Source organism: Pyrus communis, chromosome 5 (genome assembly GCF_041283825.1).
Source record: "Pyrus communis isolate YQ-2024b chromosome 5, ASM4128382v1, whole genome shotgun sequence".
In the NCBI taxonomy this organism is placed as follows: Eukaryota; Viridiplantae; Streptophyta; class Magnoliopsida; order Rosales; family Rosaceae; genus Pyrus; species Pyrus communis.
In genome coordinates this window covers 16,211,308-16,349,732 of record NC_142569.1, presented here as the reverse complement: position 1 = coordinate 16,349,732, position 138,425 = coordinate 16,211,308, and the positions used below count along the sequence as shown (strand labels likewise).

At 36.4% G+C, this 138,425-nt stretch overlaps 18 protein-coding genes across 31 annotated transcripts; 10 read left to right on the top strand and 8 right to left on the bottom strand.

Moving 5' to 3' along the window:
• The first annotated feature begins 9,331 nt into the window (after positions 1-9,331).
• On the top strand, positions 9,332-11,060 carry LOC137725618 (SKP1-like protein 1A). Its single transcript, XM_068464371.2, has 2 exons — positions 9,332-9,764; positions 10,666-11,060. Exons 1-2 carry the CDS (start codon positions 9,441-9,443, stop codon positions 10,837-10,839), a joined length of 498 nt encoding a protein of 165 aa, XP_068320472.1. The 5' UTR covers positions 9,332-9,440; the 3' UTR covers positions 10,840-11,060.
• Positions 11,061-27,961: 16,901 nt separating this feature from the next.
• LOC137724143 (uncharacterized) lies at positions 27,962-34,281 on the top strand. 4 transcript variants are annotated; one of them, XM_068463029.2, is made up of 14 exons: positions 27,965-28,218; positions 28,581-28,718; positions 28,905-28,986; positions 29,305-29,381; positions 29,806-29,906; positions 30,471-30,597; positions 31,079-31,195; positions 31,272-31,357; positions 32,171-32,237; positions 32,489-32,567; positions 32,762-32,853; positions 33,469-33,612; positions 33,705-33,744; positions 33,948-34,281. In XM_068463029.2, exons 1-13 carry the CDS (start codon positions 28,111-28,113, stop codon positions 33,738-33,740), a joined length of 1,254 nt encoding a protein of 417 aa, XP_068319130.2. In that variant the 5' UTR covers positions 27,965-28,110; the 3' UTR covers positions 33,741-33,744; positions 33,948-34,281. The 4 variants fall into 4 exon arrangements, with proteins under 4 accessions (XP_088550738.1, XP_068319130.2, XP_068319129.2 ...); XM_068463028.2 differs by having other exon boundaries at positions 33,864-34,281; XM_088694612.1 differs by having other exon boundaries at positions 27,962-28,218; positions 33,705-34,281.
• Positions 34,282-41,255: 6,974 nt separating this feature from the next.
• On the top strand, positions 41,256-42,850 carry LOC137724169 (putative aquaporin PIP2-8). The gene is made up of 4 exons (XM_068463030.2): positions 41,256-41,789; positions 41,903-42,198; positions 42,295-42,435; positions 42,560-42,850. The coding sequence occupies exons 1-4, from the start codon at positions 41,501-41,503 to the stop codon at positions 42,677-42,679; spliced, it is 846 nt and encodes a 281-aa protein (XP_068319131.2). The 5' UTR covers positions 41,256-41,500; the 3' UTR covers positions 42,680-42,850.
• Positions 42,851-52,659: 9,809 nt separating this feature from the next.
• Positions 52,660-55,219, bottom strand: LOC137725756 (GCIP-interacting family protein). Its single transcript, XM_068464537.2, has 5 exons — positions 55,045-55,219; positions 54,303-54,614; positions 53,946-54,186; positions 53,192-53,328; positions 52,660-53,103 (listed from the first exon to the last, which is right to left on the bottom strand). Exons 2-5 carry the CDS (start codon positions 54,573-54,575, stop codon positions 52,876-52,878), a joined length of 879 nt encoding a protein of 292 aa, XP_068320638.1. The 5' UTR covers positions 54,576-54,614; positions 55,045-55,219; the 3' UTR covers positions 52,660-52,875.
• Positions 55,220-56,421: 1,202 nt separating this feature from the next.
• Positions 56,422-60,770, bottom strand: LOC137726160 (uncharacterized). 3 transcript variants are annotated; one of them, XM_088694610.1, is made up of 7 exons: positions 60,534-60,770; positions 59,692-59,843; positions 58,981-59,121; positions 58,305-58,445; positions 58,030-58,173; positions 57,667-57,893; positions 56,422-57,535 (listed from the first exon to the last, which is right to left on the bottom strand). In XM_088694610.1, exons 2-7 carry the CDS (start codon positions 59,816-59,818, stop codon positions 56,732-56,734), a joined length of 1,584 nt encoding a protein of 527 aa, XP_088550736.1. In that variant the 5' UTR covers positions 59,819-59,843; positions 60,534-60,770; the 3' UTR covers positions 56,422-56,731. The 3 variants fall into 3 exon arrangements, with proteins under 3 accessions (XP_088550736.1, XP_068321141.2, XP_088550737.1); XM_068465040.2 differs by having other exon boundaries at positions 60,639-60,721; XM_088694611.1 differs by lacking the exon at positions 60,534-60,770 and adding an exon at positions 60,309-60,416.
• Positions 60,771-66,338: 5,568 nt separating this feature from the next.
• LOC137722971 (transcription factor ABORTED MICROSPORES) lies at positions 66,339-70,263 on the top strand. 2 transcript variants are annotated; one of them, XM_068462112.2, is made up of 10 exons: positions 66,339-66,461; positions 66,644-66,701; positions 67,019-67,124; positions 67,240-67,422; positions 67,520-67,592; positions 67,699-67,767; positions 68,130-68,819; positions 69,025-69,345; positions 69,425-69,601; positions 69,880-70,263. In XM_068462112.2, exons 3-10 carry the CDS (start codon positions 67,024-67,026, stop codon positions 70,090-70,092), a joined length of 1,827 nt encoding a protein of 608 aa, XP_068318213.2. In that variant the 5' UTR covers positions 66,339-66,461; positions 66,644-66,701; positions 67,019-67,023; the 3' UTR covers positions 70,093-70,263. The 2 variants fall into 2 exon arrangements, with proteins under 2 accessions (XP_068318213.2, XP_088550735.1); XM_088694609.1 differs by having other exon boundaries at positions 66,428-66,539.
• Positions 70,264-72,076: 1,813 nt separating this feature from the next.
• On the top strand, positions 72,077-73,821 carry LOC137724370 (transcription factor ABORTED MICROSPORES-like). The gene is made up of 6 exons (XM_068463116.2): positions 72,077-72,260; positions 72,359-72,452; positions 72,554-72,659; positions 72,879-73,091; positions 73,189-73,365; positions 73,460-73,821. Exons 1-6 carry the CDS (start codon positions 72,173-72,175, stop codon positions 73,562-73,564), a joined length of 783 nt encoding a protein of 260 aa, XP_068319217.2. The 5' UTR covers positions 72,077-72,172; the 3' UTR covers positions 73,565-73,821.
• A 3,045-nt stretch (positions 73,822-76,866) lies between these two features.
• Positions 76,867-83,172, top strand: LOC137721894 (transcription factor ABORTED MICROSPORES). Of its 2 annotated transcripts, XM_068460921.2 has the most exons (10): positions 76,867-77,338; positions 77,445-77,621; positions 77,849-77,927; positions 78,016-78,084; positions 78,241-78,325; positions 78,524-78,864; positions 79,197-79,499; positions 79,743-79,919; positions 80,271-81,936; positions 82,767-83,172. In XM_068460921.2, exons 1-9 carry the CDS (start codon positions 77,241-77,243, stop codon positions 80,478-80,480), a joined length of 1,539 nt encoding a protein of 512 aa, XP_068317022.2. In that variant the 5' UTR covers positions 76,867-77,240; the 3' UTR covers positions 80,481-81,936; positions 82,767-83,172. The 2 variants fall into 2 exon arrangements, with proteins under 2 accessions (XP_068317022.2, XP_088550732.1); XM_088694606.1 differs by having other exon boundaries at positions 77,044-77,338; positions 78,241-78,864.
• Positions 81,468-83,172, top strand: LOC137726101 (uncharacterized). Of its 2 annotated transcripts, none has more exons than XM_088694607.1 (2): positions 81,468-81,936; positions 82,767-83,172. In XM_088694607.1, the coding sequence occupies exon 1, from the start codon at positions 81,468-81,470 to the stop codon at positions 81,921-81,923; it is 456 nt and encodes a 151-aa protein (XP_088550733.1). In that variant the 3' UTR covers positions 81,924-81,936; positions 82,767-83,172. The 2 variants fall into 2 exon arrangements, with proteins under 2 accessions (XP_088550733.1, XP_088550734.1); XM_088694608.1 differs by lacking the exon at positions 82,767-83,172 and adding an exon at positions 82,083-82,114.
• A 521-nt stretch (positions 83,173-83,693) lies between these two features.
• LOC137726385 (putative ubiquitin-conjugating enzyme E2 23) lies at positions 83,694-91,096 on the bottom strand. 4 transcript variants are annotated; one of them, XR_015962845.1, is made up of 9 exons: positions 90,888-91,076; positions 87,990-90,067; positions 87,181-87,327; positions 86,293-86,784; positions 85,642-85,711; positions 85,419-85,558; positions 84,935-85,246; positions 84,037-84,508; positions 83,694-83,904 (listed from the first exon to the last, which is right to left on the bottom strand). XR_015962845.1 is itself a non-coding variant. In XM_068465306.2 (8 exons), the coding sequence occupies exons 2-8, from the start codon at positions 90,021-90,023 to the stop codon at positions 84,257-84,259; spliced, it is 3,447 nt and encodes a 1,148-aa protein (XP_068321407.2). In that variant the 5' UTR covers positions 90,024-90,030; positions 90,888-91,096; the 3' UTR covers positions 83,694-84,256. The 4 variants fall into 4 exon arrangements, 2 of the variants coding, with proteins under 2 accessions (XP_068321407.2, XP_068321406.2); XR_015962846.1 differs by having other exon boundaries at positions 84,204-84,508; positions 90,888-90,998; XM_068465306.2 differs by having other exon boundaries at positions 83,694-84,508; positions 87,990-90,030; positions 90,888-91,096.
• Positions 91,097-92,714: 1,618 nt separating this feature from the next.
• LOC137725716 (uncharacterized) lies at positions 92,715-94,789 on the top strand. The gene is made up of 4 exons (XM_068464485.2): positions 92,715-92,954; positions 93,194-93,272; positions 93,349-93,430; positions 94,413-94,789. The coding sequence occupies exons 1-4, from the start codon at positions 92,825-92,827 to the stop codon at positions 94,551-94,553; spliced, it is 432 nt and encodes a 143-aa protein (XP_068320586.2). The 5' UTR covers positions 92,715-92,824; the 3' UTR covers positions 94,554-94,789.
• A 324-nt stretch (positions 94,790-95,113) lies between these two features.
• LOC137725715 (putative 26S proteasome non-ATPase regulatory subunit 3) lies at positions 95,114-99,278 on the bottom strand. The gene is made up of 9 exons (XM_088694605.1): positions 98,956-99,278; positions 98,767-98,859; positions 98,418-98,608; positions 98,180-98,317; positions 97,936-98,072; positions 97,722-97,776; positions 97,527-97,637; positions 96,090-96,329; positions 95,114-95,894 (listed from the first exon to the last, which is right to left on the bottom strand). The coding sequence occupies exons 2-9, from the start codon at positions 98,843-98,845 to the stop codon at positions 95,382-95,384; spliced, it is 1,464 nt and encodes a 487-aa protein (XP_088550731.1). The 5' UTR covers positions 98,846-98,859; positions 98,956-99,278; the 3' UTR covers positions 95,114-95,381.
• Positions 99,279-100,114: 836 nt separating this feature from the next.
• On the top strand, positions 100,115-106,499 carry LOC148696880 (uncharacterized). Its single transcript, XM_088693392.1, has 7 exons — positions 100,115-100,137; positions 100,356-100,488; positions 102,915-103,087; positions 103,582-103,624; positions 104,124-104,205; positions 104,941-106,319; positions 106,446-106,499. Exons 1-7 carry the CDS (start codon positions 100,115-100,117, stop codon positions 106,497-106,499), a joined length of 1,887 nt encoding a protein of 628 aa, XP_088549518.1.
• Positions 106,500-108,814: 2,315 nt separating this feature from the next.
• LOC148696879 (uncharacterized) lies at positions 108,815-109,327 on the top strand. Its single transcript, XM_088693391.1, has one exon. The coding sequence runs from the start codon at positions 108,818-108,820 to the stop codon at positions 109,325-109,327; it is 510 nt and encodes a 169-aa protein (XP_088549517.1). The 5' UTR covers positions 108,815-108,817.
• Positions 109,328-112,767: 3,440 nt separating this feature from the next.
• Positions 112,768-115,816, bottom strand: LOC137726730 (monooxygenase 2). 2 transcript variants are annotated; one of them, XM_088694604.1, is made up of 7 exons: positions 115,496-115,588; positions 115,307-115,421; positions 114,972-115,118; positions 114,526-114,594; positions 114,201-114,366; positions 113,806-114,034; positions 112,768-113,518 (listed from the first exon to the last, which is right to left on the bottom strand). In XM_088694604.1, exons 2-7 carry the CDS (start codon positions 115,405-115,407, stop codon positions 112,965-112,967), a joined length of 1,266 nt encoding a protein of 421 aa, XP_088550730.1. In that variant the 5' UTR covers positions 115,408-115,421; positions 115,496-115,588; the 3' UTR covers positions 112,768-112,964. The 2 variants fall into 2 exon arrangements, with proteins under 2 accessions (XP_088550730.1, XP_068321787.2); XM_068465686.2 differs by having other exon boundaries at positions 115,307-115,816.
• Positions 115,817-116,456: 640 nt separating this feature from the next.
• On the bottom strand, positions 116,457-119,073 carry LOC137726510 (monooxygenase 2). The gene is made up of 6 exons (XM_068465444.2): positions 118,933-119,073; positions 118,639-118,785; positions 118,209-118,277; positions 117,843-118,008; positions 117,476-117,704; positions 116,457-117,176 (listed from the first exon to the last, which is right to left on the bottom strand). The coding sequence occupies exons 1-6, from the start codon at positions 119,004-119,006 to the stop codon at positions 116,617-116,619; spliced, it is 1,245 nt and encodes a 414-aa protein (XP_068321545.2). The 5' UTR covers positions 119,007-119,073; the 3' UTR covers positions 116,457-116,616.
• A 1,139-nt stretch (positions 119,074-120,212) lies between these two features.
• LOC137725143 (uncharacterized) lies at positions 120,213-129,246 on the bottom strand. 2 transcript variants are annotated; one of them, XM_088694603.1, is made up of 14 exons: positions 129,028-129,246; positions 127,865-128,511; positions 124,324-124,525; positions 124,162-124,218; positions 123,720-123,775; positions 122,972-123,206; positions 122,690-122,773; positions 122,302-122,376; positions 121,716-121,799; positions 121,375-121,439; positions 121,060-121,303; positions 120,871-120,959; positions 120,678-120,792; positions 120,213-120,594 (listed from the first exon to the last, which is right to left on the bottom strand). In XM_088694603.1, the coding sequence occupies exons 2-14, from the start codon at positions 128,440-128,442 to the stop codon at positions 120,553-120,555; spliced, it is 1,926 nt and encodes a 641-aa protein (XP_088550729.1). In that variant the 5' UTR covers positions 128,443-128,511; positions 129,028-129,246; the 3' UTR covers positions 120,213-120,552. The 2 variants fall into 2 exon arrangements, with proteins under 2 accessions (XP_088550729.1, XP_068319833.2); XM_068463732.2 differs by having other exon boundaries at positions 124,324-124,405.
• Positions 129,247-132,393: 3,147 nt separating this feature from the next.
• On the bottom strand, positions 132,394-137,637 carry LOC137725394 (translation initiation factor IF3-1, mitochondrial). The gene is made up of 8 exons (XM_068464059.2): positions 137,325-137,637; positions 136,732-136,828; positions 136,057-136,124; positions 135,694-135,792; positions 135,062-135,115; positions 134,563-134,631; positions 133,452-133,514; positions 132,394-133,362 (listed from the first exon to the last, which is right to left on the bottom strand). Exons 1-8 carry the CDS (start codon positions 137,520-137,522, stop codon positions 132,511-132,513), a joined length of 1,500 nt encoding a protein of 499 aa, XP_068320160.2. The 5' UTR covers positions 137,523-137,637; the 3' UTR covers positions 132,394-132,510.
• Between the last annotated feature and the right edge of the window lie 788 nt (positions 137,638-138,425).

Genomic DNA, 138,425 nt, shown 5'->3' with positions numbered 1-138,425 from the left:
TATGATTATATTATTCTTCTTACTAATCAATTTGATTTATGTTGAAGCGTACATGCTTGTTAAAGAAAATATAAGTACTGATATATATGTGCACTTGACATATACATATGCATTGCAAAGTAAGAAAAAGAGTTGTGTTGAGTTTGTGAAGTGTTTAAGTTGTGAGGATATTCAAGGGCTGAAGTTTTCCTTGAATAATAATGAACCTTGTATATGTCAGGCGTAGGGTGCAGGGCTTGAGTACACAAATTGGTTGATTATAAAAATAATGAAATCTTGTATATGTCAGGCGTAGGGTGCAAGGCTTGAATATACATTTGGGCGTCGGGGGAAGTGCCAGTTTAATAAAATGGAAACTGAGAGTTTAATTATAAAAATTGGGTTAAGGGATGAACGGAAGTTAACTCATATTCTAACATACTCGGAGCCAAGTGGTATAAGCATGGTATGGGACGTGCAAACTTGGGTGCCTTAGGTATGTGTTAGTGGGATTAGAAGGGAGTGAGTACATTCATCCATCTCATTTGCATATATTTCATGCATTTAAAAGAATTGTTACAATGTAATTATCATCTAATTGGTAGTTTTTGTTGTGAATTAATTTGTACACTATTTTATTCCGCAGCGTATTCGATAAATTTGTATGTAAGTTTTGTTATATGTTGTATGGTGTAAGCATTATAATTTTATTTTATTTTCCACCATATCTTGGTTGTAGAATTTATTTCTATAGCTAAGATATGACTCACACTCTAGCATGTGGATAGTCTTTATTCGCGGGTCGGGCTGTGACATTCATACATTTGATTTTTCTCCTTGCCACGGGCATGACTGTTTCCTGAGGTTGTAGTCAGCTGCTCATGTCTTCAAGAGGGTTGAACTGCGCGGGAAGCAAATGTGGCCTGGCCAATTCATTGAGACATTCTCGTCCCTTAGACGTAAAAGTCCATGCATCAGCTTTAAAACTTTCTGTATTATTTTGGCTCAACACAAGATATATCACAGAAAATATGCCACGGACAAAAATTCCTAAGAAAGTAATGCACGGTAGTAAAACATTTCCGAAGAAATGCTCATAAATTACAATGACCAAGATGACATAAAACAATTGTATTAATCTAAGCAAAAAACATGATATAAAAAGCATGTCATAGAAGCACTTTCGAAAACATATAGTATAATAGTTTGGAAAGAAAAGCCCGCTCACAAACATGTTGTTGGGTCGAAACCGCCATGCCGGCTTTGGAGGCCTCAAGACATGTTTCATCTAAATATGAACCACTATAATAAATAATACGACAAAAGTAAATTCATGTATTTGCACAAAACACGACAATTGGTGACACTATACTAAAATAGTCAAATTTAGAAAAATGAAGACGGATTTGGATTTAGCACGTCGAGAAACTTAAGTGTGGATCTCAAGATCCCCCATGCGCCGTCGTACGACCCCATGCACTGGTGGAAGAGCGCCATGCCCCTCCAAGCACGGCCAAGAGCGAGTGGGTCAGGCGGTGGCAGGAAAAAATAATATTCCGTCGAAGGACGAAATATTTTGTTACCAGAAGTTGAATTTTATTGTTGGATATTTTGTTAAAACTAACGGCAGAGTTAACATAATATACCTGAAATATTCCCAATCAGATTCGAAAACGGGTTGGGTCGTCGATCAGTTCCCAAGTTAATGGGTTAGACTTGGTTATCAAGTTGGCATGGGGTTTGGATCGAGATGTAACATATATTTTTTCTATAGATGAAAATAACTTATAAAGAGGATCCTCTCCGGATATGATTACCAAATTTGTCAAAAAATAATCTAAAATCTATTACAAGAGGAAATTTACTAAATCAAACACAAAATTGGCTATAGTTATGTCCCGAATAAGCAAAACCATCGGCGACCATCTTAGTTTCTTTGAAAACTTTATTCAACGTGTAGGAAGGAATTTTCCCTAATAAACGTCAAATACCTTTTTATTTATTTTTTATTTTTTTAAGAAGAGTACGATATTACATTCATTAAAAACAGGGCATTATAAATACATATCATGAGAAACTCAGCCCCAAAAGGAGTTCTTGCAAACTAGATTTAAAATTTTTACAATAGGCAAGGATCCTCGTCGGATCCTTTTCCTCGGGATCCGGGGAATCTTGTAATTGTGTTCGTTTATCGTACATCGTACGGTCAATTATTGTTAGATACTATTGTTTGGGCCCAAAATAATATTGTTGGGCCGAGCAGCAGGTTGTGCTCGGCCCAAGGCTGTGTCAAATGCTATGGGCCGAGTGATAAATCCCGGGCCAGTTGGCAGGGTCGGTCGAGTCCTATCCTAAGTAGTCCAGATAAACAGAAAGGGTCGAGGAAGTCCTGGTGCGACCAAGATTCCCGGCCGGCAAAGAATAAAGCCTCGGAAGAAGGGAAAGTTCAAAGTCCTAGTGGGAGTAGGTTTGTTCGAAGTAGAGTTGGAACGGGACAATGACTCCCAATCCAGATAAGGATGCAATTCGGTCTCAAGGAATGGGGTGCTATAAATACAAGAAATCATGCAACAAAAAAGGACCTTCAATTCAGCATACAATTGCCCTGCGCAAAACCTCTCAAATACCTTGAGATTTTTTCCTTTTCCTTTTCTGCCGACACACCTTCAGTTTGGATAAACAGCACTGTGAAGGTACCCGGCGAGCACCTTCAGTTTGGATAAACAACACTGTTGCCGCAGAATCAGCCGACTGAGAAGCACCTTCAGTTTGGATAAACAGCATTGCGTCGAGGCCGACTGGTTACCTATCTAAGTCTCGGCCAAGAAGGGTTTTCGAACCCTTGTTGGTAGAGGTCACCTTGCTAGCCTTCTCGACGTAGTCAGGTGTTACGAATTGCGTTATTCGGCGTACTGGACGCCGAATGATTTTATGATTGGATACTCACAAGTAAGTTTCAGAGTTCGGCATTCCGACGGCCGAACTACATTTACCATCAAGACATACATCACATTTGAGTACCTGTGTCCATATAGTTTGGTCTCAATTCGACGTGCTTATACTCTTACGAATATAATCACAGTGACCGAATTGGGCTCCGACGATTTGTGAACTTCGCAGAATTAGTAGCCTTGTCTTCAGGCTATAGAACCCAGAGACCGAGAATGTTCCTTCCTCGGTCGCAATCGCAAGATAGAGAAGTCAACAACGCGCTCAACGCGACATCAACGAATTTTACTCCTCGGCCGAGCTCGGCCGACTAGTTGGCACGCCCCGCATTCAACCAAATGACGTAGTTAGCTTAGTAGTTACTCGGCTTGCGCGCCACGTAGGTTTTGTAATTTTTAGAGTCAACAACTATTTATATTTAATTTTAAATTTTAAATTTAAAATGATTTCTGATCAATGTACAATAAACAGACACGATTACAGGATCCTTCTGATCCCCAAGAAAAGGATCCGGTAATGATTATTTTCCATTAAAATAAAGCATCGCCAATACCAAAACAATGAGTAGACATCATGCACTTGTCTAAGCTTATAAAGAACTGCAAGATTACAGAAGAATAAAACCGTGTTACACGGAGATCATGTGAAAACAAAAATCTCAAATCATATATTAGGATCGTGCTAGAGATCACATCACATAGGGCTGGTTTGGTATTGATGTGCTTTGAAAAAAAAAACTAGTTCTGTTGTACTGTGAAACTAAGCAGCAGTGAAATAAAGCGGTATAGTGTTTGGTAATTTTTTTTTGTAAAAGTGATTTTGGAAAAAAAAAAAAAAAAAAAAAAAAAAAAAAAAAAAAAAGAAGCAGTATTATAGTGTTTGGTAAACTTTTATGTAAAACAGTTATGACTGTGTGAAATGACCAAAAATGGTTTGGTCTTATTTAGTGTGCCTTGAGGGGCCCACTCCTTTTATTTGGTCTCCTTCTTCTTCTCTCTTTCTTCCCTTTTTCCCGTGAGACTCTCATTTCTTTCTAACTCTCTTTCTATGATATTCTCACTCTCTCTAATTATCGAGAGAATCACCCACACCAACACCAATTTCTGAGTGAAATCCATACCAATATTCCCTGTTTTAGGTGTAGTTTGACCTACAGATTCGAATGGTGGAGTTGCATGTGAAGACAAGTACTCCAAAATGAAGAAAGCCAGCCCGTCCTTCTCGGTGAAAAACTATTCGACGAGTTGACCTGAGGCTCGATGAAATTAGGGTGCTTCAAACTCAATTCAACCTTCATTTAATCTTAGGTACAACTTATGTATCTTGCATATCGAATTTTGGCATGAAATTCTTGAGATTTAACCCCAAATGCCCTCTCTGTGTTCATGCCTAGAAATCTGGTGACCTTCTTGGTCATTTTTTCGGCGAACTCGAATTGAATCTACACCAATCACCAAATCTCAACTTTGGGTAACTTTGAATCTACACCGAACTGGAGAAACCTGTTAGAACGAGAGAGATCTGGGATTGAAGTTTTCTGGTTCAGGATATGCGAGAGCTGAAAGTGTGAAGAAAGGAGGGCAATTTTGGGTTATTGAAAAATTCATTAAAGATTACTGTTCACCCTTGTTTTTGAAAATAAACTGGTTTTTGGAAGCTGCTATTTGCAGCTTCAGGTTTTAGGCTTATTTTCATCCAAAACTTTGAAATAAAGCTAATTATGAGAGTTTACCAAACACTAAAAACCCTCCCAACTTTTTTTCATACCCATTTTTTTAAAATCACCTCAATGCCAAACCAAGGGATAATCACCGCCACAAGCATTGAACACCAAGTGAAGTAGATCCAGCAAATCAAACTACTCCACCATTCACACAGACCCAAAGAGATGTAGCACACTAAACCAAAATTAAAATGAAGCAACTCTCCTATGTAGAGCAATCAAACTAGCAAGCTCTATTAAGGAGAAATGTCATGTCCCGATCCCGACATACGTCCAGGATCAACACGTGACGTCACCAAAAACCCGTGTCTCAAACATACCCCCGCCTCCGGGATATGGGCAAATCACAACTCGAGAATCGAATCACATAGTAATTTTTCGTATACTTTATGGCTGTATCTAACCTCTTCGTTAGATTACCTACGTACCTTAAACAGGGATCAAGCAATTCGTAATTCGTCATACACTACACTCGAACAATCATTACATAATTCATTTTATTTTCAACATGCTACCTCCATCCACAGCAAGTAACATATCAAATAACCAACGAAGCACAATATTATTCTCAAGCCACATTGATCAACTAAAATAATCATAGTAATAACAATCATATGCGACGTCATTCCACAATCCCGTCAATTAATCAACTAATGACTCAAAGATGCCGAATTTTGACTTTTAACTTAGTCAATCAATGATATAACATAACATTTCATGAATTTATTTAAAGAGCTCTAAATAATTCCCTATTTGGATTTTGAGTAATAACATGGTATATAAATTCATAAGGTCTATTGTGGGTAATTCCCATTTACTTGAATTTAGGGTTTTAGACTAACCTTATGGAAATGAGCAAGAGCAAGGATTCCGGACCACTCAACGGAATCCAATAACATCGGGTTCCAGACCACTCAACGGGACCAGAATATCAAGCAGTTTCTCATAATCTACCCAGACCTATCATATATATAATCAATGCCTATATCATGGAGATGGCACATTGGGCAAATCAAAGACTCAGATAAGCTGCGATGGTCGGATGAGTGACAAGAATACAAGTAGCCCTAGTTTTTATAGACCATCAATCACGATCTATAAACATCAAGTATAGAATCATGCTTTATGAAATCATAATCAAGTTGTTGAAAACTCCGATGGAGTCACTCAAACATCTAACGACTTTTCTAATTCAAACCACAAGATTCTAAAAAACCATCATTCATATGTACATTAAAAACTAGGGCTAGAGGGACGCAGTTCGGCCGAAGCCTACATAAGTAACCAAATAGGAAGTGGCCCCCCAAAGCAGATTAACCAAGTAGAGCCACCCCTGAGAAAGTAATCAAGTAGGCAGTAACCCCCTAACTCGAATTAACTAAGCAGAGTCACTCTTACAGCTGTTAGGAAGTGATCACCCAATGCTGATTAACCAAGCATGATCCTAAGCATACATGGCCACAAGGATTGCCTAACGTAGATTAACTAAGCACGATCCATATATAATATGGTCCCCCAACACGGATTAACCAAACATGACCACTTGTGACCCCTAACGCATATTGATCAAGCAGGGTCAAGATAACCAAGTAGGTAGTGACTCCCCAACGTAAATTAACCAAGCAGAGTCACACCTACAAAACTGTTAGGCAGTGATCACCCAACGCAGATTAACCAAACATGATCACCCTTTAGTACAAATGGCCATAAGGATCGCCTTACGTGGATTAACCAAGCACATTCCATAAATAGTATGGTCCCCCAACGCGGATTAACCAAGCAGGACCATCCATGTACCACTGCTATATATTGCAGACTTGGTGTCACCTAACCCTATAACACTAGGGTAACGATCCCCTACTAGCCCTCAGTTTAACAAGCATTTCAATATGCACTTCAAATCACCTTTTCACAAATATTTCCAATCAATGAATCAAATCACATTTGATAAAAATAGATCGATGACCAATTATAAAATCACATTTTAATAGAAAACACATTTATAAAACCATGCCATATCCACAAAGGATACTAATATAAGAAAATAGGGTAATAACCATATCACATATATTATAGTCACTCACCGAGACAAGTCTGCAGAGCCTCACTGAATCTTTAGTTATACTAATTTTAGTAATTCAAATGGTTTCAGATATGTTAACCAAAAGTCAACTCTCAGTCAACGGTGGGGTCCACACGCTAGCAATTTAATGCAAAAGATCCGCACATCAGATTTCGGATTCGAAACTTCCTTAGGTCCATATTATGCTCATAGAACAAGATACTAAAATCTCATCGCAATCCGACGGTCGGATCTCCGCTAATTACTAGAATTAGGTGGCAGTCAACAATTTATTTTACAAACTTAGAAATCCAATTCGGGAAGATTCGTACATCGGATTCCCGATCTGTCAGTTCCTAATATCCTCAAATATTACGTTCTATAATGCATTAGAGTTTCGTGACGATCCAACTATCGAATCGTCGAATCATACAATGATCAAGTGATGTATCGTAATTAAACTAGGTTCAAACAATCAAACCACACCATACGGATATCAAATATGATATGAGGACATCAACTTAGCTTAAGATAGCATCGGTGGGCCACTAGCCACACGCCACCGCATGTGGCGGTTTTCGACGAATGAAAACCCCGATCTTCCGACTAACTCTAAAAATTACCAAATTTCATAGAAATGTAGATCTCAATGAGTAGAACAAGTTTCATACCTATAAATAAGGCCAGTTTGGTCGGGAAACACCTGAAATCGCTCATGAACCGCTGGAACCCTAGAATTGGGTGTCCTTGATTCGATTCCAAAACGAACTCCGACGCCCCAACCAATGCATGAGATTTGTTCTTGAGGTTGAGTAAAGTCTTTTGGTGGTGGTGGTCGACGGTAATCATTGTCAGATTCAACGGAAAAATGAGAAAATCGTCGGAAAACCGAGGACTTTGTGGCATCGGTTGGTAAAATTGGATTAGAAATTGAGAAATATAATACCACAAAGATGTTGGGTTCGCCGAGAGCTTTCCATAGACACCAAAATCAACTCAATCGGACGTCAGACTAAAGAGATACAACCGGGTCAAGGAACCAGGTTGGGGTTTGAAATCGAGTCAAGGTTGGTTGGTCCTTCTCTGCTTTCCCTCCTTCTTCCCTTTTCTGATTGGTCCCTTATCTAACATAAATTTGATTGGCCTCTTTCCCACAAGGTGGGAGTTTAAAATAAATTTAAAATCTATAGTTTAGTAACACAACTTCAAATGTTTGTATCTATACTGTTATAAGCTGGACTCGCAAACGACTTTCGCCTATGCGCTCGTAGTTTTAAGATCTATTCAAAAAAATTGCTTGTGACCTCGAAAGGTCAACGAATTTTAGATAATTAATTTCCAAATTTCAAACTTCGTAACTAATTTAATTAAAATCTAAATCCAAATAAGTTAATATAATTTCTTGAAAAATAATATAAAATCTCAATAATACAAATACGTAGATTATAACAGTGAAATTTAGAAACGGGATTTCACAAGAAATCAAAACCAAGCTCCAAGACATCTCCTAGAAATTATTAAACAAAAAACAAAATAAAATGGTAAAACCATGTTGGCGCTCCACATCCTCCGGACATCCGAGAGCTATATAACTGCACTGGCTAAATCCATATTATTGTACTGGCTAAACTCTATCTCGAGGCAATCTGACATCTTCCATGGCTTCTAGCTACAACCCCATAAGGTGAAAATTGAATATAAAACCTTGTGTTAACTGTGTGTGCGGGCCATAAAACGACGACAATCAACTATTTCAATAAAACTATGATTGGTTCTTGAGATTGAAAAGACATGTCAGATCTAGGGTATCCCAATTCAATTAAATGGGATGACAATTTTCGGAAAAAAAAAAGCGTGTACAAATAAATATGGAAGAGATTTCAACAACTTACCATTAGCATATTTGATTGGGATTGAAAAAACAAAGAACATCCTTGACATTCAAAGTTTTTTTTATCATTAACAAGAACTTGTTTAAGTTGTAGAAACACAGAATGTAAAAGAAATTCAAATGTTATAACTCTACGACGATTACAGTGTTTCACGTCGACAATTCTGTACCAAAATAAAGTAAATGAAAAGAGGAAGAAGGCTAAGAATGATTGTCAAGAAGATTGCTGGACCCCAAAACCAAAAGTAGAGGCATGAATTAGTCTTTGATTTGGGCTCTAGACGGCGAAGATTTCTCCCGATGCCACGAAATCTGAACTTGTTTTTTAATTGCCTATATTAAAATTTTTAAATCACCTTCAATTTCAACTTTTCAAGTTCATGACTTATTACCCTCTTTAAATAAGTTAAATTTGTAGATTAAAATTTAAAAACTAAAGGATATAGAAGTTGATGGTTGATTTATTACTTAAATATTGATAAACGTGTTCATTCCTATTTGTAACACATCATTTAGTTTGTAAATTTAATCTCTCTAATATTATCCTTTACAAAAACACGAATTACCAGAATTTAATAAAAAAGAAAATATAAAAATTTCCTTGCAAAATACAACGTCGCGTCCCCGCATTTAACGAGTGAGGACCATCCAAATCCCTATTCAAATTTATCCAAAAAAATAAAAATAAAATAAAATAACAAGTAGTTTTCTTGTCCAACAACTACGGCGCCCTATAAAACCTCCCCAATTCCCATCCTTTTCACAATTCAGAATTCAACTTTGAAACCCTAAACTCCCGCTCTCGAATTCTCAATCCTTTTGAAACCCTGACCGCGATGGCCGCAGAGAAGAAGATGATCACCCTGAAGAGCTCCGACGGCGAGGCGTTCGAGGTCGACGAGGCGGTTGCTATGGAGTCGCAGACCATCAAGCACATGGTGGAGGACGACTGCGCAGACAATGCGATCCCTCTCCCCAACGTGACCAGCCACATCCTCGCCAAGGTCATTGAGTACTGCCGGAAGCATGTCGAGGGTCGCACGGACGGCGACAGCACCGACGTCGGCAAGATTGGCGACGAGAACACTCTCAAGAAGTTTGACGATGACTTCGTCAACGAGATTAAGGCTGATCAGAATGTTCTCTTTGACCTGATCTTGGTGAGTATCTTGATCCCAAATATTTGCTATTATTTGTTTGTTCGATTTGTAAAATTTGGGCGCTTTTGTTTCTGTGTAGGTTTAATTTCGATTTCTGAATGTTTTGCTTAATTATTAAGGTTAGGGTTTGCCTATTGGATTAATTTACGTGAAATTGTTGGAAAGATCGATTTTTTTGGGAACAAACAATTGGGTTCCTGTGGAATATCTTGTTGGAATTGAAGTGTAGAATTTGCTTTTGGATTTATTTATGCGAAATTAGGAGAATTTTCTAAATTGCTGTATGTAATGTATAGGACTTTGTGGTGCAATTTATTACTTGATTCTTGTTCAATCTCAATTGCTTATTAGCTCACAATTCTCTAAATGTGTTGTATGATATGGATTTTGGTATGTGAGGCGTGCCTTTGGATGCGAATGATAACTCAAATTGGTTGGTTCCTATAATATACTCTTCCGGGTTCGATCGATACCTATTTTTTTAGGCTTTCAGGAACTTGAATTTTAAAGTTTCGTTGCTTTGCCTATTTCTATTGTTGAATGGATATTATCCTAAGCCTTTTCATACCTTTTATTTTAGGGATTGTTACAGCTACGGTTCTTAATAAAAGTGCTTTATTTATTTATTTACTCTTTTTTTTTTTTTTTGTGTATGTGTGTGTGTGTGTGTGTGTAAAAGTGCTTCTAATAAAAGTGCTTTTTAACAAAAGAAAAAGTGTCCAAAGTGTTTGGTAAACTTGTATTTAAACTGCTGTGAATATGTTAAATGACCAAAGGATATGGTATTTACAATAATTGCTCCTACATTATTCTATTTGAAAATTTCATTAGATGGGCACTGACTAAAGGATATGGTATTTACAATAATTGCTCCTAATATCTTTGTGTTGTTAATTTTCAGGCTGCAAACTATTTGAACATCAAGAGTCTGCTGGATCTGACCTGCCAGACCGTTGCTGACATGATCAAGGGGAAAACACCTGAAGATATCCGCAAGACTTTCAACATCAAGAATGATTTCACCCCTGAGGAGGAAGAAGAGGTTCGCAGGGAGAACCAGTGGGCTTTCGAGTAAGTAGGAGGGCCCCTTCTCCTCAATGTTGATAGTATGATAGGGATGTCGATATAGCTAGAGGGGCCGTTCATATTTTGCTTCAAGGAAGGAGAGCTAATGCTTTATGGCTACTTGAAATTGAAACGGTTTTCTGTTTAGTGATTTTGCTTCCAGGGGGTCTTTAGAGGGGCCAGATTTCTTCAGACCTCTTAATTTATCTTAATATGAAACGGTTTTATTAATTTCTGGTCTTTTGCTATATGTTGGAGCCTGATTTTGTTTTTATCATTTGGTGCCTGCTATGCTTCATGCGCAGTAGCAAGTATGCAAAGGTCTTATGCGATTTGTGATTCTTTGACACTTTTGAGATGAATGTCTTGTTATGTCATAAGTGAGGTGTGATTTGTGTGGAACAGCAAGCCAAAGGCGTGAGATCACATACGAGCTAAATTTGTTTCTTGCAGTTCTTCACAATCACACGATAGTACGCTTTGATCACCGTTTTCTGAAGCTGCATATGCGACATTAAGATTTGTAACGGGGATGGGTTTTTTCATTGTCTCGACGGTATCTTATTAACATCTTTCAACCTGCATTCGTTCTTTAACCTTGCAAACCAAAGATTTGTTCATTAACCTTGCATCTTCTGCTCCCTCTCCTAGCCTTTGTCTGTTGAAGGTGGCACCGGGTCCTCTGTCCGAAGGTGGACGACTCAGTGCCGTTGATTTTTAACCCCTTGATCTCTGTGGTTAGATCTAGTGCAACTTTTGAGCTCTCTTCTGTACTTCAGACCTAACTGGTTGACGATCCCTTTCTTACTTTGGTGAGGGTTCGATTCTCAACAGCAGCAGTAACCAATTGAGTGTGTTCTCCTTAACTTTCGACACCCGAAACCATCCCAGATGTTTATTTCCTGAACAGAGCACTCAATTGCTGTCAGCTCAAGATTCACGGCAAGTATTATTGGTGTTAGCGTCTTCTTAATAAACAGCTCGGATGCAGAGTGATTTATACTGCAGCAAGTGAAAGGCTTGATATCTCACATCGGAATCAAATTTGTTTCTTGCTGTTCTTCACAATCACGTTTATGTACGCTCTGACAACTGTTTCCTGAAGTTGCGATTGGAATGTGAAGTTACAGCTTCATTTGTCATGAGGATATCATCTTTTGACTTGCATTTGTTCTTTAACTTTGCTAACCAAAGCTTCATACACCAGAGTTGTTTCGAACATCCCTGCATCGCGCTATTAATTGTTCATTTCCCATTCGTGTCAATCGGTTTTGTGCACAAGTCTCTCTAATGTTTCCTGGCCATGTATGTCGTTAGTTTGGAACAATAGAGTACCAAAAAGAACTGTTTAACAAATCGTTCAATCCGAAACAGAATGCATCTGTGTTTCACAAATTCACAAACGAAAATCCGGAAGAGAATTAGCTCTTTCAGAATTCTATTTAAAATGTTAAATCATCCCCTAAAACGTCCACGTGACTATCTGCTAAATGCCTAAAGCAAACAATATCATTGCATCAAAAACTACAAACCAGCAAAAAGCCTAACTTGTACCCGTCGCAAAAACCAAATTTTCTAACAGCCTTTTATCATGCAGCATGCTTCGATATAGTTCAGAGGAAGCAGTAGCAGCACAAAGCTTTGCAGTGAGATTTATTTTCTCATCCTCGAGCATCCAGCATTTCTCATCAAGCTTGTAAACAAGGTTACAGAAGCGCCTAGCCGAATCAGTTTCATTCTGAAGATTCTTAGCAAGTTCAGCGTTCCTTTGCGTTAGCCTGAGGCGTTTTTCTTCAGAGTCACGCAAACTAGTGTTTTTCTCTTCCTCCAACTTGAGGGCTGTTTCTGCATTATGCAATGCAACGTCATAATAGTATTGGCACAGAGAATTTGCTTCCGAAAGCTGTTGAGTGAGTGCAGTTTTCTCATCTTCCAATTTTATTTGATGATCTTCTGTGCAGTTTTGGGCAACGCCTTGGTCTTTTTCAGAAGCTGGAGTTTGAGCTTTGAGATTTGTTTGCTCATAGTTCTTTATAACCCGAGAATAGTAATTGCACGCAAAATATGCTGCAGAAAGCCTTTGAGTGAGTGAAGCTTTCTCTTCTTCCCATTCTTTTCTGAGATCTTCCTTGCAGTTTTGCGCAACACTTTTATCCTTTTCAGAACCTGCAGTTAGAGCTTCAAGTTTTGCCGACATTTCTCTCTTCTCTTGCTCCCATCTCCTGCCATCTTCTTCATAACTATCAAACCTCGTCACCATTTCTTTCACCAACTTGCAGTGATTCTCTAACTCCTTAACCAAACCTTTGGATTCCAGATATGCTTCATGAAGCATTGCACTAAGCTTTTGATTTTGTGTTTCCCGCACGCAGCGAGAATCTTCGTACACAAGACTCTCCGAAATCAACTTTTCATCCAGTGCTTTCTTCTCCCTCTTCAAATTCTCAATCTCAGCCTTCAGTCTCTCAGCTTCAATTTCCGCAACTACTTCCTCACTATCAATCCTTACATTTTCGGCTGTTTTTACCTTCAAATTATCCTCAATCTCTTTGCTACCATTGTCATTGAAACTAGAAGCTTCATCAGCTTGCCTCAACTCTTCTCCCCAGTTACCGTTATCATTAGCTATATTTACATCTTCCCAGTTGACAAATCTTCCAAATTCTGGCAAAAGCCAATCTTCCCATACATTTTCTTCTTCTTTTGCTGCTGGTCGGTGATCAACTTCTAACTTTTCTTTCAATTGCTCATCATCTTCCCCCCAATCATCTTCCCAACTATTATTTTGTTCTTTTGGTGCCTCTTCTGCAACTTCTGACTTTTCCTTCAATTGGTCATCAGCTTCCCCCCAAGTCATCTTCCCAACTGTTATTTTCTTCTTTTGGTGCCTCTTCTGCAACTTCTGACTTTTCCTTCAATTGGTCATCAGCTTCCACCAAATCCTCTTCCCATTTTCTTTTTTCCTCTTTTGGTGATTCTTCTCGGACGTCCAAATTTTCTTTTGGTTCATCCCCAACTTTTGCCATCTCTTTGTCTGATTTCTCAGCCTTGTTGGTTTCCTGCAAACAATCAAGCGTGTAAGAAACAGACAGATTCAATTGCTATATTTCTCTATTTAAATGGTACAATGTGCTAATCTCATTCTGATAAATAAAATAGCGATATTATATTTGTCCGAGAATTGGTATTTCAAGGTAGTCACCACGAACTCCTCTCTATTTAATTTCTTCTTTGTAAAGAGCAATAAGTAATGGATGCATGAAGACTAACAGTTCTGAACTGGAAATGCACATCTACTTTATGATTTTATTGATATGTCATTGTTGGATTAAGTTAATCTTGTACCCCTTTGTTATTTTCTTCTTTTGGTGCTATTTGTTCAACTTCCAACTTGTCTGTTTATGGGAAATCCTCCATTCTGGCTTTCACTATCTTTGATTGTTCACCCGTGCTAGTTTCCTGCAAAAGATAGAAAAACATTAAACGTGCGGAAAACAAAATAGAATCAATTGCTATATATACTAGACAAGCTTTGAGTAGCTTAGAATAGAAATATCAATTGTAATTGCTATATTGGTTGTTATAAATAGGCAAAAGTTAGAGAGATAACCTTTGCTAGGGACATAAGAGAAGCGGGTGCAAAATATCACATTATTTAGTTTCGTAACTATAACACAAAAAGATTGCAAGTAAAAAGAGGAAGGGAGGGATACTGATATTATTGCTTTCACTTCTTTTCTTTTGTTGTGTATGGTAATCACACACGGAGTGCTTTTTATGTAGAGCCACATTTATGACAAACCAAAAAATGAAATGATTGACCTTTTTTGAAAACATCACACAACAACAATTACACTACTGTTCTCAAGTCTTCCTCACTTAAAGCATGTGGGCATTCATTCTCACAATTTTACAACACTGGTCTAATTATCAAAAAATGGTCACGACTTACTCCAAATTTATATGGAGTGTTGCTAAACTTGTGCTGCCTTAGCTTTTGTTTTCTTTGGCCTGATATCTCTTCTGACGTTGTGTGGGTTGACCTCTTTTTTGGGTTGGTGAAGTGAGCAATAATGTAACAACTGTTGGTTAAAAGAAAGAGAAGACTTGACAAACTGTATGGGATTATCCTTCTGTAGGGTTCCATAAACATAAGCACAGTTGCAAGTCGCTCAATCCAAAACAGAAGGTCATGCTCCTGCATATTCAAATGCAGGCTACTCGTCAAATAATACCAAAAAGTATTATATATCTGGTGCATCCATATCTATGTAATGTATGTACGAGCATATAAATATTTATACATATATAGATGTTGTCTGTGCGTAAGATGTATATGATCATAATATTGAGAAATCTCTTATCACATGGTAACATAATATGCTTATTTTTCCTCCCTTTGATCGATTCTAACTCTTGGCTCTAGATTCACAGTCAAGGAACATGAGTTTGTCAAGCAAACAGAACTATCCAATATATCTTTCCAGGCAATAATTAGTTTAAATTCTTATGAAGATTCACCTTGTAATCAAAGATTCAGATTCACAACCTAGTATATAACAAAATATTTCGCACAATTATATAGACATTTTTAGTTTCGGTAATTACAAGTAGCCTAGGGTTTATGTCCAACTGCAGCTCGAAGCATATCAAGTAAAAGACATTGGATATACTGAATAAAGGAGCAGAGGCACGTGCAAAATTTCCGGGTAACAAAATAAACGAGAAGATCCCAAACCGCTGCATCCTGAACAGCAGTATCTGTAATTCTATAACCATTTTCTCCAACGCCTCTCTTCTTAGTTTCCTGCACAAGTAATACGACATTAGTCAGGCCAAAACAAGTTAAGAATGCGAGTACTTGTATTATGGAAAACAATGGGATATTCTACTAAACACACATATACTGCAGTAACTTATGCTTGATGTTTTGATGGTATTATCCACCTTTTATTCAACTTTATCTAATGAATCGTATTTGTTTGTCAATTTTTGAATTGACGATTTTTTGTCAAGATGATCCTTGAATGAATACTAAAATATAGCATGTTCAAATCATCAAAATGCATATGGGATAGCCTTGTAGAAAACTTGTATGCATCTATACAAATATATGTAAAACATGTATATACATATTTTATATGTAATACATGTATGTATAATACTTATGCAAGCATGTGTATCTGTATTGTGTGTATAAACAAATATAATTGCAAAGTTCATGAACAAGAGAACTCACTCTAGGTTTAGGGATAAAGATGCGATTCTCCTGAAAATCTTGCTGCCCTTCTGGAGGCATGAATTTCAAGATGCAAACCCTGCATATGGTCGATATCGCAAAGAAACCCACAAATGTATACCAATAGGTTGTCGGCCGGTAGGAGAATATTAGCATCCAGCTCATCACTTGCTCAAACCAAAAAAAATAACGAAAATATCGTAGCTGCATATGTAATCAATAATATTAGCTAGTCCGTTAATAAAAACCGAATCTCCAATTACAATCTACCCAAGTAATTTAATGGTGCCAAACGTACGTACATATGCAGACATGCAAAGTTGCAAACCCTAAATTCATCCCGGTGTGCTTACATGTGATGCATCAATACCGAGACGACGATGTCGGGAGAGCTCTAAGCAATACATACTAGAAAGACTGAAATCGTGGATGGATGGCCATTCAAATTTATCGGCTAGGATTATCATCATGATCATTGCAACCCTCTCAAACTTGGGGAGGAGATTGTCTAATTCGAGTAGCATCTGCTTGAGTTTGAGGGCCAATCTGGTCTCTGCCATTGTTGCATAGAAAGAGAGAGTGAGAATATCGAGAAGTGACTAGGGTTTAAGGGATGGAGAAGGAGTAGTACATATATATCTAGTACACTAATACCAGTTTTAACATTTCAATTAATATGGACTCCTTTTTTAATCACATTAGCATTCTATAGTCTTATTGGAAGAGAAATTATTACGTGGTACTGTAGTACGGGAAGAGATCCCCTCCGGATCTCTCTCACCAAATCTTAGGGATCCAGAGATCTTGTAGCCGTTAGATCAAATTTCAATGGTCCAGATCTCTGGATCCCTAAGATTTGGTGGGAGAGATCCGGAGGGGATCTCTTCCCCTGTAGTACCACTTCATCCATTTTAAAATGGGACATGTGGACCATTTATTTACAGTTATTAGAAATTTTCCTTTTTTTTTTTTTTGGTTTAAGTGATATAAGATCCAAAAAATTTCCCTGCCTCTCTCCCTGTCGAGGTACTAAAAAAAATATATAAAAAAAAAAAACCCTATGACTGTTTTTGCTGTTTTTCCTATTAAGAACTCAATGGAATTAATGATGACAAAATCCAGGAAGAAGGTTGGAGATGGAGACAGTGAACAGAGATAGAAAGAGGAGAGAGCATAAGTGAACAAAAAAAAAAAGGAGAGTCGACAACCATGGCAACCAGTGACAGGCAAGTGAGGTTGGAGCCGTGGAGGCTGAGGCGGATAGGGATTTGTCGGGTTCGAAACCCTAAGAGCAACTTCATTGTTGCAAAGGCTCCTTAGGACAAGTCACTATTGAATAGTCTTCAATGAACAGTAATTGCCTTAATGAATAATAATTGTCTTTTGCATCTTCATCTCTACACTGAATAGCTCTGATAATAGGTAATAAAATATTAGTATTTTTTATTTTATAAAATAATACAAAATAATTTTATTTGTAATTTTGAATATAATTTTTAATTGGTCTCGTTGTACCACGTGTCATTAAATAAGAAATTAAACCCAAAGTATTTGAGAAAATATAAAATTATGGTGTAAGTTGGAAGATAATGATAACATATTTATAGAAAAATTAAATCATTTTTTTTTTTATTTTTAATTTTTTTCGGATTTTTTAATTAAATTTTTACTTTTTTATTAATTTTTTACATTTTTTTAATATTTAATATTTTAATTAATTTTATATTGTGGCTGACGTCAGCCTTACGTCATGTGGCCTTCGAGCTCTCGGGCTGGCAACTCGGGTCGGGCTTCTCCCTCGGGCTCGCTCGGGCTCAATTGCCAGCACACTGACCAAGTTGCTCGGGCTTTCTGACCCTGTTTGAGAGCCAGTCCATCGGGCTATTACCCACGGTGGAATTATTCTAAATGTCAATCAATGTCAAATTAAAAATGGAGTATCAATTTGGGTATTAAGAGCAAGTCTGGCGGGGGGAGTAGCCCAATGTACCGGCGCTTGCATAGGAGCCAATAGCCCCAACAATCAACTTCAGCCCATGCGGGCTTCAGCGCAGGAGGGGGCCCAAGCGACAGGCCTGGCACGAATCGGTGGCCCTAGAGCCTGAGGTGGGGGTGATGCAACGCTAACGTCAGGGCGACGTCAGTCGCATTTAAGATTTTTTTGCATCAGGCGCGTGCATAACACACTCGCGTGGGGGCGCGTCCTCGACAGGTTTTCAGACGCTAGGACCCGTGGCGCAGATTCTGAAATGTTACCGTTGCCTGGGACACGTGGCTTATTCGTGTTCATTGGATTTCAATGGTTACTTTTTATGGACCGTTGGATTTCCAACGGTAAAAAAATAAATAAAATCAAACCTTCATTAATTTCAACCGTTGGATTTGAGATCAACGGTCCATGTTATTCGCCTTTATAAATAAATAAATAAAAGAAATAACAGTAAAAAATTTCTGAAATATTACCATTGTGCCACATGGCACCTTTTGGAGGGTTGGATTTAAAAATTTATTTAATCCAACGGCAGAAATTAATTATGTGAATAAAAAATTAATAAAAATGTAAAAAATTAATAAAAAATCCGAAAAAAAATTAAAAAATTTTTAAAAAAAAATTTACTTTTCTATAAATACATTCTCATTATCTTCTACCTTACACCATAATTTCATATTTTCTCAAATACTTTCAACCACATTCCAATCTTTCTCTCAAAGTTTCAATCCAATTTGTTTCCAACAAAATGACTAATGATGCAGGTACAAATTGGACGCTTATTGAAGATGTTACGTTGTGTTCTAGCTAGGTTGAAGTTACTCATGATTCGATTACGGGTAATGAGATGCAGTTGTGAGAAATGTCGAGTCTTATTCATATCAATTATCTTGAGAAAATTGGTGGGAAAAGAACCAAAGAATCGTGTCCAGTCATTGAAGAATATTCATCCAATCATTTAGTATGTGGAGAGATGCTTTGACACAAGCTAGTAGTAATCTTCGAAGTGGGGAAAATTTAGCGGATCAGGTAACAATATATTATTATTTTTGTTTGTACTCTACCCAAATTTACATTAGCTACTTTGATTATAATTATTTCTTCTCCCGCATTGTGTAGACACTTCAAGCACAAGCTTGGTATAATGCCAAAACCAAAAACAAAAACAAATCATTCAACCGGTGGGAATGTTGGAATATTGTCAAAGATTGTCCTAAATTTAGAGTTGTGCTTGTCTGTCCAGAAGTTGTCATGAACAACACTCCTCTACACTCTACGCCCGATCATGCCTCACATGTTCATGAAGATGACGCAGAAAAAGTGTTGAAAACACCCTGAACAAGCATCGAGGTCAACCCGTTTTCCAATTAGGCCTCAAAGTAAGAAGGCTTCAAAGAGAAAAAGGAACGCTTCCAAGAATGATTATGCAAAATACATGGAAGAACTTGCTTGCCAAGGTGAATTGACTTTGGCATGGGAAATGGCTAAATTTGAGGCTGATAAGGCTAGAGAGGATGCAAAAGTTGCAGCCATTGAGGGATTATTTCAAGCTATTGAGAGAGAAAGAGAGCTACTTAGGCAAGAAAGGGAAGAGCTTAAAGAAGAAAGAAGGGCTCAACAAGATAGTGACATTATGAAAGAGCCTGTAGAGGCAATGTCTTCGAATTTTAAATATTTTTGGAATTCGGAGAAAGTGGACGTGGTGCGAAAGAGGCGTGCAAGAGAAGCAAGAGTAAAAGGAGATGGTCCTAGCACAACAAGAGGAGATGAACCTAGCACCACAAATTGGTTAGGTGATGATTTTCCATTCATGAGGGACTAGGGAATTTATTTTTAATCGGAACCCATAATTTTCCAATCTTGGATGACTCGACGGGAGTGTGAGACTGTTTGGCTTCTTGCTTTGTCATCTCTCCTTCTACGCTCCTCATCATTTCCCTCTTCCATCTCATTTTGGGCTACCTGGAGATTAAACATTTATGCCCCTTGCTTAAACAATTCTTTCTCTTGCTCCTCGATTTCCCACAACATCCTTAAAGAAGATGACATTGTAAGAAGAAAACAGAAACTATGAATAATAATAGAGATTTTGATTTTGGTGTGTGATTTCTTAGGATGGGTGATGAGTTATATGGAGGAAAAAGAAAGGATTAGGTTGTAGATAATGTCACCTAGCATCTCGTCATTCATTAAAAATCTGATCGAAATCTATCCTCAAATATTGTAAACAGATTGTGACACGTGACACGACGTGATTGGTTAAAAATCTTATCGGAAATCTATCATCAACGATTCTAAAAAGGTAACGACACGTGGCACGACGACATTGGATAAATATCTTATCGAAATCTATCACCAAAAATTATCTTCTCGGATAATAACACGTGGCGCAATGAGAACGATTAAAAATCTTATTCGAAATTAAAAATAAAATTATTTTGTATTATTTTATAAAATAAAAAATACTAATATTTTATTGCTTATTGCCATGGCTATTCAGTGCAGAGGTGGAGATGCAAAATGCAGTTTCTGTTCATTGAAGACAATTACTGTTCATTGGAGACTATTTAATAGTGACTTGCCCTAGGGAGCCTTTGCAACATTGGAGTTGCTCTAAATGGGAGATAAGGATGGATGGTTATTTTTTAGGAAACTTTAATGAAAAACTCTCGGTACTGTTCATTTTAACGAAAAATCACATTTTTACACTAAAAAGTCAATCCTGATACTATTCACTTTACACTTTATGTTGTCCTTATCATTAAAACTCAAAGTTTTCAAGCTATTGTTATTAGTTTTCCTTATTTTTTATAATCCGGATTTTTTAATTATTTAATATGTAATTGATTAAAACTTATTATAAATCCACATGTCACAATGGTACTATGGATGACGTGGTACTACATTACCACCTAATAATATTTCTCGTAGATGTGGACGTGACAACGTTAATATAATGAATATACGTTTTTTTATGCATTTGAGTTTAAATTCTCTTCTCATAACTTAATTTTAAATATAATATATTTTAAATCAAAACAATAATCTCCAACTAAAATACTCCCTTGATTGACGAGAAGATCTCATTAGACACTTGGCTTTAGAGAACTAATTAATTAATTACGGCTGATATAGCATATGGTAGACAATGGAAGGACACCTCCATCCGAAGGAAAATTGCCACCATGAAAGAGACGAAAGAAAAGTCTGTAGATTTGGTATGGAACACCAAGAATATTAAGATTGCAAAAAACTCAACCAAGAGAAGATGATAAACATGGTGCATAGAGGGAGAAAAATATAATTGCAAAAGAATTATTTAACCCTCTTCAAAACCCTACCTAATTATTGACCAAATCATATTTAAGAATACGTAATCAAAAGATTAAAAATTTATTGAGTGTCAAAATACAAAGCTTTTTCCTTTAGAATGTATTTAAACTGTTTTCGATATTCATAGATCAAATGAGCAAGCATCAAAACAAAAGGTAGGGAATCCTATTCCCATTGTCTCGACGTTGATTTATTATTTACCACTAATAACAAAGGTTGGTGATGGATGATAATTAAAAGAACCAAAAAGAAAAAACAATAGTAGATAACCCTTGTGATTAATCATAGCAGCAATAACACAAGTTGGTGATGATAATTAAAAGAACAAGAAAAACAATAACAGTACATAACCCTTATGGTTAATTATTTTCTTGTTCTTGTTCACCAAGAAAAAATATTTTTCTTTTTTAATTAAAATAATAAATGGAAGGACCTTATAAGCTTAATTCCAGCGCAGCTTCTCGTTTTCTGCTTTCAAAACATTTCTCTCTTCCTGCCACTTTTCTTTTTCTTCTCTGTGTTTCTCCTTCTCTCTCTTCAACCTCTCCTCAAATTTTTCCTTCTTTTTCTTCATCTTTTTCTGGAACTCCTTTTCCAGTTTGTCCACCAAGATTTTGTACTCCCCCTGTTTGGTTTCGAGGGTCTGCAATCCTTGGTCACACTTATCCCTAACTTCGGTTAACAACTCCGCCAAGTATATGGTGTCCCCAACATTGATTTCACATTTTGCTTTCACTAATTCTCGGTCCAATATGCTTTCAGCCTTGTCAAGCTCTTCTCTGTCGATCGTGGTGATCATCGCCGGTTCGATGTTTTTCGGCTGATCGTCCCCATGGATCTTGCCTTTAGTTGCTTCCATTGTCACAAACTTCACTAGAACCACAAGCACCAACCCTTGAAAAATTTAGTCGCTAGTTTGATTTGTGGGATTCATAAGGTAAACATCCCTGTCCTTAAATAGTGTATGAAAGGCCAAGCCAAGCTAGGTTTGGGAAAGTTTTAGTTTTCTTTTGTCACAAGGTATTCTTAGGAGATTAGAACTTGAAACCTAATTTGGGAAGGTTTAACTCGAAGTTCTTAAATTTAGAAAAAGTAATTAAATCACATATCAAATTTATTAAGGGAGAGGCAAGAAGAATCGAGACAGATTGTCCAAATCAGACCATATCAAAAATAAGAATCAAGAATACGTCAAATTTAAAAAATAGTTTTTACTAAGTAAACTTTTTAGGAATTTATTCCGTCATTAAGCAACAGAAGAAAAAGCGAACACATTCTTCTGCTTTTGCATTATGATTTACTGGCAAAATATTCTTATCAAATCATTCTAAAACCATTTAAATTTAATTTCCACTAAAACAAAAATATTCGCTTTGATCTATTAATCCCATGTGATGTGCTTAATCTTACGTGAAGAGAATAAATGTAGTTCAAAGTTTGTCAGATGTGAAAATGTGGAACAATTATTATATAGTTTTAGAATTTATTCTACTGGCCATAACATTCGTTTCTTTTTATATATTAAAACAACAATATTCAACTCTAGAGGTCGGAGAATTTGAGCTAAATCATTCAATGAGTCATCCATAATAATTGTGACAACCCGTTCTTAACTTTACGATTTTATTAACTTTAAATGAGTGAATTGACGAAAATACCTAGAGGTGAGATTGTTGACTTTTATTGGCAATCTCTTCGTGACGTGTACAAGCTACTATTTTACCGTATTCTCGAAGTACTCGACGATACAAACACGTATGCGCAAAAGGAATGTAATTTGGAGCTATATTGAAGGAGCTATTAACGAACGAAGTTATGGGTGAAATGGTCATTTGACCATAATCTAGAATGCTCCAGAAAATCTAGAAGCGCCACGTGGATGGCTGTGATGGATAAAGGAAAGAGATGGATGGCTGGGATTGAAAAAAAAAAAAATTAAAAAATGAGGAATTGGGGACTGCCCAATCAAAAATAAAGAAGGAGGTGGGAGGCCAATCGAAAGAAGAGATAACAGGAGGAAAAAAAAAAAAAGAGCAGTTGGCCGAATCGGGAGAGGAGAGAGGAAGGAGAGTGACCAATGGAGAAAGAAGGAAGGAGAGAAATGAGAAGGAAGAAAAGAAGAGGAACAGGGGGAACAACAAAGCCAAATCGGGTTATCCTTTGACTCGCGGCCCGACTCGGCGATAGCCACAATTTCTTATGCCTTTCTAGGCGATTTCTCCGGCGATTAGAAGCCACACACACCACCTGGAATTGACCTAGCACCCCTTCCTCTTCCAATTTCAAAAAAAAAAAAAAAAAAAAAAGGAGTTAAATTGGCCTTGAATTCGTGATGAACTCACCAGTGAGTTCTTGAGGTGTACAGCTAAATTCAACCATTTTTGAAGGTAGTACAATCGACCACCACCATCAAACTACTTCTCGTGAGGCAGGGAACAAAGCCCAAACAACCATAGGGGCGGCAGAGCACCAGGGGTGATGGATCGAAACCACCAATTTCTAGGGTTTCCGACGAGTTCGAGGGAAATTAAGACGTTTCCCGGCCAAATTAGGCTTGGCCACAGGTATGAAACTTGCTCCACTCATCGAGATCTACATTTTTGTGAAATTTGGTAAATTTAGGAAATGGTTGAATTTTACGGCGAGTTGGGGCAGCGACGCGTGGGCTGAGACCCCACCTGACCATCCTAGGCTAATTTGATGCCCCGATTCCATAATTGACATCCGTTTAGTGAAATCCTAATGTTTTAATATAGTTTCGTAGTGGACCGCCTAGTTGGCTGCCACTTGGTTATTATATGAATGAACGATCCGACCATTGGATTGACACCAAACTTTAATACATGATAGTACGTAATATTTGTGGGCATTAGGAACTTATAGATTGGGAATCCGACATACGGATCTACCCGAATTGAATTTTTAAAGTTCGTAAAATCCAACTTTAACTGCCACTTGAATTTACGATTGGTGGATATCTGACCGTTGGATCGTAAAAAAGTTTTAGTATGTTGTTATAGAAGCATAGTGTGGACTTTGGGAAGTTACGGATCAGAAATCCATGGGCAGATGTCCTAGATTGACTTATGTAGGGTTGTGGACCCTCCTTAGCGTATTTCGCCGCGTTAATTCCGAATCCGTCGTCCGTTTTTCGAAGTTCGACCGTTGTAGGATAGTTCCTTTATTAGCCGTATTTTATACGAAAACACGTATTTTCATTAGCACGTTATAGTTACCTAAATGGTTTCGTTTCTAGGCGAAACGAATCACAAGGACTCTCGATGCTTCGAGACTAGTTCGACTCGGCGACATGATTTTTAAGTGGGTATTTTCTTTGACATATATATATTGGTTAGTTTCCATATATACATTTATAGATATATTCTCTACGTGATTGCCATGATTAAACTTACGTTTATAAGAAATGCCTTATTGTTGGGAAATGATGAAATAATCCTACGAGATGCACAAGTAAGCTTACTATAAGGGGATGTCTTAATTATATTTATGGTCATGAATAGTATGATATTGACTAGAACTGTTGAATGGTTGTGGCATGATTATAATTATGTTATTTGCTCATTGTTTGCTGCACCGGTGTTAATGCTTGCCCAAGGCCAGTGCCAGTCTTTCGCATGTATGTTCACATCCGCATCGCACGCTCTCCTTGGATCCAAGTAGGTGCCAGTCCTTTCATACAGGTTGCCATAGGCAACTCCGACTCATATATGATCGCAAATAATGCCAGTCTTCACGTGATTGTAGCACTACAACGTATATTATTATTACACCCAATCATGTTCATGTCAGAATACCTCTGCATGAACTCATGTGTCAGCATGTGTTGATGAGCACCCAATATGATATGCTTGCTTATGCGAGATTATGTGTTATTGGTTGTTATATGTTCATTTACGCAATATTGCGACGTAAGGCAATCTTGTGATTTTGCAGGCTACGGTAGGTATTCTCATATTATACATAGTATGTATATTTTGGAAACTATATTTGTTTTACGGCGAGGGGTTACAATGTTTTCAGAAAGGCTTTTATAAAACTTTATTTTCAGGCCCACTCACCCTTGTTTTTCACCCTTCTAGGTTTTAGTAGCTAAGCTTTCATATCGACGAGGATTCTTGACAAATCTTGGTGTATACGATTTCATTCGATGATATAATTCTCACCTTATCTTACTGTACTGTATTTATGCTCTAGCATCATGTGTGAAATGGGTTCATTCCCACTCACAGCGCACTCTTATACTTAGGCACTTTTAGGTTTAAATTTGCTCACATTTTCCACATCACTACACATTATGGTTTCGTCACCTTCCAGGTATCGGCCAACACAACTCGATTCGGAGTCCTAATGGACATTTTGGGTCGGGATGTGTCAATAATAGTATCGAACTCGTCATTCAACAATATCTTACCTCTAAAATGTTTTAAAGCTAGGAACAATGAACAATTCAGCAATTAGACAATAATTTTCCACAAAGCATCTCCACACATTGGTCCACCAATGACAATTAGAGGTCCAGGGGGATAAAAGTTCTCTTACTTTTCACTCTAAACAATGCCTTTATGCAAGTCCACCTATTTAGAAGGAGAAAGGGTAAGGACAATTACTATTCACAAATATATGTTTTTAACTTTTTGATGAATGTGGCGCTAAAACAAACATAATTAATGTCTAATTCCAATAAATAATTTCAAATACAACAGATAGTCATAGCATTACAACAAACGTAATTAATTTTAAAATAGAAGATAAAATCATTGTGGCACGGTTCATATTTTTTTGGAGTGTATAAAACTTCCTCATCTTCCAAGAAAAACCTTCTTCTCATATGAGACAATTTTTCACTTCTTCAAAAATGTTTTGAATTAGGAGATTCATCATCGAGGTGTTAAGACATGATCTCATGATCCTTCTCCTCTTGCCTTTATTTCCGATTCAAATCTTTTTCTCTCGCCTTGGCTTCATTTCCAGTTTTGTCTTGCTTATATGTTAGCCTGTCTCGTTCCATATTAAATGCATGTTGGCAACCCAATTCATCAACTAGTTTTGAATAATCTTTATTCAAAGAACTCCCTCTTGCAGTTTTTTCTTGGCAACCTTCTTACCAATGGGCCTTGTTGTTTCTTCATTTTATGCGACCGATTTAATAGGGGTCGCCAATGGTGTCTCCAATGGCAACTCTTTCAATAGTTGATTCGTGCAATGAAGTATTGTTCAACTGAAACCATGAACCAATAGGTAGAACTTTGTATTTTGGAGTTTGCTTCACAATGTTCCAACATTCGTGCCTTGTGAATGATTCTTGTTATCAAGATTGAACCAAATTTTAGCCTGTAGTTGTTGGGAAAAAGAAAAAAAAGTGTGAAACAACATAAATATAAAAGAAAAAAAATATATACATTAATCACATTTTTATTAATAATAAAATAATATTAGCATATCGGCCAGATTAGTGCCACTTTGATAAATTCCTTCCGCTTTTGCAAGGGCTTCCTACCAAGCTTTCAAATCTTTATGTAGATGTCTATATCTACTCGACATAGATTGCTCACTTCGACATGTGCCTTGAATCTGCTCGACAAATTGTGCATGAATCTTATGCCACATGTGTTGCACTTTCATCTCATTTCCCGGTGATCAGATCATGAGTAACAAGCATCCAAACCTGAAGCAAAACAACGTCTTCCCCAATCAACCAATTTGAATAGTCACTCATTTTTCTTGCTAACAAAAGGATTTGGGAGGTAGAGAACAAATCCAGGAGATTGTAGTAAAAACAAATATTGAGTTGTGGTATGAAGAATGAAGAATATGGTTAGATATTTATTGAAAAAAAATTGGGTCTTATTCAGAAATTTTTAATAATCTTTAGTCATTTTAAATTTTTTACCAATATAATATTCTGAGCCGTTGATTTTCAAAATTATAATCGTTAGAAGGTCAAGATTCTCTCACGTGGCAAACAAAAGGATAATTTTCTTTTTTGTTGGAAAACCAATGGTTCAGATGAAATGACCATTAGAAATTCAATGATGGTGTCTTCCTCAGAAAAGAGCTATTTGGATTTAGGGTGCATCACATGGGGGAAGGGGGCATATTTGTCATAGCGATGCTCACGCGCTTTTTAACCAAACACACAAATGCTCAAGTTTGGCTTGATTCTCTAACGAGCCAAACATTGAATCGAACCAGTTGCAACCATGAACTATTTTGAGCTGATTTACAGTCCTACCTAACTACCACCCCGAAATTTCCTTTTCTTTTTTATTTTGTCAAAACCATCCCTAAATTTCTTAAACACATATTCAACGATAATCACGCTAAAGTCAAACATTGATATGATCATACCTCGTTAGGTGAAGGTGACCCACAGAAAACCCCCCGCTCCATTTTGAAAGGTTGGTAACTCAGCTAATAAGCGACCAAATACGAATAAGACACCGTGTCGTTGTAAGCCCCTCCATCCTCCTGCCAATGATACCGCACCACCTCAGCATTGGACCCTAGTGACACATTAGCATACGTTACTTTCGTCGGTTCAACTTTCTTGTCGTCGTCCCCATCGAAAAGCAAAAACGCACTAACCCCGTCGTCGTTTTCCTTTCCCCATCAAATAAAGACGACACACGTCGCACCCCACTCTCCCTCAGCACACAGCTTTACCGAAGCTCCGACATCGGCGCGTCTCGGCCGATACGATGGCCGATTACACGCCGCTGCTAACCGCATACGACGGTCCCGGGACCGCCAGTCCGAAGCCTCCACGCGTCGCCTCTCTCGATGTGTTCCGTGGCCTCTGCGTCTTCGTAAGCTCTCTTCTACTTCTGATTTTTTAGCTTCAGGTTCTGAAAATTTAATCTTTTGATTGAACGCGTTGACTTTTTTTTACCATAAACTGTTTGGTTGCCTAGAAAATGCGGGAAAACGAGTAGTGCAGAGAGTGATACTCTTTAACTCTTACTAATCACATGTTTATTCTTTCTTTCTTCTTTTTTTTCGTAAATTTTGATCGGAAACATATTATCTCAACTCTGCTGAGCTACTGATTTCAATTTTTTTTTTTCTGGTCAATTTTTTTTCTGGAATAATCTCAGGAACCAACACTTGATTGAAGTTAGTTTCTTTTGGTTACGAATTTTGAATTTATACTACATTGCATGAATTTCAGCTGATGATGCTAGTTGATTACGGCGGCTCAATTCTTCCGATTATCGCTCACTCGCCGTGGAACGGGCTCCATTTGGCTGACTTTGTTATGCCTTTCTTTTTATTCATCGCCGGCGTTTCTCTTGCTCTTGTATACAAGGTACTTGTAGAGTTAATGGAGGTTTAGTTTTTTCTACATTGGAATCGCCAACTACTTTTTTTTTTAATTTCAAGTTTAGATTGTGAATGGAATAGAAAGCTTATTTGATTTGAATCACTATAAAGGTTCTTAATTTAGTTATGAATTTATAGAATTTGAAAGGTTTCTTTTGATTGGCAATAACAGAGAGTGACAAACAGAGTAGAAGCTACATGGAAGGCGGTGTTTAAGGCCGTAAAACTTTTTCTTCTAGGCATCCTGCTTCAAGGTAATATTTTCTATAAATCCGTTTTAAGCTCTTCTATGAGCATGCCGTACATAACCAAAGATATGCTCTATGAAAATGATGGGGCATCATCTACCCAATTACATAACTGGAAACACTTTGGAGCATCATCTACCCAATTACATAACTTTTAACCGAGATAAACTGTTTTCATTTCCCAAATTTCTTATATGGAGTTTTATCTCCTCCGTCATTTTTCATCCTGCAGTTGGAGTTCTGTTGTGGTATTCTTGGTCTTAGTGGTCATGTAATATTTAGTGCTACTGGAATAACAAGTGTGCATGGTCCATGTCATTTCAGGTGGTTATTTCCATGGAGTAGCATCTTTGACTTACGGAGTTGACATTGAAAGAATACGGTGGTTTGGCATTTTGCAGGTGCATAAGTTTTTCATTCCAATATGTTTGAACTACTTTTCATGTTAGAATCAGAATAATTGGGGATATATACATCACCAAGTGAAAAGTGTTAACGATGTGAGTCTAGTAATTGGGTGGCCAATTCCTATATGTAATACATTGGAAAAATCTGTATTTAACATTTCATAAAGTAATGATTCATATTGTTCTCAAAATAAAAAGTAAAAATAAATAAAGTAATGATTCATATGTCTACTGCTTCCTTAACTTTCCATTTGATGATTGAGTCAATTACACAGGGTGATCACATTAGATAGCTGCCTCCTTTAGTAGTATGAATTTAGTAATTATTATACTTGAAATTCTAACCGGATATATTTTTTACTCCTAATTTTTAACTATATTGTAGTTAACTTTCAGTTCTATTTTGACTTTTATCCAGAGGATAGCTATTGGATATATTGTGGCAGCTTTATGTGAGATCTGGCTTTCACGCCAGACATTGGGGGAGGTGGGATTTTTCAGGACTTATTACTGGCACTGGTAGGTTTCAACTTATAGCACTCTGTTAAAGTAATGAGTAACTGTGCATATAATATATATTTTCTGTAAGATTTTTACCTAAGAAAACCCCAAGTGTTTTCTCCAAGAAATTCAGGGAACACGAAGGTCGATAGTTGTGTGAATGTATGTCTGTGAGCATTATCTGATTTCCTTGGTTGTTCTCTTGTAAACACTTAAAGTAGATGATTTACATTCTTGCATGCTATAGGTTTACCATAGAGCTTTATTTGGAGTCATCAGCATCATCACCATGATCACTAGGACATCATCAACATGAAATCACTAGGACATCCATTGTGATTTATGGTGTGGTTTATAATAATATAGATGGTCAGGGATGTTATACCTGTTCCCCAAATACGTACCCCAAAAAGTTAAATGTTCAACTTAGCTTTGCACTACTGTCTTAACTAAAATGAAAAGCAACTGCATTAATGTCCAAGAAATATTTCGATCATGTAATTTTCTTCTCATGCATTTCTTTTTGTTTGTAAACTTTATTCTCATCTAATGTAGTGTCAATTTATGTTTTCTACTTTTTAGGTGTGTCATCTTTTCATTATCAGCAATATATGCTGGGTTACTGTATGGTTTGTATGTTCCAGATTGGGAATTCAAAGCATCAACACCAACCTCTTTGCCTTCCTCTAATGCTACTACTACTTATGTGGTGAGAGACCATGCTTAGAACTTCTTTCCTTCTTTTTAATATGTTATTTCTTGCTATGGCTGATAACTTTCTTTCTCTTCTATTAATCAATAACCTTTTTTTTAGAGAGGTTAATAAATAACTTTAAAGTGCTAAATTAATCAATGCTTAGAGTATGGAAATGAGCAAATGTTTACATCATGGAATCTTCGTCACCTTGATTCTCCCTACACTTTTTTCCCCTGTTGCCTTCTGCTGATTTCTCTATTTGATTATGGACTATGGAGCGGAGAAGGCGTTTAACTGTAGAAGTTATTATCTCCATACCAAGATGCCCATATTCCAGTTGAGCGTTTTCATTGTCAAGTTGAGATTGGTATAGATTTTATGGTAAAAGTCATAGTAAGGGATCCATATCCACCTTGTTCCAGTAAGCATTTCTTTAGTTGAAAAGCATGACTTACTTTAGTCCAATCATTCTATTCTAATTACATTAATGTAGGTGAAATGTTCTGTAAGAGGAGATCTTGGACCTGCCTGTAATTCTGCTGGGATGATTGATCGTTATATTCTGGGTTTTGATCATCTATATTTGAAACCTGTTTACAGGAACCTGAAGGTAGCTTAGCCTTGCATACTTATTATATACTCTTCATGTGAGTGACTAGTGCCTTATGAGAAATCATGATTTACAGGAATGCAATGTCTCTGCTGATGGCCGGGTTCCAGAGAGTTCAGCTTCATGGTGTCATACTCCTTTTGATCCTGAAGGTATTTTAAGGTGGCCTATCTAACTCTATTCTACCATATTCACAGTTTTACTTAGTGGTTAGTGCTAACTTCAGAACAATTCAAAGGCGAAGCTTTTGTCAAGCCAAGGAAAATTATCCAATTCATCATGTACACATAAGTAGTGAGTTGTGACTAAATGCTCAGTTTTATACCAGCCTTCAGGGACATCGTGAACATTTAGTCAATAGAATGACTTGGCTGTGAACATTTAGTCAATAGAATGACTTGGCTGTGTAACCAATATACTTAAATAAGGTAGCATCACCAATATGTTCAGCTGGGAGGATGTTTTTGAATTTATGCAAGTAATAAAATTATACACTTGTCATATAGTGTTTTAGACCACTTACATTAACTTTCATATTCTCTTCTAATCATTGCTTTCTATTTTGATTGAACCTGCAGTTGGTGCTACCTCCAAATTCTTAAAAACCTTTTGATATATTGTAACCTATAGCTTCACTTGTCCATGTCAACATCTTGTTTCGTTTACGGCCACTCCATATACTGCCGGATAGAGTCCATGATAATAGGTCTCAATTCATATCAAAAGCATAACTGCAAATCTTCTTAAAAGATTGAAATAACAAAGACAATGGTAGATGTGGAAAGTATGTCCCAATTACTGGCTCAACCTATAAAAACATCATCTTCAGCCTACTTTGTGACTTGTAGGCAGTCACTGTCATCCATTTGCTCATTTGGCTCCTCTTCTTTGATATTGATATTTTTTCATGCTGTAGTATTTCATCTCAGCTAATAACAAATAGGTTCTGTTGACATTCTTACTATGTTCTCACAGCTCCCTAACAGCTGCAGTGACGTGCATAATTGGACTTCAATATGGTCACATACTTGCACACATACAGGTATACCCCTGTTCACAAATTTAATGAATTTCATTATTCACCTAAGAAAAATAGGAGCTTTCTTATGTTGACACAATATGAATAAAAACCTTAGAACGGTCTTAAAATTGTGTTGAACTCCATTCTGTGGTATTTGTAACATATGAGAAGTACTGATTCACAATTTTCACGCTATCTTGTCTACATCTCTAAACTCTGCAAGCTTTTATTGTTTTGGCCAATTACTTAGCAGTTCTGTTTGACGTTGTCAGGACCACAAAGAGCGCCTGAACATTTGGTTCTTCTCTTCAGTTTTAATCTTTGTCCTTGGTTTGTTTCTTGCATTCATAGGTATGTAGTCTAACTATTATTCTTTCCTTGAACTCTAGTGGTGCTACAATTAAATTGTTCTGCTAGGATGATTTCAGAAAAAACATACATTTCAGAACTGAATTTCAACCTTTTAGTATGTGGTTTTGATTTGAGGTAGCTCTGATGCGCTCTAGCACTAACTTTTCTGCACTTCTTTCATTTCTGATTTTCAGGCATTCCTGTAAATAAATCTCTGTATACTATCAGTTATATGCTAATTACTTCTGCATCTGCGGGAATCACATTTTGCGCTCTGTATCTGCTGGTCAGTATTCAAAGAGTTTGTTAATGCTTCTTGCTTTAAATTGCTGTCTTTGGTTGGTAAACTTGAATATAATGCTCACCTTCCCTAACTGAGATTTGGTATTTACTTTTTAAATCTCCTGTTATAATACTAAATGTACCGAATTTACATAAAAGTAAATATTTTAAGCTTGGACTCCTAGTTAAACAGTATAAATTTTGGGTGTTATTGGCACTCCAAAAATCTAATTGTGCACTCATAAGTGTATTTTTCTTTTTAGATATAAAAAGTTTGGGGTGCCCAATGAGATTTTTGGAGTGCCAAAAATATCACACTTAATTTTTATACAGATAATTCTTGGAGGATGGTAAGAGCTTAATACAAATTTCATGGTGGGCAACCTTGTTTTGTTCTTGCATAGCTTAGAATGAATTTCAGATTTTAATTTCTCACACAATATTCAAATGCCCGTGATGCTTGCAAATGAATCTTGGCACCAAACTAGTTATTTTTTCGCATCTTTCTTCACTCTTCAATTAAGGTTAAACAAGTTCCATCGTTCCAAGTTTTTAGCTAAGAGCGTTCATTAATAACAACCTGATTGATAAGCATACTACTACCTGCTTTCTCTTGCAGGTAGATGTTCACGGTTATAGATGCATGACATATGTGTTGGAGTGGATGGGAATACATTCTTTGACTATTTTTGTTGTGGTAACTTCCAACCTAGCTGTTATTGCGATTCAAGGATTCTACTTGGCCGATCCTCAAAATAACATTGTAAGTGTCCATAGGTAGCTACTTTCGCTGAAATGCAGAGTAGACACAACCCACACCATTATTTTATGCTTACACTTTTCTTGTCTGAACAGGTTCATTGGATCATAACACGGTTTGTGCACAAGTGAAACGGTTAGTTGGCACCATCCATGCATAAAAGCCTTTCGGATCCTTGTCCTCGATTTGAAAACTTGATTGGGTATCTACATTGTAGTTGTTCTTCACATTATCTTCATGCATGGTTTGCTTAGGATCTGGACACTGGACTCTAACTTTTACTGTTTCGAGAATGGAGCAGATTCTGTTTCATGGTAAGAGAGTTCCTTTTTTCGCAGCCACATTCATTGCAGGCGTTGTTGCTGTATACTTCACGACCGAGATTGATGCTTGACATATCCCCTGCCCGGCTAAAGCTCACGGAGTCGCTTAACCGCAAAAGAACTATTGCTCCATATCGTGTGCTGCTTAACGTATGCAGGAAATTTTGGAACAACTAAATCAAGTTTAGTAATGTCTTCTGTGTGTTTTCTAATCTTACACAAGAAATTTTGGAGTTGGTTGGGTTAAACCTTTTGTGGGCGGCCAAACTTTTGAGATATGATTCTAGGTTACTGTATCCAAATGTTATCCAATCTTGTGGATTATATGGTAATATACTTATGGATCGCACCCTCTCTATTTATGGCCATTGGATTGAAAAGTCTAAACAGAATCAACAGTTAGAATTAAGTGGAATGTGTCTGAAGCTTAAAAGGGGTGAACATCACGTCCCGTTTTATATTGGGGTTTGTATCTAGAAGGATGTCTCTGATGAGTCTGCCGTGTGTTCTAAGCATCATGATTAAAGGGTCCACGTATGTCTAATTATCCAACTTGTATTTATTAATCGACATCTGTTTGTTAATCAAACAGAAGGGTGTGGAAGGGAATATCCGATTCCTTCATAGATTATCCTGCCCCAAATTAAAATCAAACTGTTAGCAATGGTCATTATTCAGGAAGCCTCCTGTATCAAACCAAGAGACGTTAAAGTGCTAATATCTCAACTTAATTATGTGATATTCAGTAAGTGTACCTGCACGATGAAGGAGAAAGAAGAGGTAAATGTAACTTTGTGGCTTAACCTTGAGTAACTAAAACCAAATCCTCAACTTAGATTTGGGCAGTTTTGTGTTACCTGTTGGTTGGCACAATCTTTTGTTTCCTCCCTCTGACAAGCTTCCACCAAGATCAGATCAAAACAATGGGGGGCCCCCTGAACCTGTAATTTCCTAATGCCAACAAAATGACCCTATATAAATTCATGATTTGACAACATTTCAAGTTGGGTCCTTCTCAAAACTTTCACTACGGATATTCGAATAGTCTGTTCAGATTCCATCGGATTAAGGAATGTACGTACCTAGTCAAGGGCCATTGGAATTTGGTGTGTTCAAATTTTAAGTGGCTCTTTATAAAAACTTAGTTACACTATATCAACAAGCTCAGTTTGAGGAGAGTGATTTATGTAAAAATGTTCATAGTTATCGTAATGTTCCGTTCTAATAAAATAATAATATTTTTAAATCTTTAATACATATCATTCTATTATTGAATTCAAACTTCGTTTGATGATGAATTTTTTGCACGTAAATTGTTCTCCGGCTTGTGACTTTTTTTCGCATGATGCAAGAAAACAACGGAGTGCTGCATGCTGTGATGTACTGTGTTGGTGTTTTTATTTATTTGCTGATATCTTATAAGCATCTGCACTTACAGAGTGATGCTTTTCAACATGCACAAACTTATTAAAATTACCGTCAACTCAAGGCTTTCCTACAGCCACACGATGCCATCTTTTAACCTTTTTACTTTAATCGGTTTATTTCTTTTCATCATCACAAAAGCTGAAAAAACATGCTCCTCCTATATGCATTACCTCGGGACTTTCCGTAGGATATTTGAATGCGCTGATTCTAACTTTACACTCTGTTTAACCAAATTAAATTGTTTAATGAAGTTGCTTAGGTGCCGTGCAGTTGTATAAGTGAACCCATTCCTCCTCGTTTGAGTGTCTATTCGTTGACAGAGTATCTGTAAATGAGTGTTTTTTCAAAAGCAGTATTTTACTATAGTTTTGCACTTGTGCTTGTGTTGTTTGTCTGACATGCCATGTTTAACTTAGTTATTTTATCATTATTTTACGAGTATAAACTGTTGAATGTACACGCTTGTGATTTTATTTGCTCGTTATTAAATGTATGCACGATGCCACCCTTAGTTGTACTGTCCGGTCAAGGACCAGCTTCACATGTATGTTCACATGCACCGTTTATGCCCACTTCGGATCCAAAGTAAGTGCCAGGATGTCCCTAGTTTTCATTAGGCTATTAGGACCCCTATGTGACCAGGACTTAGTGGATGTGCTCTTGTAACGACGAGGATTACTGACAATCACTAAAGTAGGAAGTCTTTTCCTTTATTTGTACTAGTATATACACACACAGTGCGTGTGAACATTTTTTTTTTTTTTGAAACGGAAGGAGAGATGCGAGGGTGAGAGAGAATGTTGGAGTGGGGAGAGAGGGAGGAGAGGTTTTTATTTTTATTTTTTAATATTAGAGATTTGATAGAAACATGTGTTTGATGCTTAACAAAAAAACAAAAAATTGGTTGTGTGAAATTACATTATTACCCATGTTTTTTTTTAAATTTCTGTACAGTTTTGATTAGAGGGTTAAAATGGTACTTTAATGGGATTTTCGTTGATAATCAGGTTTTATTAATATACAGTTTAGATATATATATCCATCCTTCTAGGATGTGAATACTCTTTACTTTACAGGCACGTAATGCTGTTTGTATCTATGAGGTTGAGTACGGAATTATGTTTATTCACTTTAAATTGAGTATCTATTTCCCTTCTTTTCCTGCTAGGATTGTGCTGCACTCTTACTTATGCTCCAACACTCTACTTTGTATTAAGGGTTCAACCCCCTCACCCCCCAAAAAACCAAAAAAAAAAGTGTCCTCTTACTTTAGTTACTTTAGGTTTTAATTTATTCACACTTTTCCACATCACCTTATTTTATGACTTTGTCATCTTTCAAGTGTCGGCCAAAACAGTTCAATTCAGACATTCAAGTATACATTCCCGATCGGGGTGTGTCATGAACGAGTTAAAAAAATAAAGATAAAATATGGCTGCATGATCCACATCAACAACCGAGCTTTATGGAAATTGTTTAAAAACCGCACAAACTCTAGTTGCATGACATCTACAAATAAAAAAGGTTGACATCAATTATAAAAAGCTAAATCCAAATTACGTATGAATAATTGCACTTTTTCCCTTTTTTTTCTTTTTTCTTTTTGGCTACAAGGTAATGCAAAAGGGATTTCCTTGTACGTATTTAAGATTATGTTAGAGTGGAGTGTCTGGTTAAAAGGGCCAATAAATCGTTACACAATCATGACAAGAGTTTAATTCTCATCATTTCATTTCGAAATTGAGAAAATTCATATTTATAGTTATTGTAATTTCACATATCTTTCACTCAAAGATTGTTGTTCATAGAAAAGGAAAAATCCGGTGTAACTACAAATTTTGGTAATAGGGTGGTGATTATGATTTGTATGATCATCATTTTTTTTTTCCATTGGGAAAAACATGACTATTTAATCATTTAAAATTACAATCTAATAGTATTCTTTTTTATTTGTAAGTGAAATATTTTAGGTTCGATTATCGTCAAAGGTAAATTTAAACTACATTATTGTTAGCTCATTATGAGATATATTCTACTTCTTTTTTTAATATAGATAACATCGTTTGTTAAAAAAAAAAAAACCATAGTAGTCTAGTATTTGTAAGAAATAATCGAACAGTTGGGAAATTAGCAAGGGAGTTGGACATTTTCGTAAAATGGAAGGAAGAATGATGAATCAAAGCATCGGAACGAGCCACAGCTACCTCTCTCTGTCAATCTTATCTCTTCGGAAAATAGCAGGTACCTTTGTAAAGGGCGTGGGTCCTAACCTCTACGGGGCCCACAGATTCGCTGGCAGCCACAAAAACTGACAAATATGACCGGTTTGCGTTCTGTAACCCATTTAACGGTTGCGTAAAGAATGCTCTGGAATTATCTAGCCGTTATATTTACAAACCACGTGGCAGTTTGTCCACCGGTGCTTTTATTGTAGTTATAAATTTTTTTCTCGTTAAAAACAAAATTGAATCATATTATTCTTAATTTACGGTGGGATTTTACTTAGTCTCCCATCACTTTGGTGTTGAACTATTTTCTTGGTTAAATCGGAGTAACCGAACGAAAATCAATTCCACTAACTCTATCATATAAACCCCACCATATCTTACTACTGACCATGGGAGCCTGAAGAGTAAGGATATAATTTCTTATTTAACAAAAGTGTATTTTTACTCATCATTTTAAGATGATAATAATGTTCGTCATTCTCAAACGATGAAAATGCTCGCTCCTTTATTTACGTTAGATGAGTGAAAATTTTGAAATTATTGTATATACATTGCACAAATTTCAAAATATGAATTTATTTAAGAATAAATAAAATAATAAGCATCACCTAAGGATGCGCAAAGGTTATGACAGGCGGATAACCGCAATTATTTACCTATAACCGTTTATACTCATACGAACATAATCGTTTACCTGTTGGGTAATTGCCTAAACGATTATACTCATAACCATTTATAAATGGTTAACCATATCCATAACCGCATACATATTTAACCATAACCATTTAATACCCGCTTACCTATTTATTATTTTTAACCCATTTATCTTTTTTTTTTTTTTTTACCATTACTCCTTTTTTACGGACGATATTTTTAACTGTTACCAATGACGGTAATATAATATTTGCTAAGTATTCTTGGGTTAAGAAAACTGTTTAGAACAGTATTCTTGGGTTATTTAACCCATAATGTAAAGTATTAACATAATATATATAATGAGCCACATTATATTATAATTAGCTATATAAACCATGCACTATATTCAATAGCATTGATCTGAGTTTTGTTCGATAGAGAACATTAGGGCTGGTTTGGCATGTGATATCAAACCAAAACTAGTATCCCGAATCTCAAACTGATATTTTTCGGGACGGAAATTTGAAAACCAATCTCAAACTAAATTTTTGAGAATCTCAAAATATTTTTAGAATTTCAGAACAAATCGAAAATCCCATATTAAAATGTAAAATTATGAATTGCTCTTCAAATCAGAAATCTGTAGTTCCCCACAATCTTTGCTAGAAGTCAGATCTTGAAGGCAGAAGATGAAGCCAGTTAATGATAAAACGATCACAAAAGACTAGGAACTTGGGGCCGCTCCATGGCGCTCCCAAAATATCCTACATATTTCAAAGGATAAAGACGTGTAAGCAGTTGCAATCTATTCACTTTATTCTTTATTTTATCTTTACAGTTAAAATTTAAAATTTTTAAATCATTTTTATTAATTTTCCTTTCAAATAATATTCATTTTATTAGAACTCATCAAGGGTACTTTGGGTATAAAAATAGAGGGCCATGCATGTTCCACGATGTATTGATCAAGTACCTTCCAAACAGACACATCGTCGACGATGCTTGTGAGTGCACCGAATCACTATCTGCAACTAAAATGGATGGGATGACATGACTGATGAGGACAAACCAACCAATAAAGGCCAGGCTACACGACATCTCGATCCTTGGACATGAATTATTATCAAATAAAAGAAAATTAAACTTTTTTCTTTCTTTTTTTTTTTTTTTCCACATGCCACCACCGTTTTCTTTTGTTTTTCTGCATATAAGGACCACAACAATTCAACTTCAAGTCCCCGTCGGCCATAAGAATAATTAATTCAAGAGAATGCATGTCCAGCTCAAATCTTCTGTGTTGATTAAACACATGTTCTATGGTGAACCCACATGAACTTAATCTCGCTTGCGAATGTTCTTCTGATCCATTCAAATTAGGTCTTAAATATTCTTCCAACTAATTTAAGCAAACTTAATCCGATGTTTAATAAATGTTCAATACGCAAAACAATAGCTAACTATTTTTGCATGTCCTCGATTTGGATACATTTTTCTTGTACGTTCACCACGAAAAAAGACCTTCTCGTCTTGTTTAGTCGACCAGCCTACCAAGCTTGATGCATTGCATGCAAAAATAATCCTAAAATTTTCATGCATTTATCATATTTTTAGTCATCATTTGGATGTGTTCTTAATCTCAAGTAACCAAAATAAAGTATGTATTGGACCCATAAACATGGTTCAATATTTAGTTAGCTAATTCAAGTTTCAGCCATTGAATTGAAGCATTGAAACCAATGAAGTAAAAACATCAACCACATTCTCTTGAGCTGAATGATTGGTTCAAGAAAGAATGCTGCACGCCTGCTCCCAACTCTTAAAGCAAACCCTAAACCCACCAATATACAAGAAAAGTAATGTTAGGAATACTAAATTTGTTGTTAAAGTTTTGAAAACTAAAAGATATAAAAGTCAATGATTGATTTATTACTTACACGTTGATAAATGTACTTATTCTTACAGATGATGTCACATCCCAGCCCGGGCGGGACCACTTCCCGGGCCCGACTCCACTACCGTAGCACGATATTGTCCGCTTTGGGCCCCGACCACGCCCTCACGGTTTTGTTTTTGGGAACTCACGAGCAATTTCTCAGTGGGTCACCCATCATGGGATTGCTCTAGCCCCCTTCTCGCTTAACTTCGGAGTTCCTACGGAATCCGAAACTAGTGAGCTCTCAAAAGGCCTCGTGCTAGGTATGGATAGGAATATACATTTAAGGATTACTCTCCTGAACGATGTGGGATGTCACAGCTGATAACGTTATTTAATTTATAAATCTAATTTTCAAATTTAATTTTCTTAGGATTACCCATACAGAAATGGTCCCATCCCAACCCAAATGCTCTCTTCCTCCATCATCAGATAAATTAAGAAAAGAAAACCCCACGACCTTTTAGTGAGAGAAAGAGAAATGGGAGAGAGTGGACAACATATGACCGTTGTAGGGCGTGACCTAGTTGGATACCAGGCTGACTTCTTTCTTAGCGTAACCTCCCCGAGCCCCTTCCCTCTGTAACTACCCCACACAGTCGCGGAGATGATGACGCTCACATGGTCTTGCTGTACTCCCTGGGTCCCACCTTCACCTTCACACTTTCTCTCTCCAAAAACCCTAGAATACAAAAGCCAAAATACCCTTAAACTCTCCTCTCTCTCTCTCTCTCTCTCTCTCTCTCTCTCTCTCTCTCTCTCTCTCTCTAACATTTTTCATAATACCCAAAATACTCCTACCTTATCCATTAATGTACCGTTTTCCTCTTTTTAGACTATATCTAATGGTTGGGTTAAAAATCAAATTTTTTAATCTGAAAAATTTAGCTTTTAGTCTATAAATAGTTTTTCTGCTTCAACCGTTCTAGCTTAAAATTTTAACCTACGATTATTAAAGAATAAACTTAGACTATTTTTTTATTAAATTAAATTTTTTTTAAATAAATATGTAAACTATCGTAAATTAATTTTATAAATATTTTAATCTAAAAAAAATTAAATTTCGATAAATATTGAATGGAGTTTACTTCAATTTTTAAGCTAAATTGTAAAGAAAATTTAGCATTGGTTTAGCATTTAGTATTTAGCTCAAAATTTCTTCTCGGTTGAAGTGAGTTTAGGGAGAAATTTTGAAGGGTAATTTGGCTTTTAACCATAGTTGGAGTTGGTCTTCGTCTTTAAAAGACACCCCCCAGCACCTCGCTCTCCCAAAACCTCCAGAGCTTTCATCTCTCCGTCAAAAACCCCAAGCGCTTTCTGTGTTCTCCACCTATCCGTGACAAATGTCCAAGGAAGTGAGCGAGGAGGGACGAGCCCACCACCATGGGAAAGACTACACCGACCCACCGCCAGCTCCCCTCATCGACTTCGACGAGTTCAGGCGGTGGGGCTTCTACAGGGCCCTCATCGCCGAGTTCGTCGCCACCCTACTCTTCCTTTACATCACCGTAGCCACCGTCATCGGCTACAAGAACTCAACCGGAGACTGCGGCGGCGTTGGCCTTCTTGGCGTTGCCTGGGCCTTCGGCGGCATGATCTTCGTACTTGTCTACTGCACCGCCGGAATCTCTGGTAAACTCACCAACAACCCACATGTTTTTCAGCTTAATCTTTAAAGCCCATGTCGATTTTTATCCTTTTGGTGCTTGATTCCTGATGGTGTTTGCCGTTTTGGTGTTTTCCAGGTGGTCATATTAACCCAGCTGTGACTTTTGGCCTTTTCTTGGCGCGCAAGGTCTCGCTCATCAGAGCCGTGGCTTACATGGTGGCCCAGTGCTTGGGAGCTATCGTCGGCGTTGGGCTGGTCAAGGCCTTCCAGAAGCACAAGTACAACTCCGTCGGCGGCGGCGCCAACTCTGTGGCTAGTGGGTATAGCAAGGGCACAGCTCTGGGAGCTGAGATCATCGGCACCTTCGTCCTCGTCTACACCGTCTTCTCGGCCACCGATCCCAAGAGGAGCGCACGCGACTCCCACGTGCCTGTAAGTCTCTCATCAACCTCCATATATTTATGGTTTCTGGTTTTTGGGCCTTAAGAGATGTTGCTGATGTATGCTGGGTTTGTGCTGGGTTTGCAGGTTTTGGCTCCACTGCCTATTGGGTTTGCTGTGTTTATTGTGCACCTCGCAACAATCCCCATTACTGGAACTGGAATCAACCCAGCAAGGAGCTTCGGCGCTGCTGTGATCTACAACAACGAAAAAATCTGGGATGAACACGTAAGAATAAGAACCTCATGCCGTTTTTGAGGTGTTTCTGATGATATTTTGAGTTTTCAACTGATGAGTTTTTTATTTTTATTTTTATTTTTTTGTATTTTGTACTTTTTATTTTTGTGTGTAGTGGATCTTCTGGGTCGGACCATTTGTGGGAGCACTGGCTGCGGCGGCGTACCACCAGTACATTCTGAGGGCGGCGGGGATCAAGGCGTTGGGATCCTTCCGCAGCAACCCAACCAACTAAAACAAAGACTGAAGAAAAGAAGGGGGCTACAATAGTGTTCTGTTGATATTTTGTTCTCAGTTTGTTAGTGTGTATTGAGAGGATGGATGATGATCTTTTTTTATTTGGTAAAATGGATGATCTGTCAATCTTTCTGGTTTCTCTATTTATAATATAATTACTTAACTCTAATTAGCTAGATGTGGATGATGTTCATTAATTATTGTTCATGAGCAGTGCTGTTTTCTTTCTATGATTACAATGTCTTGTCTCCTCTCTCTACCTTAATCTACCTATTTACGCTATCTATTTAGTGTTCCTCGCAAGCAAATTACTCAAAACTCCATTTCATGGTTTAAAACACTTGCAAGCTACCGATTCAATGGAAAATAAACCCTCGTTTTGTTAGTATGAGAAATGTTAAAAAGATTTTTTTCAAAGTGAATTTCTCTATTAATTTTGTCACTTCACAGTTTAAATCAATTTCTGTCTGCTATATTGTTTGGTTGGCACTCAAATTAACGTTAAATTGTTTCATGAAGAGTTTTTAGAGTCCTTACTTTGGTAGGGTTATCTTAGTATTTCTCTTGTTAGCTATATAAACCCCCATTTCGTTTTCGTAGTATAAAAACACTAACAACACCTGAAACCCTAGCCAGCCTTCTTTCTCTAATTTTGATTAAGTGTTTAACGCTTATTATCGTTATATGGGGACTAAGCTAGTTAATTAAGTAATCTAATTAGATCTTGGAATCACTAAAGTAGAAAAGCATGGACTTTGTTTACCTAATCACAAAACCAAATGGATGCGCTGTCCCCACTAAGCCAAAAGTTTAGTCCAAGTTGCTCTCATTAGGCAAGCCTAAAAAGTTTAGAAGACTAGCTTAGTAGCCCTCTAATCTCTCTTTTATATCTCTACAAGGTTCCCCCTTCGCGGGATTCTTGTGTCGCTGGCTTTGGATTCCAGTGGGTTAGTGCCACGTGTCCTTTTCAGGAACAGTACCCCTAAACCGAAGGGTCTGCAGGGTTCCAGTTGGTGAGTGAGGCCGCTGCTCTACCCGGTGGTTTCTTTCTGGAGGTATTCATCAATTCCCTCCTGAACTTGTGATCATTGGTCAATTTCTCCCCTCAGCTTTAATTTTGGCCAATTTGCCCCCTCAATTCTCATAATTAGTCAATTTCCCCTTCAACTTTAATTTGGCCAATTTCCCCCCTCAACTCTCAAAATTAGTCAATTTGCACCCTACTGTTAATTTTTTTTTTTTTAATTTTCCATCTATTCTTTTCTTAATTTTCAATCTTTCTAATAACTTCCAACAAAGTACTAAAATTAACATAAACTCACTTGCATAATATAGGGTAAAATATACAAAAACATAATACAATTAGTATGTGATATGGGTTGATTATAAGAAAAAGTTATGAATCAGGTTTAAAGCATGTAGAAGAAGAAATAATAACAAAAAGAAATAATAACCTAAACTTATGGATCAGACCTATTTCAATAAAATGCGTTTTTCTTAATAAGGAGTCGAAAATTATGAATAGACTAGCCATTTTTTTTCACTAAAGCTCGATTCTCTGCAATTTACTTGAACTTAGCTTTCACTTTTATAAAGAAAATTGTATTCACATACAAAAATTTACACATCAATCCTTTTTGTTATCAGTTTTGTATAGTCAAAAATCAAATAAAATTACTCCATACTGATTTATTATGACTAATAATACTATCTATGATAAATTGTAAAATTCTAAATTTTAATTTATTTGTAATAGGATAAAGATATAGGAACATGATTAACATACATCTTATTTAGTTTCTTACACACACTTGTTTAATTATGATCAAATTAAAAAATTAACAGTAGGGTGCAAATTGACTAATTATAAAAGTTGAGGGGGGAAATTGGCTAAATTAAAGTTGAGGGGGGAAATTGACTAATTATGAGAGTTGAGGGGGGAAATTGGCCAAAATTAAAGTTGAGGGGGGAAATTGGCTAACGGTCACAAGTTAAGGGGGGAATTTGATGAATACCTCTTTCTTTCTTCTTGGTCCCAGTTTTGGGAGCAGGGTTCAACCAGTGGGACTAATCCAACGCAAAGTTGGAAAGTGAAAGCAGCATGGGATAATTTTTCGGATCTATTTCACCAAGGTTATCGAATTAAGTGATTTAGATCTTTTAAATTTCATTTAATGATAAAAAATTATTGCAATTTTTAAGAAGTCAAAACAGATAGGTCATTGGATAAAATTTAAAAGAAAATGATTCGATGATCTTAATGAAAGAGATACGGAGAAGATCTCCTTTTATTTTTCAGGACCATAAAGTCCGGACTGGACTGGATAGGACGAGACTTTTACGAGTGATGCCGTATGGGACTTGCATGAGAAGCCATGTCATAATCCACTATGTCTCAAATCAATTTGAGGTATATCAACTAAACAATCTCTTAACAAAATTCTTTTGATCAATCAAAACAGATTGAATATATCAAATTAACCCTATAAACAAAATAAAATAATCACAATAAATATCATGAACAGTAATTAAGCACAAAATAATTTTACTGTTTTTCTTCACCGAGTTTGACAATCAAGTAAGCATATCAATTGCTCCTACTTTCCCTTCAACATTTCTCTTCCAAATAAAATACATTTTTACTGACGAAATAATTATTCACAAACGGTTGCTAAAGATATGAATAACTTCTTTAGCACGAAAAATCGTTTAAAGGTCATCATGAAAAAGTTTTAGCGACCATTTTATGTTTTCACTTAATAAGTTTTATTTTAAAATTTTAATAAGCACATGTAGAGCATAGCATGTGTACAATTGCTAGTATTACTTATGAGAGTTAAGAGATATTTTTTCTTTTCTTTTTTTCTAGTTAAGAATGCAAATGAATGGGGTTCTTAGTATTATGATCTAGTGGTATTTCTTTTCATTTGTAAATAAGAAGTATTAGGTTCGATTTTTGCCAAAGGCTAATTTAAACCATATTATTCCTAACTCATTATGATGTTAAACCCACCTATCTCCCCCTTAGTGAGATAATATTGTTTGTTAAGAAAAAAAAATACAAATAAATGGTACAAATTTTAAGATATCTAATAAGGTATTTAAAAATATATATATAAATCCTGATTTAAAGTGAGGCCGAAGACGCATGCCTTATTTGCCTTACACAACAAATTAACCACACTGCTAACGTTGTGAAATAGATCTAATGATATGATTAACTAGTATTAGAACGTTTGAAATAAATAGTGCAGTATTATTGTAACGGATGAATGGTATGCAATGCAGTGCAGCTTATCAGAGGGGACGTTAAGGGGGAGCAATAGGTGCGGTCGCATAGGTCTCCAAATTTGAAGGGGTCCCAAAATTTTTGTCATCTAATATTATGTAATAATGTTCTATATATATATTTTTAAAAAAAAAATTGATTTTGTTAGTACTTTAAAATCTCTTTGTGCACCTCTTATAAGAGTAATTTCTTTTTTATTTCTAAATATAAAAATTTGGAGTACAATGATGTGTGCCAGTAATAACATCCGAGAAACGATATATACAATAATATTATATGTTCAAGTGAAACTTCAATGACACACCCCGACCGAGATCAGGGCGTGCTGGCCGTCACACGAAGGTAACGTAGCCATGTGCACGTGCGGAAGCTAATAGAGTAGTAATATAAAAGTACGAATAATTAAAAACTAGCATACAAAGTACTAAGATAAGTGCTAGCATAAGTGAGATACAAATTCAGAGCAAGACTATAGCAGTCCAAAGAAAAGTTGCGACATAAGTACACCCGAAGGTGACCCTACGCTGGTGAGTATCTGTCAAAAATGCCGGACAAGCCCTCTGGGAATACCACCGAAACTGCTAAACAACTAGAACCTGGAGGGGCGCAAAAACAAAAACGTGAGTGGGCAAAAACAAAACTCTTTGAAAACCATTTAGCAAAATACATTTTAACCCCTCGCCGTAAAACCTGTATACTTCCCAGAAAATAAACATATATACGTATGTATAGATATGCCCAACATGCTCAAGGGTATGCCAATCATGCTCAAGAATATGCCATGTCAAAACTTCATACTGAAATGCAAGTGCTCAGGTATAAATCACATCAATAGCATAACATCTGGCAGTCGGAGTCACCTAACGTGACCTGTACGGCTGCATATAGAGCTCAAATCTCAAACTCAATCACTGAACCTGCCCACAAGTCGGAACCACCTAAAGTGGTCTGTACGACAGGCCTGGGTGTAATATATATATACGCTCTAGTGCTACGATCACGTGAAGGCTGTGAGAATAATCGCGGGTCACCTACGAGTCGGAACCACCTAAAGTGGTCTGTACGACAGGACTGTGCACCTAACTTGGATCCAAGCTGAGCGTGTGGTGCGGGAGGTGAACATCACGTGAAGGACTGTGCCCTACTCTGGGCGGGAGCACTAACACCGGGGGTGCAGGTTATGAGCTCTCTAAGCATCTCAAACCACTACTGAAATGTAAACATGAATACCACTTACCTGGCACTTACCTGTGCGTCCACAACACCAAATATGCATATGTATATGTGTACCACTACTAATGTATGCAATGATGCATAAACGATAATAATAATATGGTGCATGGCATAAAACACTTAACCCTTTTTAAATCAATTTCTGGGAATATAAATGTATATAGGTATATACGGAAAGCCCCCCTGCCTCGAGTGACCACGCTCGTCCTCGGGGTACGTGTCACCTATATGCGAAACAACTATAAAAACGTTAACTTTAAAGCACATAACCAACTTCTCGTAATAACTTCTCATACATTGCTCAAAATGGACAAATGAATATACCAACGTGCTCTACACAACCTCAGGATCACAACCATATTTTTAGAAAAATTTTCCTCCGCCGCACGCGCCCCCACGCGCCGGCCAAGGCACGGCCACACGCGCAGGCAAGTGCGGCGCACACTGACGGCGTCAACTGACGCCATTAGGAATATTCCGTCAGTTTTAACAGATTCCGTTAACGGCGTCAGGAATATTCCGTCAGACTTGACGGAATATTCCGTCACCTTCTCTGGCAACGTCGCCGGCGCCGGAAAACTGGAAAAACTTCCCACCGTGTTTTCTCACTCGTTTTTCAACCATTTTTCACGTTTCTTGCACCAAAATGAAGCTTAGGACTTGTAGAATCACGATAGACTACTTTTAAAACCTAAAATTCACGAGATCATACCTGTCTCAAAACTCAAAAACCGGCCAACTTCGAAATCCACGACTCCGACGTCCAATTTCGTCCAACGAGCTACTCCGATGCTCCTTAGGACCTCACTAAGACATCTACGAGCTTCAAAATCCCAAAAACGAGCTAGATTAATGTTTGCATGAACAGTACACAAATCGGAGTTTGTGAAATCGACGTGAAAACGTCGGAGTTCTCACCTGAAAATGGTATGGTTGTGTTCCCCTTGACCTCACGAGCTCAACTGTGTCCTTGGTTTCCTCGATCTGTGATGGTTTGAGGGGTTTTGGGTTTGTCCGTACAAGTTTGAAGGAAGAAGAAGAAGAAATGGGAGTACGGGAGAGAGAGAGAGACAGGGAGAAGACAGAGGGTGAGGGAGAGTGAGACTGTGTGTGTGTGTGTGTGTGTGTGGGGCCCAGCACATGCCACAACACACAAAACAACCAATAATGTCAAAGAAACGAACTAGGGGCAATTTAGTCATTTCACACGTACGTTTCGATATTTCCGGGACGGGATGTCACATCAAAGTTAGAGTTTTGAAGTTTTTTGTTTTTCATGTTTGGTTGTTTTAGAATGAACTGCTTTTGATTATTTAATGAAGGTTATATTTGTAACTCTATTTACTTATAATTAATGACATTTGTAAACTTGCATTCATTGAGTGTAAAAATTTGTTTTGATTTAAGTGACTGTTTTCTAGCATCAATACATTATTATTATTTTAAAACTATTTTAAGAAGGGGCCCTCTTTCAAATTTCGCACAGGCCTTCAAAACCTTAGAGACGGCTCTATAGCATATTGCAATTGTCACATTGCAATGGAGTGCATGTGCATGTCAGAAAGCACGTGGGTCATTCGGTTGTGTATTTTGAATGAGGATCCTCTCTGGATCCTCTTTGTGGGGATTCCGGGATCCCCACATCATGTCTGTTTATCATACATCATGCGGCTATAAATCATTTTAAATACTTTTATTTAAAATTAAATATGAACAGTATCTGACGAAAACTGACCACACGATGTAAGATGAACGGACACGATTTAAAGATTGTCTCCAAATCCTCACAAAGAGAATCTGGAGGGAATCCTCATTCGTGTATTTTCACGACTTAAATATATAATTAATTATAAATTCCGTAAAAGAAAGTAGGTAATTACCTTTGTATACCTTCACTCTTATTTTATTTACTATATGATTGGTCTCGTCTTTTCGCGAGTGTCATTCAGTTGAAGTTGAACGAAACCAAACGGTATTCGATGGAGGGAGGGATTGGGAGGGTGAAATGTTTTGTTTTGATATACGATAAATTTATCATTTAAATTTGTTATTGAATTGAGTTAAGTGGATTTACAAATGCATGAAAAAAATTGTAGACATAAACAATTTAGTTTTAGAATTGTTTCATATATGTTTGCTTCGGCTCGAGTAAGCGTTCTGAAGAAACTTCAGTTAAGTTATGTTATAAGAAAAGAAAAAAAAAGAAAAAAAAAAGAGATGATTCTTGACTTTTTTTTTTTGGGGGGGGGGGGGGGAGGGTGGGTGGGGCGTGGGGAAGGTGGTGGGGAGGGGACAACGTGGTCCCAACGGTGTAAAAAAGGAACCAAAAAAGGGGCTTGAAAAATGGTATATTTGGGGGTTGTGGGTTCTTCCTTCCACCTTCATCACGAGAGATTTATCGATGTAACCGTCACACGAGATGATACATTATGTGTTCCTATAGAAACGGTGGGTTATGTGTGTTAAAAGGTTAATAACTTAAAAATTAAAATTTTCCTCCATTTGCATAAAAACACATGATGTACTATCCTTATTTCCGTCACAACTAAAAATTTATCCTTCATCACAAGGATGCCAATGAGGCTAAGGATTGAGTTGCGGTTCAAATTTTTTGAATCAGTATTTTTAATAAGGATGACAAAATGCTCTCCAGAGGAAGATTGACTTACACTTCTTTGGATACTTCCGTCACCCGTCATCGTGATATTTCAGACCAAGTGTGATCCTATGTGGAGAAGTGTGATAGAATACTTGTGCATTATGACGATGTCACTCTATCAATGAATTACTTTTGATACAAGGAGAAAGAGTGGAACATTGAACCTCAGGAGCATGTTAAATGATAGTTTAACTAATTGAGTTACAAACTTTTTTCATATGATTCTATTCTGACCACATCCAACATGAAATGAACTTACAATAATGAAATTTAACTCGAGTTACTCGACCATCAAATTATAGATTATAATATCAATGATTGGGTTACGTGACAAAATGCTTATTTCATATAACAACTAATTTTATTTTTAGCAATTCATTATTTCACCTCGGATTATTCAATTCAATTAAAAAAATAAAAAAATAAAAAGGGCACAAGAGCATCTCCAAAGAAATGGTCAAATTCAAAACATCAAATTTAAATTTGATGGCAATTTGACATATTATCAATATTTTCATTCCACCCAATATGGCAAAATTTATAGCTTCATTTATTTTTTTAAACAAAAATAATAAAAGTTGGGTTGTTATTGGTTTAAAAATAATAAAGTAATACTTAAATATGCTAGCATTTAAGGTAAAATAAATATAATGCCTTTGGAAATAGCAAAATATAAAATAGCTTCAAATTTAACATCTCTTTGTCCATATCAGCTTAGCCTTCTTTTCCATGTGATCTTTGACATCTCGGTTGGAGTAAATAGTACGTCATTTGTTACCGTTATATGTCTATGTGGCATTTTTGACATCTCCTTGGGAGGAAAAAAGGAAATTACAAGTGCGAAACCATTGCTAGACGTATCGTTCCACATGGATTTTACCCTTGAGGTGAACCCAAAAGAAGTCTTTCACATGTCGTAGCTACAATTCAACTACCCAAGATCAAATTTTGGTGGGTTATTATACAAAATGATCCTTGAGATTTACATGATCAATAGAAATGGTCCCTGAGATTGAAAATCAATAGAAATGGTCCCTGAGATTGTTCACTATCCATGATTTTGGTCATTCCGTTAAAAATGATTTTGGGCAATTTTCAAAGCTTTGTAATTCAATCGTTTCTTAAACAAATTCGACCCATAATATATCAAAATGAAGATAATAAAGTGGAGAATAAGATTATACCTATTTGGAAGCCCAATGGTTGCCCTAGATGACCGGAAAATAGCCTGAAGGTGACTGGTCCGCGGGAAAACTGGAAAACTCGCTAGAAATTGGGTAAACTTTAAATGTTCAGAACTTCTTCAATACTCAACCAAATCGAGTGATTCAAAAATAAAAATACTACTTCTTGACAAGATTAAGAGAATTGTACATTTCGAAGGCTAACTCGCTGTGGTTTGGTCGGACAATGGCTCGAAAGTGGCTAACCATTTTCGAGTTAGCCACTTTCGAGCAGTTTTCCGGCCAAACCACGGCGAGTTAGCAGTAAAGAAAGATATCCTTCTCTTCGTCTCGTCGAGAAGTATGATTTTCGTTTTTGAATCACTCGATTTCGTTGAGTATTGAAGAAGTTATGAATGCTTAAAGTTTACCCAGTTTTCCCGCGAACTAGTCACTTTTCAGACTATTTTCTGACTATCCACAGCAATCATTGGGCTTCCAAATAGGTATAATCTTGTTCTACACTTTCTTATCTTTATTTTGATATATTATGGGTCGAATTTGGTTAAGAATCAATTGAGTTACGAAGCTTTGAAAATTGTCCAAAGAGTTTTTAACGGAATGACCAAAATCATGAATGGTGGACAATGTCAGAGACCATTTCTATTGATTTTCAATCTCAGAGACCATTTCTATTGATCATGCAAATCTCAAGGATCATTTTGTATCATAACCCAATTTTGGTGGCTTCACTATGCGACCGTTTGGTGTGGTACCAATTTCAACTACCTTATATTTTGCTTTTGTTCATTTCTTTTTCCATAAAAACAAGCAAAAGAGAAAAAGAAAAGTAAAGGTAAAAGCCTTATCCTTGTAATCAATCAAAGGGAAAAACACGTCTGATGAATCAAAGATAATCTTCTTTTCACTTTCTCGGTGAAGGAAAGAAAAGGGCCAATAATCTGAGATGCCCAACAAAATAAAAGCACTGCAAAATCATGAAAAATATGTAGCTAGAACATGTGAGAGTTTTAGTAGGTCCATCATAGAAAATTCTTGGATGTTCTAGAACACTCGGTACTTCAGGTGTTTTAACTATTAGATTTTGATTTTTTTTGTATTTTTGAATAAAGATTTAACGGTTAAAACACATGGATTACCAAGTACTCCGGAGCACCCAAGAAAGTCCCGGTCCATTATATTCACTTTGTGGAAATGGTAGTGTTATTTACACTCCTTTTACCTCCACACACACTCATTAAGTTTTGTCCATGAATCGTTTTTAATTCATTCGATCCAACAGCCAAAAATTAAAATAAGTGTGTGAGAGGTAAAAATAGGTATGTAGATAGTACCGTCCTTTGGAAAATGCAAATTATTCATGAATTTTAAAGCCATTTTAAACAGGACTAAATATAGAAAGTTTTGATTACCCATCACATGGAACCAATCTCCATCAGGTCTCCAACTGATATGACTTGTTTAATTCAAGCGCTTAAGAGTTAAGATAATGCTGATAACAGCAATTCCGTATATTCTAAAACTTTCTATATAACTGTCTAAATTCCAACCGCAATCAGACGGATACGAATTGACAGTCAACTACAATGCAGATGATAGATAAGAAATATCTGTTTCCACATGAAAACTTGCTATGCCACTTCAACTAGAACAAAATCTGAATATCACAAACCATTTCACCTTAGTTCCAACATGTATTCTATTATTACAATTCATCGGCACCGAAGCTGCCAGTAGCACTAAGCCGAGGGAATCATAGGTTCCCGTCAGCTAGTTGACCTTCACAATTAGACAAACATCAAAAGGCAGTGCATTTTGCTACATTTACCTTAGTCGGGCAATGCAGTTCCGCGCTCAAGATTGTTTTTGATTTCCAACGTGTATTTACCAAAGGCTCGCTCAATCTTCTTGTTGAAATGCTCATTGCGGTCATTGATCGAGTCAATATCTTTCTCATCGTGGAACCTCCTTCTCCTGCTGAAGGAAGCCTTCTTCTCTTCCCGATCCTTGAGTTCCTTCACCATCTTGTCAAGTTTATCCTCTGATATCTTTGGAGCCTGCACCATAAAAATTAAATTTTAGGGGTTTGAGTCCAATTTCAACCGGAGTACGAGGAACCATCAGATTTCCTCAAAAGAAAAATACCTTCCCATATTGGAGGCTGGAAGCTTCACGATAGAACTCCGGATCAGCTTCTTTCATCCTATTGTATTCTTCCAAGTCAATATCAATGTTCTTCGTCCGCTTTTTGTATGCATTGTACAGAGTTTTCTGATTGAAAACTGTCAAACAACATGTCAGCTCACATTTTGGATTTACATATCTATAAAACTACAAGAGCAAAATTGGATATCAAGTTCATCTTTCTATCTACAATGTTTAGTCTTAATGCACCACAACTGGGCAATAAAGAATTGTGATGTGCGTGCAAGCATGCATAAAAGTGAACAGTTGACAATACAATATGTACATACCCCAATTAGTATTCAGTCAAGTTGCATACCCGAAACTTTTGGAGGGGAAGTATACATACCCTAATTAACTAGAGCATATGTATAGCATAGAACCGAACAAATAGTTAATCAATCTAGGCTTCTCTAGCTCTTGCTCTTGCTTAACCCTTGGTTAAGCAGGTATTTCCTTTCCCCATACACCCTAAATATTCATATCTATTGTTCATTAATGTTAACCTAAGCCATTCCAGGTTCCATCAACAAACTTTCTCTAAAATCCTATGAGAACAAAAGCAGATTGAACTTGATAAATACAGCTAGAAGTATGTTTTGTAACAAGGGAACATGAAGAGCACATGTATTAACAAGGAACTGAGGAGAAAATCCAAAATTTTAACCAAAAAACTAAGAATAATAAATTACTGAGCAGAAATTGAAGAGCATACCATCCCAGCCAACTGGGGCAGGATCCTTTTCCCATTTCTTATATTTTTCCTCTGCCATCTCTTGCGTATCTAGCATGTATGCACTTTTCATATCCAAACCATTGGCATCTAGAAGTTTGCCGATTCTTTTCTTCCTCTCTTCAACCCATTTTTGTTTCGAAATTCCCCTGGACTCTTGTCGGGGTTCCAGTCTTTTCTTTTCGGCCGTAATCTCCGTTTGATTTTGTTTCTTTGCCTCACCCTATGTAAAAGTTACAGTTAAATAAATAGACGAAAGAATGGAACAGCTTTCTATTTAAATATCTGATCAACTTTGCGACAGTGCCATCTACTTCATAAAGTTTCAGAAAACCTTACCAATTTCTTCCTCAATTCCGCCAATTTTCTCTTCCTCCCTGTTAAGTTTTGGAAGTCTCCTTCCATATTCTCCTCGAGAGGATGGGCATCATCATCATCAGCATGTTCTTGAGGATAGGCATCGCCATCATCAGCATGTTCTTCAGGATCTGATTGGATTTGAGGCATTCGAGCCTTGGCTTCGGCAATAACTGTAAAGCAATACTCGCTGCATTCATGGTATGGATTGGATGCATTTCTGCAATCCGGGTGAACTCTTTGCTCATCAGACATATTTTCCGCCCTTCGAACCTTCTATATCTTTGCTACTACCTGAAATCAATACTCCACCAATTAAACCTAGCTCCTGAAGTTCCTTTCTAGTATCCAACAAAATCCCAAAAATCCGGTGCTTTGTGCAAGACCGACCAACACAAATCAGAAAATCATAACCATCACTATGTTTGGCAGCCGAGAAAATTGAAAAGGATACAAGAACGAATAAATACTACAAGTTCTAGAAAACTAAGATACAATCAACAAAAAGTAAAGGGACTAGATGGAATTACAAAATTAAGCTTCCTAATTTACTTAATTCGAAAAAACAAAAGGAAAAAATTTGAACAATTTTAAAGTCATTGTTTTATTTTGCTTAAACATTCATCGAATTATCGGCAACCAAACCAAATCAGACTCAACCCAACAACCTACAGAACAATGCAAAATCAAAACTGAAAGAAATTGCGAAGATAAAGGGATGAACCTGCGCGAAGATTTGATTCGATTGGCGAGCTCACTGCTTCTAGGTTTAGGTTTTGACTGGGGAAAGAGGATGAAGAACAAAGGGCTTAGGACTAACGCGCGAATTGGACGAATGAGATTCGAAGAAAAAGAAAATTCCTTTTTGCTTTTTTATATATTTGGACGGCGATGTGGTTGTTTTTCTGAGTGGCCCAACATGAAGAAAATAGAAAGGTTGTGATAACTAGCCCAATCAGCCCATAATCCAGCAGCATGAGAAATTTTTAGGTACGGCTGCTCGTGCCACGCCACACGTCTAAAATGAGAAATTCCGGCGTCCGGTAATTGGACCACGTGTTTGTGCGGACCCAGATAAAAAATAACCTACCCATCCCCTAAGTCGTTATGCTAACCTTGGTCCTACTCCTTCTAACAATCCCTAATCCGGCATTCGCGGAGAAGGTCTTCTCCTTTAAGACACAAGGAGGCTACACATTCTGACGACCAAAATGGGTCAATTCGGAATCTGAATGTAGGAATTCCTCTTTGTGTATGTCAACAATTGACGTAAAATGAGTGTCTGCATATAAGAATCTTTCCATCGGCGCACAAATTTTCTAACAAAAATGTATCAATATTTCAATTCGACGTCCTAAAATCAAATCTCACATCCAAGTAACCCTAGAATAAATTTGACAATATTGCTACAAGTATGATCTGATCAGATTTCTCCCCCAAAATTTCATCAAACCCCCCTCCAAAGGCCTAAAATCCCATGGGACAAAAGTGTTACAAGTATGGTCTTCAGTTGTCAAATATAGCACAAACAAGAACCCTAGGAGTTTATAGGGCATTATGCTAACAACGGCTCCTTTCTATATGTACAGCTATTTAAAGCGGTTGAGACCATTTAACTCTCATCGGAAATCCTGTATTCGATTATCTCTCCTCCCATAATTGTCTACATAAAAAGATGGTTGAAGTTTAAGACCATCTCCAAATGATAAGTCAAATTTTAAAAATAAAAATTTATTTTAGAGGCTTATGTGACACTTTGACTTTAAAAAAAAAAATTTATTTTCCACTCGATATGTTAAACGTAAACTATTATTTATTGCATTATTTATTTTTCATAATTGTAATAAGTATTTTTAAAACAAAAAACCATAATAAAAATAATGAAAAGCACATTAATTATAAAAATATATTTGAAATTGCTGTCACCAACAACCTTTGTTGTCAATCCACATAATGCCACATAAGATTAGCATTTCGGTTGAAAAACACTAATGATGTCTTCCTTTACCGTAATTGTTGATGTGGATTGTTTGACTCCTCCTTTAGAGATGCTCTAATCAAGACGATATAAACAGTAAACATCATGCACAAGTACAAGAACTACGTAAACTTTAAATCATTTATTTTTCAACTACTTTCTTCTAGCTTTCTTGTGTTCATATATATGAAGCAAAAAAAATAAAAAAATAAAAAATATAAGTGACATGATTCTCAAATCACCGAGTCAGTAGGGTTCTACAACCCCAGAATCCTCAAATCATTTTTAGTACAAGTACCAGATAGCGAAACCGACACGATACATCCTACATTTACTTCATAGCTACAAACATAAAAGGATGTACCAGACTATCGTTTCAACCTTCATAACATTTTATATATTACCTTCATATTACAGGTTGCAGTTGCTTGCTTCACAAGACTTTGTCCAACAACGGTTTACTCGGAAGATTTTCGACCTTGGACTTCATGTTACTAACACTGTCACTCAAGACGGAAGATTTAAGCTCGAGCTCCCGCAGGAGGGCTTTCATTTCAGCAACTTGCTTCTTGGCATTGACAACCTCCTTTTCTTTCAGAACCAGAGCCTCAATTTGCGGTTCAAGTTCTTTCCTTGTGGATTCTAAATCACGGTCGCAGTTTGCCTTTGCTACTTCGAATGCTTGATGCTGAGCGAGGAGTTCAATGGATTCTGCACATTCGTTGATCAGAAAGCGGAGCCAACCAACATCCATTCCCGAAGATTCTACATCCTTAACCATAGATAACATTTGTTTGACTTTAGGCTTTGTCAGCTCCTTAATTGGCGTTCGCTTCAACTCTTGGACTATATAACATACACACTCGAGATAATAAGAGCGCATGGCAACTGATTCCAATTGACAGCTTGCGGCTATATCACCATATTTTTCCATGATTGACTGGAGAATGGAAGAGAAACTTCCCTTCACACGGTATTTTCCCACAGAGACACTGGCATCAGAAATAACAGATCGTGTATCGTCATCATCACTATCTTCAAAAGCATGGACAGTACCTGAGAAACTAAATCTTGAGTCGAAAGCTGATCCAGTAGAGCCTTCTCCTACATTGCTGACAGTATGATTTGAATCAACTCCAGGTGAATGATTAATATTTTCCTTGTCTTCCCCATTACTGGGTGGTTCACTAGCGACGTAAGTAGTACCATTCTCTCGAGGGTGTTTGGGATTTTGAGGCTGTCAGAGGGAGAGATAGCATAAGAAAGGAGTCAAAGTGATACAAAAAAAAATAATAATAATAATAAAATAAAATAAAAACAGAATTAGTAAAGAAATTGTGTGAGAGATGGGGTGGAGAAAGAGCACACCATTGTGATAATTCCAGATGGTGGCACTAATAGAGAAGACGGAACTTGATCCTTGTTGAATGAAGCATCTTTTACTTCAGCAGACGGTGGAGAATAAGATTTATGCTCACCATTCCCTATTTTAACCTCTTCCTTAATTTCACCGGATACATTGTCAAGCTCTTCAGGGCGCTTTGGTCTGGAACCAGGCCTTTGTCTGCCAAATATAGGATCATCAAACACGGAGCCTGCAATTAAAGCGGACCAGATGTTATGAAATAATAGCATGAATACGTCACCATCCATGTGTACGTCTACATGGGAGGTGGAAGAGGACTGAATAAATAAATCCACAATCTCAGGTAGAAGAAGATTTATGCTCACCATTTTCTACTTGCACTATTTCTTCAGATCGAGAATCAGAGGGATAAATTACACCTCGACCAGTTGCATTCTTAAGCTCTTCAGAGGGCTTTGGCTGAGATCCCTGCTTCCTTCCGCCGAGTATAGGATCATCAAGGACACAGCCTGCAGTTAAAACACACCATAAATTAGGAAAAAGAAGTGTGATTACATCTGCACCCATGAGTATGGCAGGGGAAAGAGGAAATGAATAAACACATTCACTATCGGTCAGGTGAAGGGAGATTTACGCTTACCGTTCTCTAATCTCACATTTTCCTTTGATGGAGATGACTGAGCATCTAAATGATAAATCACACTTTGGACAAGCTCCTGAGGGGTCTTTGGTCGGGATCCCTCCCTTTGTTTGCCCAATATAGGAATATCAACTATTGAACCTGCCATTCAAGCAGACCATTAAAAAGGTGAACCGGGATTACAGTCCATGAGTATCATGTGCATGGCCAGTGCAAGGGGAATGAATAAATTCACATTCCGGTTATTCCCTGCACAACCACAAAAGAGCTTCTCTTGCCCAGGATCTCATAGAAATTCAAATGAAACATTTGTATTCCAGTGCAGAACCTTGGGCATTCTTAAGGCAAGCGTGAAAGCAAATTATGCTTATTGCATTGCGGATTGGCTATGAATTGATGGCATTCCTAGGACAGGGGAATGAAGTGCTGTCGGTTTTCCGCACCATTAAGAATGGCAATGCCATGAAAGGATAAATGAAGCGATGGTGAAACAAAAATATGTTACTTGGGAAGAGCATCTAATTGTTGTCAAATGGAAAACATTGGTTTGACATATGGAATCATTTGCAGCTTGCTACTCTATCTAGCTTTTCTATTGTTGCAGTTCAGAAAAGGGAAAATGTACATATAACTTAACAGTCTATTGAGAAGTCACCACACGAAAGCAGGGAAAAACCTGATTCTTTTTTGCCCCCACGAGGTTCGGCACCAACGGCTCTTTGGCGGAAGAATTCAGGGTCATGGTAAGGATTGGATGCTCTTTTCTCTTCAGCCCCCCTTTTTTTGTGCTCACCATATTTAAAACTGCTGCCAATATCTTTGGAAAAGAAACGAAATGAGAAAAAAAATCTAAAATCTCCAACTTATACTCAGAAAATGCTTAAAAGAAAAGACCCTTGAAGAAGAAACTTCTCAAAACCAATAATCCAAGGCAAGAAAACAATCTCGAACCAATAATTCACTACACCTCGTAAGGCCATGCTATTTTCTAATCAATCAAGACAGAAAGACACATCTTCATGGATAGATTTTGAAAGAGAGCCGCAAGCAATTCAAATTTAATAGAATTATATGAATGAACAATTGCCAATCACTTAACACAAAACACAGACCAGATAATCCAAGCAGTAAAGATATGAGCAATAAGCAATAACATGAAATGCCTGCGAAAACATGGGCGTTCACATTTTGCAACAAACCAGTCAGAATTCATATTGAAAACAAATGCTTTGATCTCGAAAGTACGAAAGCATTTTTTAATTGCGGTTAAATAAAAGTAAACTAAAGTGCTCAAATAATTCCTGAACCAGATTAGTAATCAGTTTGGTGATGTTTTTTGGGCAGGGACTAAGAGAATACATGTTAAGAACAGAACAATAACACAAACCTGATTTCTTTTTCGTCACCTTTCGGCCCTTCCCTTCAGCAATCTTTCTCAGGCAAATTTCAGTGCATTCATGGTAGGGATTGACTACATCAACACATTCGGGGTGTATTTTTCCGATCAGAGACATCTCTTTATTGAGATCACCTACAACCCTGCAAATCATAACTCCATTAAACAATTTTGAATTTTTATTAACCAGAGACATAGAAGGTTCTGAAATTTATTTTTTCCAAATTAACAAACTTTCCTCAAGAACTTGGGAATAATCAGCTGAGCATAAAACTGAAATCCAATAATTCTTTTCAAACCAATAAAAAAGTTTTTTTTTTAATTTTTTTTTTAATAAACCATGAAAATGAACTCTCAGAAACTCTTGCAACTTCAATAAATTTTCATTTGGTTGATGATAAAACATAGAAAAAGAAACCTAAAAAGTTGAACCTTTCACAATCAGGCAAATAGCAAATAAAGCTAACAAGAATATCAAAGTGCACCATGCAATTCAGTTCAATTCAATTCAACCAGTTAGCTAAGCTGCCATGGTAATCTTTTCACATGATAAGAAAACCCAAAAACTGAAATCACAACAGAAACTCAATCCCATTGGACTTCCCCACCTTTTCTCAGCAACCAAACAGAGTATGAGAAGCAATCTTCAAAAACAAGAACATGCACACACCATTTCCCAAACTTTGTCATCACCAACCATAACATCATTCATAAGCATACAAATTTCAACCTTTTTAACAGACTCCCATGAACACAAACATCAAAAAACCACCAAAACCAACAAAAACAACAACCAAAACAAAATTTTTACGGGCCAGATTGAGAGAAAAGACCTTGAATTCAATTGGGTTTTCTGGGTTTTCTGCTTTTGACCGTCTGGCGATTCAACAAGATAAAAGGAAGCGATTTATGTGTGAAGCGCAGAAAAAAGGACTAACGTTAGGGGAAGAGCTCTCTTGTTTTGACCATGGCGATGACTAATAAGCCTTTTTTTTTTTTTCTTGAAAGCAAATAAATAAGCCGAAAAAAATTCACAGCTCTTCCAATGTCAAAACGTTTGGGTTTTCCACGTTGATTAGTAGGCAGTCCTCACGAGACAAATGCATGTGCGACCTTTTCTTTCACGAAGGCACTTTTGGTGACGATCTGGCTGACGCTCTTGTGGTTCCTACTACTATAATTATAGCCCACCACTTTTGTGGAGGTAAAAGGGTTGTGACATCTACATATTATTTTTTATTTGTCACATTTTTTTTTTTTTCAGCTGTCGGATCAGATAAATTAAAAAATATTAAAGACAGAAATTAATAAAGAATATGTGAGAAGTAAGGGTATGCTTATGTAAAATCAATGACCAAAATGCGGTCCTTAAAAGGATTTTCATTTTTAAGCCTTGGTAGGCAATGCTTTTTATTTATATTTACATTTTAGGGCAATTTTTTAAATAACTAAAAATTAAATTTGAATCCCCAAACGAATAAGACACTCACTCGTCATATCACATTAATAGACACAAGTTCATCGTTGTAAACCCGCCATTTTCTTAGGTCAAATAGTTCGGCACTTAGATGTTGTAAAATTATTAAACAATCAATTATCCTTATTTCTTTGGAAACACTTTTGTAATGTATCAATATAATTTTATAAGGTATACATCCACATCGTATATACAAATTTTTTAATTTTGTTTTGGAACTTTTTCAATTGACCAAAGTGTTTAAAACGACACATAATGAGTTTGATAAAATTTATAATGATCAGAGGCAATATGTACAAACTGAATTTGGGTCATAAAATTTTAATTTGAGTAAGGTATTTGTTTCCGTCCCTAATAATTAAGGTAAAGTTTGTGTATAATCCCGTTAGATTTTTTATTTTATTTTATTAAGATACTATTGGATTTTGGTTCCCTAATTCAAATACAAAAATAACACCCCAAAAGAAAAATTCAAAGACAATTAAATATTTCAAGTAATGGTATTTTTTTTTTTTTTTTTTTTTGTATTTGTATATTTTGGCATACTTGTAACATCTCATATCGTCCAAGGGAGTGGATCCTATAATGCCTTATATGTATATTCTCATCTCTACCTAGCACGAGGCCTTTTGAGAGCTTACTGACTTCGGGTTCCATTGGAACTCCGAAGTTAAGCGAGTTCGGGCGAGAGCATTCCCATGATATGTAACCCACTAAGAAGTTTTCGTGTGAGTTCCTAAAAACAAAATTGTGAGGGTGTGGTAGGGGTCCAAAGAAAAATTGTGAGGGTGTGATAGGGACTCAAAACGGATAATATCGTGTTACGGTAGAATCGAACTCGAAATGTAATGGAGTCCTGACCGGGACGTGACAATACTTGTCAAGTTCTCATGTTTCACATCACATGTGCAACTTTGTTCTAGATATTTTGGTCAATATAGAAATTTTGTTATTGACCAACTGTTTAAAACATGTATACGCTTGTATTATATTTTTTTCATTTTTTAATGTTCGATGACTTCGTTTATTAAAAAAAAATTCGTGCAGTGGAAGATTTTAAATTCCAGTCTTTCTACAACAAAAAATTCCCCTAAACGAAGGTAGAAGTGATTTCAAGTTATCTTAAGTATTTCATTAATAAAAAACGAATACGCCTAGAAGCATCGGCCTTTGATCATAACAATTCGATTTGACGGAGTCATCAACATCAACGCACATTAACATAAGCCCCTGTATTTTATTTTCCGACCTTTTACCTAAATTGATCTTATTTTCTGGTAAAGTTGGAGAATGGTTATGGGCTCAATTTACATAGAACTTTAACAATCAAACAGTTTAATTTTCAAGTTGTATTTTATAGATCATTTTTGTAAAATATTAGTCAAATCGGAAATATTTGAAGCATCTAATTGAGTTTAAAGAGATTGACGAACACTATAATTTAAGAAATATTGGAATTTTACCGTGACAATCAAATGAGTAAATGGTTTTGGATTGAATTGATTTTTTGTAAAGTTGATCCATGCATGAAGATTAAAAAAAAAAAAAAAAAAAAAAAAAAAAATTCAGATCGTTAAAGTTGATCCATGCATGAAGATTATACAATGAACCCCGCAACTAGTCCCTTTTTTTTTTTTTTTTTTGAAAAAAATAGAAATCCCTTTATAGCCCTGTCATTCAAAAATTGATATAAGGTCAAGTTGCGTAGGTCATCCTCTGGTCATTAGAATTCAATTTCGTTTAATTAGGACATAAGTTAGAATACACAAACTAGTTCTAGAAGCTCAATCTAGCTAGTTGTATTTTGTACACAATACACCTCGCCTCTAGAAGCTCAATTTTGTCAACTTTGTACATCATCTCATCTACCTCTGGCTCAATTAATTTGCAGTAAAGTCATCATTTTACCAACCCTTTTTTCTTCGCTCCACAGAAATGGTAGGAACATGTGGTTAATTATAAAAACTTTTAATTTATTTTTCTTGCATTTTAATGTCGACGAGTAGAATATTGGACCGCTATACTTAGGTGAGGAAATAAATAATAAGATCCCAATTGATTTTTCCAACACTGTTACATGATCGCTTCTCTGCCAATAAACAGAAGAACAGAAAATTAATGTCACGGTCAATAATTCAGAGAGTTCAGTTTCTCCTGCAACATCTCCAATGCAAGGATTCAAATCTTATATTGGAGTTCAAATAGAAAACAAAACATTTTTAATGCACGTGAGACTTAAAACTCAAAGATAAAGTAAGACCCATGTTTGGGTTTCAATATGAGATTTGAGTCTAAGTTGGAGCCTTTGTCAACTAAAAAAAAACAAAAAACAAAAGGTAATGGTAGAGAGATTAAATTTGTAGACTAAACTTACAAACTAAATGATGTGTTATCAATAGGAAATGAGCACGTTTATCAACGTTTAAGTAATAATCCAATCATCAACTTTCATGTCATTTAGTTTACAAAATTTAGTCTCTCTAACATTACTAAAAAAACTGTTATTCAACCAAAAAAAAATGAGATTTGAGTTTTTCAATGCACACAACCAAATTATTAAACCTCAAAAATGAATTTTGAGTCAATTATTTTATTTTTCAATACAAAGACTCGGGACTCAAAACGAGCCTATTAAATCGTCTCAATTACAAAGACTCGAATCTTAAGACTCAAAACGAGCCTATTAAATCGTCTCAACAAACTATGTGCCTTGAATTTCTTTATTACCATTTTTTTTTTTGCTTTTCAGTGCCACGAAGATAGAGATGGCAACGGTTCGGTTTGGGGACGGAAATGCTAAATTCATCCCCATAACCACGAAAATTAATCATATACATAACCGCAAATTAACTATCGGGAATTATCCATAACCATATCCACCGGGTAACGGATTTTCAATCGGTTATCGATTATATCCATCTTCGTCAAAAAACCAAAAAAAAAAATTATATTTATCCAATTGACGCATTATAAATTTTAGTAGATACTAATTCCTTCATTAAATAGCAACATCCAATTACAAAAAACTAACAATATATTTGAAGTTGTTCATGATAACATGCACCAATTTCTTAATAGTAAGACTCTTGAAGAGAGATGAATTTGATAAACTTGTAATATTTGATAATTGATATATAAAATGATTCAATGAATTAATTTGGTTGAGTATAACAATAAGAGTATTGAATTGATGAGGTTGTTGGTATGCCTCATGCATGATGTTTGGTGCATTATAAAGATAGTATAGGGTTTGATGCATGCATAATGAATTAGTATAGGGAGGATTCGGTAAATTGAATAAAATTATATTATATATTCGGGTCGGATTCGGGAACGGATACAGATTGGAGACTCCTATAACTATATCCAAAACCATAACCGAATAAAGTTCATGGTTTTTCCCCATATCCATATCATACCCGAATTTTCATATCCAAATCCAATCTGTTCGGACAGTTATCCACGATTATGGAGTTTAACGGTTAGAATTGTCATCTCTACACGAAGAGGCTTGAGTGAAAGAGGATTGTGGTGTGCCACTGTTGGAAATGCTGTCAACCGACAGAGAATGTGTTAGCGCGAGTTAAAGTATCATTAAGAGCTTGCTAATACTAACAACCGACAGGGTATGTGTGCCACTGTTGGATACGCTGTTCAATTTTTACTTCACGTACATAATGTAATCTACACAAACGAAGCCCGTTTGCACGTTTTTGATAAATAAAAATCATTTAGCCCTTTAATAAGCCTGATTTTTATTTGTTTCCCAAACACATACATGTATTGTAATGTAATAGCGATAAATCATAAAGGCATGATGCTTTATCAACAATTTGCTCATATACGCATGAGTACCATTAGCACAACTCTTAAGTTCATCTTTTCGTAAGATGTCACTAGTTTTGTTAGTACTAGCAAAGTTCACTAAATGGATAAGGGTGGTGATATTTTGCTTCACACATTCTTTCAATTATTTAATAGCTTTTGATGTAATAGCATATAAGATGATGATTTTCGCACTATTTTACCTCACATACATCCTAATATATTATTAAATAATTAAAATAGTACGTAAGAGATAAAATGGATTGTGTAAAAATCATCACCCAGAACTAGTGACATCCTAGCGTGATTTCAACAAGAGCTTGCTAATACTAACAAAACTAGTGACATCCTAGTGTGATTTCAACATACATCTATACCCAATGAAATTAAGGGCCTGTACCATGCATAATTATATAGTTATCAAATTAATGATGGAGAATACCTTTTAAGTAACTTTCATTTTGTTAATAACCTGTATGTGGTGGGCTGTTAACCGGCCATTTCATCTAAACGGGAGACAAGTCACGAGCCCTAATCTTACACCAGATGGCACTTCCTTGTGATATTGCTTGTTTCTGTTTTCGGTTGAAACTTCCAAGTTCCCAGTAGTAAAGGTAGTTGAAACACGAAACAATATCCTGAAGCCAAACGAATAAAAGACTAGGTGAGGTAGTTAGGGTTCTAAACGCCAAATCAGGTCATGCGATTTGCCTTTCCCATAATTTCCAACTCAAATATAACATTTTAGATTTTTTTTTTTTTTTTTATCTAAAATATCTCACTATGTCGTTTTATTTTAAAAGAACTCGTTTGAGACTTCTTTTAACAAATTAAAATGCTTCTAAAAAGAGATAAAAAAAAGTTCACAAAAAAAGTTTTAAAGTGTTTCTAAATTATAATTAAACAATTTTTAGTGCTTTGGGAATGAGCACTTTCAAGTAAATTTTGTAAAACGCTTAAAATTCCAGTAAAATCACTTATAAATTTTACTAAGCGACTATGATATATTAGGTAAATTAGAGTTTTTAAAGACATTAATTATTTTACTACATTATGAAACAACTGATACATATATACATGTATATATATTTGTATTGGTACCGATTGGTCATAACAATTTATATAAAATGAACGCACTTATATCATAATATGGTTTTATTTATGAGGTTACGAAATATAGTCGTGTAGCACTGTTGAATTAAAATATATCATTTTCTTCATTGGCAATAAGGAAATAAAAACAATTTTCTCTCCTTCATGCATGGGCTGCAGTTCACCAACCAAGGTAGCTAGCCAAGCCCTAAACACGTATATATAAAAAGAAACATTTGTGAGATGGGGAGGGTTCAACTGTTTTTTAATTCTTGGTTCTCGCTCACTGGAACCCAGAATAGAATATATATTGACGACTTTGTTTCTTCTCAGCTTGCAGAGATGTGTATCTTTCTGCGATACTGAGGTGAGGTGGATGCTGTACTGTCTGAGCTTAATTTTTGAATGATGAGTGTGAGAAGTTGTTAACAATTGCTATCGAGTAGTAAATTTTGCTTGGACCCTTCTAGCTACCTTTTTACCTTTTCTGATTAATATATTTTCTTTCTTGTTTGTTCTTTCATTTAGTAATTTTCTTTCTCTTCCCAGTGAAAACAGTCGGCTGCAATAGTCTTGGAAGCAAGAAGTACTAATTGTCATCTGACTGGTAGGGTTTGCATGTTCTTCTGTTGGGTGCATGTTAGTTGACAAAACTTGTTGCATAATAATAAACAAAAAAATTTGGAGCATTGTAAAGAACTCCCAAATTATGACAAATTTTAGCTGATTCTTCAAAATTAATTCTCTGTTTGAACAATTTGAAATTAATTCCATGTCTCAATTATTGACTAACGGAATATTTGGTGCAAAACTGAGCGCAGTGACATTATAAGATTCATACAGCTAAACCCACTTAGTGGTATAAGGCTTTGTTGTTGTTGTTTCGATTATTGGCTTTTCACAATTAATCATATTATTTTGCAGGTGGCATGAAAATCATTATGCAAAATCTGATTGATAGGCTTAGACCCCTTGTGCGTTTGAAAGGCTGGGATTATTGTGTTCTATGGAAATTGAGTGAAGACCAAAGGTTAATTAAGAGAGGAACTACTTAATGATCTGTTGCTAATTGAAATTAACTAAATATTACCCTCCTTATCTCTTCTTTGTGTGACAAATTTAAAGATTTTTTATATTTTAATTAGGTTTATTGAGTGGATGGATTGTTGTTGTTCTGGGACTGATGGAAACACTCAGACAAATGGAGGACAAGAGCTTCTTTTTCCAGTTTATCCTGTCCTTCCATGCCGGGATATAATGCACCACTCACGAACCAATTCTTGTGATCTTCTTGCCCAGCTTCCTTCTTCCCTGCCCTTAGAATCTGGGTACCTCTAAATATTATTTAGCCTTCATTTTTTGTATATTTTTAATCATTCAATTATAATTAGTACTAAAAGTAAAAACTAAATTGTGTTTGCACAGGATTTATGCACAGGCATTAATTTCAAACCAGATCATTTGGTTGAACTCTGCTAATAGAGATTTAAGTCCTACGGTATAGTGGTCGTTCAATTCTTTTAGATATTTTTAAGAAAAAAAATCCCCTCTTTGTTGAGCATATAATTAATGTAACTCTATACTCCTCATCACTTATTTTGCAGGAAAGAGATGAGACCAGGGTTTTGGTTCCAAGTGGTGGAGGGCTGATTGAGCTGTTTGTCTCTAGAGATGTATGATATATATGATGCTTAACTTTTAAACAGCTTCCTTTCAATTTGTTATTTTAGATCTTTCATGTAGAGAAATTCTTGCATATGCACGTCCATATGTGCCACCTCTCACACAAAAGTTGAGCCTGAGTTGGACCCAAATACAAAGGCTCACCTTTTGTATGAGAGTTGCCACATGCAAACGTTTATATGCTAGTAGTTCTCGTGTACATAATGTAAACCAACTATTTGAAACATTTGTGTCCTACATAAATTTTGTGAGAGATGGGGTAGGTAAGTGTCACAATTTATAGTTTTGCCCGCAACTAACAAATTCACACATTACAATTTTTAAGTATTTGCATTTTTTCCCACTTTGACAGGTCTCTGAAGACCAACAAGTGATTGACTTTATCACTGCCCAATGCAACATTTCACATGAGCAAGATATCCTGCTTAGTGCAAGCTGCAATGCAAGCACAAATACAAGCTTCACCGTGGATATAAACAACATGAGCAATGACAGAAGACCAAAGGCATTTCTTGTAGATGATAATGGGGGAAATGATCATCTAAACAACAATCATAGTTTCCAGCAGCAACCTGTTTTTCCTGCAATGGCATTGGATCACAATTCGAATTTGCCATGCGATATCTCAGTTGACCAAATCCGCCTATGCAGCACTTCCCCAATGAATTTCCTCCAAAATAGTAACAATAATAATGTCTATAATTTTGATCAGGGTTCACATGAGTCTTTGGGAGAGATGGGGCTTCAAGCTGATACTAATGCACAAAACTTGCATAATAATATTCAAGTTCCTGAGGGAATAGAAAACATTGAGCAGCAGGTTGTGGATGATCAAGACTCAATTAAACACGAGGGTGGAAGAACTGCAGATCATTCAGCTTCAGATTGCAGTGATCAGTTTGATGATGGTGGTGGCACGAATTATAGGAGAAGAACAGGAAAAAAGCCTCAGTCCAAAAACCTTGTGGCGGAGAGGAAGAGAAGGAAGAAACTTAATGAGAGGCTCTATCACCTCCGCTCATTGGTTCCCAACATTTCTAAGGTGATGACCACGGCATTATTATTATTATTTCAATTGTACTAGATGGATCTTTACACTTTCTTATGTGATAGTTGATAATTAATTAACAGTTGACAGTAGTAACTAGTGTGATAAGTATGTTGTCACATCATGTGGTCGGGCTAATGTTATATAAAATACGTGACATCTTTAGCAGAATCTAATGCCTACTCATTTTGATTCACAGATGGACAAGGCTTCCATACTCGGGGATGCGATTGAGTTCGTGAAGGAGTTGCAGAGGCAAGAAAAAGAACTCCAAGAGGAGCTTGAACAGCATTCAAATGATGGAGGATCTAAGAAAAGGAATTCCAATAATATCTGTGGAAACCACACCAATTTCCAGCCAGAAACTCTGAGTCAAAACGGAAATACCATTGCAAATAAACAAGAAAATGATGAGCTTCCAAATGGGTTTCATGTGGGAACAGCAGGAGACGTTGGCAATATCTCTAAACAAAAAAACCAAGACTCAGATAGTACTAATGACAGGGGACAAGAGATGGAGGTATGACTTCATCTTATATATGTTTTGTTAATTTAAAATTTCAGATAACAAAACGATTAATGGAATAATATGGTTGCAGCCACAAGTAGGGGTTACTCAGTTGGATGGAAATGAATTCTTTGTATCTGTATTCTGTGAGCACAAGCCTGGAGGGTTTGTGAGATTGATGGAGGCATTGGATTCTTTAGGCTTGGAAGTGACCAATGCAAATGTGACTAGCTTCAGAAGCCTTGTCTCTAACGTCTTCAAAGTAGAGGTAACCAATTATCTCCTATTTATTACTTAATTATGTAGCTCCTGACAACTGTTAAAGTTAATGTTAGCGAATATTTCGAGAGTCTTACTATAAAAGACAAAATCCCTCATTTAACAACTAAGTGTCAGACACACTAATTGACGGGTCTAATAATAGTTGGATCGATGAGTTTTTTTTTCTTCTTTTTCTTCAAACCGGTGCTTTAAGTGTTTTTGACATAACCAAGAGTTTTTATTTGTGAAAAGCACTTAAGTTTTTATTATATGTTAATTACGCAGAAAAGGGACACTGAAATAGTTCAAGCTGATCATGTGAGGGACTCCTTGCTGGAGATAACAAGGAATCCATCATCAAAAGGGTGGCCTGATATGATTGCTAAAGCATCAGGGAATGTCAGTCCATTGGATCATTTTCAGCATGATCATTACCAACAACACCATCTCCACGATTACCATGCTTCTTCGTACCAGCTTCAACATCTTTATAGTTAATTTAGCATAATCTACTAATTAATTATGTATTAAGCATTCTGATGAGAACAACTAGCGGGACAGATTATGGACATGCTCGACATGCGTTATGCGGTGATTTATGGTCTTTTGGGCCAAATACATGTTTGCTAGATCAAAACTACGTTTGAAGAGTTGAGATAATTTTTCTAATTTCCTGTTTCCTCTCTATTTCAAAGCTACGATTTGGTAAGAGTTTTTAAACACCAAAACAACTTGTATTCAGACCATCATATCATATTTTCAAATATAATTTGATAGTGTTCTCATATCAAAAATACTTAAAATATCTTTTTTAATATAGTTAAAACACTATTTTGAAGAAGAAGAAAAAACATTATTTCTAGAAATTTTAAGTATTTTCAAAACTGTATTTCAAGTGTTTTAAGCACGTACAGCGATTTAAGTATTTTCAAAACAGTGTTTTGAGGATTTTTTTTTTTTTTTTTTTCCCTAGAAACATCGTTCCTAGAAATTCCTGTTTCTAGGACTTAACCCTGTGCTTTTTTCTTTTGTTATTATTTATTATATCCTCCTTTTTCACCCAATAACTAAGAGCCTATAGACTATTCAATATGATGCAACTTCATTATGCATGTATATGTACTTGGAAATTCGCTACATATAAGTGAGGGAGCACGTTAAGAGTTTGAATTCCACGTTTAGGAAAGAAAAGACTTTGCAGATACTTGTAAGGAATTTTGGATTACTCTTCATATTGTTTATTGATGTTATAAAACCTCAACTTTCTTCCCACAAAACATGATTAATTTTAAAAGCTGAGGGGCTTCTTGGAAGATCTTACACATGCCTAGCACCATCCACATTTAACTTAAAGGTCCCAGATGGAGTGAAAATGGAGGATTAATTAAAGATTCACAGTAATTGGATCACTGCTTTTATTGCTAAAAAAAGGAGTTGGGGAAGTTCTCTATGCTGAGCTTTGGGTTGTTTTATGAGTTGAAGATAGCTAAAGCTAGAAATTTCTCTCATCTTATTATGGAGGTTGATTCTTCTTTGGTGGTCTCATTCATTATTTGCCTATCCTTAATCATCCTCTCTATGGTCTTGTCTCGGAATAGAGAAGTTTGATCATAGATAACTGGAGTTGTAATTTGCAACATGTTCATAGAGAGCGTAGTTTTGCAGCTGAACGGTTGGCCAAATTAGATTTAAATAGCTAAATAGATTTCCAAGAGCTTGGGCAGTCTCCTCCCTGTTTAGTTCAAACTCTTTCCGATGACTGTTCTGAAGTTGCTAGCTAAACTAGTTGCTCTTTAGGTGTTTCATTTTTTTCTTCTTCCATGTTACCCAAAAAAAGAAAAAAAAAAAGATCTTACACTTGAGAATACATCACAATTAATAGAATACATAAGACAAGAGCCTAACTAATCACTAGCTAATCTGAAGTAAACAATAACAGTTTTACAGGAAGATGACGTGTGATTAACAAACTTCACTAACAATTTTACAAGTACATGGCATGTGATAACAAACTTTGACTAAGAGGTGACTTGATGAGATTATTCTGTTTTGGCAATGAGTTGGCATCTGATGTGTGGAAGATACCATACCTCTATCCCTTCTTATTCCCTGTGCGATATAGGTTTGAACACAACCTAATCCAAAAGTAGGCATTTTGTGTTCACGGGTTGCCATTTCAGTTTAGGTTTCTTAGACAATTGGCCTTCCAATTTAGATTTTTTTAGTCAATTGCCCCTTCGGTTTAGTTTTTTTTAGCTTTATGGAGTAGTTGAAACATGAGCAAATGCATATACCAAACCCAAGTGAATGAAAAACTTTAGAAAAGTTTCAGCTCATTCATGCAATATGCTCTCATATTTACCAAGCCATCCTGTTTAATTACCGAAAGAGAAGAAACAAAAAAAACACAAAAAGAAATTAATTAGTTTGTGTAGTTTTTTATTAAGTTCTCTTTCACGCTACACTCATGCATGGACTTCAGTTCACCTACCAAACTCTCTCTATAAAAAAAGAAACACTTTTGTCAAATGCAAGAGTTCCAAATTGATTTACTTGATTTGATCAATTGACTGAAGTTATGGATCTCTACCTTTGCTTCATCTGCTTCCTCGTTTCTTCTTTCGTCCTCGTCGCGTTTTTCTTACTGACATGTGCAGGCACAAGAGGTAGCTATATATTTTTCTTCTCTCAGTTCTTGTTATGCACTCAACTAATTCGGTAAGGTTTGGGATTTTGAAATTAATGTTTTATCGATCGTTTACAGGTGGCATGAACATGATGATGACCCTGCCAAGCCTCAGACAGATGCGTGGATCTCTAGTGCGTTTGAAAAGTTGGAAACTGAGTGAAGACCAAAGGTTATAATTAGCTAGCTACTCTCTATTTCTTCCTTTTCCCAGTGACTTTTTCTGTTTTTTTTTTTTTTTAACGTTTACTGATGAACTGATTGTTGCGGTAGGAATGAAAAAGTACCTCAATCAAACTTTGAAGCTGAAAGGAAGAGAAGGAATAAGCTTAACGACGTATTCCATATCCTTCGCACTTTGCTTCCCAACAATACTGGGGTGATGATCAATTGCATTAAGTGTTTGTTTTTATTTTCAGATTAGTATTATCAGCGTTTTCATTTAGACATATGCAGAATAATGGGAACGTGCGCTGGCAGTTGATATGTTAACGAACAATTGATGTGATTAGTACGCTGTCACATCTTGTATTCAGCTAATGTGATTACAATCTTTAGGAGAAGCTCTAATATAATGCCTAATCATCTTGATTCTTAGATGGACAGAGCTTCCGTCATCGGGGACACAATTGCTTACGTGTCAAAGTTGCAGAGGCAAGTAAAAGAACTTGCTGGAGAGCTTGAACTTAACTCAAATGGTGGAGCAAAGGAAACTAGTTATATTTGTGGAAACAATAGCAATTTACAATCAGAGTTTCTCCGTCAAATGGAAACTATCATTGCAAACACACCGGAAAATGAAAAGATGGAGGTATAGACTAAACTAAAATCTTATATTTTTTAAATTTGGATGTATATTTGGAGTTCTATCTCTTTAGGTGATCAAAAGAATGTGAAACTAATTGCAGCCACAAGTGGAAGTAACTGAGTTGGATGTTAATGAATTCTCCGTGACTGTATTATGTGAGCACAAGCCAGGAGGGTTTGTGAGATTGATGGAGGCATTGGATACTTTAGGCTTGGAAGTAACCTATGCAAATGTGACTAGCTTCAAAACCCTGATCTTTAATGTCTTTAAAGTACAGGTAATTAACGTTATCTAAATTATCTTTAATACCCCAAGGCATTTTATTATATTTTATTAATATTAGCTGATAACTATTATGTTTGGTTGTGCAGAAAAATGACAGTACCGGTAAAATAGTTCAAGCTGATCATGTTAAGGACTCTTTGCTGGAGATAACTCGGAAACTGTCAATGGAATCCATCATAAGGGTGGCCTGAGAATCTGAGATGATGGCTAAAGCATTATATATATGGAATGGCAGATCAGTGGATCGTCACTCTTATCATGATCGTTACCAATAACACCATCTCTACAGTTACTTCGTCATACCACTTACAACATCTTTATCATCAGTCGATCATAATCTACTCAGTTCATGTATGAGTTAAGTAGGAGCATTCGGTTTCTTTCACTTCATGTCGTACGAACTTAGTTATAATGGTTATTTTAAATATACTTCATGTTTTTTCTTTTATTGGTGGAGGTGGGGTTTGAACATACGAGCATCAATGAGTTCAGAACTTCTTTAAAATAACACGAAAATATGTTTTGTGATTTTGAACTTCGCAAGACGCACACATACAAAGAGCTCATAGTTTAGTATAAAATGAATATTTTTAATTTTTGTAATACTCCATTAAATTAAAAAAAAAATGATGTTATTTATCTCTCTAAACATTTTTCCTTAAGTAGCCGTTACCACCTACCACTACAATCACTAATCTTACATCACCATCATCATCACCACAACCATCGTTGCCGCCCCACAATTGTCACCGTAAAAACTGACTTTCCTCGTATTAGCATAGAACAATTGTACACATATTTAGACAAGCAATGGAGTTAGTGTGTTCTACAGTTACAAAAGGCATGAATACAAGATAAATATAGAGTTAGAGCCTAATAACAACACAACGAAAATACATAGAGTTATTGCCTGATAACAACATCGGAAAGATCCCTTTATACGACCATAGTACTCCCTAAATAATGTTGAATTAATGCTTATGACTCCCTTAGACTCCCCCACAAACTTGACTCGGAGTAGGAGACAAGTTTGGAAACGAGAAGCTCAAAACAGTCTGTATCGAAGCCTTTTGTAAAGACATCGGCAAGCTCATGTGTGGAGGGAATGGACTAAACACGGTGACTGCCTGATGCAACTCTCTCACAAAGTTATAATCAATGACGATATGTTTCGTCCAGGCATGAAATACTGGATTGGCAGCTAAATATGTTGCTGAGAGATTAAGAACCAGACGAGTGAGTGGACAAGGAAGCTCTTGCAAGACACCTTGGATCCATATTGTATCCACACAAGCATAAGCAAGAGCTTGATACTCCGCTTCCGCAAGAGAGCGGTAGCAACAAAGGTGTGGTAATAGTAATGGTGGTGTAAGGTTAGTGTTTGTCTTCTAAAACTCAAATTTCTCCACTTTACATCCCGAAACTCTATTTTCGATTCACGATGATTTTTTGTCAACTTTGTCAATATAACTGATAATACTCAACGTGGCATACTCCGTCAATAAAACTGAAAATACTCAACGTGGCATGAGTGAGACCCACTTAACTATTAATATAACTGTTGAAGAAAGTTGAGGTTCCACCATAAAACCAATTGGCAATATGGAGAGTAGTCCAACTACTTATAAGCACTTGCAAGGTCCCTCCTCTCATCAATGTGGGATTCATTCTCAACACTCCCCCTCACATGTAATGAATTTTCAAGCCTAACATGTGGACAACACAATATCGGTGAATGGTGACGTGGAGCATGTGTGACCGTTGGACTTCACACGTGGGACGACAACCTGCTATGATACCATGAAGAAAGTTAAGGTTCCATCATAAAACCAATTGACAATATGGGGAGTAACCCAACTACTTATAAACACGTGCAACATTTCTCCTCTCATCAATATAAAATTTATTCTCAATAACTTCCACATCACAATTTTCTAACATAAAAAATTCGACCAAACCCAAACGGGAACCTACTAGTCCCTCTCTCTCCCCACGGTTCATGGATTTTTATCATGTAGTAAGATTGAGCAAATTTCCTACATGGATTCAAATTTTGGTCACCTTCTTATCTAATAGTCATGGATATTTTTCCAAACTTGATGAACAAATATCAAATTTTGCATACGATGAATGCATAGAAGTTGGAGTTATAAACAATTGTCAAACGATAAATGATAAGCATACATTTTTTTAGTTTCTTTTACATCCCTATGTAATTCTGGTTGGTGGTTATGTTTGAATTATTCAAGGCTAGTTAGGAGGTAAATGTTTGGTAATTTGTAGTGCTAAAAGTGCTTTGAGCAACCACTTAAATATTACAGTCTAGTGATATTTCTCTTCATTTGTAAGTGAGAGGTCTTCGGTTTGATTCTCGCCAAAAGCGAATTTGAACCATGTTATTGCCACCACCTCCCCATAGAAAATATCGTTTGTTATAAAAAAAAAAAAAAAACATTTTTTTTCTTTTCAAAACTGCTTATGTTTGTTGTGAAAATAAACAACTGTAATAAAATTAAAAATTAAAAAAAAAGGGTAAGAAGTGCTATGAGCAACCACTTAGATACTACGGTCTATTAGTATTCCTCATCACTTGTAAGTGAGAGGTCTTAAGTTTGATTCTTACCAAAAGCGGATTTGAACCATGTTATTGCCACCACCTCCCTGTAGAAAATATCAATTGTTATAAAAATAAAAATAAAAAACAACAATGCATTAGGTTTAGGAGAAAGAGTCAATGGTAGGATTGTCAATATGAAAGTTGCATTAAGTCGGTTGTTCACCCACCTAGGTTTAGGATAAAGAGTCAAAGGTGGGATTGTCGATATGAAAGTTAACACCCAAGTCCAAACCCAAGGTTTAAGTTCTCCAATGTCCATCTCTTCAATCACTTAGAGAGAGAGAGACAAAAGTTTTATAAAATGTGAGAAACTTTTGGTGATGACCAATGTGGGATAATGAGATTTCTTCTAAAAAACTCCAACAAAATAAAGTAAAACTACTAGCAAGGCCCTTCAAGAGCTAGAACATTTCTGGAATGTCCCGGATGATTTTTTTTATAAACTTATATTGCGGAAAACTAACAATAATTAAGTCTTACGATGATTTTGTAAAAAAATTTATGAAACTTTGCAAATATGATTACAAACCGCGAGTTATAGCTGATAGTTTTTTTGAAACTGTTTGGCCACTATAGTGGGTGCATGAAGGGCTTTTAATACTTAATTAATTAGGTCGAACTTCGTAGCTTAGCGGACTGTTGGGCATTTCATCTAAAAGGCGGACAATCATCCGAGCTAGTTTGCATTTCCTTCACCAACTGTTTGAATGGAATGCTCACGTATATATGGTTTCCGTTTTTGGTTTAAAGCATTTCGAGAATTGGAGTAGTTGAAACATGAGCAAATACATATCCCAAACCAAAACGAATGAAAAACTTTAACAATGTTAGTTACCACTTTGCACGCTATATTAGCTCATGCATTATGCTCCTCCCATCATTACCCAGCCATCCTCCTTAGTTATCCAAAAAAAAAAGGAGAAAAAAGAAACACAAAATTAATTAAACTAATTAATTGAGCTCTCTCTCTCTCTCTCAGAGTCATGCATGGACTGCAGTTTACCTACCAAGTTCTTGCCATATAAAAAGTGTTTTCTTCTTGATTTTATCGAAAGCTACAAAATTATGTACAAGGTTTTAGAATCTTTGTTTTGTTCTTCTGAGTTTGCTGAGGTATTGAATATGATGATGGTGCAGTTAACTATTGCTGCCAACTGAACTGATACTCTTAAGCTTCTGTGTTGGAATTTGAAATCAGTTTACTCCGCGTTTTCCCCTCGCTTTTGTATTTTCAATCGTTACAGGCGGCAATGATGATCATGCCATACCTCATCCACAGGCTTAGATCTCTTGTGGGTTTGAAAGGCTGGGACTGTTGTGTTCTCTGGAAACTAAGTGAAGACCAAAGGTTATGAAACCATAACTACATTATCAATCTTTCAATTTCTTCATGTCCCAATATATATGTATATGTGCGCGTGCGCGTATGTGACTTACTTGTGGTTTATTTTTAGGTTTATTGAGTTGATTGATTGTTGCTGTGCTGGGACTGAGATCTCCCAAAGTGATGCTGGACAAAATCTTCCTTTCCCTCCAGTGCTTGCATGTAGGGATACAATCTTACAGCATCCAAGAACCACATCTTGTGATCTTCTAGCCCAAATACCTTCTTCCATGCCCCTAGACTCCGGGTATAACCTATTTATTTGTTTCAGTTTTCTCCTTTATCCCTCCTTTTTTTTTTTTTTTGCCGTATGAACAAAGTGTTCTCCCTTCAAGGCGGCCTGACATGTTATGATGTGCGATCCAAATTGACGATATAGAAAAATGAAAGACTGTATCACACTTTCTTTTGTGTACTTTGATTAATTTGTTAACCATTTGGCCTGGCCTCATTTAAATGTGTGATTACTGACAGGATTTATGCAGAGACCTTGATTTCAAACCAAACCAGTTGGTTAAACTTCTCTAACAACACATTTTTAAGTACTTTAGAGGTATGTACCACTAGCTCCCTTTCTCCTATTTCCAGAAGGCACTGCCCTTTTGATATCGAGCTCATACTTTTCTTGATTACACTTGCAGGAAACTATTGGGACCAGGGTTGTGATTCCAATACCGGGGGGAATAATCGAGCTTCTTGTTACCAAACAAGTAATGTTTCCAGTATCTTTAACTTTTATTTGTATATTTAACTGCATTCATGCACATTTCGTATGAGCCATAAGTAAACCGTTTTCCTTCACTATCTGAAAAAAAATGATCTTTAGCATGGCAGTTATTTTATTCTTCTGTTTTCTGTGACTGCAGGTATTTGAAGATCAGCATGTTATTGATTTTGTCGCAGCCCAATACAACATCTCACTAGAGGAGGAGGCCCTGACTAACATAACCGGTACGCGCAAAATGAGTGAAGTCGGATCAAAGCGATTTTTAGACCATCTTTCATTCAAAACTACTTCAGAGAATTTGAATCTGCATCCATATGATGTATCCATGGAGAGAACAAGCAATTCTCCAATGAACTTCTCGCAGCAATTTACTAATTACAACTCGGGAAACCTAACCAAGAATAATATTGATATTTCTTCAGCAGAAAATGGGTTTCAAGAGATGGAGGCGATGCAGAGGTCTATCACAAGTGAGAGACAACAGCACATGGATATGCAACAATATATGGAGGCATTAGTACCAAACATTGATCAGCAAGAGGGTAACGAGAAGCGGGACTCGAATACACATGAGGCAGAGGGACAAGCTGGGGATTTTATGTCGGATTGCAGCGATCAGATTGATGAGGATGAGGATACAAAATATCAAAGGAGGACAGGGAAACGGCCTCAAGCCAAAAACCTTATTGCTGAGAGAAGGAGAAGGAAGAAGCTTAATGACAGACTTTATGCTCTTAGGTCTTTGGTTCCCATTATTTCTAAGGTACCCATTGCATTTCATCATCTTGCATCTTTTCTTTTGAAGCCTCATTCGATTTGTGTCATGTCTTACTTCGTTAATGTGTTGGATCAATTCAGGCTTTATAAACGATATGAAAAGAAAGAACTCACTAGTAACCTCACGTAATAGGCTCATAAGAAGACCTATTCATAGTCAAGTTAGCTAGGGCAATGTATCCTCCTCTCTTCTACACCCAAGTTCAAATCTCCCTCCCTACAGTTTAGATTAAATTAGAATATCGCTCGACTATAAAAGTAATTGGCTCATTGAAAATGTTGTCTTTTATCTAATGCCAACTCCCTTTCAATTCACAGTTGGACAGGGCCTCCATTCTTGGGGATGCAATTGAATATGTGAAGCAGCTGCAGAAGCAAGCTAAACAGCTCCAAGATGAGCTTGATGATCATGCAGATGATGATGCTGCTACGAAAAATGTCAAATCAGAAATTCAGAGCCGAAGTGGAGTTAATCACATTAGGCCTAAAACAGATGATCATCAAGATGATCATAAAGCTTCAAATGGTTCTCATTTTGGAACACCGGGAGACTGCAGCGTCTCGAAACAAAGCAGAGATTATTCATATACTGTCCATGATCACAAGACAGAACAAATGGAGGTACATATCTTGTGTTCTTCTCTTCTTGAAGTTTTTCTTTTTTTGGGAAGTGATTTTTGCACTTCACCTACATTCGTTCCCTCTTTTTAGCCATTGGATTGAATAAATCCATGTAGAACCAATGGACAAAAGCAATGGGAGGAAAGGATAAGGAGAAAACAGGATTGTGAAAACGACTACCCTTTTCTATTCGGGATTAATTTATTTCTTGGGTATTAATCAAAGAAATGGAAAATGTTGCAGCCCCAAGTGGAAGTGGCTCAATTGGATGGAAACCAGTTCTTTGTGAAAGTGTTCTGTGAGCAAAAGCCTGGTGGATTTGTGAGGCTGATGGAGGCTTTGAGTTCACTGAGCCTGGAAGTTACTAATGCAAATGTGACTACCTTCAGATGCCTTGTGTCCAATGTTTTCCTTGTAGAGGTTAGTTGCTTTTCTAGCTCAAAACTCTAAATTTTTTCCAACTGTTGCACATAGTAGGGAAATTTTTTGGGTATACAACGAATGTACACAATCCCTTGTCTCACAACTATATGTCACATAATCAGTATGTGAGGGTCGTTTTTCGCGAGGGCAACATTGCGTATACTTGTTGTATGCAAGGAGTTTCCTTAGTGAGATGAGGCAAGCTCCTATACACCTTCCCCTTATCTGTGTGAGAGAGTTGAGAAAAAGTATTGGGAGAAAAGTTAAGAGGGTTGTAACATCTACCATACAATTTAAAGAAGCATTGATCTTACATAAAGTGATTTTGTTCAATTTTTTTGTTGCCAGAAAAAGGATACTGATATGGTTGAAGCTGATGATGTGAGGGACTCCTTGCTAGAGCTAACAAGAAATCCGTCAAGACCGCGCAGCGAGACAGCTAAAGCGGTGGAAAATGGCGTTGGCTTGGACAACCATCATGACCACCACCACCACCAACACCTCCACAACCACCATTTTAGTCCCCTCCACTTGCACCATCTTCCTAATGAAGCATAAAGCTTCAGTGTTCCATATGGGAAAAGCATTTTTCAGTACTTTATGTTTTGGTTAATTTTCACTTTGATACAAGTTTTTGCACAATCTCAAAGGACAGATTCTACATATCTTAAACTAACAGAAACGTTGCTCTCTTTATATATCAACCCTAAATCACTATGACTATCCAATCAATTGCTTAGTCTTTGATATATTATTATTAACCAATTTTCGCCAATTGTCTAAAAATTACATTATAATGATATATGTATGTCCGACATTGGGATTTCACACATAGAAAGAGTGAGTGTCGCCATGAACAATGAATCTCTCACTCTTTCCATTGATGTGAAATCTAACAAGTTTTTTTTAGAGTCGCTTGATAACTTTGTTTTCAGTTTTTGTATTTATTTTTTTTAGCAAAAAGTTTTTTTAAATAAAAATACAAATTGAAAACTGAAAACCAAAAAGTTAAATCTTTCTTTCTTTCTTTCTTTTTTGAGGGGGCCGTTAGAAAACCAATTTATTTGCAGTTTTTGTTTTCACATTTTTTGAAAATTGAAACTCATTTGATAAATACTTTTAATTTTCAGTCTTGCTTGTTACACCTACCATTTGTAAACCAGAAGCTTAACTAAGTCGGCTAGAACGATGTACTCTCATCTTTACAACCAAATTCAATTTTTTTATAATTTAGATTAGATCAACTATATCCCTTGAATAATAAAAACCAAATTTACTCAGGATGGGTTATTAGTTACGGCCCAAAATAAAATTAAAAAAAAAAGGACCTAGGGACATTACCAATTGGCCCAACAAAGGCAGAGTGAGGCCCATAACCAACCACTTGGCAGTTCCAATATCGAGACTTTCCCCATCACCAAGTAATCCCAGGAAACCTAGTAACACGGTCTACGTGCAAAATTCCACAAGAACCCTAGACTCGACCCTCCCTCTCCTAAAACCCCACTGACATCCCAAAAAAATCCCATCTTTTTTGGTCCATCAATGGCCCCTGTCGCCACCGGCGGTCGATTCAAAGAGCTCCTGAAGAAGTACGGCAAGGTCGCACTGGGCGTCCATTTCTCAGTCTCAGCTGCCTCGATCACAGGCCTCTGTGTCGCCATCAAGAACAACGTCGACGTCGAATCGCTGCTCGCCAAGCTTCACATGGGGAGCGTGTCCTCCAAAGACGAAACCCCCCAAAACCCACCTGTAATCTCCGATGGTTCGGTTTCTCGGGACGGACCCACATCGGGAAACGGGCAATCGACGGCTGTGGTTGTGGAGAAGGAGAGGAATCGGACGGCTGAGCTCGCGGCTTCGACTGGTGGGGCTCTGGCATTGGCTTTGCTCTGCAACAAGGCTCTGTTTCCGATTCGGGTTCCCATCACTGTGGCGCTTACCCCTCCTGTGTCTAGGTTTTTGGCGCGAAATAGGTTCATCAAGACCGGCGGTCTATGAACGTCTTTGCCTGGTACTTGTTTATCCTTGCTTTTTATATATCTTTTCTTTTTATATTTAAATTTTGGTTATTTTGATGTTTATTGAGATGAAAATGAACATAAAAACGGCAATTGAATGTTGAATTTTTTATTTTGCAACGGGATGTATGACTGGTAGCATTTGGGTGAGAATTGAAGTTGAACAACTGATTTCGATGTGCCCTAAGTGGTGTGATTCTGGAATGCTTGAACTATAAATTTGGGTGCACAAGTTTGTTGCCGGAAAAATTCGGATATTTGATGAACAATTTGAAGTTTAAGACGGAGTATCAGATTTTAAGTAGCTGTGAACGATGATGATGATAGTGATGATACTTTCTGATTAATTGAAGTTTTACTTCTCATAGATCGAAATGAGTTGAGTGACATGTAATTGTTAATATTGAACTGCGTAGTGTTCATGAACCGTTATTCCATTAGAGGATCAACTGGTGTAGCATCTTATTGTTAAGTAATTTGTATCTGTTGTAAACTTGTAATCGCCGGAGATCTTTAAATGCCTGAACTTCTAACTCAAATTTATATAGAATCCATAATTCTCAGGCACTTAATTCTAGGACACATTCCACATTCCACATTCCACATTATCTGGCATGGTATAAATTGGGAAGAAGCTGCATTTCCCGCAGTGAATTTTCATTTGTTTCAGTGATTCGACGTTCCTGCAAGCTATTGCCTTCAGATAAGCCTTCCATAGTTCTAAAATGTGAAACCACAAAGCCTAACCTGGTAATTAGCTAGTATAGCAATGTGGATCATCTTTCTTGCCGGGAACTCACGTATCTTTCTTGTGGCATATCAGGAGAAGGAGCAAAGGAACTATAATAATCGTGGAAGTTATAGTAATTACCAACAACAGTATCACGTGGAATCCTAAAGTTTGCACAAAGTAGTGAAGGTGGATTCGGTTTAAGCATTGCAGGAGAGAGCGGCGATCGCTCCCGTAGCAAATCGGTGAGAGGAGAATTTTAGTATTGTTATTGTTATTATGTCAATCAGATGGGTTCTCCCATCCCACTCTTCTATTCAGATCTGAATCTGTGAGCTTATACTCTTCTTTTTCTTACTAATAATGTAAGTATTGCATCGATGGATTTTATGCAAATCTCATCATTTAAGTTATGTTGATTAGCTTGAACAGGATTGTTCGGTTCATTCGGATGTCAATTATTTATGTTGCAGAAATTTATGATTTCGTTTGGACACAATCCTTGTGTTTTTAACAGATTGGTGAATGACGGGTTCAATGTTTACTCGAAAATGATAGGGTTTAGAGGAGTTTTATAGAAATCAAATCAACTTAACATCCATTACACTATGTTTGGATGAAGAAATTTAAGATTACCAAATAATTTTATTTTCTCAAATTTGTGAATTTTCTTGTTTGGTTAACTGAACAATGAAATTGAATACGGAATTTGTTATTTTTTAACTCTCAATTATAGAAATTGAAAAATGACATCTATTTACATGAAATTTAAACTTAGGAATTGAAGGTCTCAAATTCCAAGTTTTCTTTCACTCAGAAATTCTAAATTTGTATGTTTATGAATCCAACAGGGGAATTGGTGCATATCAATTTATAAATTCTGACTTTTACCCAAATTCCAAGTTTAGTTTTCTACTATATTTTTGCAATATGGAAGCAGTCCATGGTAAAAGATGCAGCTCAAAATGACCGAAAACAAAATAGCTAAACAAAATAGCATTCTAAAAACTGAAAAAAAAATTGTTTGAAAATCTTGGATTTCGAATTAAATCTTGATTACAATGTTGAATAAGTGAATAGAACAAATGAGGCAAGAGTTGAGTCAATTGTGAGAAGCCAATCCACACAGTAAATCTGATATAGTATCAATTAAATCCATAAAAATCCTGAAGAGGGAGCAACCGAAAAGTGATTGCAAAGCTATGGTTGCTTTTGCGGCTGCAGAAAGCACCTGCCAAAAGCTACCAGAAGATATGTCAACATAAGCTAGCAACCAGATGCCGAAAGTCACTCCCAATCAGGGGAGTGCCGGCAACTTTGCCTCGACAAACCCCCAGTATGCCTAAAAAGGGAGATAGTATACCTAATGACAAGGTGTAGACGTCTGGGGATAGCCTGAAGTCTCAACTAAAATGGGTCAGGCTTTCAATTTCTATTGAGTTTGAAAAAATGAATTCAAATTGAATGTGAAAACCTTTTGACAAGTATCCGAAATCTTCAGAAAATAACAACGAAACAAAACGGATTGACCTTTTTGGCTTGATGGATCCGAGATCTTGACAAATAGAATCTTCAAACCTATGCTACGATTGTTGCAGATGCTTAAATTCTTGACAATTAGCTCCAACCTCACTCAGGGCCGAGAAAAGCTTTGGCACAATCTTAGCTAACATCAACTTGAAACCAACCGAAGTTGAATTTACATCACTCTTATCACTAAGAGAGGCATCTTTAGTGAGAGAACCAATCGAATAGCCCTTCATATATGCATCGCAGGCCTTCAAGATATAGAAACCACGCCTCCGGAAATGGTCATTGACGAGCTCTTCAAAGTCCTAGACATGCCAACAATACTATTACTAAACTTTATTGAGTCAAAGATAAAAGAAACATATAGGACTTTCTTTGTAAAATTACCACACAACATAAAACGTGAAGAGCATTCCCCAAGTATTTAGCAAATATAAACAAAACATCAAGTAGATTCAATATTTTCAAGATGCCATGTAATGCATACAGTTCACTTTTTTTTCCTACCATGTGCGGATATTGCTCATATACTTCAAGGGGTACACCCAACTCAAACAGAAAAGATTATATCAACAGACTGAGTAATATCCAACTAATATAGAACCCCTATAACCAAACAAATTTTAATGCATCAAAGATATGAGGAAACGATCATATATGATACACACAAAGAAATAGAATCTTATAACGGAACAAGATAAAAATTGAATATTCGATATCTGATACATCACCTTTGGTGGCCTCCGAATAAGATACATCATTGTCTTACAGTTCAGTAAGAAAGTATTCTCATTGTAGGACAACGAATTTTTCTCTCCTTCAGCCGTCCCAACCTGCTTATCGTAGCCCGCTTCATTAAAATATGGCTTAGAATTTAGCACCAACCCTTGGAGCGAAACAAGAACTTGAAGGATGCTAGAAGACTTTGGATCCCACACTTCATTCCCTCTGCCAGTCCAAGTATTCAAAAGACTAAGACACACTTTGCCTTCTTCATATAGATTTGGATTTATCCGCCAGCCGCCAGAATGATAGTATGCTGTCTGTAACACATAAATCCATTCAGAAAACGACAGATAAATGCTCTTTCTTTTTCTTTTTCTGTCTTTTTTTTTTTTTTTTTTTTTTTTTTTGCATCAAATCCAAAAAAAATGTTGTGAAAAAAAAAATGATAGTATAGCCAAAGATTAATAAATAATAAAAAGTAGTTCTAACCAGAGGAACATCAGGGTACTCTGGAGGGAGGTGAAAATCAAAAAAGAAGAGGCCATCTTGGTAAGGTGTCCCATAAGCCCCAACTATAACTGCCCTCAAGAGATCCATTCGATCTTCATAAACTCGTACACAAATCCCATCTGTTTAAAAATTTACTGTTAAAATCAAGTGTTTCTAAAATGGGACAGATAGTGATCGTCAAAATAAGAAACTGAACCCTTACCAGGAAGGTTATTTTGAAGGATGTTCCAATCTTGCTGAACCTTCTTAAACCACTTTCTTCCACTGGTATTCTGTAAGTATCATTTAATGTGAAAAACAGGTTAGAAGTATGAGGACAGTTGACCTATTAACAAGGCCAGAATAGAATGACAGGCTTTAGTCGTCGCGGCAAACCAATTTTAGAAAATTAATAGAAAGCCCCTCGCAAAAAAAACTATTCAAATACTCTTAGACAACTTCTTTATCATTAAGGGCACCTCTTTTATTATTAAGGACATTTGTTTAATTCAAAACCCTCATGAAGTGTGACTCCTTTTTTGTTTTTTGTCCTTAAATAATAAGAAAAATGGTCCAAGTGTTTTTTGATAAAAAAAAGTTTTGTGTGACTTTTTATTAGTTCTCTGTAACAATTTCCAGTTCATTAGTCCTCGTATGTCAAATAAAATATAAAGCAGGAACAGAAACTGGAAAATCAAATAGACAAATATATCTAACCGCTTTATTTTCATTTCTTCTTTCTCTTCTTTAAAGGAAAAATATGTATCCTTGTCTAGCCTATTATACCTAATCTATAAAAGGTCCATGCTACAGAACGAGGATCCTTCAAGAATACAAAGCAATAATGGGGTTGAAACTGAAATAGAAAAAATACCTGCCCAGCTGCACAAAGGAAATGATGGTCCAAAGGATCTTTGGCAATATCAAAGCGTTTGAAACTGCAAGCATCATCCTTACTGCATTCTACAAAATCTGATTCTTCAGTCTTTAAGTTGCATAGAATTTCTGCTGCATCAAACATTTCTGTAGCCTGTGGGGTAACATATTTCTCTTCTTCTTCCTTATTTATTTCTAGACCATAAGGATCCACCACATTAGATTTCTGAGAGCTGGAATCTTCACCGTGATCTCCTCCCTGAGCAATTTCTACTTCCCGAGGCTCAACTTCACCTTCGCCCTCACCTTCAGTATCCAAAGAATTTGAATCCAAATTTCTTTGTCCTCTTGAGAATATACCATGTGCCAGTCTGGTAACGAACCTAAGTGCAGCCAAGGGAACAGACAATGCCGGGTTCCTCCCAGAATTATTCTCTCCACTCTCTTCAGCTTCAAAATTCATCCCAATGGCATTTTGTAGCCGAACTTCCTGAACATCAACAACTTTCTCATCTTATTCAACAATAAGAATCAAACCAAATAAAGTATATTTAAGGTCTTCTCTATACAAATATACTCTTAAGAAAATAATAAATTCATCCAGAAGAAGAATCAGTTTCCCAATATGATGAATTCAAGTAACCATAATCAGTTTCCCAATACAAGTACCCAGTCTGTCATTTTAATATTACTTTAAAAGCCAATAAACTCAAAAACTCACGTCCTTAAAGAGGGAGGATTACAATTAGGACTAGTGGCCCAAAGCTCCTCTTTCCCAGATGAAAGAACAACATCTTGAAATACATGGAACAATGTAATTATTTTTTGGGCAGGTATCCGATTGTAAATATGGTTAAACATACAGCTATTTCAAACAGAAACAAACCTCTTCTGTACTCGCAGGGACAAATAGTGCAGGCATCTCATCATCATTAACCGTTTCCCAACTAGCAGCATCACTAACATCACTTCCAGCACCGATGGAGTCATCATCATCAGCTCGGCCAACAACATAAATTGCTTGAGGTCCAACCTAATAACAAATCAAAGAAACAAGAAATACATTGGAACACTTCCATAAAATTTGACATATGATTGAATTTTGAAAAACAAGCACAAATTTAGTTGTCTTTATGCCAGAGCAAGGAAAAACAACCAAGAAAAAAAAAATCTTGTGATCAAACAATAATCCAAAATAATATATTCGAATAAGATCCCAATTTTGTTTTACACCCACCATTCTCCGAGCAGCTGCTTACCATCAGAAGCTTCCCATAAGTTTCTACTCTTTTCTCTCATACTCTATTGAATCGAAGATTTTATATGACATGGTTTACATCCCTCCCTTTGACTAGATTCTTTCATCCTAATCAATATAACTAACAATTCCAATACAAGATAAGCCACTATTAAAGTCTTTTTTGATTTCGTTTCCGAGGCACGGAACGGGCTGGACGCCCATCAGGAGTGGAGCCCTCAGGAAAAGGACTTCCGAGAACTAGAATTTTTAAGTGGACTTCAAAAAGTAAACTGAACCATTTTTTGGGGAGGAGAGGTTAGAACTAAGAAGTAATAGTGATGATGTTATCAATTTAATAATTCTAAGTTACTGATACAAAGTTTTATGTTGATTGACAGCCAAAGCGTGAACAAGAAAACAAGAGTGACAATTTGAAATTAGGCAAATGAATATACCGTAGAAACCATCCCATCAGCCCATGTAACTTCAATATCCCCATTCTTAAGACCAGTTATATTTCCAACCCAAGAAAGATCGGAGAAGTCCAAACAAGCTTCATCACTAGATAGATCTTCCTTTTTTGTAGAAGCGGAACTAAGATCACTTGGTCCGTTTTGTTGCTTTGGTTCCTCATCTAAGTCTGTCCCAGAAGCGGTTTGTGCAGAGACAAAAACTGGCAACAATCTGACAACAACATCCCCATGACAGTAATCATAATCCGGATGCCCCTCAAGCTCATAGACACTCACAACTTCCTCCTTCTCAAACTCTCTAGGATCTTCCAGTCTGGAAACTGGCTTTAACCACCTCACACAAGCTGTTCTCTCCTTGGCATTGACACTTTTCACAAGCCCAACACGCCTAGCTTCATAAGCATCCTCACCATCATCAGACGCCTTCTCCACCACATACTGTTCAGCAACAAATTCGTGATCACCCGGACTATCAAGCGGAATTAAATCTTTTGAGTCCAGTTTCAGTTCTGTTGTACCATCCTGCCATGCCACATCAACTGTCGTCTTGGTATTGACAATCAAAAAGGATCTTTCAAAATTTTCTTCCTTCCGTGCCTTCTTGTCTCTCCTAACCACAACTTTGCGGATCTTTTTGCGATGAAGAGGCCAGGTTTCATGAACTGGCTCCTTTGAAACTGACAATAAACTATTACACAAACTAGATTCAACAGATGTATTCCTTCCAGTATTTCCATTGTTTCCATCTAATACAGATACTAGATCGATGTCCATGGATTCGTGATTGCCATTTGGTTCATCAAGCGCACTCTCCTCTGAATCACACTTACTACCCATTTGAGTAGGTTCTAAGTCACTGCTTACAGAATCATGAGGTTCTAAATTTGATGATCCCTTGTCTAACGGAATGGAAGATGATGACACTGATGAGGGAAGAAGACACCAATCACCCAATTGCCAAGTTGTATGTGTAAAACAAGACAATAATTTCAAGTTCTTGGGAATCTGCTCTTTAGCAGGTGCGGTAGAAGAATCTGGCCCACAGCCAGCAGAAGCTATCCAATAAATTAATACTGAAGCAACTGTAACCTTAGTAACAGTACCTTCCACACGATTAGGTTTCCACAAGCCAGATAGCCACCTAGCATTCTTGAAAACTGACGATCTTGCCTTCACACGCTGACCTGGGTAGTAAGGGAAATGCACATCCTCAAGCATATTCTTGGAAACCGGTTTCAGATCCATCGGCTCTGCTTTCATAATTTTACACACAGAACCATCATCAAACAAAACTGTCACATTATCATAAACATCATCAATCCTACCTAGCCAGGGACCAAGGACCACATAATCACCCACGGTGAACTCCCTCACACGTTTTAATTCGTTGGATGAAAGGTCTTTTATGACTGACCCATCAGGAGCTAATAAATCAACAGAGATATTGACATCCACCACAACACCAACTTGCCCGGTTGGGTCAGAAGCAGCAGCAACAAAATCCCCATGTAAGAACCCTCGATCAACAACTGTTAAATCATTAATGTTTTGGGTTGACTCAGTCTCATCCATCCAAAGTACTCGAACCTGGTCAGCGGGAAGGGGACCAGTCTTATCATTACTACCATTTTTGTTCTCGTCACCATTCCCATGAGTAGTATTATTGTTATTACCACCTTCTTCCTCATTCTCATCGTCGTCGCAGTCATCATCTTCATCGTCATCCTCGTCATCAGTGATGCTACTATCAGAATCTGAATCACCAGCAACCTCAGTCACAATCCCAGTCATACCACTCTTGCTCCTGACGACATCTTGTCTATAAATATATGGGGTATTGTTAATGTTACTGACAGCCTCACTTAACTTTTTAACTTCATTACTTTCAGTAGTTACATTTGAATCGCAAAGAACTGTGCTTGTTGAAGAATCAACCTGGCTCAACGAAATATTATCGTGGTCAATAGCAGTAGGCTTGTCATCTTTAAAAACAGTGTCATGCTCCTTGGTTCCCATCCAAAATCTGACAACAGGCGATAAATGTGGTATCTAACGTCAAGCTGAAATCATATACAACCAAAACGAATAGCAAAATTTTGAGATTTATCATCTTCTTAAGAGAAAGGAAACACATTTTTATCATTGATAATTTATCAACTTAATCATAAAGCTAGACTCATATGTTTTCAACCTTTAAAAAAGCTTCTGGGCAACTATAGAGTTCTACGTATTACTACTTTTAACCAAAAAAGTGAGTTACTTAAAAATGTTCCTGTTATAAAAAGAGTCCAATAACAACAGATTAACACATAATCCCTGTGACTACCTACTTCTCAGATGGAAAACCAATACTAAACTACAAGTCTACACCGAAAAGTTTCAACCCCGAAAAACTAGTTCAACAAGAAGACACATGTCCAAATACATGATATTCATCCAACATAAGAAACTTAATAATTAACATCAGAATCCAATCACAACAAGCTAAGAAATATTCACAAGCACAAACCAAGGCACGAATCCGATAATAACGTGGAACCCAATATTCCAGTCGGATTCAACAACATATAGGATGATTTGGGTGCACAAAAAAACCAATTTTATCAATAAAATTGCAGCTTAGAAAGCCGAGAGTAGCTCACATTTAGCAGACAAACCCAACAATCAAACAATACAAATGGAAAAAGCATAACAGAAAAAACCGATATAAAATATCATCTCTATTAGATTGTGTGTTTAATCATGGATTTCAATCCAGCCCATTTGCAATCGGAAGTAAATGAGAAAAACGATTAAAATTAATAAAACTAATAATTTAAAAATGGAGCTTGGAGGTATATGTAATTAGATGATTGCAGGAGGGGTTGTGTGAGAATATACCTGAAGAAATCTGGGTGCTCGATGAATCAGAGAGAGAGAGAGAGAGAGAGAGAGAGAGAGAGAGATACTCTGATGGAGGAGGAAGACGACGGAGAGAGAATGGGAAGAGCCTTTCGGTTTTTTGAACGGAGGGTATAAAGCTGTGAGCTGGAAGGGAAGCGGCACTAGGGGTATTCTCGTAATTCGGATGATGTTGATATGAGAGAGGCTTGTATTTAAGAAAAAGATAATAATGACATTTTAAATTCTCTTTCGCTTCTAGATTTCTTTTCCTTCTTAATTAATTGGGGAGGTGAACCTGCTTTTTTTTTTTTTTTTTTAAATCAGAAAAACTTCACAACTCACTTAGAATAAACAAAAATATCTTTTGACAAAAAAAAAAACTATTGTTTTTAAGAACTAAGAGCAGATAATGTTTTACCGTAGTGACAGAAAATAATAATGTTTATGCACTTTGGTGCAGGTACGATCCGCATTACCCCTAACATTTAACAATTTAATCTACTAACCTTATCATTTATCCAAAAAAAAAATTCAATTACAATTGTTGTTCACCTATATCTATGGTCAATGTTACAAGAGAATCGACGAGAAAGAGAAAGCAACACGATTTCTAGATCTTTAAAACCAAATACTTGGTCAAGCAATGGTAAGGGAAATAGAACATAAGACCTCAAATGCATGATAGATGTTTTAATCTACAAGTTAAGAAGTTATATACTTAAATTGGGTATTAGGGTTTGTAAATGATAATATACAAATATACTTTCAAGGCTTCACCCCCTATCATCATATATCAATTGAGTAAACTCTCATTTACTAGTTTGATGGGAAAATGTCATCTTGTATTCAAATTACAATTTATGCCATTTATTATGTATTTTTTATTGCTTATTTTCTTTATAAAATTACAACAAAACTAAGATCCAAGAATGTGATGACCAAAGTTACCAAAAGTTGTATTGAAAATGGGATATGGATGGTATATGCCTTTTGAAAGAAGACTATTAAATTAAGAGAGTTTTAACGAAACACTTTTGATACTGTTCACTTTTAACGAAAATGATATTTTTATTCTAAAAAATCATTCTTGTTACTATCCACTTACAACCTTTTTGTCATTTTGATTAAAACTCAAAGTTTTCAAACCATTTTCATTAGTTTTCCTTTAAATTAATTTCAATTTTTTTTTGTTGGAAAATTAATATCAAATATTAATTATGATTTGAATACTTGAAGACTCGAAGCAAAGAAAATTGATTGCGCTTTGTTTGGACAATGGGGAGAATAGTGAGAGTTTGAAGGACTAGGCAAGGTAGCCTTTTCTTGCAAGGGAGGACTGCTTCAAGGTCAAGAAGTCATCCTTTAGGACAAGCAAATTACCATTCTATTTTTTATAAATATTTAAGCCTATTGAATTTTTTTTTCCTCTTCTAATAATTATGGTTTATAAAACTTGGAACATAAAGTTTCTCTTAGAAAAGTGATAATGGGTAGCCCGGTAAATCAAATGATCATATGTTAGTAAGAAGTTAATCTAGTCTTCATTTTTCACCACTATTAAACACAACATTTGAAAAAAATAAAAACAAAAAAGAAGAAAGAAGAGGTTTATTGCCATTTATGTGATAACTAACCTCAAGATAATGAGCAACCCTAATATAGTCGTAATTTTATTTTTTTTAATTTCAAGATCGTACGTAAATTTGAAGTCAAAATCTCCAACTTTTTTTTTCTATTTAACTTTTTATATGGGCCTGAGGCCCAAAACAATGCTCCGTAAATGCAGTTAAACCCGGGAAGATGTAGACGATCTAGATCCACTACCCCATATATAGCAAACGACGTCGTAACTAACTCCCGGGACTACGTGGAAACGCGGCATCATATCGTTCTCACCACTGAAGCAAAACAAACGGAAAGCCGAGCCGGAGAAGATGATCGTCTCCGTCGCCGTCGTCGGCCACCAGAACAACCCGCTTTACATTCAAAGCTTCACTGACGCCGATGACGCCCTCAAGCTCCACCACATCGTCCACTGCTCCCTCGACGTCGTCGACGAGCGAGGTAAACAAAATTCAAGATTCAGATGTGGGTCAGGGTCTCCGTTACTTTTGAAATTCTCACTTCTGCGTTCTGCTAAATAGTTTTGATTTTTCTGTTCGATCGAATTGGAAATAGACTAAACACTGAAATCATTTTTGGGTCTGCTTTATTTAGCTGAAAAATTAGACCTTTGATTGTCGGGTTTGTGTATTTTAGTTAGAATTTATGTAAAGTTTGTGTATTTTTGTGTGATTTTGTAGTGAACAATCCGAAAAAGTCCGGGCCAACATTGAATGAGACATTCTTGGGTCTGCTGTATCCAACTGAGAATTACAAAGTGTGAGTACTTTTGTTGTGTATGCTTAGCTTGAATGTATTGATCTTTGGTGTTCTTATATGGTGATATTGTTTACAGGTACGGCTATTTGACTAATACAAAAGTGAAGTTTATCTTGGTAACTACTGATCTTGATGTCAAAGATGCCGATGTTAGAAATGTGAGTATTGCTCTTGGTGTTGCATCTTACTGAATTACTCATTTTCTGAAAAATTAAACATGATGCAGCATTCACTCAGAAATTTTCATCAATGCTACGATGTTTTCCGACGTAAATTAGTTGCTATGTTTATATGCATACTTCTGAAACAAGGTTTCTTTCTTTTTTTGGGAAATGACTTAAATAGTAAGTTATGGATGCAAGTGTATAGGAAGAAATGGAACTCCCGATCATATTTAGGGCACTGGAACTTAGGAGGACTGCGTAGATTTAAGCGGAGTTAGACTGGTGAGAGTTGTGTTTTGTGTTTACTGTTTTTGTTTTGTCATGGAGGACAAATGCTAGATTTCTTCAATGGCAAATGGATGTTATAGATTCCACTTTGCAAAACTTGCTTCTTGTAGGCATATAGCCAGTGGAATGCAAATTGATTTCGCAGTTTCTGCTTCCTCCAGTGAGAGAATGTTCATAAAGCAGTCATGACTTCATGTTTATGTACATAAGATTGATGAAATTTGGTCTTCTCCAAAGATTGATTGAATTCATATGGTTTTGAGAGATTGAAAGCCCTCTTAATCCACCTTAGTTCATGCATAGTTTGGAAATGAGATGCGAGAATAAGTGATATGAAATATTGCGACAGTAGTTCCCTTGACAAGAAATGCATATGTGACAAATTTACCCGTACGTCTAACATGTTTATTTCCTGCCATCATGTACTTCTTAAACAACTGTAGGCAGCTGTTATGTTTCTTGAGAATATGAATTCTTGAATTATTGATTTTCTATGGTACTCTGGTGTATGGGTTACTCCGTTTGTTTAATTGGTTATGATTCCCTATGCTTCCATTTTGATAGTGTGGGTGGCCACTAGTTTTTGTAAGTGCTAAATATGTTCCATGGTGTGCTATCTTTAGTGAGTATTGTCTATATATGCAACAAGGTTTGGATAATCCCTCTAATTGGTTTATTTGTGTTGTAGTTTTTCAGGAGATTCCATGCCGCTTATGTGGACGCAATTTCAAACCCGTTTCATGAGCCAGGTAAAAAGATAACCTCGAAAACGTTTGCAGAAAGGGTGAGCACAATCGTCAAGTCATTTGGCATGAGTTCAACCAGGTGAATGATCTCGACAGGATCGTAACTGAACATTCTGAGTCTTTCTTTGTTGAATGGGTGGAGTTCATTCGCTTTTCTCACCTACGAAGTGGAGTTCGATAAGATCACATGTTTTGTATCCCAAACTTAAGTTCTACTACAGATGAAACAATTTGTGATTCTTCTTTTCCAATATAACATTGTAAAATTTCTAACATTTGGCTTCACCGGATATGGCTTTCATCTTCCGTGTTCTTCGTTTGCAACGTCTTTTCGTTTCTTTTCTTCTAACATTGGCATACAAATGAAAACAATTCCATCTCCAAATCCACGTATGAAAATGATAACAACATAATAATGATTGTAAAACCATCCACCCTAAACAAGTTAATACCGTTTACCGAGTAGCCGGACAAAGAAGAAAAAGACTTTACAGGCATCATGTGTTGAACCAAAATTACATAGTTTACGATACAACTTTCTCAACCATAAGCGGAAAAAAGAGACTCTGCTGGCAATATGCCACTTGAACAATCGTCAAATTACAGGGAACATAAGAATGAATGACAGCACGCAAGAGAGAACTACTTTGGTAACCTGATAAGCATGTTCAATGTCTGGTGAAATGTAAAATATTCGATGTTCGTATCATATTCAACGGAAAGAGGAGGTCGCTCAGGCCCAACTCGATAAATCTGTAACATAAACGGAAACGGACGCTATCCCAGTCAATCAGACAAGGAACTCAAAATATTCTTGATACATTTTCAGAAAACAAAACAAAACAGGCACAGCATTTTGAGAGCATTGCACAGGGAAAGTAGATGGCTGGCTTTCTCAGTATATAACCTCTTCAAAACTCATCATCATCTTCCTCGGCTATGTGCTTTGCAAGCTCTTGCTCCTGTTGTTGCCTCTCCCTCCTCTTCTCAGCACTTTCTTTCTCCTTGTGGGAATTTGGTGGGAACCTAAGTGCTCGCACTGCATCGTTGTGCAAATTGAGGCAAAATGCAATTCTTGTGTCGAATGCAGCTTGGGGCTCGTTAGTGGAGTAGATATCCCCAGTTTCCTTTGACACCATCCATCCATTTGCATGATCCAGAGTGGCATCAATTGCACCATCTCGGATTGCCTTCGCCACAATGCTTTCAGCATCAGCAACCGGGTTTGGAGAGTCCAATCGCAACTTTTTAGCAACATCAACCAGAGAAATACGGGAATAAGAGATGCTAATGTTACGCAACCCAGTCCTTATGACATTATGTCGCAGCCTAACAATCAAATTATGGGTTCGGTCTGCATTGAATACATCCGAGAACTTTTCTGCAATATTCTTGAAAAGCTCCAAGTCACCAATTCTCACAGCCTGAAAAATAAATCGTCTCAATCAAAACCAGCAGTAGAAAAAGCTCATGGCCTATTCAGGGAGTTGATTCCAAGTAGACCCTCCCAGCCTCATATACTGCATTACTACTATTCAACACAACAAAATTCTGCTCAAACTTGACAAGAGTAAAGTTCTGAATTCAGAGTTCAAGGTTTTTGAGAAATGCAGACTTACATTTGTTAGTTCAAAGTATGGCCGCAACGCCTTCTCCATGCCTTTTTGCATAAAAACGGTTCTCTCAGGGATTTCTCCAAGCAACAAGCGTACAATGATTGCCCACTTGTTGCACTGAATCCGAAAACCAAGGGCTGCTATAGGAGCTTTCCTAGCAGCTTGCAGGAGGGACTCCTTTGCATCAGTGTACTCCAACTGAATTGTTCTGATCTTTCCTAGGTAAAAGAGATACCGACAGAACTGCAAGAAAACATTGGCCGATCAGAATACGCATCTTACAATTCATATAAAGAGAACTACTGAGGTAATATATGCTATTGTTCTGATATGTACTCCACTACCACAATGTTTTGAACCAAGCTGGTACAAATTTGACTCTATGAAAACAGTCTTGTGGTAATCCACATACTTCCCAAGGACCCTCCTTGTTTCCCTTCAAGTTGTAAGCAAACAAGAGATGCAAAAAAAATGTATGTTCCTCTGAAAAGAAACTAAGTTTATTCCTCAGAGAACATAAATCACTAAAATTTTCTGAAGCGTTGAAAGTAAGGAAGAGTAATATTTATTCACAAACAACAACATGGTAACAGAGTAAGGGGATGTTCTTGATAGTAAGCAGTGATTGAAAGTGGAAGAAGGCAAAAACACAAGAGAGACCAGCACGTTATAAAAATATGGTTTTTGTTAATTAAGAAAAAGGAAAAAGGTTGTAGCCATGCAATCCATTGATAATAAGCATGAGAATAACAGTTGAAGAAAGCAAAAACACAAGAAAGACCAGCATCACAATACATCTTCTTCATTTTTTTTATTTTTAAATGGAAAATGTTAATATAAAAATATAGGGGTGTGTTATCCACACAACTTTTTTTACTTCTCACACACTCCTTGTTAATTTCTCGCTGTTGATCTTCTTCAATTCATCCAATCCGGTGGCCGAAAATTTAGAAGGGTGTGTGAGAAGTAAACAGGGGTGTGTAGATATCACACCCCAAAATATAATAGAAGATCTAAATTACAAAAGAGATGAAGAAGCAGTGCACCAAATCCAAATGACCCCAAATAAGAACTAAAGAAAGAAAAAAATTTCAAGGAAACAGCACCAATCTCAATGAACATACATGTCACCCGACAACATCTAGTAGTACCTACAAAAGAGATGAAGAGCAGTGCACCAAATCCAAATGACCCCAAATAAAAACTAAAGAAAGAAAAAAATTTCAAGGAAACAGCACCGATCTCAATGAACATACATGTCACCTGACAACATCTAGTAGTACCTATGTTACATCACATTTGTAATTTGTTATACAACTGAAGATGCATAAGGTTAGAAGTTGATTATAAAATTATAACGAGACTGAACCATGCATTCACACACAATTGTGATCCTAGATACATAGTTTAAAGATATAGATTCATATAATTGAGCATTACCTGCTGGTTGGAGTGAGCCTCAAATCGAGGTGCCTTGGACCTCAGTTTCTCTGCCTGATCATACAGGTTATAGTGGAGATAATTGCGAAGCAGAAGATTAAGAAGTGTTTCCTGCATCACATTGTTATCCACAAGTAAGAAACCAGTGGGACAGGCACAGTAGCTGACAATATAAAAAATAAAAATAAAAACTACCTGACCCAGCTCATCATGGCGCAAAGTGGCAATCCGGTGAAGATTCAGGAGATTTCTGTGAATGAATGAGTGAACAAATTAATCGTAATAGGAACAAGTTAAATACAGAAAGTCGGAAACATTGCATACCTTGTCCTTAATACAAAGACATTTGTACCTCAAAAACAAGCAAACGGATTCTTTAAATACAATAACACAATAACATACAACTCACCCTCTAATTTCTGCAAGATCACCAGTGAGTTCATAGCTAAGGGAGTAATAGAAGTACAGCCTGGATGCCAGAACATCAATGGTTCTCCTATTCAAGTTCTTAATACGAGCAATGCTTGCCGAGGCACAAGCTTTAGCCTAAAAGACAGCAAGTTCAATGTTATCACAAATATAAGAGCTTCAACTTTAAAAAGTAAACGATCCAGAGCCAGATGTAATAGCATGTTGTAAGTATATTGCGTCACCTCATTGTACTTTTTCTGATCAATCAGAAAAATGAGCACAAGAAAGTAGGAGTACATCTCTAGCTCTGGCAAGGCATGTTTTGCGGGAACTTGAGTAGCAGATGTTGCGGTATCAACGTCCATATCCTGTTCATCATCCTGTACAACCAAAAGTCACGTTCACAGTGCTCGAACCTAAACAAGAACATCGTATACACCAGCTCAAATCCAAAACTCAATACGGTAGATCCAAAATCACCTTGGGAAGAAAGGACGATAAACGGCTATGAACCTCAGATCCCGGTGTAAGGGCAAAATTGAGGAATGCTGAAATCACAGAAACCTTCAGCTTCCGCCTCAACACCATCGTTAGCCTAACGGCACGCACAATCCGCCTAACCTCCCGGGTATAAGCAGCAGTCTCAAGGAGTGAAGCAATCTCCTTCAAATCTAACAAAACCAGTAAAAATTGAAAATCTCAAGTCAAATCCCACATACCCAGTTCGATAAACTACCAATAACTTACTTAAACCCGCAAAAAAATGCGGGAAAATTAGAGTTTTACAGATACATATACATATAAATATGGATGCGGATGGTGAACTTACTGTGTAAAGTTGACGGAGAAGTCGAAGAAACTGAGTTGGAAGGCGCCGGGACCTCCTTCATCTCCACGTCTTGAGTCATCTTGTAGAGAGAGACTGTATCCAGATTACGCAGAACGTCGATTTAACAAACGACGAACGAAGATAAAAGCGAAAATTTCGAAATTTGCATTGTAATTAAGCCAAAGTTACCTTGAATCTGGCGGCGGCTCGCGCTGATCGGAATCGATTTGGCGACTGATGAACCAGGGTTTTGCTACGGTTTCCTCCTCTGCAAGTTTATGCGAGACAGAAGAGAGAATACGAGGAACAGTGAGAGAGACAAGTAACTGAAGGCCGATGTTATACGGCGTCGCTTCTTTCATTTCTTATTTTTCTTTCGGATTTTCTTCTTTTTCTAAAAGAAAAATCTGAGACAATGCGCTTTTTTTTTTTTTTTCTTTTTTTTTTTTTTTTCGAAAAGGACCGCATATATTTCATAAAGCTAGTAAGCTAATTGGTACAAGGTAAAGAAACATCCTCCATAAGAAAATCACTTATTATAAAAGGACGTTTATCTAACCAAGTATAATTCCCTCAGTGTGGAGGGCAAAACGGGCCAGACGATGAGCTATCGAGTTTGCTTGGCGGCGGATATGGGCAACCAAAGCTTCAGCGATCAAAGATAGCAAGAATTTGGTAACTTCGATGATGGGTCCCATGGAAAACAAGTTCATCAAATACCCCAACACTGCTGAAACGATCTAAAGCGCATCACTTTCAATATCAATCTTAATTAAACCCCGTTCAACCACCAATTCAAGACTAACTCACATGACCAATGCTTCCACCTGGATGGGGGAAAACACTTCCATGAAAACATGGTAAGCCGCACCCACAAAGTTTCCTTTAGCATTTTTTATTATGATCCCCACTCCACCTAAGCACTGTTCTTTATCCCATGCCCCATCTACATTAAGTTTCAGTCTGCCAGTTGGAAGACAAGACCATCGAGGAGGGACACCATGGCTAACCGATTGGGAAGGAAAGCAGGCCACACGTAAGAAATCCTGCCACCAATCCACCGCACGACCCATGACCACCATAGGATTCGAATTAGGAACCTCACCCCCAAAGTTTAGCATTCATGGTCTTTCAAATCGCCCAAAATAGCATAATGATACAATCAAAGTCCGACTTCACTAGATTTTGCGCTATAAGTAGAGCCCATTCCTTCAAGGAGCGTCTATTCCAGTGAGAAAGGCGGAACGCTAAGGGCGAGGCTTGCCAGATATCAACTGTGAACGGGCACTCAAGCATAAGGTGATGTGTCGATTATGCGGCCGATTCACAGAGCACACATAACGGATCAATGGGGACTCTCCGAAGAATGAGGTTTCCAGCCGTAGGGACAATATTTGAGATAATTTCCATGTCGTCATCTTAACTTTGGGAAGAACACTGGTTTGCCATAATATATCCCACATAATAGAAAAAGGGTTGCAAGGGGATGAAGAAGATGAAGATAGAGAGGGATGGAGAATCTTTTGCTCAGCCACATGATAGGCACTTTTAACAGTGAATTTGTCTTTTTTATCATAATGTCAAATCAGGTTGTCACCCATTGACCACATACTCAGTGGAAGAGTTCGAATAAGACCAACCTACTCAAAAGGCAATACAGAGTTAAGCAAGTTCACATTCCATTTGGCATCATCAGTGATCAAATCTCGAACAACAGAGATGGTAGAGTTCGCATTCTTAGTGGATAAGGATTGAAAGGTTGAGGGTCGAGGAATCAAGTGATCTCCCCACACTTTGATAGTACTTCCATCACCAATTTGCCACCTAGATCCTTGTTTAATTACCTGTCTAGCGGCACATATGCTTCTCCACAAATAAGATGCATTATGCCGAACCACAACATCCATGAAAGAAGAATTAGGGAAATACTTAGCCTTTAGAGTCCGTGCAACTAAGGATGAAGATTAAAAAATGATTCGCCACCCTTGTTTTGGAAGAAGGGCTAGATTAAAGGCATAGAAAGTGCGAGAGTCCACCCTCAGATTTTGGGAGGCAAAGCTTATTCCAAGCCATCCAATGAATTTTCCTCTCATTATCCGATTCATTCCACCAATAAGAGGCCACTAATTGGTTCAACTCATCACAAAAATGTTTTGGAAGTAGGAAGCAATACATGGTATACAATGGAATGGTTTGAGCCACAACCTGCACCAGTAACTCTTTCCCTGCGGCACTAAGTGCTTTGCCTGTCCAGCCCTGAATTTTTTTCACAACCTCTCTTTAATATGGTTGAAGTAGGCTCCGCGATTCCTCCCGACCAATACTCGAACCAACTCTCACCCTTAGACCCAAATTCAAATATTTAGACCCACTAAGAATCAAATTACAATTGATGGTTGATGTCAAATTTTGTATTTCTCCAACCGAATTGTCAAATATTATTTTATAATTTAAATAGAATTTTAAATGGTTACAATTAATAAAAAAATATTGAAACAAAATTTTTATTAGTTGAAATGTTAGTAGAATAAGGAACACACCATTAGAATGAATTAAAAATAAATTTGACTCCTAATCACAAAGTCTTCAAATCCAGTCAACAAATAACACTTCAATTGAACAGACTTTTGATGTCAAATATGCACAGCGGCATTCCACATAGGATTTTGACGTCTCTTTTGGAGATACTCTAAAAGATAAAATTTTACGTCTATGAAAAGTGAAAATCACACAATCCTCGAGACCTAAATTTCAAGACATAAAATGTATTAAACTGTAGTGGAATGGTTTTAATCTTGATTTTTTTTTTTCGGTAAATTTTTTTTTTTTTTTTTTTTGTAACTTTGAGTTATGTTATTTTAATTTAATTTTACAAATTTTTTAACCTAAAAAAAAAAATAATAATAATTAAAGTCTAACAAAATTTTCAAGATCAAACAAATCGTAACATAAATGAACAAATAAATGAGTATATATAGATTTTGGGATAATTTTTAAGTGGACATGTTTTAAAATTTTTATTTATTATTTTGACCTTGGTATTTAAATATCAGTCGTTGGATTAAAAAAAAAACATATATGAACCGTTAGATCAAAAGACTGCAAAAGTAAAAAGACATTTAATCTGAACTGTTGGTTACGGCTGCTTTTGAACTCAATTGGACGGTTGGGCAGCTGGGGTCCCCTGCCATGCGAGGCCCATTTGTCGCCCACAACCCTCACCCTTCTGCCTGTTGCTTTCTTAAAAATATGTGAGGCCCCCAAAAATTTGGGTCAACTAAATAGAAACCCAAATTTGGGTTTTAGTTTGAGTCTGAAGCAACTTTTTTTAGGTTTAAACCGAAATATTTGGGTTTGAGTCCGCCTTGGAGTTGGTCTTATTGAATTGGGGTTCAATATGTATTCTTTCTAATAACAAAAGAGGTGGAATTCAAAGTTGGATACTTTCCAATCATAAAAAAGAAGTAGATATTATTCCTATACTAAAACCCAAACTCGGGTGTACTGTTCACGGACAGTGGAGGTGGCGAAAATGCCCTCCGTTTGGTTTTCCAGCAAGCTTTTTTCTCTTTGTTGCACAATTAAATGACGGCATTGCCCTTCTAGGCCACGCGTGACTCCAATTCATTTGCCCAGCCCACGTGTTGATCATCGTAGGCTGTTGCGTTTCCCCCTGTCTTCTTCCCACTTTTACTTTTGCTTCCCATATTAGTCTCTGCTTTTCTATCACTTTTAGACCTCACTTTCTTTGTGCCTCAAATTTTCCTCTTGCACTGCTTCTGAATTTCCCATCTTTCTTTTGCCTCAGTGAATTAGCAAGTGTGCTTTTTGTGGTTCAAAAGGATTGGATTGCTAGAAATATCATTTTTGCCTCACGTTTTTTTTGGCGTTTGCTGGAAAGAAAAAAAAAAAAAAAGTTGAAATTGGTATTGTGCGATACCGTTATCGCAAAAACATAGCGTTTTCTTTGAATCATTAGAGAGGAAGTCTTTTGAATCACATTTGTTGGGCGATTTTTTCGTCGATGCTCATGTCTTTTTTCCGGTGAGTTTTCTGAATGTTTTTGCTTGCTGGTTCTTAATTTTTGTATTCCGCTTTGGATTTGTAATGTCTTTTTGTGCATCTCAGTGTGTGATTTGATGTTTTAGATTGGGTTGGGTAGGCAGTATTATCATTTAGACTTGGGAGGGGTGAGGGTTATAGTTGGTGAGATCGAGGGCCGGGTGTTTAGATTTGGTGAGGAAGTGTTACAGAGAGAGAAAAAGAGAGGGAGGCGTGAACAAGGGCAAGTAAGACCTGTTCATACGAGATCTATAATTCTGTAAGTGTTACAGAGAGAAAAAGAGGGAGGGAGCAGTACAGATTGCAAAGATAGAAATAGAGAGGGATGAGCGAACAGTACACTGTTTTTAGGGTGAGTGGTTTTGAAATTCCATGGTTTTGATTCTACTTGCAGCCTGAAGTGTGATTTTACATATGAAACTTCCAAGCTTTTTGATTAATCTTAAGCCAGATTGGTTAACTATAATTAAAGTAATTTTTTTATTTTTTTCTGGTTATGTAGTTGAAGTAGCTAGAAAGAACAATTGTGGCTTGAAGTCTTCGTATTTGAAAGTTGAATCTCAACCTTTGAAAGGCTTTGTAAACGTGTCATCACGTGTGTAGCAGACCTTCATAGGAATTTGAGGTGAGTCTTCATTATCCAGTACATGTTACTTTGTTTCAGTTTGTTTATTTTCTTTAACATTTCTGAGCAATTTTTTGGAAGCCTAAATGATTCAGAATTGGAATTTATGTGTAAATTGATAATTGTAGGTCTCATTATTCATTGTTGCCTACTCTTTTTGATGTAGGTCAGGTTATTCTGGAGGGAATATGAATATATTCATCATCTATGTGTATATGTTTCTTAGTCAATGTCCATTTTGTTTAATTTTGATAATTTTTGCTAAAGTTTGAAACTTTTGGTGATTTGGGTTATTGGGGATGCCCACTATGTGTTGATATAAGATAATTAAGAATCCAGAAAAATTGGTAATTTTGGTTTTTTTTTCTTCTTACGCTTAATGTTTGCCTTTTGCTTCTGTACTTGGATTGGCTGTGAAAACTTAGTAGAAGTGAGAAATCAATGGAATTTTGTGGGTTATGTTTCATTTTGTTCTGGGGATTTGATAAAAGAAATAATTTTGTTATTGTTGTAAAAAAATGCGTAGATGGGACTTATGAGCTGAAGTTGATGGATTGAATTTTGAGTTTCCTCACCAATTAGTGTATGTATGAATTGAAATCATGGGTACATATTTGTTAATGGTTATTTACTTTGTCAGTGTAATGTGACAAATTTCTCTGGTGCATAGGTGTTTAAAAAATTCCAACCTGTACCCTGGCTGAAGACAAATAATTTTTCTTCACACTTGATACAGAGGCAAAAGAAAAGAGGTAAAATTTCTTATGAATTGAAATTTCAATGTGGTTGGTTTGCTTATATTTAATATTTATTATGTTCTTTTATTGTTTGTCTTATATATTTATTAATTTTTTTTCTCTTTTGTTTTGTCCTTTTTTTTTCCTTCTTTGCAATTCTTTGTTTTTGAATTGGTTATAACAGTTGTTTTCCATTATGTCTAAAAGACCTATAAATGCATTGGTAAATGATGTTGTGGACCAAAATGAAAACAGTAGCGATGATGAATATAATCTCTCAGTTGAATATAGCCGCTGTCTAAGAAAAGTGTGTAGAGCCAGTTATATGGAAAATTGTCAAAATGTTGTTTTCTCCAAGACTGATGGATTTCTATGTGAAACTTCACATTTTAGACATGATTGTAGTGCTAGCACATCTGATGTTATCCAATGTGGTATTAAAGATGTTAATAGTGATGAAGCACAAAATGTCACATCTGCTGAAAAAATTGTCTGCGTTTCTGATCAAAAAGGAAAAAAAGTTGTTAATTTCTTGAGTAATCTTGATAAAACATTTGAAAAAACGTTTCATGTTGAGAATCACTCTTTTATGAGCAAGGGTCAAGCATTTTTCCAGAAAAGTAAAACTGGTATGTTTTTTAACATAAAAAATTATTCCTTATTGTACTAATTGGATATTTAGTTATTGGTGTATTGATTTTAAGTCCTCTTTTCTTTGTTTTTTTTTCATGTGTGTGTTTTTTTATGCAGGAGTTGGAATAGGTTATGTGGACTTTGGGGATAAAACTTATAAATGTATCCACTGTGGTGCTTACTTTTGGTTAAAAGAATCTCTTAAACAAGCATCCAAAAAAAATGAACCTGTTTTTACTCTTTGTTGTCAACAAGGAAAAATTGTTTTTCCAACTCCAAAATCGACACCACCTTTTTTAGAATCTTTGCTTGATCCAAATGGAGGCCAAAAAAGTTTAGCATTTCGAGAAAACATTAGAGCGTACAATTCAATGTTCTCATTTACTTCAATGGGTGCCAAAGTTGATCACTCAATTAATGATGGGTCAAGCCCTTATATTTTCAAAATTAGTGGGCAAGTTTGTCATCTAATGGGATCTCTTTTACCAGCTGACAATGAGTCTCCAAAGTTTGCTCAATTGTATATTTATGATACATATAATGAAGTTCAGAATCGTCTTAGAGCTTTTGAATGTGATGGAAATAATAAAAAACTTGATCCAAAAATTGTTGAAGGTTTGATTAAAATGTTTGATGCATCAAATAAGTTAGTTAAGCTATTTCGAACAGCAAGGGATAAATATGAAACTGATGGACTAATTTCTTTAAAAATGAGAATATTAGCAAGAGAACTAACGGATAGCAAGCAATATGACCAACCAACAAGTGATGAATTAAGTGGTTTAATAGTTGGTGATATAGGACTTGCTTATTCTAATAGAGATATTATTATAGAGTCTAAAAGTGAAGGGTTAAAGCGTGTCACAAAATTAAATCCAAAATTTATGTCTTTGCAATATCCTATTCTTTTTCCATATGGTGAAGATGGGTATAGACCAGATTTAAAGTGGAGTGAAAATTATAAAGGTCCAAAAACTAAAAGACAAAGAATACCCATGAGAGCTTTTATAGCTTACCAAATTCAAGAACGAGACCCATGTTTAACAACATTGTTAAAAGGAGGAAGGCTTTTTCAACAATATTTGGTAGATTCTTATGCAACACTTGAAGAAGATAGGTTGGATTACATTAGACAAAACCAAAAAAATTTAAGAAGTGAGGTTTACAAAGGGATTTATGATGCGGTGGCAAAGGGTGATAACGATGCAAGTAATTTGGGCCAAAAAATTGTGTTGCCAGCTTCATATACAGGAAGTCCTAGATATATGATTAATAATTATCATGATGCAATGGCTATTTGTCGAGAAAATGGACTTCCTGATTTGTTCATAACATTTACTTGCAATATAAAATGGCCAGAAATTGTTAGAGAATTTGAGAAAAAACCAGGATTCAAACCTGAGGATAGGCCTGATATAATTTCCCGCATGTTTAAAATGAAACTTGATGATATGCTTGACTTTATAAAATCTGGAAAGCCTTTTGGAGAAGTTGAAGTAAGTAAGTTTTAAAAATTTATTTTGTTGCTTATATTAATTTGCAATTTTTTTTTTTTTTAAAATCAAACTGACCTCATTTGTTTTTTTCTTTGTTTGTCTTATTTTTATTCTTTTTATAAACAGATGTTTGCACGATCGAATTTCAGAAAAGAGGTTTACCGCATTCTCATATATTAATATGGCTCAAGTCAAACTTCAAATGTGTTTCTCCATCTGATATTGATTCTATTATTTCAGCTAAAATACCAGATAAAATTCTTAATCCAAAGCTTTATGATATTGTTAATCAATTTATGATTCATGGTCCATGTGGTCACATTAATTTAAAATCTCCTTGCATGCGAGAAAATAGGTGTTCTAAAAATTTTCCAAAACCTTATAGAAATGAGACTTTTCTTGAATCAAATGGGTTTCCAATTTATAAACGTCGTGATGATGATACAAAATTTTTCATAAAAAATGGAATAAAAATTGATAACAGTTTTGTTGTTCCTTATAATGCAGAGCTACTTTTGAGATATAATGCACATATAAATGTTGAATCATGTTGTCAATCTATGTTTATAAAATATTTGTTCAAATATGTTAACAAAGGTTCAGATAGAGCACGGTTAGTTCTTCAACAAGATATAAATGATGAAATATTAACATATCTCAATTGTAGATATATATCACCTTATGAGGCTGTTTGGCGATTGTTTCAATATTCGATACACCATAGAGAACCTTCTGTTGAACGATTACCAGTGCATTTACCATTAGAACAAAACATTGTTTTCAGTGGTGATCAATCGCTCATATCAATTATCAATCAAAGAGCTTTTGAACACACAATGTTGACAAGTTGGTTTGAGACAAATAAAATTTATAATGAAGCACGTTTACTGACTTATGCGCAGATGCCATCCAAATTCTTATATGATGCGCGAAAGAAATGTTGGAAACCGAGAAAACGCAAAGGATCACTTGGCAGAATAGCATATGTGCACCCTGCATCTGGTGAGTTATATTATTTAAGAATGCTTTTAAACTTGAAAAAAGGTGCTTTAAATTTTGATGATATCAAAACTGTTAATGGTGTGGTGCACTCTTCGTATCAAGCTGCATGTAAATCATTAGGATTATTAGGTGATGATAAAGAATGGTTAGATGCTTTATCAACTGCTACCCATGTTGCGTCATCTTCTCAATTAAGGCAATTGTTTGTTACAATAATTTTGTTTTGTGATGTTGCAAATCCTGAAGTTCTTTTTAATGCTCATTGGAAAAATATGTATGATGATATTTTATACAAACTGAGAAAAACTCTTGCGATACCTGATATGATTGTACCAGAAAATGAATTAAAAAATTCTGTTTTATTTGAGTTAGAGTTGCTTTTTAACAATGCATCTACCTCATTGGAAAAACATCATTTGCCAATGCCTGATGAACAAAAAATGTTGGAAATAAAAAATAAACTTCTGAGAGAAGAATTAAATTACAATTGTGAAGAATTATCTAAAAAACATCAAATCTTAAAATCACATCTTAATAAAGATCAAAAATATGTGTATGATTGTGTTATAGATGTTGTAAATAGAAAAAAACAAGGATTATTTTTTGTTTATGGTCATGGAGGTACTGGAAAAACTTTTTTATGGGATACAATTATAAGTAAGCTTAGATCTGAAGGAAAAATTGTTTTGGCTGTGGCATCCTCAGGAATAGCATCACTATTACTACCCAGTGGTAGAACAGCTCATTCTAGATTTAAAATTCCATTGGTTGTTACAGATAACTCTGTTTGTCCGATAAAGAAAAAAACTCATCTTGCTACATTAATTGAAAAAACAGATTTGATTATATGGGATGAAGCACCTATGAATCATAAATATTGTTTTGAAGCATTGGATAGATCACTTTCTGACATTTTATCACATGTACATGTTTCAAATAAAAAATTTCCGTTTAGTGGGAAACCTCTTTTGTTAGGTGGTGATTTTCGACAAATATTACCTGTTATTCCTGGAGCAAACAAAGAAGATATAATAAATGCGACTTTAAACAGTTCTTATCTATGGTCACATTTTAAAATTTTTGTTTTAAAAGAAAATATGAGATTATCAAGAAGTGATATAAGCATTGATGAAAAGAAAAAAATCAAAGATTTTGCAGATTGGATTTTGAAAGTAGGTGATGGAAAGGTTGATAGCATACATAACCCAACTGATTCAAATGATGCAGACACATCTTTGATTCAAATACCTAAAGATTTCATAATACATTATTCTACAAATCCAATTTCTTCAATCTTTTTGGCAACTTACCCTGATTTTCAAAATTCTTTTCACAGTTTTGATTATCTAAGAGAACGAGCTATTGTGACACCTCGAAATGCAACCGTATCAGATATAAATGATTATATAATTAATTTATTACCTGGAGAACAACATGCATTTTTAAGTTATGATTCTTTGTGTTCTTCAAATGGAAATATTGAAAATCTTGAAACAATGTATCCTGTAGAATTTTTAAACAAACTTGATTTCAATGGTTTACCACCACACAACCTAATTTTAAAAATAGGAATGCCAATTATGTTATTAAGAAATTTAAATCAGTCTTTTGGTTTATGTAATGGAACTAGATTGGTTATTACACAAATGTTTGATAGAATCATCGAAGCTAAAATACTTACTGGAACTAATATTGGTTACAAAGTTTTTATACCAAGAATCACTCTTGCAGCAACTGAAAGCAAATGGCCTTTTATTTTTAAAAGACGTCAATTTCCAGTTAGGCCGTGTTATGCAATGACTATTAATAAAAGTCAAGGCCAATCTTTGAAACAAGTTGGATTATATCTTCCTGAACCTGTTTTTACGCATGGTCAATTATATGTTGCATTATCTAGAGTTACATCAAGAGAAGGTTTAAAAATTTTGATAACAAACGGAGAAAACAGTGCAAACAATTATACAACAAATATAGTATTTAAAGATGTGCTTCAAAATTTGCAATAGAATTTTTACCATCGTTTTTACATATTGAACAATCCATGCATTCATTAACTGTAAATAAAAACATTTTTGATCATCTTCCATGATAAATTGCTTATGTTTATCTTAGTTGTTCTGAATTTCAAATTTTCAATTAAATTATTTGTTTATGTTTTTTTATGATAAACATGATATCAGTTTCAAACTCATATGATTTTAATTTTTACTTAATGTGTTAATACTTTTGTGCAATTATTTCTTATGATTGGGTGAGTCCAAATTGCCCAATCCTTATCCTTTGCTGAAATTTTCATCTTCTTCAAGAATTTTGTACAATTTTTTCAAGCCTAAATCATTCACATTCAAATTAGGTGGAAATTGATAAGTGTGAGTATCAACTTCCGATTAATTACAAGCTTTCAGCTTCTTAAAAAACTAAACCATCTTTTTTTTTTTTTTTGCTACCCAATTACTCATTTTGACCAAATTTACAGTTTCTTCTTTCTTTTTATATCTGTCCTCAGGTACATTGATGGCAACAACTACAAACAGATACATTCGGCTCCCACTTTTGACATTAAATCGAAGAACAGGCACCAAAAACTGGAAACTGGTGAGCCAAAATTTTTTTTTTTTTTTTTTAAATTGGATATAAAGTTTATATTTTCAATCGTGGCTTGCAATTAATTGTTTATTAAATTTCATGTGTTTCATTTAAATCAAAACACTGTTTTAATTAATGAATAAAATATCAATTAAAGTTTAATTAAGATATGTTGCTGGCTGAAGTTACTGCTTCTGCAAAATCTAATGACAAAAATAGAACTAACAGCGAATATAAACGATATGATCATTTTGGTAATGGTTAGAACTGACAACTTATAACCTGTTTTTAATATTTGCCATTTTTCTAATTAAAAAATCGGGTTACTTTTTCATACCCTTTTCGTGTTCATTCGATGAGAATTTGTTAATTATTTTAATCCATATGAGATAATGTTTCTGCTTTCTAGCGAACCATACATTATTGATCTTTACAGACCGTGATTTGGTATTGTCAAATAATATATCGATCTCCATTTCCAGTCTATCACTATGTTGTTTCCGTAGTTTAATTAAATACAATATGAGCTTTCATTTTTTTACTAATGATGTGTCAGTAATGCTTAGAATGCAATAAAATAATATCTTAACTATAGTAAACACCAAAAACTGTTTCATGTATTCATCCAATATTTTAATCTTTAGTTAAAAATTAGAAATCTCTGGGTTTCAAGTTTTTCACTCAAAAAATTTTGCCTAAATAAAATCAATGTTTTCCTGTGTTCTATTCAGTTCCTCAACATTCATTTCTCCTTAATCATGAATTCAATTTTCTTTTGTAGGTTCACATTTTTCCAAAAGAAAATTAATCTGGAAATTCAATTAAGGTATAAATCCTTGCGTTTACCTAACATCTTCAATTCATCCTTTCTCTGTTCTATATCCTAAATTACAGTTCAAGGCTTCATCGGTATGTATCAAGAATTCAAGCTTTATTACCTTTTTTTTTAATTAACATTTTGCTTTTACATTCAATCTTTACTAACATTTTTCCTCAGGGGAATTCGCTGTTATCAATGTAGATAATCACTATTTTTTTTTAACTTAGTCTATAATACACAACTAATCCCTCCCCTGATCACTCAAGAGTTCACTTCAATATCTAAAAGTATTACTCAAGACGTTCCCGCTTGAGATATACCCTTTCCACATGCCTTAGTTCAACCACAGAACATTTGGAACAACTACATCTTTGGTAGGAAAATCTTTGTCTATACTTTTAGACATCCATTGTAAACCCCTCAGTGATCAGGCCAATCATTAACCATGTATTAAGACCAAGTCAATAGAAAAAAGTCTTTATCTACAAATTGATAACAACTGATTCCTCTGAGGAGGAAAGATGGAAATGATGATCTTATCTCTAAATTATGCAAGTTGAAATAACTTAGCAGCTTAAACCTCTGTTTTACACCAAAACACCAAACCAAACGTATCTGATCCATCTTTGTACAATATCTTATTACATTTTTACAAAACAATTGATAATAAAATTATCTGTTAATTAACAATATTACTTTTCAATTTGATCGAGGAATGCTTTGGTTAGAGATTAAATTTATTTATTGCCTTTTTTACTATTGTATTCATAACACCAACGTTCTAACTAAACAGTGAATCAGTCTGTTTCAATCCGATTATTCCGTTTTGTAAAGTCTTGCATTAACATGTTTAATATATTGATTACATTTTTCCTTATCCTTTTCTACTGATTTTCCCCTACATCTGTCCCCAACATTCTTTAATTAGCTATGTTTTCACTTTGATTCAACAATGCAATCTCTCAACTTCCTTTGTGCTTATTTTTATCTAAGATATTCCGTATGAATACAACCAATGACACATACTCGGTTCCTTAGATGATTAACCAGTTAGAAATTAGATAAATTTTTATTTCCAATTTTACAGGACCACACTACACATGAAAGCACATTTAAATTGTATTTTTACAGTATTGGAATCACTTTTAAACAAAAACACCAAAATTTTTTTTCTAGCAAATGCTTAACTACCAACGTTCCTAACTTTTCCAATTCTAAGATCACTTAGATACATAAAATTTTATTCATGCTCATGTGTTTTCCAGATTGTTCACCATTTGAATGTAACTCTGTATTTCGACTTAGTCTTGATTTACTATTCTTTTCTAGCATATTTTTCACATATTTACTCTTTAGTGGACACACTAACCAATTTCTGTGTACAACATTGTCTCCAATCATCGTTCATCACAAGGTACACCATTCTAACACTATCTTTTGTGTGTTTTGTTCAAATTATTTCTCGCCTATTTAGTTATTAACAATAACAATATTATTTCTTGCCTTAGTTTAATACTAATTGCCTTAATACTTCCCAGCATCTTAACTATTAATTTATACACTAAAGAACCATTTGCGAACTCTCGCTTCAATCAACATCTTTCACGCACTACACCAACCTTGACCTTCGAATTACAGCTGCACTGTTTCTTACAATTGCTTCATTATCAAGTCCAAACTCAACCATCTGTTATACCTATATGTTCGTTCCTTGCTATAAATATCATGAATACATATACATCTGTAAAACTTTTTATAAATTTTATACACTTTTAAAACCCGCAGCAACGCGTGGGCACAATTACTAGTCCAATACTATTTGTATTTAAATTTGAAAGAAATTATTGCAAGTTTATTGTGAGATTAAACTCATATTCGTTCTCCTTACTTTTAGTGTAAATAATATTGTGTGTTAAAAAAAAACTGTTTTAAATGATTTGAGCATATTTGACTATTAAAAAGGATTTTGTTTTGGTTTGTCAAACATTTGGAGTGATATATTCATTATAATTGCCCATCATATATCGTAGCTGCTAGAAATAAATGAAATTTCATTTATTACTTTGATCATAAAACGATTACAAGACGGTAGCACATAACTAACATTTAGAAAATTAAACTACTTCTAAAACAAAAAATTTAGTTGCATAATTTTCTTGCATACATTATGAAAGCATCTCCAGCAACACTCGTCAAAATTGTTTGATTACCATATTCACAAGACATGGCATTTTTCATTAAGATATGATGAGTTTCCCACAATCAAAATCAGCCTTCTTCAAAAGCAACAAAGCGAGGGTTGGAGCCAGAAATTTGTTCAACAATGTCATAATTTTTCCTCCACTCCCCTGCATAAAACCAACCACATAACCAGTGACAATGAGATCAAACCCTCTCCATCTCCTTTCATTGGCATACTTTTTCAACCCCATCTCAATCCTCTTATAATATTCCTCCACTCCTTCACCTCCATCTTTTATTTCTCGCCTTGAGTGTTTCAACAAGGCCTCACCAAGACACCTTGCTAACACAACCCCGTCTTCTAACGCAGCGCAGCCGCCTTGGCCTATGTCTGGTGTCATGGGGTGGAGCGCGTCCCCAGCAACACAAACATTGCCTTTGCTAATGTTTCCCCAAAGAAGCTCCCAAGGATGTCTATATCTCAGTGGAGATGATATAAAAGCATCCAAGTTAGTGCTTTCTATAACTTCTCTTACTTTCTCAGGTGCCTTTCCAAGGTTGCTCAGAATATATTGCTTCAGTTGAGCTGGGCTTTCTTCTAGCTCTCTCTCTACAAGACATGAAAAATAAATAAATAAATAAATGCGACACACATTTGACATTTTTTTTTTTTTTTTTTTAACAAGTGATCTTATTCTTTAAAATAGTCTAAACTACAGGGAGAAAATTTGAACTCGGGTGCAGAAGGGGAATACATTCGCTCTACATAGTAGCAGAAAATACAGTTTGAATTGAGAACAAAAATACGTACTTTCAAGGATGATTGAGAGCCAAAACTTTTGGCTTAAATAAAAGGAAGTAAGCCAAAAAGTCTGAAAATTGGTGTGAGATGCTTACCTTGGCTGGTAGGAGCCCAAGTGTAGTACCAATAAACAGTTTTATCATCACAAGGGATTACACCATATCTAATACCATTTCCAAAGAACTGCATAAATATGGGATCAAAACCATGGCCGCTCTTGAAGTCGGCAAGGCCTCGGATGGCAGATCTCCCTGTAAACGCCGGCTGCTTGAACCCTAGCCATTTAGCAACCACGGAGTTCACTCCGTCACTCCCAACTAAGACCTATTCAATCACGGCATTGATGTATAAGCAATTAGATCAAAAGATACCTATACATAGAGTTCAAAGAATTAGAGCGTCGAACCTAAAACTAATTGATAGCGATGAAGAGGAAACACAGTAAGGCAAGGCTCTACATTCCCTATGTGGGATATGCTCTCAACAATACCTTGGCCTTGAGGATGGTTCCATCAGCAAGATGAACCAGCTTCAAGTAGCCTGATTCGTCAATGGAAACCACCTTGGACGAAAACCTAATGGTGCCACTAGGTAGTTCATCTGCAAGGGCTTCCAAAAGCAATCTCCTTTTCACGCGACGAACTTCATGATCTCCGCTGCACGTCATGGTAAAATCTCAATTATATCTGAGCATGCTTGCATTAAGAAGCTGGAGAACGATACTGGGGGGCTGAAAAGCATGCGAAAAAAGGAGATGCAGCAACTGGAGGAATGTAAGCTATTGAGGGGATTAAGCAAATATTTGGAAAACTTACTTCTTTCCCTTGGCCTTAAATGACATCTCAAACACAGGAAGCCCAGAAATTGTTGAGGAAGTCACATTCCTGCATTCACAGCACCGTTCAGTTCCGTGCGAAAAAAAGCATCACACAGAATCATTTCCACACTGCCTGCTGAAATAATTTTACTTATTCATCAAACAAAAGTGTATATAATTTATGTCACTTATTCATTTTTGGTACTATATATCGAAATTAATTCGCACATGAACAAAATAGTTCAGAAGGAGATGGATCGAATATAAGGCCGGAGACTGCGTTCTCTTGTATATGTGTGTGTGATCTCAAGGTGTCAAGGCACGCACCAAAACAGGCGTTCATGAGGGTTTAGATTGATTTACCGTTGGACAACATAACATATCAAAATTGTCCACAACAAGTAGTTATAAGAAAGTGATGAGGTAGAGTCAGAATATAATTACCCACGAAGTGCCCCATGTTGTTGGCGAAGAGTATCACCAGTGCCAAGGGCATCCAAGGCCTTCCATGCATTTGTCCATGTTGTTAAAGCAAACCCGGTCGTCCTCAAACTATCCGACGATTCTAAAACTATGCTCCGAATCCCCAGCCTGCAGCAAAACAAAATTAATTTTGCTCATTGCTTACAGTCTAAGTGAACATATTTGCAATTAATCATATTAACAAGTTTTGGTACGTAGTAGTAATTAAAACATATTATTATCCAGATCAGTCTGAAAACTTGAAGAGAGAGAGAGAGAGAGAGAGAGAGAGAGAGAGAGAGAGAGAGAGAGAGAACCTGTGAAGCCCCAAGGCTGCAGAAAGACCAGCAATTCCAGCTCCAACAATCACAACACTTTCTTCTACTACTTCCATGAGTGATGATATTATTGACGCCATTTCGGAGTTGCTCTGTTGGATGGTTATTCCGTAAGTTGGATTACAGTACAAAGTCTTATTCCATAAGTTGGATTACAGTACAAAATCAACGGAAGGTGGGATTTGACGATTCCAAGGGGAAGTAGAGAGATTGATGGTGTCTGAAACTCTGCCTTCGCAAACATGTGTGTTTTCGAAGAGAACAAGATAGAAAATAAAGAAATCTTAAATTATTTTTTAGGATTAATCTCAATTTACTTGTTGGTTTTCAACATTTAATACATGAAGGTTTTTTTATTCTAGAATAGTACATCAAATTATAATTTTGGGATACTTTCATATATCTTTTAAGTTTGCTGTTAAATCAGTTGTTAATTAGTGACATGACGTTCACATAAATAGTTATTAAGGATCACATGTTATAGGGCCCACATAAATATATGTATTAAAAAAATTATATATGGAAGAATTTTTCCCATAATTTGTGGCGGCAATTGGATATGTCATTGTGGGATGATGACGAATGGGATTACGATTGGGATGACACACTAGAAGGGCAAGTGACACTGACAACAACCAACTTTCAACCTTGTTGCCCTTTTAGATTTTGTGCAAAGAGGCTTGTAGATAATGATTAAGAAAACTCCATCTTGCTGTTTTGCCCTCGAAATTCCGAGTTCATATACATATTGAATATGTCTACGCTTCTTGAATTTAAGCTTGTTATCAAAATTGACTATGATAAATGAAAAATATGATTGTGGAAAAGGTTTATAGGGCAACTATGAAGGATAATTTTGTCATAATGGGATATTGGGATTACTTTTCTTTGGTGGAAGCCATAAGCCATAGTGGCATTACAATTTGGAGGAGATAGGTGGCAATCAAACTGCAATAATTCCACCAAATGCTTTATGTTATTAGCAGTTGAGCACTAGGACAATTAATATTATCGGTTTAAACTTAATCTGACGGTATTCCTTTTCTTAATGCTGAAAAAGTCTCGAATTTGAATTTCTTTTACGGTTGATGTTGAAAACGAAAAATTAAGGTAAACTTAGTCACAAATGTCTAATATAATTGTGATATAATATGAATAAAACTCTCTCATAGTAGTGACAAAATTACAAGTAGGGTAAGAAAGGTCTTTTACTAATATAATCGCGATATAAGTAAAATTACTTGGAAGTCAAATGAAAATTAATATACGTACAGAAGAACTACATTGTTTTAAGAGATGCTGAGCTTCCCACAATCAAAATCAGACTTCTTCAACAGCAATCCAGCAAGAATTGGAGCCAGATATTTGTCCCTCAAAAAGTTCATGATTTTCCCATTACCCTCTTGAAAAAACCCAACCACTAAAGCTGTGCTGATCAGATCAAAGCTTCTCCATCTCCTCTCAGTAGCATACTTCTTCAACCCCGTCTCAATCCTCTCATGTTCTTCCTTTCCTTCTTCGCCCGCCTTATCTTTTGTTTCGTGCCGTGAGCTCTTCAACAAGGCCTCACCGAGACACCTTGCCAACACAACACTGTCTTCCAATGCAGCGCACCCGCCTTGGCCAATGTCCGGGGTCATGGGGTGGAGCGCGTCTCCTGCAACGCAAACATTGCCTTTGCTGATGTTTCCCCATAGAATCTCCCAAGGATGTCTATATCTCAATGGAGAGGATACAAAAGCATCCAGTTCGGTGTTTTCTACTACAGCCTTTACTTTATCGGGTATCTTTCCGAGCTTGCTTAACATGTATTGTTTCAGTTGACCGGGGTTCTCTTCTAGCTCTTTCTCTACAAGACATGAAGAATTAGCAAAAAAAACGTGACACACACATTGATAGTTTCTGAATTGCAACGAGAATGTTGTCTGAGATGTTAAGTCATAGTATGATGCATTATCGCGTTTGTCTTAATCGTAAATTTTGTAGTGAGATTGAAAGCTGAAAACAATTTCTGAAGCACTCTCTCTACATTAATGTTGTAGAAACGGTGCAAAACCTAAAAATCCGCTCTAACTTTGAGCCTTAAAGGTATTGAAAGGAAGCATGGAAGCAAAGAAGTCTCAAGATTTTTGTGAAAGGCTTAATTACCTTGGCTGGAGGGAGACCAAGTAATGAACCAATAAACATTTTTATCATCGCAGGGGATGGCGCCCGATCTAATACCATTTCCAAAGTACTGCATAAACAAAGGATCAAACCCGTGACATCCCTTGAAGTTGACACAACCTCTAATAGCAGATCTTCCCGTAAAGGCAGGCTGCTTGAAGCCAAGCCATTTTGCCACAACAGAGTTCACTCCATCACACCCTACCAAGACCTATATATTCATTTCAATCGCAGCATTGATATCGCAAGCAATTAGAGTTAGGTTGTCAGCACAATGCAAACTAGTCATGGTTTGTCTTTACGAAGAGCAAAAAGTAGCGACAAAAAGAGGCGAGATAAGTCTACCTACCTTGGCTTTGAGGACGGTGCCATCGGCGAGATGCACCAGCTTAAATAAGCCTGATTCATCAATGGAAACCACCTTGGATAAGAACCTGATGGTGCCATTTGGGAGATCATTTGCTAGGGCTTCCAACAACAAGTTCCTTTTCACGCAACGAACTTCATGGTCTCCGCTGTGTGTCATTTACAATCTCAATCATACGGAATACTTGAATTGCATGTTACAAGTAGGGAACTAGCAATACAAATAAAATAAATATACACGTGATATTCCATTGGGGTTCAAAGCAAAGAACAACATCTCGGGGTTGAAATGAATGCAGAAGGAAATGAAGTACTGTTACAGAGGAAACAGCTACATATGTAAACTTACTGTTTTCCTTTGGCGTCAAATGACATCTGAGACGTTTGAAGCCCTGTAATTCTCGAGGATGTTACATTCCTGCGTTCGAAACTCTGCCATCAGTTTCATACCTATATCTCGATGTAAAACAGCAAGTACTAAAAAAAAATTTCCTAGGAGTCATTGTCTACCGTCTGAGCAAAGATTGGTAAAAAATACTAGCTGGCTAGCTAGACTATCAAGGGCAAGTGTTGATTAACTTTTGGAAATGGCCACTCAAACGAAACAATGCTTATAAAGAGTCGAACATTAAAAGGAGCGACGTTATCTAGCTAGACGGATTGATATGTCATGTTGTTACACAGTGAACCATGCGTTTAAACAAGCATGTGTCCGATCGATAATCGAAAACGTAACATGTTAGACTGTATGTCAAAGAACGTTGTGAAAACACAATTACCCATCAAGCGTGACGTGCTGTTGGCGAAGTGAATCGCCGATACCAAGGGCATCCAAGGCTTTCCAGGCATTTGTCCATGTTGTGAGTGCAAACCCTGTTGTCCTCAAACTATCAGATGATTCCAGCACCAAGCTTCTAATGCCCAGCCTGTGCACCGAAAATTTCAATTCTCCTTATAAATCATAGCCGGTAAACAGTCCACAGAGGAGCAAATTAAGCCAATATAATAACCCAAATTGTTTTTCGGATACCATGCATTTGTCTTGTGTGTGCGAGCGAGAGAGAGAGAGAAACCTGTGAAGTCCTAAGGAAGTGGCGAGGCCAGAAATTCCAGCTCCCACAATGACAACGTCTTCTACTATTTCCATTCTGCTCTTTGCTTTCACTTTTACTCTCTATTTTTATGTGTGTGCGCGCGCGCAATAAAATGAGATGGATGGATGGATGTATGTGTGGCTATATATTTGTATGTGAATTTGATGGGCATGATTAAGTTGACGACAGGGATGACGTCAATAGTCGTGTTTGACTTCGCTTTCCCCTTCTCGTATTATTGAGAGGTAGATTGTGTGCTTCCAACTCTTCACGTCTCTTCTTATTCGTGCGATTATGATTAAACCATATCAATATTTTATATTCTTATTATTTTTTATCTTATCATTTTTATAAAAAAATTAATATAAAATATTAACGTGATTTAACGTAATCGTACAAAATAAGAGATGATAGGAAATGCACCAAACAGGGGGCGGACAATCTGCCTCCGTATTATTGATTGCTTTTCTCACCCGAAAGAGAAAATCACTGGTGCGGCGGCGGAGGCAAAATCAGATTAAGCTTCCGTTCTAAACTGTATGAAATACTTTTGTAAGTGATTTATTAGGAGCGCTTTTCTTAGAATCATTTTTAAAAGAGTAATGATTTTTGGAACCAAATCCTCTCCGGATCCAAATGAATTGAGCTCAAAAATCAAATGATTCAAACCATTAAAATTTGATCCAACGGTTACAAACAAGAGCTTCTTAAAAGTTATAATAATTGTAACCAAATCAAATTTCAATGATCCGGATCTTTTGATCATTGGACTCAGTTCTTTTGGGTACGGAGGGGATCCAGTTCCATAATTTTAAACTAAATTTGCAAACCAAATGATGTATCACCAGTAGAAAATAAGCACGTTAATCAATACTTAAGTAATAATCCAATCATCATCAACAACCAGTCAACCACATCATTTAATTTAAAAAAATTTAGTTTCTCTAACATTATCCTTTCTGAAAAATGTATTTGAAAGTGCTTTGTAAAGTTGTTCTTTTGATTGTCGTAAAGTGCTTTTAGCTTTTCCAAAAGCTGTACCAGGAGGCACTATATAACCCACAATAAAATATGATAATTGTTGTTGGCACTCTTGTTCTTTTAGTCAGGTGAAGTAAAATCACACAAATACCATTTCAGCTACATGCCCCATTTCTCTGACCCAAAAACTACAATTCGATTTCCAATTTTCTTCAGCTTGTCAAGGGTGAAACTTTCAAAATTCGATTTTGCATTCGAAACATAAAAAAGACATAATATTTGAAATCCTTCTTTACTAGCAAATACAGGACTTTAGCCATGATGCAATTTACTGAACAAGTCTAGTTACAGCACCCCATCCATTAACTAAGACCAAAACAAAAACGCAAACTGGAAAATTCAACAAATGAGAATGTCAATCGTTCTACAAACCCGTATTCTGTAAATTGACACTGGCTGTAAAAATTTCCAAGTCACCTAATGACATCCCTTCTTCTTTCAGACAGCCCTGGCGATAACAATTCATTCAAACGCTCGCATGAAAATTGGACCAAAATTTAAAGGCTACCACCAAGGCATACATACACCAGCTACTTTTTCTACATTTGCTACCTTATCCTATCTGCTTTCCGGGAATTTAGCCTCGTAGGTCTGGGGCAACTGCACGAATAAACAGACATTCTCATAAAACAGAATACGAAGCAAAATCAATGACATATGTGGTCACCAAAAATATGAATTACCATGAACGTTGCCTCGATCATCTTTCCAGCAAACCACCTTCCATGGAGAACATGCCGAGCACTAATAGCAGCTTGTGTATTTTCAAATCGCAAGTACACATGTCCAGCAGTATTCCTGCTTATTGACAAGAATGTGAGTTAGATGTATACAATAGAGCGGAAGGGCCATATAAATAATGCAAATAAAACTTACTTGTCCACATATATATGCTTCAAAGTCCCGTATTTTGAACACTCCTCCTGAACATCATCTTTAATGTCCAAGTCAAAGTTTGGTTCTGACTGCTCAAAAACCAAGACAAGAAGTTAAATAAACGGCATAGAAGAAAATTTGAAAAAGAATCAGAAAAATCTATATTTATCAAAGGAATCCACCACCAACCTCAGCTGTGGGATCAAACATATTTTTCAATAGTAAACATTCACTTGGAACACCAATTGTATCTACAGAAGGAAGAGTAGCTGCTGGAATTTGAAGCCCTGCAACACCAAGTCCGGCAAAACCAGGAATAGAGGCAATGGGAGGAACAAGAGAACAAACCACCGGTGCAGCTCCCAGGATTGGTGCCATCGGTAAGGAAACGCCTGCGCTATTGACAGCGGGTGTGCCTAAGGGACCAGCAATACTGCAAGCAAAGCCAATGTAAGACTAATGAAAACAAATCAAAATACACTAACGTGCTCAGAGAAGACAAACCTTGGTGCAGTTCCACTACGGTCCAATTTCTGCATAAGCATGGCTCGAGAGCGCGCATTCAATGCCTGTAAGATTATCAAAACATGTCAATTACCTTCAATTAGGTCAAGCAAAAAATTATGCAGTACAGATACTCTTTAGTAATCTCATTCTATTCCAAACTGCCCGTTCTTTGTAGTGCTGATGTCAACAATGCCTTGAGAGGCAAAGTACATCTTACTAGTTAAAGCAACAAGGAGGGAAAAAAATACCGAAACCAGTAAACATTAACATAATTCATGACTGGTGTGTTATTTTGAATTATCAAGCACAAGCCATCTGAAATGAGCGATATTACTAACCAAGCCACCGCCTTCATCATCATCAAAATCACCAGCATTTGCTCCAAGATCTTGCATTCCAGCTTGGTCTGTAACAGCTGACACCTAAATAAATAAAAAATGAGGATTCCGGTAAATAAGCAACAGTCTAAGTGCCACTCTGATCCATCCAGTTAAAATCAAAATGATAGCAGTTAACTGACAAATCACCACAAAACATTCAAATATTTTGAATCACAGAAGCAAAAAGGCTTTTGCACTCATTTAAGACAATAGTCACAATACTAATGGTATCATCAATTAGTGCTTGTAGTTATCTAAATAATTACGTGCACCATTAATGTGAACATACCACATCATTTACTTGCTACTCAATGTGCATATTAAGAAAACCTGAGCAAATACACTATCGCACAGTATAAGCATCACTAATTGACCAGCTGAGATGAACAAACATACCAAGCACCACTCATGCCACTATAAGCATCAAAGACAGGATGTTGAAGAACTACCACACGGCCTAATTAATGAATTTGGAAAGAGTACACAACGCAAGCATATCTTTTGGTGAAAGAAGTACAATAACAATATGATAAAGTGCCATTACCTTAATTACTCGACCTGCAATCTCCAATTGTCCATTCAAACTCAGAGAATTTCTAGCATCTTCAAGACGTGCAAACTGCATGCAAGTAACTGATTCAGAATTTGATTTATCCAAAAAACTTGCACATAAAGCATCTGGAAAGGAATTGGTGTGATATGCTGCAATAAATAAAAGAGAAAAGAAGAGAAAGGGGGGGGGGGGGGGGGGGGGGGGGAGATGTTTGTGGTGTGGTGGTTTGAATAACTCAAATAGACATTTTGGTGGGGATGGGGTGGGATTTTAAAGCCAATTCTAATCTCCAACTCAAGCTATAATGAACCGCCATACAGACAGATATGCTTATTTTATATCCACAGTTGGTTAAGATGCAAGTTCTAATAAAACAGACCTGCACAAATCCAAAACCTTTGCAGTTATTAGTTTCATCAAGAGGCAACTGAACCAGTTCTACGGGACCAAATGCTCCAAAAACCTGTATAATATCAAATATTAAAGGTTGAAATAATCAAGCGAGCCAAACTGCAAAAAACAGCAATACTTCCACATAAAAAATAAAAAAAAGAACTGTGAACAAAAGTGCTCAAAAAAATTACCACCAAGAGCAAGCTCGATTATGTAACGTAAACGTAATGAGTCTCCAATATGAGAATCAAGTCACAAAAGTACACACCTGGCGGAGATCATCTTCTTTTATATTGCTATGGAGATTTCCAACATACAGCCTTCTAGCTCCACCAGAATATGGGCCTATCATCCCACCTGGTCCAGTGACAACAGATGTCGTTGACTGAACTAGATTCTTCTCAGCCTCTGATGGCTTCACCATCACTGGTTGACCAAGAAGAGGCTGACCAGAGAGTGCGATCGCCATAGGTACTGACATCGCATCATAAAACTCAATATACCTGCAAACTAGACAACATTAGATTCTTGAATGATTTAAACCTAACTGCCCATACAGATACATGTTAGCTAGATTTTACTGCAAGTTCCAAACATGGTTTACATAAGAGGAGAGAAAAAAGTCCTTTTTATGATCATTTGACCAGCTGGAATAACCTACACCATATGCATTGCATTTAGACAAAGCAGATCTGTATCATTGTAAATTTCCTATGATGATGGTGCAAAATTCTAATACTCTGAATGATCTAATGAAGCCACGTACTGCACAAGAAAATGTAAATAAGGAATGTAAGCCCCTTGAGAAGGAAGAACTGGCAGCCATTCCAAAACCAAATTCCAACGGTGAACAATTGACTTTAAACAGGACAGTCTTATTTGCACATAGAATGTATCCATAGCTTCTTGTCAACAAAACCAAATGACTTTAAACTCACACCATCTTAAACCCAATAATTTAACTCAATTTCTCTTAATGACCACAGCTTTTGCCACCAAGATAGACAAAAACCTACCCAACTCCCTTTGAACGTCTTGAATTGCGGTCCATAATAAGACGTACATCGCGGACCTGAAACACAAATCAGAGCTATTATATAAACAGTGACAGAAATACACTTACAACTACAGCCACAGAAACGCTTAATTAGAATATCAAATCATTATGGAAACTTTCCAGTTATCAGTTTAGTTAAAGCAAGGACTGAACAACAGCAAATTTAAACTGTCTAGAATATGGTAAAAGATACAGTTCCTCAGTACATCTTTCTAGCATGTATGTTTATATGTTAGATGCTAAGCTGTTTTTGTTACAAATATTGCAATTACATAATTAATATAAGGTACAAAACATAATGCATTCAAACCAAGAAGTCCCTTTAGCTAAAAAGTGTAGAATCTTTACCGTCTATGATTTGTTAAATGAACATGATATAGATAAACGTGAAATCTACAAACCTTTCCGGCCCTTGAGAAGAATTCATATACATCTCTTTCATCTGCCTTCAGACAAATCTGTCAAATTTGTTCACCAAAAGTTGTTGTTAAGATATAAGAATCTAGAAGATAGAACTTTCAACATAACACAATAGAATGCGTATACCAACGTATTTGCTATACCTGATATGCAAATACTGTCCTCTGATCTCTTTCAGGATCAGCCTCTGGTTCTGTCCCTTCTTCCTTTTTGTCTTTATGTCTTCTGCAACACAAAAATGAGAAATTGACAAACAATTGTATTGTTATTGACAAAACATTAATGTCTCTGGAAAATACGTCCAGGAAGAATATGTAAAGATCAAACATAAAGCATCCTCGGATCCTGAAATTGAACAAAATAAAATCGCTTAATTTGGTAAAGAAAACAACCTGAATGATACATAGAAAGGATTCTGTTATCAAATATATAATAAAAACCAGCCTGGAGTACAATATATCAATTGAGTGAAATTAGAATATTGATGATAATTGCTAAGAAGGTAATGCATGCAATCCAACTTCAAACAATGGATTAACAGATTGGTACCTTCTATGCACAATATAATGTTAAATGAAACAGCACCATCAAGTTGTACGGATGGCGGTACCAAAGGACTTAGTTGCAATTATTTGGAACCTGTTAGAAGCTTTTGTCCCAGAAAAAGAATCACAAACACACAAAGCAAAGTGATAACCCTATAAACTGAAAACATATACTATATCTACTTGCAGTCACACCCAAACGTCACTTTAAAATGATGCTATTTTTTTAACCGTGACTCTTAGAAAGAGCCTGAAAAATACCAACTCCAAAGGTGAGACCTGTAAGATGAGCAATCTGCATAAATTTCTAATATCAGGGAATAAAAGCTTGTATGTGGTATAATTTTTTGTACATATACAGACACATTGGGTAAAATAATAGCAGGTATCTAAGCCTGCAAAGGAAGGTCACAAAAGTCCTCTCCAGCACCAATGATCAAAAAAGAAGAAAAAAATATCTTCCAAAGGTCGCAAAGGTCAGCCTAACCCTAAAGGCAAGCAATCAAACACGTGAAAATAACAGTACATATATACACTAAGAAAATAACAGCCAATCTTGTAACCACTGAAAACTGAATTTCCCACAAGAATCAGAAGATGAGGTGCTTATCTAAGCAAAGCCCATCTCTCCCCCCACCAGCATTTCTGCAACAGAATAAATATAATTAAGCAACGGAGTTCAGAGGGCGACGATAACGAAAAGCATTACATGACATCACCACCGTGGTCAAATTCTCGAACATTGAACCCTCAATCTTGCATTGCAAGCTTCTAAATAGAGTCCACAAAGTTTAGAAGAAACATTTAAGACCCATGACCTGAGCTGTGCCTGGCCCAATTGCCAGAAAGACCACCTGATGATTGCTCTAGCATATCTGCGAGTTCCCAGAATCTAGTGTTCAATATTCAGAATTTCTAATGGTGTTAAATACAAGTAACTTATGAAGCTAAGTATGACTAACTGAGAATATTCATTTATACAATAGCATGAACCCACTTATCCAAGCTGGAAAATAATTGGGAGGAAAGAAATAACAATCTATGGCGCAGAAAAGGTGACTAAATGTTCAAGATGGATACGGTTCCATATCCAGCACAGAACCCATGTGAAACTAGGCTGAATAAAAACAAAAGGCAAGCAACTTATCAAACTGTTGAGCAATCAGAGACTACAAATAAGTCAACAACTGGTTCACTGTCAAGCAATTTTTAAAAGTCGAAGGCGAGCCAAGGCGTTTCATGAATACCCTCGCCTAGGCGATAGCCTCACAGTACCTAAAATTATTATAGTACTTAATATATGTAGATATAAAATATAATAATTTATAAAACAATCAAGTATGGATGTCAAGCAATCAAATATTTGACTATTATTATTATTTCTCGAATTCACACCATAAAGTCATAATAAACTAATAGAAACTAAGTTGGAAACATAAAATTAGCATGAATTTTATAAAAACCTTGCCCAAAACAACGTTGTTTTGGGTTTGGGTTTTTTTCAGAAAAAAAAAATTTCAAAGGCCCAGGTCGCCTAGGCATTTAGGCTAGTCTATAGTCCACTCCTGCTGGGCAGAGGCGTTTTCTTCATAGCTCCACCCCAAAATCCACCTAGGCGAGTCTTAAAACTAGTTTTTTAAATCACTGCTGTCAAGTGAGTTGACCACTTAGCAAAAAGAAAGAAAGTTAGTTACCAAAATGTAGCTGAACATATGCAATTTTTTTTCTGCAGACAGAGTCTCCGTTAACTTAAAATGTTAATATAATGAACAGGATTCTCTTTTTGGCGGATAAATTTCTCCCCAAGGTTCTTACCAACACTATAAATGCAAAGCAGCTCACCAGCTCTCCAGTTTCAGAGACATCAAAAACAAAAAACTTACATGAACTTCAATCTAGAAAATTGTATTAGCAATTTGGATCAGTTTAGCCTGAAACCCTAATCCTAATTCATGCGTTTGTGATGACATTGGGACACCACAGAGCAAATATAGCAAATAATACACAAACACAACCATCCTAACCATCAGCCCTTTCCCAAAATTGTCACATTGATACTTAAGTGCACTGAGCAACACAACTACATTACCCAAACAACCAAAAATGCTGCCATTATAAATGGCACGTACAAGTGAGAGAAAAGGGTGGAGGAAAATACAGATGCCTGTCACAGGTTCAACACTTATGTAACCCACAAAAGTGTCACTCATGGAAAACAGCCCATTTGAATTTGTTGCATACAAATATGCATACATACAAATGACGAAAAAAATTTTGACACCACAAAAAGGTTTGGTAGGCACTAGTAACAAAAATTGCACCAACAAAATTCTGACTAAGGATTCTCAGTAAGTGTCTCTTTGGCCTCAATAACAGATTTACACAAATTGTTCCACCATAACTTTTTGAAGGGTGCTTGGTCCATGAATCATAATTTCAACAAATTGGGAACAGTGGCTGCTCACATTGTTCCAAGACATTTCAGAGGTCCAAAATTTAACATCCATCATACTTAGAGGTGCATTATTCTTTGAAGTATGTTATATTCTTTTGATGCTCAATTAAAAGCATAATATACTCCTGAACTGCTAAAACTAACATCCTTTAGATCCCTGATTTCATAAAATAGAACGCACTAATGCATTATTCCAAAAGCAATCCCCTTGAAATGCATATCTAAAAAACGGGCTGCGATGGTGTCCCATAAGAACTATTGTCTAAATCAACTGGGAACAGAAGAAGAGGTCCACCCAACATTTTAGAAATAGGTACATCATCCACTCCCAAAATAAGGCACGTTATTATGAGAAACAATAACATTCCTCCAAAAGTTTAATTAGTGCAATCCAATCCAAGTTTAGAGGGTAGAAAAACAAGCAAAAGATGACTAAGTTGATACGTCTTCACCCAAGTAGCATATGAACTTTCTATAAAATGGAGTTCAGTATCTAAATTATGTTAAACTGCAAATAACTTAAGGTTCACTTATGCGGTTAATATGCACTAATAGTAATAAGCTCATGCAATGACTTTCCATCAGTAATCTCCACTGTGCTACAAAGGATGGTGGTCATCCAAAAATAAACTGTATAGCCTAACAAAGAATTTAACGGCTAAACTATAGGAATCGAATTAATACCTATTTTCTTTTTCCCGCTCCCTCAAATCCTTCTCCTTGTCTCTTTCTTTATGCTCCACCTCCCGGCTCCTTTCTCTTTCATCCCGATCACTTCGATGCCTTTCTGAATGGCTCCTGCTTCGACGTGACCGCTCTTTTTCCTTCTCCCGGTCCCTGTCACCCTCACGGTCACGTTCTCTCCTGTCTCTATCACGACCAGGATCCCGCTCTTTGTCTCTTTCCCTATCTCTCTCCTTACCATTTCTTTCCTCCCTTTCTCTGTCTTCTCTACCTCTATGATCCCGGCTACTTCTGTGGCGATCCTTTTCTCTGTCTCTTGACTGTGAGCGGTGATGAGAAGATCCCCTCTCTCTGTGTCGATCATTATCACGTTCACGTGACTCGTCTCCAGATTTTGAGCGCTTTGAGTGACGTTCCTCATCGTGACCTTTCTCGTCACCTTTGTGCTTTGAACTTCGGCTGCGACCTTTCTCTCCAGATTTCAATGTTTCCTCACCACCATTTGCAGTTTCCTTTGATTTCGGTGGTTCAGGATTTTCAACTGTTTTCTCTAAATAATCATACTCGTCAAAATCCATCAGACCTTTCTTCTAACCAGACAATGTAGCACAAATAACCTCACGGTTAAACCTCAGTTCTGGCGATATCTGCAACAATTCGGAAAAAATCAATGAACAGAACAATTAGTTTCTAAGCACTAGACCAGTAAGCCTGTAGTTATCCGAAAGTAACCAAATTTATACATTTTAAACTCAATAGTTTCTATATTTTGCACAAAACCCAATAAACCCAATATAGAACCAAGTTTTCAAAACATAATTCTCCAATAAACTGAGTTCTCATGAAACTATAGTTTCTCGAATTTCCATACCTTTAACAACTGAAGTAACCAAAACCTTCAATTTTACCCGATTTTAAACGAATTACCGATCCCAAAACCCTAAAAGCAGAGTTAAACAAAACTAAAGCAACTAAACCGTGCCCTAATTCGTAATTCCAGCCTAAATCATCTGGCGTTTGAGTTTCAACAGTTCCAAAACCGCAGAAAAACCTACAACAGTCCACGTTTCCCTTGTACCATCTCCCAAACCCAAACCCGTACCCTAAATTCATTAATAAACAAAGATGGTGCTAGGGTTTTAAGGCGAGCTCGAAATCTGTACCTCCAGTGGAGCTACGAGCAGAAGAAACCGCAAGAAGAAGAAGGAGGAGGACGAAGAAGAATTGCAGTTGCAGAAACGCGGACGCAGACGAAGGAAGAGCTGACTGAGATTGTGTGGGTTTGAATTGAGAGCGGAGAGGATTTGGTCCGAGCTTGAATTTGAGAGGGTGCGTCTCTCGCGCTCGCGCTAGGGCTAACTGTGTGTGCACTGGAAAAGGACGATAATTTGGGCGCCACGTGGTATATATACCACTTTGTTTTCACCGGGTTCGGAGCCTTGAATAACATATGGGTTTGGATCCACTTTAGCATAAGGGCCCCGTTTCCAAATATGTCCCTTTGTTTTTTTTTCATTTATTAACAGAATTTTTTTTTTTTTTTTTAACAAATGATATTATTTACACTAAAAAAAGGGAGCGTGGGATAAGTCTTCCAATAATACGGTTCAAATTCGCTTTTGGCGAGAATCGAATCTAAAACCTCTCACTTAGAGTTAATTTCATCTTATGGCCACAAAAATTTTACCATGCTCTAATGTATTTCAACCTAATTTTGGGTCACCAAATTTTAGCTATTGAATCTTTAACCAATAATCTAACAGCTCAAACCCTTACAACAACATACTTCGGAGCATACTAAAAAACCCCAATCACCGACCACTTTCGGTCCAACCGAAAAGCTTATTTGATTCAGTCGACTTCAACAGTAGTCGGGAATGGTGAAAATGTTTTATCAAATATGTGTGCAAGTGATGGTCTTGGGTATGAAGTTAGTGAAATAGATGCGTTCATGCAAAACGGTGTGTGTGGTTGCACTATCTGCTAGACAATTAACTTCCCCACTAGTCATACCTAGAATGAAAAATTAATTTCAATCGGTCACATGCATAAAAGTTCTAAAAAATAAATATCCATTCAAAACAATTTTTAAGTATTCAAGAACGGAAATTAATTAAAAACTTAATATCCAAAAACAAATCACCAACAAATAATCCAAATATAAAGGAAAATTGTTCAAACTTAACCAAAAAACTGGGGGGGGGGGTGGGGGGGGGGGTGGGGTTCGGCCACTACTGTGGAATTCGACCCCAAGGCCTTATTTCAAGTAAAAAAAATAAGTCTATGTTAAGATTCTAATCTTCCATAGGTTTGATAGCCTCTTAAAAGTTAGAAACCTCAATCTTCAAACTCTCTGGTTCCTCCACTTGCATAAAATTTAATTCAAACTTATTACGATGAAAATGATACTCAGCCACAACCTTTTGGGGAACTCGGCAAATACGGAACCAATGGTCATTTAAACCACAGTGATAACACATATCCGCATCTATGGTTTCAAGTGATTTGCCCTTATTCTTGAAGTTTGGGGCATTGGGAGCGAGGTTTGGGCGCTTTTGGGCTTTGTTTCCTCCCTTAGATAGGCCTTGGCTCTATTGACCTTGGCGAGGTGGCTTATGGCCACCCATACCACGACTCTTTTGGTGTTTTGGGTGTTGGTTTGTGCTATAGTGTGTTTTAGGCACAACAGTCGCCCAAGTAGGTTGAGCTTGATGATTCTTCATCAACAGTTGGTACTGCTTTTCAGTGAGAAGTAAAACAGATATCAAATCCGAGAACTTAGTGAACTTCTAAGCTCTATATTGTTGCTGCAGAACAATATTAGTAGCAGAAAAGGTCGAATAGGTCTTCTCCAGAAGATCATCTTCGGTCAAAGTTTCGTTACAAAACTTGAGAAGTGATCGGATTCGACAAACTTCAGAGTTATATTCATTCACAAACTTAAAGTCTTGGAAGCGCAATTGCTGCCAGTTATGTCTTGCTTCAGGCAAGAAGATGTCCTTTTGGTGATCAAAACGATCAGCCAAAGCGACTCATAGTGCTCGTGGATCATCCTTAGCAAGAAATTCAGTTTGCAGGGCATCATGGATATGTCTTTGGATGAAGATCATAGCGGTGGCTTTCTCAGCTTCGCCAACAGGGTTGTTTGTCTCATCTTTAATGGCGGGCCCAAATTCTTTGCAGTGAGGTAGAGTTTCACATCTTAGACCCACTTGAGATAGTTTTTTCCAAATACCTTCAAAGCGATGAAGTCGAGTTTGTTCAAATTTGACATGATCCTATCACAAAATAAAGGACAATATGTGATTAGTGCAATGGAGGAAAAAAAAATCAATCCATTCACTAGGAGTAGAACATTCATGTTCTAATAGACATGTATTGGTTAAATTCGCATGAAAATGCTTTGGGTTTTCATGGGTGATGTTTGTAATGAAAAACTTCAGGTTTTCAAACAAGGTGAAGGCATGTTTATCGAAACTTCAGGTTTTAAAATAATTATGAACTTCAGGTTCATATGTTCTTGCAGACAAACGCATATATATATACACACAGAAATATGCAACGAGAAAAATATGCAAATAGAACTCCAGTTCTAAAATTATAATTGAATTAATTATTTGGACTTCGGGCCAAAATTAAAGTGTAGGTGAAAAAATATAAAATCCAAATTGTCTAAAACTATTAAACAATCGAAGCTCGGGGCCCAAAACTATAGGCCAAAGCCCACGGGTGGGCTGAGCAAGTCTCCTGCCGTGAGGTCCAGGCCCAAATTAGGCTGGGTTGATATTGGTTGGGCTGCAGGCCCAAAGGCGAGAGAGAAAAGAAGAAAGGGGTAGGATCCAAAAGAGGAGCCTATGAAAGGGTATGATCTGGTGCACTTGAACAGTGAAACCGAGGAAGGACGCGATCCAGTGTGTCGCAGCGTATGAGACACCGTATCCCTCAGGCTGGTGTCGTGCTTGGGCTGGGTTTCAATGTATGGGCTGCAATCTGGGAGCCCAGATTGCTATGTCTCTCCAATGGACTTCAAATAGAACACCAAAGCCCAAAGGGCTGGTGTTGGGATAAGCCTTCCAATAATACAGTTCAAATTCTCCTTTGGCGAGAATCAAATCTAAAACCTCTCACTTAGAATTAATTTCATTTTATGGCCACAAAATTTTTACCATGCTCTAATGTATTTCAACCTAATTTTGGATCACCAAATTTTAGCTATTGAATCTTTAACCAAGAATCGAACGGCTCAAACCCTTACTACAACATACTTTGGAGCATACTAAAAAAACCCCAATCACCGATCACTTTCGGTCCAACTGAAAAGCTTATTTGATTCAGTTGACTTCAACAGTAGCCAGGAATGGTGAAAATGTTTTATCAAATATGTGTGCAAGTGCCTGACTAAAAAACAACGAGCGAGGTAGAGACGTCGTCCCTTTACACTTCAAAAAAGTCATCATGCATCCCTCTACCGGGCACAAAACTGAATTCTGAAGGGGAAGACAATTCTCTGGTCATCTCAAAATAATGGGTTCATAAAATGACTAATTATTTTTACGTAATAATATATTCCTGAAATAATCATCACTTCATCACATTTAAATATTATGCCTGCATCCTAGTTTGTCTTAGGTATCAGGTTTGGGTTCTCACTTGAGCTCTCTACTGAAGATCCCGAATCCTCGTTGTCCAACCTTATCCGTGCTTGTGCTGGTGCCTGGTCTTTGGCTGCTATCAGGTCTTGAACCAGGCGAGTTTGAATCTGATGGGATCCTTTCTGATACACCTTGTCTAGCAGGAGCATCACCTTTCGGATTGCTAAATATCCCAAAACCAAGTCCTGGAGTACAGGGAGCACTAGGACTTGAGGGTTCTTGCTTGGGGATATCATTAGGAGGAGGATTCAAGTTTCTAAATACAGGTGCATTCGTCTGAGCTTGCCTGGGTTCTCCCACTGGTGAGAAGGATGGCATCGGGGTTCCTGTTCTTTGATATGGAGTATGGGGCTCTCTCATTACCGGTCCCCTATTATCCATTCCTCTTGTTGGTGAGAAGGGCAAGTCAGTTGGTGTTCCTGTTCTTTGATATGAAGTATGGGGTTCTCTCATTCCCGCCCCCCTATTATCCATTCCTCTTGTTGGCGAATAAGGATTCCTCGGCTCATTATTTCCGTGCCTATTTTGAGTCCCATAAGAGGATTCTCGCAAGGGCAGTGGAGTTGTGCGTGCTCTTGTAGGAGTGACATGCAACGTGTCTGGATCACTAATATCTGACTGAGAGGAGGCTCTTTGTGGCACAGTCGAATTATCAACCTGTGAAGTAACGCCACTTGCATCCTCACTACCCTTCTTTTGAGCCTCAGGGCTAGTTTTTTCAACAGTCTTTGTTTTTTTTGCACCGCCCTTCTTTGATGGGCCAAACTTCACATGCCTGACGATTATAAATGCCTCTTTTCCTTTTCCTAGCGTTGGCTCACATTCGATGAGAGCTACATCGTCTATCTGCAAATGGTTGTCTAACTCAGAGTGGGAGAAAAGGAAGACAAACAGTAATGAATACAAAACAATGATAAAAGAGCATCTGGCAATACCAACACAGTGAGACGAGAAAACAATTCTCCCAAGTCCTTATTCTCAGCATCCGAGGCAGTACACTGTTTCAGATCCATACAACACAATCAGGTAAATATTAGTTCATTCTTGCAGCTTTCACTGAAGGATGCTGTGATAGATCCATGCAACAGACATATTTAGCAAAACAACACAACGTATCCCATGATTCTACAAGGTGTTCGCTTAGACAAGCATACATATGAACATGGTGCAGTAATAAATAAAATAAGTAGAGAAATACATCTGTCTCTTAATGGAATAAGCAAAATATAGGGAAATCGATGTATCAAGAAATTAGCAAATAACAGCACTATGTTTTAGGTCGGCTTTTTTTTTTTTGGGTCAACTTCTAGGTTGACTTATGATGCAACTTTTGGCATTTTTTAAAAGGGCCAAATTTTTATCAAAGTTCCTATAAACTCTTTCAAAAGCTCGTTGTGTAAAAATGCTTAGATTTTAAACCAAATCAACCCCCTCCTGCATTCATAGTTCACTATTAAGAGTCATTTGTAAATAAACAAACTCTGTAGTTATCAATTCCCACAACGCATTTTTTTAGGAAAACATGAATAAAAGCCAATAGGCTATAGCTACCATAGCAAACATGAAATCCAGAAAAAATTGGAATATTTATCTCCCCATTGCCAAAGTCTCACTTGAACTCCTCCATTAAAGAGAGTGGTGCATACAGAATCATCATGACATTGTTTTTCTTTATAACCCTGAACTCAGAGATTTCGTTTGAACTGGAGCATTGAGAAAATTATGCAATTTCAGTTTTAATTACATAAATCTAACACATCACAGGTGTTTGCCGACAAGTCCAGACAAGTCAGACAAAATCTTAAGAAGATTGTAATTTCAGGTTAAAGTTACAGAAAGTTTGACACATAATTATTTGGATTTGAACTTTGAAGTGATGCAATGTTTCAGGAGATTGTGTAAAGGGTCCGTCATCTTGATTATTTTTTGGTGATCATATGAAGGCTTTGAGATATTTTATTAGAATTGTCAAATAGGATTTTTCTTATGCAAATGGTAACTTCAGGCGTTTGTAGTGTTTACAAGGATAGGAAAAGGAATAAGTACCTTCACCCGGTAACCTTTCTCCATAAATCTCTTCACCATATCAGCTTTCATCTTTAGGTCCTTAGCTTCCTGAAATCAGTAGTAGTACGTATTTTGTAACATCAGAACTCAGCAATGTGTTTCAAATCATAACATTGCTACATTGATACTCAAAATGTAATCACCATATTCATCAGGAGATGAAAATAAAAACAGAAATGGTCCAGCCAGCGAGGTGACTTGCTTACCCAATGTACACTATATAACCCAGTATAGCGACGAACACCAAGACATAAAGTATTATAACGACAAATTTTCATCTCTTAGTTTAAATCTAATTATAAGATTAAAAAAGATACTATGATAAAAATTCTTTATTTTGAGTTCAATTTTCCTGTTATCTCCAAGCAACCCGTACAGAAGCAACATATTTTCCGTTAATCTGAAAAAGTGACATTTGCTCGAAGATGTATAAATTGATGGTGAAAGGAAACACAGAACACTTGAAAAAATAACTTACAGTTTTTGGAGAAAACTTCACTTCCTTAGAATCTGCTCGCAAAGTCTTGTCAGACTGCATAGATTACAAATCTTATTAAAACACTAAAAGCACATCACCAAAATAAAAACTCTAGCACGACGTCATAGGAAAGGCTGCGAAAAAACCAAAAACAAAAACAGGGGGGAGAAAGAAGTGGACCGCCCTAGAACCATAAGCAGTTTACTAATATGGGTTTTCAATAGAATTAAAGTCCACTATGGACAATTTGACATCTAGTAGATCTGAGGAATAATGCTTATTTGACTCTACAGAGCGTAATGAATGGAGGTATCGCTATATCAATGTTACCATTCCTGTTACCTGTTTCTAGCATCATCACGGCCATTAAAAGATCAGTAGTGCAAATTTTTACATCATTGAGAATATGGGATGTGTTTCCCCTCTCCCAACCCAAAACACTTGAGCGCAAAAAGCATAAAAGTAAGGAAGCAACGAAGTCCACAATGTTTTCAAAAACACTTCCATCCCAAATCCATACCCAGACAAAAAGGTTTCAATTGATTATGAAGTTAGAGAGAGAGAGAGATCTTATCATTTGCTTTTTCATTTTAGCATCAAAGGCAAAGGCATAAATATACACCATAACCTACCTTAATTTTAAGCTTCTCTTTCTCCCTTAATTCCTTTTTGTACTTCTCTTTGTGGAAATCCATGATTTTACAAACAGGAGGATCAGCCCTGGCTTCAACCTGTGCAAAATACAACAAAAGTTATTGGTAATCAATAAGAGAACTAACTCATTGTCGGAGTAGATCAAACAAAATCTGCTACTATATAAAAACGTGGTTTAAGTTGACCATTCAGATAAGGATCAAAGAATTAAATATCATAGCTCAAATGACAGAGAAAGTAACATGAAAAAACCCCTCTCAGTCTGGTATTGTAATAAGAAACAAGAAAAGATAATTGATTTGGAGAAAATTAGGCATCGTTACATGATTAAAAAAAATTACCTCAACTAAATCAAGGTCGAGTGTCCTTGCCCGTTCCAGAGCTTCACGCCTTGAGACAACAAAATGCTCTGCATATATAAATAAATTAGAATGGCATCTAATAGAGGTCCACTACACTCCTACTCTACCTCCAGCGCATAATTTCATTGAAACCACCCTCTTTTAATAACAGAGAGAACTCTTCCATTCCCTTCTCCTTTCAACACTCTCATAACTCTCAATACTCAATTCACTCCCTTTGAGTATTTAGTTTAGAACCGCCAATTCACAAGACAGGCTGTGATTCACTGGAAGATGATTTCCAATAACAACTGTTAGTTTTTGCTTCTCAGTTCTCCGCCACCAACGGTCAGAAAATGTTTGATGAACCATTTCATTCTCTTACTTTCTTTCCTTTTCTTCACAAGTAAATTCGTGCACCCTATAAGTATCAACCCAAAATTTCGGTGAGACACCCCTTGGCCTGAATGCTATTTGCTTCCTCCTATCAGTTCCTTAACAATACAGCATTTGCATCCAAAATACAACATCTTTACGCTGTTACCATCATTTTCTCAGAAACCCAATATAGTGTTTGTACCATTACTTCCTAATATTAATTTCAAAGTAAACACACTAAACAAAGTTGATATACATAAACTCATAAATCTTTAATCACTTATAAAAAGACAGTACCTTCATCCAACACAAGCCTAACGAACTCAGCAGTAATCTTCTCATTCAATCGCGGACCGCTCATGCTCTGCTCTACCTTCTTTGTATTTGTTTGAAACTGAACAATACATGAATTAAAACCACACATCATTCAACATTACCAAAATCATGAATACCCACATATCTCACAAGTCACCCCCAAACATAATCCCCAAATGTACTATGCCACCTAAACTGCTCACCTCAAAACACAAAAAACAAAAAACAAAATAACCACTCAGCACTCCGGTCCAGTGGTAAACCTCAACCTTCGACGCCCATAGATGGAAAGTTCAATACCAAATGTAACATTCTACCTAAACTGCTCACCTCAGAAAACAAAACCCAGAAAAAGGAAAGAAAAATAAAAAAACAAATTCCCAATATCTATCTACAAATAAAGTGCAAAGTCATCCCAGTTTAATCAAATATGACTTACTACGGATTTCTCAATATCATCATATTATCCAAATAACCCACAAAATACAATAAACAAATAAAACATTTAAACCCCACAGAATTGGATAAAAAATTAGATTACCCAGAAGATCAGATGGCCATGCGGGAATAAGTACCTGGACGGGAGCAGCAAAGAACCTGACTTTACCGCCGAAATCCGTTGGTCTACCGTGAGGGATCAAATGTGGGATTTCTGAGACGCATGCTTTCGAATGTGCAGCAGTCGGGTTGATCAAAGAGGCGTAAGGGATAGCCTTGAACTGGTAGGAAAACTGCCGCAGCTTCGACTGCCGGATTCTACTCCAAAACGCCATCTTTTTTTTTTTTTTTTTTTTTTTTTTTTTTTTTTTTCTGGTTTCACATATCGGACTGTGGCATTGAGATTACAGAGAGAGAGCGAGAGAGGGGATTCCGGGCGAGTGTCTTCGCAGGGAAATAAAAACGGGTCGGGTGTTCTAAACCTGGGCCAGGTTATCAAATGGCCCGGTTAGATTAGGATGTGGGCTTACGTTTAGGCCCATTTTCTTACTGGATTCAAAGCTTCCCCTGCCCTATTGATTTGTTTTTCTTTCTTGGGTCCAAACGCCTAAGTACGAATGCTTTTCCAGCGTATTGGATTGGAATTTTTCATTTCAAAAGTTTTGGATCAAATAAAAAATTTCAATTCGTGATTTTCAGATTACTCAAAGTTTTTGGAATTAGAGTTATATCGAAATTTTTAGAACATAATTTTTTTTTTTTCTTTTCTTTTTTTTTTGAAAAGATCAAGGCAACACATGATGATGTGCAGGATTGTCATCCCTAAAGCAATGGATGTCAACTGCTTGACATGCATGGATGGCTTGACAAGCAGGGAGCACCACCCCCCTAGAACATAATTAAGAATTCATATATTTTACGAGTTTGTGAATATTCTCGAACTTTTTATATATATATAAGTTATTGGTTTTTTTTTTTTTTAATTTGGTCCATGATTAAATAGAAAAACTATGAATAAAATTTATCCAAAAGAACCAAAACTAACAATGAACATACAGAAAATACATAAGTTAACTACGAAATACATTATTTTTGCAAATAACTAAGATAAAATTAAAATATTTTGAAATAAGTTTGGAATATATCGGAAAATTTATATTGAAATTCAAAATTTTTGAGACCTCTATATACAATTCCAATTTTCATCCAATCTATTTGGAAATGTTCAAATTCAAGAA

Excerpts from the sequence above, each read along its gene's own strand:
- LOC137724370 (XM_068463116.2), top strand. The coding sequence starts at position 72,173 with ATGGATCTCTACCTTTGCTTCATCTGCTTCCTCGTTTCTTCTTTCGTC. Across the intron at positions 73,092-73,188 it reads CGGAAAATGAAAAGATGGAG|CCACAAGTGGAAGTAACTGA; the intron begins GTATAGACTAAA and ends AACTAATTGCAG. Across the intron at positions 73,366-73,459 it reads TTAATGTCTTTAAAGTACAG|AAAAATGACAGTACCGGTAA; the intron begins GTAATTAACGTT and ends TTGGTTGTGCAG.
- LOC137726385 (XM_068465306.2), bottom strand. The coding sequence starts at position 90,023 with ATGGGAACCAAGGAGCATGACACTGTTTTTAAAGATGACAAGCCTACT. Across the intron at positions 85,712-86,292 it reads TCCTTTGTGCAGCTGGGCAG|AATACCAGTGGAAGAAAGTG; the intron begins GTATTTTTTCTA and ends TGATACTTACAG. Across the intron at positions 84,509-84,934 it reads TTATTCGGAGGCCACCAAAG|GACTTTGAAGAGCTCGTCAA; the intron begins GTGATGTATCAG and ends TGGCATGTCTAG.
- LOC137726730 (XM_068465686.2), bottom strand. The coding sequence starts at position 115,407 with ATGGCGTCAATAATATCATCACTCATGGAAGTAGTAGAAGAAAGTGTT. Across the intron at positions 114,367-114,525 it reads TTTAAGGCCAAGGGAAAGAA|CGGAGATCATGAAGTTCGTC; the intron begins GTAAGTTTTCCA and ends CATGACGTGCAG. Across the intron at positions 114,035-114,200 it reads GAACCATCCTCAAGGCCAAG|GTCTTAGTTGGGAGTGACGG; the intron begins GTATTGTTGAGA and ends GTGATTGAATAG.
- LOC137724169 (XM_068463030.2), top strand. The coding sequence starts at position 41,501 with ATGTCCAAGGAAGTGAGCGAGGAGGGACGAGCCCACCACCATGGGAAA. Across the intron at positions 42,199-42,294 it reads CACGCGACTCCCACGTGCCT|GTTTTGGCTCCACTGCCTAT; the intron begins GTAAGTCTCTCA and ends CTGGGTTTGCAG. Across the intron at positions 42,436-42,559 it reads AAAAAATCTGGGATGAACAC|TGGATCTTCTGGGTCGGACC; the intron begins GTAAGAATAAGA and ends TTTTGTGTGTAG.
- LOC148696879 (XM_088693391.1), top strand. The coding sequence starts at position 108,818 with ATGTATCCTGTAGAATTTTTAAACAAACTTGATTTCAATGGTTTACCA.
- LOC148696880 (XM_088693392.1), top strand. The coding sequence starts at position 100,115 with ATGGGGACTCTCCGAAGAATGAG. Across the intron at positions 100,138-100,355 it reads GGGACTCTCCGAAGAATGAG|GTTGTCACCCATTGACCACA; the intron begins GTTTCCAGCCGT and ends ATGTCAAATCAG. Across the intron at positions 106,320-106,445 it reads AGCCTTTTGGAGAAGTTGAA|ATGTTTGCACGATCGAATTT; the intron begins GTAAGTAAGTTT and ends TTTTATAAACAG.
- LOC137725715 (XM_088694605.1), bottom strand. The coding sequence starts at position 98,845 with ATGACTCAAGACGTGGAGATGAAGGAGGTCCCGGCGCCTTCCAACTCA. Across the intron at positions 98,609-98,766 it reads TTCTCCGTCAACTTTACACA|ATTTGAAGGAGATTGCTTCA; the intron begins GTAAGTTCACCA and ends TGGTTTTGTTAG. Across the intron at positions 96,330-97,526 it reads AGGCTCACTCCAACCAGCAG|TTCTGTCGGTATCTCTTTTA; the intron begins GTAATGCTCAAT and ends GTTTTCTTGCAG.
- LOC137726510 (XM_068465444.2), bottom strand. The coding sequence starts at position 119,006 with ATGGAAATAGTAGAAGACGTTGTCATTGTGGGAGCTGGAATTTCTGGC. Across the intron at positions 118,786-118,932 it reads ACTTCCTTAGGACTTCACAG|GCTGGGCATTAGAAGCTTGG; the intron begins GTTTCTCTCTCT and ends TTCGGTGCACAG. Across the intron at positions 117,705-117,842 it reads GCACCGTCCTCAAAGCCAAG|GTCTTGGTAGGGTGTGATGG; the intron begins GTAGGTAGACTT and ends ATGAATATATAG.
- LOC137724143 (XM_088694612.1), top strand. The coding sequence starts at position 28,111 with ATGGCCGATTACACGCCGCTGCTAACCGCATACGACGGTCCCGGGACC. Across the intron at positions 28,719-28,904 it reads CTCTTGCTCTTGTATACAAG|AGAGTGACAAACAGAGTAGA; the intron begins GTACTTGTAGAG and ends TGGCAATAACAG. Across the intron at positions 32,568-32,761 it reads TTTGTTTCTTGCATTCATAG|GCATTCCTGTAAATAAATCT; the intron begins GTATGTAGTCTA and ends TCTGATTTTCAG.
- LOC137725618 (XM_068464371.2), top strand. The coding sequence starts at position 9,441 with ATGGCCGCAGAGAAGAAGATGATCACCCTGAAGAGCTCCGACGGCGAG. Across the intron at positions 9,765-10,665 it reads TTCTCTTTGACCTGATCTTG|GCTGCAAACTATTTGAACAT; the intron begins GTGAGTATCTTG and ends GTTAATTTTCAG.
- LOC137725143 (XM_088694603.1), bottom strand. The coding sequence starts at position 128,442 with ATGGATTTTGACGAGTATGATTATTTAGAGAAAACAGTTGAAAATCCT. Across the intron at positions 123,207-123,719 it reads AGACGTTCAAAGGGAGTTGG|GTATATTGAGTTTTATGATG; the intron begins GTAGGTTTTTGT and ends TCTAGTTTGCAG. Across the intron at positions 121,800-122,301 it reads TTGCAGGTCGAGTAATTAAG|GTGTCAGCTGTTACAGACCA; the intron begins GTAATGGCACTT and ends TTATTTATTTAG.
- LOC137726101 (XM_088694607.1), top strand. The coding sequence starts at position 81,468 with ATGGCCCCTGTCGCCACCGGCGGTCGATTCAAAGAGCTCCTGAAGAAG.
- LOC137726160 (XM_088694610.1), bottom strand. The coding sequence starts at position 59,818 with ATGTCTCTGATCGGAAAAATACACCCCGAATGTGTTGATGTAGTCAAT. Across the intron at positions 58,174-58,304 it reads AAATGTGAGATTAGAGAACG|GCTGTGTCCTTGATGATCCT; the intron begins GTAAGCGTAAAT and ends TTTTAACTGCAG. Across the intron at positions 57,894-58,029 it reads AATAGTGCAAGTAGAAAATG|GCTCCGTGTTTGATGATCCT; the intron begins GTGAGCATAAAT and ends CTTTAATTGCAG.
- LOC137722971 (XM_068462112.2), top strand. The coding sequence starts at position 67,024 with ATGAAAATCATTATGCAAAATCTGATTGATAGGCTTAGACCCCTTGTG. Across the intron at positions 68,820-69,024 it reads TGGTTCCCAACATTTCTAAG|ATGGACAAGGCTTCCATACT; the intron begins GTGATGACCACG and ends TTTGATTCACAG. Across the intron at positions 69,602-69,879 it reads CTAACGTCTTCAAAGTAGAG|AAAAGGGACACTGAAATAGT; the intron begins GTAACCAATTAT and ends TTAATTACGCAG.
- LOC137725756 (XM_068464537.2), bottom strand. The coding sequence starts at position 54,575 with ATGTCTGATGAGCAAAGAGTTCACCCGGATTGCAGAAATGCATCCAAT. Across the intron at positions 53,329-53,945 it reads TGCCCCAGTTGGCTGGGATG|TTTTCAATCAGAAAACTCTG; the intron begins GTATGCTCTTCA and ends GTTGTTTGACAG. Across the intron at positions 53,104-53,191 it reads CCAGCCTCCAATATGGGAAG|GCTCCAAAGATATCAGAGGA; the intron begins GTATTTTTCTTT and ends TTTATGGTGCAG.
- LOC137721894 (XM_088694606.1), top strand. The coding sequence starts at position 77,241 with ATGATGATCATGCCATACCTCATCCACAGGCTTAGATCTCTTGTGGGT. Across the intron at positions 77,339-77,444 it reads AAACTAAGTGAAGACCAAAG|GTTTATTGAGTTGATTGATT; the intron begins GTTATGAAACCA and ends GTTTATTTTTAG. Across the intron at positions 77,928-78,015 it reads CATTTTTAAGTACTTTAGAG|GAAACTATTGGGACCAGGGT; the intron begins GTATGTACCACT and ends TTACACTTGCAG.
- LOC137725394 (XM_068464059.2), bottom strand. The coding sequence starts at position 137,522 with ATGGCGTTTTGGAGTAGAATCCGGCAGTCGAAGCTGCGGCAGTTTTCC. Across the intron at positions 136,829-137,324 it reads TCTTTGCTGCTCCCGTCCAG|TTTCAAACAAATACAAAGAA; the intron begins GTACTTATTCCC and ends TGTATTGTTCAG. Across the intron at positions 136,125-136,731 it reads TAGGCTTGTGTTGGATGAAG|AGCATTTTGTTGTCTCAAGG; the intron begins GTACTGTCTTTT and ends TTATATATGCAG.
- LOC137725716 (XM_068464485.2), top strand. The coding sequence starts at position 92,825 with ATGATCGTCTCCGTCGCCGTCGTCGGCCACCAGAACAACCCGCTTTAC. Across the intron at positions 93,273-93,348 it reads CCAACTGAGAATTACAAAGT|GTACGGCTATTTGACTAATA; the intron begins GTGAGTACTTTT and ends TATTGTTTACAG. Across the intron at positions 93,431-94,412 it reads AAGATGCCGATGTTAGAAAT|TTTTTCAGGAGATTCCATGC; the intron begins GTGAGTATTGCT and ends TTTGTGTTGTAG.